This window comes from Vidua chalybeata, chromosome 17 (assembly GCF_026979565.1).
Source record: "Vidua chalybeata isolate OUT-0048 chromosome 17, bVidCha1 merged haplotype, whole genome shotgun sequence".
Classification (NCBI taxonomy): Eukaryota; Metazoa; Chordata; class Aves; order Passeriformes; family Viduidae; genus Vidua; species Vidua chalybeata.
Genome location: NC_071546.1, coordinates 6,953,815 through 7,082,018, shown reverse-complemented (window position 1 = coordinate 7,082,018; position 128,204 = coordinate 6,953,815). Strand labels below are relative to the sequence as shown.

The 128,204-nt window shown below is 59.1% G+C and overlaps 13 protein-coding genes across 31 annotated transcripts in view; 7 read left to right on the top strand and 6 right to left on the bottom strand.

The window, feature by feature from the left end:
• The window catches only part of SNX21 (sorting nexin family member 21), a 2,050-nt gene extending 276 nt beyond the window's left edge, over positions 1 to 1,774 (top strand). Inside the window, exons 1-4 of one of the 3 annotated variants that reach the window (XM_053958656.1) lie at positions 1 to 98; positions 230 to 384; positions 519 to 529; positions 686 to 1,774. The exon at positions 1 to 98 is cut by the window's left edge and continues 276 nt beyond it. In XM_053958656.1, coding sequence (XP_053814631.1) covers positions 1 to 98; positions 230 to 384; positions 519 to 529; positions 686 to 1,357 — 936 coding nt within the window. In that variant the 3' untranslated portion in view covers positions 1,358 to 1,774. The remainder of the gene's footprint in view (positions 99 to 229; positions 385 to 518; positions 530 to 685) is intronic. The other 2 variants (XM_053958657.1, XM_053958658.1) reach the window with 2 other exon arrangements.
• Positions 1,775 to 2,140: 366 nt separating this feature from the next.
• Positions 2,141 to 5,133, bottom strand: ACOT8 (acyl-CoA thioesterase 8). Its single transcript, XM_053958659.1, has 7 exons — positions 5,044 to 5,133; positions 4,196 to 4,482; positions 3,977 to 4,113; positions 3,528 to 3,753; positions 3,129 to 3,286; positions 2,611 to 2,802; positions 2,141 to 2,512 (listed from the first exon to the last, which is right to left on the bottom strand). Exons 2-7 carry the CDS (start codon positions 4,411 to 4,413, stop codon positions 2,394 to 2,396), a joined length of 1,050 nt encoding a protein of 349 aa, XP_053814634.1. The 5' UTR covers positions 4,414 to 4,482; positions 5,044 to 5,133; the 3' UTR covers positions 2,141 to 2,393.
• CTSA (cathepsin A) lies at positions 4,541 to 17,506 on the top strand. 2 transcript variants are annotated; one of them, XM_053958653.1, is made up of 15 exons: positions 4,541 to 4,729; positions 13,551 to 13,711; positions 13,784 to 13,895; positions 14,014 to 14,064; positions 14,338 to 14,424; positions 14,518 to 14,673; positions 14,977 to 15,068; positions 15,367 to 15,451; positions 15,555 to 15,646; positions 15,852 to 15,930; positions 16,071 to 16,219; positions 16,291 to 16,366; positions 16,473 to 16,562; positions 16,684 to 16,785; positions 16,928 to 17,506. In XM_053958653.1, the coding sequence occupies exons 1-15, from the start codon at positions 4,556 to 4,558 to the stop codon at positions 17,009 to 17,011; spliced, it is 1,590 nt and encodes a 529-aa protein (XP_053814628.1). In that variant the 5' UTR covers positions 4,541 to 4,555; the 3' UTR covers positions 17,012 to 17,506. The 2 variants fall into 2 exon arrangements, with proteins under 2 accessions (XP_053814628.1, XP_053814629.1); XM_053958654.1 differs by lacking the exon at positions 4,541 to 4,729 and adding an exon at positions 13,273 to 13,357.
• On the bottom strand, positions 10,402 to 13,035 carry NEURL2 (neuralized E3 ubiquitin protein ligase 2). The gene is made up of 2 exons (XM_053958660.1): positions 12,106 to 13,035; positions 10,402 to 10,743 (listed from the first exon to the last, which is right to left on the bottom strand). Exons 1-2 carry the CDS (start codon positions 12,779 to 12,781, stop codon positions 10,628 to 10,630), a joined length of 792 nt encoding a protein of 263 aa, XP_053814635.1. The 5' UTR covers positions 12,782 to 13,035; the 3' UTR covers positions 10,402 to 10,627.
• A 316-nt stretch (positions 17,507 to 17,822) lies between the features above and the next one.
• On the bottom strand, positions 17,823 to 23,511 carry PLTP (phospholipid transfer protein). The gene is made up of 16 exons (XM_053958655.1): positions 22,080 to 23,511; positions 21,178 to 21,293; positions 20,893 to 20,992; positions 20,691 to 20,819; positions 20,399 to 20,554; positions 20,193 to 20,256; positions 19,963 to 20,026; positions 19,755 to 19,846; positions 19,457 to 19,633; positions 19,248 to 19,307; positions 18,988 to 19,149; positions 18,751 to 18,818; positions 18,633 to 18,675; positions 18,411 to 18,474; positions 18,249 to 18,325; positions 17,823 to 18,155 (listed from the first exon to the last, which is right to left on the bottom strand). Exons 2-16 carry the CDS (start codon positions 21,284 to 21,286, stop codon positions 18,015 to 18,017), a joined length of 1,506 nt encoding a protein of 501 aa, XP_053814630.1. The 5' UTR covers positions 21,287 to 21,293; positions 22,080 to 23,511; the 3' UTR covers positions 17,823 to 18,014.
• Positions 23,512 to 24,023: 512 nt separating this feature from the next.
• Positions 24,024 to 35,470, top strand: PCIF1 (phosphorylated CTD interacting factor 1). 2 transcript variants are annotated; one of them, XM_053958651.1, is made up of 17 exons: positions 24,024 to 24,121; positions 24,353 to 24,461; positions 27,117 to 27,255; positions 27,429 to 27,553; positions 27,966 to 28,103; positions 28,271 to 28,401; positions 28,623 to 28,777; positions 28,999 to 29,146; positions 29,331 to 29,414; positions 30,175 to 30,274; positions 30,459 to 30,621; positions 31,735 to 31,907; positions 32,345 to 32,431; positions 32,911 to 33,095; positions 33,185 to 33,278; positions 33,482 to 33,657; positions 34,397 to 35,470. In XM_053958651.1, exons 3-17 carry the CDS (start codon positions 27,132 to 27,134, stop codon positions 34,650 to 34,652), a joined length of 2,139 nt encoding a protein of 712 aa, XP_053814626.1. In that variant the 5' UTR covers positions 24,024 to 24,121; positions 24,353 to 24,461; positions 27,117 to 27,131; the 3' UTR covers positions 34,653 to 35,470. The 2 variants fall into 2 exon arrangements, with proteins under 2 accessions (XP_053814626.1, XP_053814627.1); XM_053958652.1 differs by lacking the exon at positions 24,353 to 24,461 and having other exon boundaries at positions 24,058 to 24,121.
• Positions 35,471 to 37,121: 1,651 nt separating this feature from the next.
• On the top strand, positions 37,122 to 38,889 carry LOC128796498 (E3 ubiquitin-protein ligase RNF182-like). Its single transcript, XM_053958200.1, has 2 exons — positions 37,122 to 37,204; positions 37,685 to 38,889. The coding sequence occupies exon 2, from the start codon at positions 37,716 to 37,718 to the stop codon at positions 38,439 to 38,441; it is 726 nt and encodes a 241-aa protein (XP_053814175.1). The 5' UTR covers positions 37,122 to 37,204; positions 37,685 to 37,715; the 3' UTR covers positions 38,442 to 38,889.
• A 553-nt stretch (positions 38,890 to 39,442) lies between these two features.
• LOC128796499 (iroquois-class homeodomain protein IRX-2-like) lies at positions 39,443 to 39,865 on the bottom strand. The gene has a single exon (XM_053958201.1). The coding sequence runs from the start codon at positions 39,863 to 39,865 to the stop codon at positions 39,443 to 39,445; it is 423 nt and encodes a 140-aa protein (XP_053814176.1).
• Positions 39,866 to 42,448: 2,583 nt separating this feature from the next.
• On the bottom strand, positions 42,449 to 52,382 carry ZNF335 (zinc finger protein 335). 9 transcript variants are annotated; one of them, XM_053958190.1, is made up of 28 exons: positions 52,214 to 52,382; positions 51,513 to 51,744; positions 50,894 to 51,167; positions 50,443 to 50,520; positions 49,883 to 50,212; positions 49,608 to 49,739; positions 49,367 to 49,525; positions 48,995 to 49,253; positions 48,733 to 48,910; positions 48,540 to 48,652; positions 48,338 to 48,356; positions 48,015 to 48,131; positions 47,856 to 47,932; positions 47,616 to 47,776; positions 47,262 to 47,491; positions 47,078 to 47,186; positions 46,901 to 46,995; positions 46,493 to 46,776; positions 46,245 to 46,386; positions 45,785 to 46,174; positions 45,555 to 45,697; positions 45,077 to 45,210; positions 44,532 to 44,635; positions 44,330 to 44,407; positions 44,043 to 44,126; positions 43,814 to 43,879; positions 43,561 to 43,642; positions 42,449 to 43,203 (listed from the first exon to the last, which is right to left on the bottom strand). In XM_053958190.1, exons 2-28 carry the CDS (start codon positions 51,711 to 51,713, stop codon positions 43,085 to 43,087), a joined length of 4,158 nt encoding a protein of 1,385 aa, XP_053814165.1. In that variant the 5' UTR covers positions 51,714 to 51,744; positions 52,214 to 52,382; the 3' UTR covers positions 42,449 to 43,084. The 9 variants fall into 9 exon arrangements, with proteins under 9 accessions (XP_053814165.1, XP_053814169.1, XP_053814168.1 ...); XM_053958194.1 differs by having other exon boundaries at positions 42,449 to 43,200; XM_053958193.1 differs by having other exon boundaries at positions 44,532 to 44,632.
• Positions 52,383 to 60,858: 8,476 nt separating this feature from the next.
• MMP9 (matrix metallopeptidase 9) lies at positions 60,859 to 66,817 on the top strand. Its single transcript, XM_053958199.1, has 13 exons — positions 60,859 to 62,502; positions 62,707 to 62,945; positions 63,267 to 63,415; positions 63,624 to 63,752; positions 63,835 to 64,008; positions 64,084 to 64,257; positions 64,389 to 64,562; positions 64,708 to 64,863; positions 64,952 to 65,228; positions 65,350 to 65,489; positions 65,586 to 65,736; positions 65,836 to 65,939; positions 66,224 to 66,817. The coding sequence occupies exons 1-13, from the start codon at positions 62,362 to 62,364 to the stop codon at positions 66,331 to 66,333; spliced, it is 2,118 nt and encodes a 705-aa protein (XP_053814174.1). The 5' UTR covers positions 60,859 to 62,361; the 3' UTR covers positions 66,334 to 66,817.
• Positions 66,818 to 67,690: 873 nt separating this feature from the next.
• SLC12A5 (solute carrier family 12 member 5) lies at positions 67,691 to 99,130 on the top strand. Of its 3 annotated transcripts, XM_053958646.1 has the most exons (27): positions 74,039 to 74,327; positions 81,124 to 81,218; positions 81,451 to 81,582; positions 81,796 to 81,942; positions 82,554 to 82,608; positions 83,475 to 83,605; positions 83,739 to 83,980; positions 84,052 to 84,263; positions 86,127 to 86,294; positions 87,253 to 87,351; positions 87,518 to 87,575; positions 88,218 to 88,392; positions 89,219 to 89,337; positions 89,638 to 89,736; positions 89,820 to 89,939; positions 90,110 to 90,214; positions 90,303 to 90,471; positions 91,293 to 91,488; positions 91,569 to 91,738; positions 91,841 to 91,972; positions 92,153 to 92,260; positions 92,434 to 92,556; positions 92,636 to 92,823; positions 93,165 to 93,179; positions 93,739 to 93,872; positions 94,372 to 94,480; positions 94,622 to 99,130. In XM_053958646.1, exons 1-26 carry the CDS (start codon positions 74,276 to 74,278, stop codon positions 94,461 to 94,463), a joined length of 3,336 nt encoding a protein of 1,111 aa, XP_053814621.1. In that variant the 5' UTR covers positions 74,039 to 74,275; the 3' UTR covers positions 94,464 to 94,480; positions 94,622 to 99,130. The 3 variants fall into 3 exon arrangements, with proteins under 3 accessions (XP_053814622.1, XP_053814621.1, XP_053814620.1); XM_053958647.1 differs by lacking the exon at positions 74,039 to 74,327 and adding an exon at positions 67,691 to 67,765 and having other exon boundaries at positions 94,372 to 99,130; XM_053958645.1 differs by having other exon boundaries at positions 94,372 to 99,130.
• Positions 99,131 to 99,756: 626 nt separating this feature from the next.
• NCOA5 (nuclear receptor coactivator 5) lies at positions 99,757 to 118,943 on the bottom strand. Of its 3 annotated transcripts, XM_053958340.1 has the most exons (10): positions 118,753 to 118,943; positions 115,543 to 115,729; positions 114,941 to 115,048; positions 110,934 to 111,000; positions 107,176 to 107,535; positions 106,833 to 106,924; positions 106,591 to 106,717; positions 104,426 to 104,625; positions 102,138 to 102,461; positions 99,757 to 101,729 (listed from the first exon to the last, which is right to left on the bottom strand). In XM_053958340.1, the coding sequence occupies exons 2-10, from the start codon at positions 115,703 to 115,705 to the stop codon at positions 101,077 to 101,079; spliced, it is 2,094 nt and encodes a 697-aa protein (XP_053814315.1). In that variant the 5' UTR covers positions 115,706 to 115,729; positions 118,753 to 118,943; the 3' UTR covers positions 99,757 to 101,076. The 3 variants fall into 3 exon arrangements, with proteins under 3 accessions (XP_053814315.1, XP_053814316.1, XP_053814317.1); XM_053958341.1 differs by lacking the exons at positions 114,941 to 115,048; positions 115,543 to 115,729; XM_053958342.1 differs by lacking the exons at positions 110,934 to 111,000; positions 114,941 to 115,048; positions 115,543 to 115,729 and having other exon boundaries at positions 118,753 to 118,942.
• A 2,001-nt stretch (positions 118,944 to 120,944) lies between these two features.
• CD40 (CD40 molecule) lies at positions 120,945 to 126,550 on the top strand. Of its 3 annotated transcripts, none has more exons than XM_053958345.1 (9): positions 120,945 to 121,023; positions 122,257 to 122,338; positions 122,905 to 123,030; positions 123,120 to 123,263; positions 123,489 to 123,588; positions 124,515 to 124,576; positions 124,823 to 124,921; positions 125,347 to 125,372; positions 125,676 to 126,541. In XM_053958345.1, exons 1-9 carry the CDS (start codon positions 120,976 to 120,978, stop codon positions 125,829 to 125,831), a joined length of 843 nt encoding a protein of 280 aa, XP_053814320.1. In that variant the 5' UTR covers positions 120,945 to 120,975; the 3' UTR covers positions 125,832 to 126,541. The 3 variants fall into 3 exon arrangements, with proteins under 3 accessions (XP_053814320.1, XP_053814319.1, XP_053814318.1); XM_053958344.1 differs by lacking the exon at positions 120,945 to 121,023 and adding an exon at positions 121,912 to 122,179 and having other exon boundaries at positions 125,754 to 126,550; XM_053958343.1 differs by lacking the exon at positions 120,945 to 121,023 and adding an exon at positions 121,916 to 122,179 and having other exon boundaries at positions 125,676 to 126,544.
• The last annotated feature ends 1,654 nt before the right edge of the window (positions 126,551 to 128,204 follow it).

Below are 128,204 nucleotides of genomic sequence, written 5' to 3'. Positions count from 1 at the left end.
GACGAGGAGGGAGAGGAGGAGGGGGACGGAGCTAGCGAGGAGCTGGAGGAGCCGCCGCAGGCGCCGGGGGCGGCAGCAGGCACGGAGGACGGAGGCAGGTGCTGGGGCGGTGAGCTGGGGGGGACTAGGGTGACTCCAGGGACACTTATGCGACGGTGGCGTCCGGCAGCCCGGCAGATGTCAGAGCCCTGTCCCCACGGGAGGCACTGACACCCCTCTCCCGGCACAGAGTGGGTCTCTACGGCGGAGCGTCCCGGCGGCAGCCTGCTGACCCGGCAGCTGCAGGAGCTGTGGCGGAGGTCGCGGGGCAGCCTGGCACCGCAGCGGCTGCTCTTCGAGGTCACCAGCGCCAGCGTGGTCAGCGAGCGCTCTTCCAAGTACGTGGTGAGTGAGCCCGGCGCGGCTGGGCGGGCACAGGGTGGGTACGAGTCCTGCTCTCCCCGGGGCAGGGATCCCACGGGGCTGGTGCTTATTTTTTTCTCTTTCCCCGTGCTGCTCGGATGGTGCTGGCGGCTCAGATGAGCCTCAGGTAACTATTGCTGATGGATGCTGCGGCTGCAGCAGCCCAGTCCACTCCCTTTTGTTTGGGCAACCCCCCCCAGCCCCTTTGTGGCCGCACACCCCGCTGTGCTTGTGCCGAGAGCAACGTGCCCACAGCACTGCCTGACACCCGCCTCCCCCGCAGCTCTACACCATCTACCTGATCCGCTCTGGCCAGTTTGACAAGGCCCCTGCCACCATCGCCCGGCGCTACTCGGACTTTGAGCAGCTGAACCGCCGCCTGCGCTGCCGCTTCAGCTGCGACATGGCCAGCGTTGCCTTCCCCAGGAAGAGACTGCGCCGGAATTTCACCGCTGAGACCATTGCCAAGCGGAGCCGAGCCTTCGAACAGTTCCTGTCCCATCTGCACTCCATCGATGAGATCCGCCGCTCCCCTGAATTCCTCGAGTTCTTCTTCCTGCCGGACCTGCAGGCCGCACAGCGCCTGACCTGCACTGGCATGTACCGCGAGGCTCTGGCCACCTGGGCCAATGCCTACCGGCTGCAGGACCGGCTGGGGGTCTGCAGCTCCGGCCGCTTCCTGCTGACACTGGCCGGGCTGGCTGTCTGCCACCAGGAGCTGGACCAGCTCAGTGAGGCCCATGGCTGCTGCGAGCAGGCGCTGCAGCTGCTGGAGGCCCAGGGCAGCCACCCACTGCTGGGACCCTTCCTGCAGGCCCACGTCCACCTGGCCTGGAAGGTGGGCAAGGACAAGCGGCGCTCGGAGGCCTGGCTGCAGGACCTGAGGGAAGCTGGGCTGCCCCTGCAGCAGCAGCCTTCCCTGAAGGAATGCCTGATCAAGGAACCTCTGGAATGAGCCACCTGTGCTCACGTGGGTGGGAGGGCAAGCGCTGTGAGGGAGCTCACACGCCTGTGGCAGCTGGGAACAGCAAGGGAAATGCCACGGGTGGCAATGGGGCAGGGGAGCAGCACTGCAGTCCCACGGCAGCACAGCCCATGCCTGGAGCTGCCTCCTGAATGCACTTTCTCTGTGGTTAGTCTGTTTTGTGGGGCTGAGGACTCAAGGGGGTCCACCACCCACACTGGTGCTGTCAGAAGCTGCTCCCCCTCTGCAGGGGATCCTGGAGTGGCTGACACTTTAGCTGGGACATACTGGCACCTTGCAAGGGAACGGGAAAGCTTCTGGCAGGGTCCAGGGCTCTTGCCGGGAACTTCCCATCAAACTTACACAATAGAAAAGACTTTATTAAATAAAGTCTTGGCAGGAAGAAGAGCAAGGCGCCTGCTGTGTCTGTTTATCCTTACTACCCCAGGGTGTCATCAGTGGGAGGCCTCAAGCCTCCACACAGAGGTGGGAGCTGCCTCACCCCCTTCTCCCAGCTCCCAGCTGGGCCCAAGCCCAAGCCCAGTCCTGGGGAGGAGCCCAAGGACAAGCAGAAGCAGCAACTGAGGAGCCAGGGCACTACAAGCAGTGCAGAAGTGAGAAGAGGAAACAACGTGTGCCAAAGTAGCACCTTCCCCTCCTGTGACCCAGCCTGGCATGGGGGCAGAGCTGATCCACTGTGCTCCTGGCACTGCCTGCCCTCTTGCAAGCCCAGTCACAGGTCCAAGGGGACAAACTCCAGGGACAGAGTCCAGCTCTTCACCCAACGGCTTTATTTTAAGGTGGGTGAAGGAGAGCTGATGGCAGCGTGCGCTTACATGCTGTGCAGCTAGCAGCTGGTTGCAGCAATGCTCTGTTGGTCACAGTCTGTCCCAGACACCTCTGGCACTGGGACTTCCTGCAGTGCTTGGTCCCACCTGGTCTCCTTCCTGTTCCTGTCCAGGTCCTGTCTTGATCTCAGGGTCCCTCTCTCGGCATGCTTGAGCCCCAGTCTATAGGGTCTCCTTAGCTAGAGCTTGCTCTGGTTTGGTGTCTGTTCCACCCTGATGACACCTTCCTGAGCACAGGTGACAGCCAGGACTCCATCCCTGCGCCACAGCCGTCCCTGCACCAAGCCCCGGCACCCACCTGCAGAGAGAGACTGTCAGACTGCAGCCCACTGTCCCCAGGACAGGCAGGGCTGGCCTTGGCCGTGAAGGTCTCCCAAAAATGCACTAAGGACTTACCAGCCCAGGGGCTCTCACACTCGTACAGCATCCAGTGGTCAGCTCTGAAGGGCGCATGGAACCACATGGAATGGTCAAGGGACACCATGAACTTGATGCGGTACTGCCGGTGCGGGAGCAGGGCCGTGCCCAGGAAGGCGTAGTCAGAGATGTAGGCGGCCACGCAGCAGTGCACCTTCATGTCTGTCTCCCCTGCAGAGCAACCAGTGCTGCCCGTCCCGCAGGGGCCCGTGGGACACGTCTGGAGTGAAGAGCCCCAGGGGCTCCGCTCCCCTGGAGCTGCCAAGCACAGCTGAGATTCTTCCAGACTTATTCTCTTTGCCATGCCATGCCCCAGCATGGCTCATGGCATCATCTCTGCACCCACACCTGTATTACAGCCTTGCAGTGTCCAGGCTAGGGCACAGGCAGCCCCCTAATCACAGCCCTCCCAGCCCACTCTGTTGCAAGAGTGCTCCACAGTGTGAGCTGGTGCTTAAGCCCTTGGATTGGGAGGCACTGGACCTAGCAGGACCCACCTATGTAGCCTCGTGCTCGCACCCAAAAGAGCTGCTTCGGCTCCTGTGGCTCTGAGCTGAATATATCTGGTGGGTTCACAGGTTTAATGTCAATCGGCACATCTTGAGCTTGGATCTTGGTGAGACGCTTCCTGTATCCCTCAGCCACATTAGGATTCCTGCAGCCCAGCACAGAGAAGCGAGGTTAATGCCAGACAGGTGGGTTGGAACACATCCTACTGACAGCTGCTCCAGCCCAGGGACCCAGGGGCAGACAGAAAGACAAGAGTTGCACAGCTTCTGTTGTGTCCTGCTCTTCTCTTCCCCTCCCAGGCATATTTGAGAATTTCTCAGATAGTCCTCTCCTACACCTCCCTATGCCCCAGGCAGCAAGGGGCATATCCCTTCCACCCCACTCACTGCAGAAACTTCTGGATGAGCTCCTCCTGTGTCAGCAGCTCCTCGGGGGGTGGCACGGTCGGCATGGTGAACTGGTGCTGCACTGGGCTTCCCTGGGAGAGCTGGAAGGAGGCCTGGCACGTGAAGATCGGCTTTCCATGCTGGATGGCCTTTACAGAGCGAACAGAGAAACTCTTCCCTGTACGGGTCCGCTCCACCTCGTACAGCACCGGCACCTTGGGGTCCCCTGGGACAGGAAAGGGACGTTCTGCCGCTGGGCCACGGCGCACCACGCACAGCCGAAACCCGCCCTGCAGGGGCCGGGCCCGGCAGAGCCTGTTTTTTTGGGACCGGGATGACGGCGCCTCCTCACTCCTGCCAACTTCCCCAACGTCCCAAGCCCTGCCGGGCCCCTCCCGAACCCCTGCACCCCGTCGCCGCCGCCCGCTTCCCCGGTTCCCCGGGCGCACCTGTCCGCACGAAGTAGCAGTGAAGCGAGTGCACCTGCTCGTCGCGGCTCACGGCACGGGCTGCCGCCACCAGCGCCTGCCCCACGATCTGCCCGCCGAAGAGGTGCTGCGTGGCGGGCACCCAGTGGTGCTGGCCCCTGCGGGGAGAAGGCGGCGACGGTGAGGGTGGCGGCGGAGGAGGAGGCGACCCCGTCCCGCTGCCCCGGCCTCCACCCGCACCTGAAGAGGTCGACCTCCAGCCGCTCCAGGTTCAGCACGCTGGTGATCAGCACGCTGCGCAGGTCCCCGGACGGCGGCGGCCCGGATCCCGGCTCCGCTCCAGCCCCGCCGGCGTCGCCTGGGGCCCCCATCACCTCCGCGAACCGGGACCGGCACCGCGACCCGAGCAGCACGGCGGACCAGGAAGCACCGCCCACCCGCGGGGCAAATACTGCCATGTGATTGGACCGTAGAGCTGTCAGTCACCCTCGTCTTGTCAGGATGCTCTGAGCTGGTTGGTTCGCCTCCTGTCAATCGGGAGAAGACGGCGCTGATTGGTCAAGATCATGGTGCGGGCGGTGCCCGGCTGGTTTAACGGGGATGGCGGGGCGGGCTTGGGCGGCTGAGCGGAGGGGTCCGGGCGTCCCGCCGCGTCCACCGCTCGCCATGCGCCCGCATTCTCGCCTACAAGGGCTGCCTCTACGGGCTGCGGAGCTGCGTCCCGGTGCGCAGCCACAACCGGCAGCATGGCACCGCTGTCCGCCAGGAAATCAGGTAAGGCCCGCCCGCCGCGTCCGTCTGGAGCTCGCAGCAGCCCCTGTGGTAGGGCCGTGCGCCCGGGGTCCCCCGGTGTAGCACCGCCAGGCCCCATGGAGCCGCCGCTTGGGCCCAGCCCAGCGCTGCCCCGGGGCACAGGCCCTGTCCCGTACCTGGCTTTGCTAACCGGGCTGATCCCGGTAGAGCGATGCCCCGGTACACGGGCGTCGCCAGCTGTGCCACACACTTGTTGTGTTCGCTGTATAGCTCCTGTCTTTTCCAGCTCAAGACTTCAAGCTTCAGCATCTGCAGCATTCTTCAGCTGTCCTTACCTCACTGCAGTGGAAAGGTGATACCAGGTTTCCCTCAGGGAGCACTTCATTCCATGGCCTTCACTTCTCCAGGCGGCTGCAGTGACACTGTTTGCTTTCCATCTTAGCTGGTGGATCTGCTTGTGTGCGCAAAGGCTACAAGGTCGCTCACTAGTTATGCAACTGCTCCCTTCGCCCTTTTAAAATATAACTTGCCTTCTTACAATACAGTTTAACCTCCTTCCCTGAAGCTTTTCTTGTCATGTTCTAGCCTGCTGCTCCAGAGCTGCAGGACCGTGTGGTTTAGGGATAAAAATACAAACACATGGGTATCAGCTTCCACACCAAAGTGATGAAGTGCTTCTTCAAGCAGTTGCTGAGAGTCTTCTCCTACACTGGGCGCCAGGCAAGGGAGGACAAGTCCTCTACGCCTTCCTTGTGGAGAGCAAGGAGTGAGGGTGGAGAGCGGTGCACTTGTTGTGAAGAGAGACACGAGGGAGAGCCCAGTCGCTGAGCCTCGAGCTGCTGCAGAGCGATGGGGAGCAGCTGGAGGAGGGGGAGGCAGCCAGGCAGGAGCCGGTGCCCGCACGCCGCTCTGGGTAGCGGCCACAGCGAGGGGCGCTCCCGGCGTCCCCGGCCCGGTGCGACGCGCAGCGGCCGCTGCGGGCGGCGCCCGAGCGCTCCGGTGCCGCCGCGGCGGGCGGTGCCGAGCGCCGCGTGAGGCCGCACCGCGCCGCGATTGGCTCGGGCGGGGGAGGCGGCGGCGGAGCGCGGCAGGGACCGGGACGCGCCGCGGTGTCCCCGCCGGTAGCGGCAGCCCGGAGCGGGCCCGCACGGACAGCCCAAGCAGCTCAGCTGCCGCGGTGCAGCTCTCCGTGTTCCCCCTCTTGCAAGCGGCTGCGGCAGCTGTGCCCGCAGCACCGCACCGAGTGGCTGGCCCTGATCGCCGCCAGGAAAGCCGTGGGTGCAGGCACTGAGAGCCACCGGCAGGAGCTGCTCAGCGTCCTGAGAGACCTCATCACGCCGGATTTGCTGCCTCAGCTCCACCTTACTGGCTGCTCGGCGATGGGCAGAGACTTCTTCATGGAGCTGGAGATTGTCATCCATGGGCTAAGTGAAATTTTCAGTGCTGGGCTTTCTCTGGAGAGCTGCATCACCACCTTGGCCCAGCATTACAAAGAGTGTGTTTCTAAGATCCCTCCTGATGCCATGACACTCTCTGCTCCCCATCCTGATCATTGTGCTGCTCAGGCAGCTCCCCAAAGTCTGCCTATTTCAGATGTGCCTCTTCCTCCTCTGGTGTGCCAGGGTAACACATCCCAGAGCTCTGGCCAGGCTTCCCCCACTGTGGCAGCAGCTCAGCAGAAGCCTCTCTTGTGGCTGTTGAGAGTTGTGTGATTGTTCTCCAGTGTCTACCAGCTCCCTGAGGCCCTTCAGTGTCAGCCTGAAATACCTCATGCTCTTCTCCAAAGTGAGCCAGGAAGCTCAGTTCCTGTTAGATCCTGTATCCTGTGGCAAAACTGGAGGCCACAGAAACCTCAGAGAATGACAGTGAAGATTAGATTACCCAAAGGACTGAAGACAGCATCAGGCAGTCTTTGAGTGGCATTTGCACAGAGGCTGCTGCCAGGCTGTGCCTGAGTGAGAGGCTGCTGCCAGTGTGCCCAAGGCAGTGGTTCGGAAGTCCAGGCAGCTGATTTGCACCAGGTAGGACAGGCTCAGTGTACAGATCCAGGAGGATGCCCACAGGGTGGGCATCTTCCAGGAAGGCCCAAGTAGCTACACTTGCCACTTCAGCCTGGCCTTCCAGCTGCCCTGCTGGCACATCTTGGCTCTGCTGAATTCAAAGAGGAAGCTCTTGCAGAGGGAAATGCTCAGTAGACCATGGGAAGGGGGATGTGATGCCCATCAGGCTGGGTGAGACAGCCTCTTGGAGGTCCTAAAGAGCTCCTGGAACAAGTCTTTGGATAAAGCCCTGGTGGTGTCCTTCCTCACAGCAGAGATGAGCCAGCTGCCTGCCACAGTTGTGAGGACTTGGAGCACAGGACTCTGGAGCTGGCTGACAGCTGGGTCAGGCCCTACACTGAGGTGAAGCTCCAGCACTGAGTGGGAGCTGAGCTGGGTGCTTCCACTGTGTCCTGTCTTGCACCTTCATTCCCCTCAGCCTGTCATTTCCTTGGCGTGGAAGGGGCAGTTTGGATCCTTGATCTTCTGAGTGAGCGTCACTTCTTGCATGGGGCAGCAGAGGAACTGGATTGTGAGCTCCTGATCCTGCAGGAAGGGTAACAGTCACTGACCTGGCTAACAGCTGTGGCCAGGAGCCAGCTCTGAATGGTGCAATGTGGGAGGTGCTGGTATCCTAGAATCTGCTGAGTTGGAAGGGACCCATTGGGATGGTGTCTAACTCCCAGTCCTGTGCAGGACACCACAAAAATCCCACCATGTGCCTGAGAGCATTGTCCAGACACTTCCTGAACTCAGACAGTCTTGATGCCATGACCACTGCCCATTGCCCACTGCCTGTTCCAGTGCTCAACCAGCCTTTAGATGAGAAACCTTTTTCTGATATCCTGCCTCAATCTCTCCTGACTCAGCTTTATACCATTTCCTCGAGTTATGTCACTGGTCATGACAGTGAAGAGATCAGTACCTGCCCCTCTGCTTTCTCTCATGAGGATGCTGAAGACCACAATGAGGTCTTCCCTCAGTTTCCTCTTCTCCAGGCTGAACAGACCAAGTTACCTCTACTGTTTCTCAAAAATCTTGCTTCCAGTCCCATCACCATCCCTATGGTGTCTTTTGAATGGTCTCTAATAGCTCAATGTCTTTTTTATATTGTTGTGCCAAAACTGCCCCCAGGATTTGAGGTGAGGCTGCACCAGTGCAGAGCAGGGCAGGACAATCCCCTCCCTTGTTGGCATTGCTGTATCTGATGCCCCCAGGACAGGATTGGCCCTCCTGGCTGACAGGGCACTGCTGATCATATCCAACTTGCCATCAACCAGGACCCCCAGGTCCCTTTCCACAGTGCTGGTCTTCAGCTTCTTGTTCCCCTGTCTGTATATACCACCAGGGTTGCCCTGTACAAGGTGCAGAATCTGTCACTTGCTCTTGTTAAACTTCATACTTTTGGTGATTACCCATCTCTCCAATTTGTCGAGGTCTCTCAGCAGGGCCTCTCTGCCCTCAATGGAGTTGGCAGCTCCTCCCAATTTAGTGTTGTTAGCACTAAACATTAGTATATTATTTAGTATTTCTTCAAGTCCTAAGTCCAAGTTGTTAATGAAGATGTTGAAGAGAATTGGGCCAAGGAAGGAGCCCTACAGAACCCCTCTAGTGGCTGGACACCAGCCTGATGTCACCCTATTCACTATACCTCTTTCTTTGTGCCCAGCCTGTGAGCCACTTGCTCACCCATTGTGTAACAGGGTTGTCAGCTTGTCAGCTGCAAGCTGGACACTTTGTCCAAAAGAATACTGGGACAGACAGTATCAAAAGCTTCCCTGAAGCCCAAAAATATTACAGCTACTGGCTTTCCGTGGTCAGTTAGGTGGGTTACCCTGTTGTAGAAGGAAATCATGTTCAACAAGCAGGACTTTCCCCTCATGAAGCCATGCTAGCTGTGACCAGTGACTGTGTTCTCCTCTAGGTGTTTTTCAGTACCTGCCTGAAAAAGAATGATCTTTTCCATGATTTTACTGGGCACTGAAGTGAGACTGACAGGCCTGTAGTTTCCAGGATTCTCCTTCCTGCCCTTTGAAATCAGGACATCATTCCCCAGATTCCAGTTATGTGGGACCTCTCCAGATTCCTAAAACTGCTCAAAAATCATCAAGAGTCTTTGTGATGACATCAGCCAATTGTTTGTGGTTTCTCAAATTAATCCCATAAGGGCCCATAGATTTGTAAGGATCTAGGTACAATAACACATGACAAAACTATTTCATCTGTGGCCAGCACCCGCAGGTCCTTGCAGCATCCAGCTGTGAGATGTTGTGCAACAAAGCCAATAAATCACCCTTGTGTTATTTGGGAGCTGAGTCTGTCCCTGTGCCAGCTGCAGCCACCCCTCCCTGCCCAGGGAACAGGGCATGGGGAATCGGGCAGGGCTTTGGGCAGTGCTCCTCAGTCATCCTGTCTCACCGTGGTGCCTCAGGTGGCAGGAGGTGGCAGCTCCTGAATCCTGCAATCCCACTGTCCTGCAGCCCATTATAGAGCAGGGGTGTTGTTTGGTTGCAGCAGCTGCTCTCAATTCCTCAAGAAAGAGGAACCCGCCCTCGTGTGCGCGGGTCACTGCCGGGCAGATAACACTGCAGGGAGGTGGGGAGCAAAGGCTTCGTGCAAGGGTGGGGGAGGGAAAACAGCCTGGAGAGTAAACGCCCTCGTCTGTGGGCGCTGCTCTGGAGTGGGTGAGTTCCCCAGCCCATCACTGCCAGATGAGCTCCAGCCCCAGCAGCTCCCAGCCTGTTGTTGGGACATAGCAGGGAATGTCAGAGACCTCGCTCCATTGCTGTAGTTTGGTCACTGTCCATGTTTTGCCCATTTAGCAGTTCCTTCATTAACACTTTGGTGTTGATCGAGCTGGCTCTGGTTGTGGGCTGGGGATTTCCTTTGAGCACGAGTTTTGTAACATGATCAGATACTATCGAATCTCCGACTAAATATAGCATCGTGTTTCTTTAAAACACCTTTTTGTAAGCTTAGAGCTGCTCGTTTCCCCTTTGGTTGTGCTTTGCCAGCCTCTTCGCTATCTTTCTGGCTCCATGGGAACCCCTCTGATTTTAGGAGACCTCTCCCCTCCAGCCTGTTCCTCTGCACAGCTGCCACCCTGCCTCCCCTCCAGCCTGGCATAGGCACTGCAGGATGCCAGCTGCCATCCCCACCTGCCAGGAGTTGAAGGGTCTGGCTGAAGGCACAGAGCCGAGGGCATGGAGGTCCAAGTCAGGATGGCTGTGCCCCACACCAGGTCACTGTGACTGGCTCTGTGGCCACAGACACGTGCCCAAGCAAGGGCTGCTGCCAGCACTGCTGTCTGAGTGCTCCAGGATCTGACTCGTCCCCCTCCAAGCTGAACACACAGGAAATAACTCATCGTTCTCTGGGTAAACATCTTTCCCAAGAGTGAAACTGCCCGGCCGGGATGAGCGTCCGGCTGTAATTTACCTCCACGTGAGTGCTGTGCCCTCCCACGCTCCACCCACTCTGATCCACCCAGACAGTCCCAGTGTTATTCCAGGGACGGGGACACGTCCTGAACCCCACAGGGCTCTGGCCTGTGCTCCCTTCCTCACTGGTGAAGGAACTGCTCCCACAAGGGGTTGCTGAAGCACAGGGGCGTCCCAGCCCCCCAAGCCTCCTTTGACAGAGTCTTGTCTGGAAGCATTTTATTGCTCTCTCTGACCCACATCAATCCCTCTACTCATGCTCTGGGCATGCCACACCACCAGTGTGGGGAAAATCCCAACCCCACTTTGCTCTTCTTTCATGTCAGCCCTTCAGCAGCACATGCTGGGGTGAGTGGGCAGGGAGGGGCACGGAGCCTGCCGGGCAGCCATCACTGGGGGGCTGCTGATGTGAGGGGCAGCCCAGCAGCACCCTCGGTACCTCACTCATGTTGGCAGAAGCTCTTGAGTAGCGGGGGCAAGTGCAGGCCATCGATGGCCAGGCGGTGCACGATGTGTTTCTGGATAACCAGCCGGCACAGCGTCTGCAGGGAAGGAACTGCAAGAGAACAGAGAGTGTACCTGAGCTGGGCAAGTCGGCAGTGAGGCTGAGCACAGCGGGGTGGAGGAGCTGGCAGAGCTTCTCGGAGGCACTGTGGGTTAAAGGCAGTAGTGGGTGAGTTTGTTCTGTGGCATCGTCCTGCCCTGGGTTTAAACTGGCTGTGCGGGGGGTGGTGCCAGGCTGCTCCAGCAGGGCTGGAAGCTCAAGGGCCCCGGGCAGCAAAGCTCTTCCCGTTATTAGGAGAAAGGTTGAGAAACAGTTATGTGCCCAAGCTGTGTGTGACCGTGCCTGGTTTGCATTTCTTTCTCTGGTGGCTGTCAAAGCAGCTCTCCAGGATCTCACATACCCATGCTGTGCTTTTTTTCCATCCCACTCCCTTGGTCTGCCTGCAGTGGCCCCAGCACCAGGCTGCTGGGTGAGTGTCTGCAGGCTGGGGCTGCGTTGCCTGCAGAGACAGCGCCCACCATACCTTTGGGGCAGACCACCACGAGAACCATCCCCTTGGGCACCTGCACAGAATCCGCCTGGTTCCTGCTTCTGTGATACGACTTCCCAGAGCCATGGGTGGCCCAGCAGCATGGGTACTGCAGCCACTACTCCTCAGCTGTTACACCAGGGAGAATACCAGGTTCTAGCCTTGGCACAGAAGCAGCTGCTCTTAACACCAGCATGAGAAGCAGTAGCTCCCAGTGCTGGTGGCAGGCAGTACTCTGGCTCTGGCTCTTCTTCTGCCTCTGTCTCACCTGATCCATCTCCTCATTTTTCAAGTGTGGTGCTAATTAGCACTTATTAGCCTGGTCCCTCCCAGCAAGCCAAGGGACACGGGATAATGCCCAGGCTCCGATGGCATCACGGGATAATGCCCAGGGAACACCGTGTCTGGGGCACGCGGCAGGTGCGTGGGCGCAGTGTGCTGAGCCGTGGTGGATGTAGGTGGATGTTTTGATGCCAGGGCAGGATCTTAGTTGGCTCTGGCTGCCACGTGCTGTAGGCAAGGCCGGGCACAGTGAGGCCTCACAGCTGTGGGACAGCCCCAAACACTCAACCTATCACTCTGCTCGGGAAGGGTGGCAGGGGGGTCTGCCTGACTGCTGCTGCTGCTGCTGGGGGTCTCTCCCCTGGCCCCAGCACAGCGCCCATGGCAGAGCTTTCATCAGACTCTGCCCAGCAGCGGTACTGTGGGTCTTGCCTGTGCTCCACAAGAACCAGAGGCTTTCTTGTGCCCTCTTACCCCATGTCCCTCTGCCCAGTGGCACACGCCAACCTTCCCTCTGTTGGCGACTATGGCATGACCCCACCAGAGCTCCCCCACTCCTGGCCCACGCAGCACGTGCCGCAGGGAAGGGCACAGGTACCTACAGCCATAATCCACCGGGATCACCCGGACACTCTTGGTGGAGGCAAAGACGTCAATGACGGCGTAGAGCGGGCGGGTGGTGGGCAGGCCCCTGGCGCTCGGCCCCATGTCCTCGCCGTTGATGACGATGTGCATGTCGGCGGTGCCGTCGGGCTGCGGGGCGTACAGCACCCCGATGCGGCTGCGCCGGGCGGTCGCGGGCAGCACATTCATCTTGTAAAGGTCATCCAAGATGTGGCTGTAGCGGCCGGGCCGGCTGCGCCCCACCAGCGTGTCACGGGGGATCCGCACCCGCTCGATCAGCAGGAAGGGCTCCCAGGGGCGCCCCCGCGCCTGCACCTCCTCCCCCTCCACCACCACACGGTTGTGGTTCCGGGTGATGGCAAACACCCAGGTGTCCCCCAGGTTGACCAGGTCCGGCAGCGAGTACTCAGGCACTACCTCCAGGCTCTGGGGATCATGCGCTGTCAGTCCCACACGCAAGTGCCCGCACCAGCCCAGCTCCTTCTCCTCAATCTCCACCAGGAAGATCTGTCCGGGTGCCAGAGGCTCCTGGCTGAAGCAGAGCCCGTTGGCGAAGCTCTCCACCCGTGTGGCTTGCGTGTGTGAGGCATCCAGGCGGATGTTGACGCCGTGGATGTGGTGGAAGCGTGCAGCAAGCCGGCACCGGGCAGCCATTGCTGCCGGAGCTATTTTTAACTATCTCTGTCACAGCTGCTGTGAGGTGGTGACAGCCCGGCTGGGAGGGACAACCAGAGGGCTCAAGGGGGGTCCTAGTGCCATGGGGGAGACTGGGGGGGCCCTGTGGCTGCTGGGCACAACCGGGCCCAAACCAGACCCACAACATTCCACACTGGACTGTCCAGCGCTGCCACCTGGGCCGGGGTGCCTGGCTGTGCCCATGCTGTCCAGCAGCAGCTGGCAGTGCCCGGTGGTGCCCAGTGGTACCAGCTATAGCCTGTGGTGCCCGGTGGTGCCCCACCGCACCCCCCGCCGGCTGCCCCCGTTCGGGTGCGGGGGCTCCGTCGGTGCCCCCCCCCCCCGCGCTGTCCCGGTCCCGGTCCCGGTCCGGGGCCGCTCCCACGTGCGCGGGCAGGGCCGGGGCGGGGGCGGGGCGGGGCCGGCCGCCCCCAGGGCGCTGATTGGCCGCTGCCGGGCCCCGCCCCGCTCACGTGCGCGCCGCAGGTCATATGGGCGCGTGTCATGTGCCCGCCGTGACCGCCGCCTGCGAGCGCCGCGCCGGGAGCGGCCGCGGTCAGCGGGACTGGGGGGGCGCCGGGACGGGACCGGGGGACGGGATGAAGGGACCGGGACCGGCGCCAGGGGAGCCGACCGGGCCGGGCCGGGGATCAGCCCCGAGTGCGGGGCCGGGCCGGGGCGCTCGCGGGGCGCTGCGGCGGCCGTTCCTGGCCGACAGCGCCCTGACCGTCCCTTCCGCCCACCGCAGATGGGGCCAGTGTTGCTGTCGTCGCTGCTACTGCTGGGGTTGGGCCGGGCCGCCCCCCCGGACCATGAGGTGACCTACCTGCCCGGGCTGTCAAAGCAGCCCTCCTTCCGCCACTTCTCGGGCTACCTCTGCGCCGGGCCGGGCAAGTACCTGCACTACTGGTACGTGAGACTGCGCCTAGCGATGGGGGGGGCATCGGCTGGCACTGGGCACTCACAGCTACACGTCCACAGGTTCGTGGAGGCCCAGAGCAATCCCCAGAGCAGCCCCCTGGTGCTGTGGCTGAACGGGGGCCCTGGCTGCAGCTCCATGGAGGGCTTTCTCAAGGAGCATGGCCCCTTCCTGGTTAGTAGTCACTGCTATCCCGTGGCTCAAGGGCTCAGGGGATGACCGGCTGCGTGGCACGAGCCATCCCGCTGTGTCCTGCCCTGCTTTGCCCATCAGTCACCACCTTCTTCCTCAGATCCAGCCCGATGGGGTCACACTGAAGTACAATGAGTACGCATGGAACAAGGTACAGCCACTGCATCCCTTTGTGGCTTTGAGATGGGGTGGCCGTGAGCTAGTTCCTCCTGCTCTCTCCATGGAGCTGACTGCTGCTCCCCTCCCACCCAACACACCCTCCTCTTGAGTCTGCTGTTGAGCAGCACAGGAATGTGGCCACCCCAGTGCAGCCCTGGGGCGGGCCACACTCCTGTGGGTGCTGCCATGGGTGGGGCTAGCAGTCCTGGGCCCCACTGAGCCACAGGGTCTCCCCTGATTGCTGGCTTCTCTGCTGTCCTTGCAGATTGCCAACATTCTCTACCTGGAGTCTCCCGCTGGTGTCGGCTTCTCCTACTCGGATGACAAGAAGTATGGCACAAATGACACGGAGGCGAGTGACTGGGAGAGCCCTGCTCCCCTGCCTGCCCACTCCTGGCCATGGGGTGCAGCCTCACCACCTGACCATGCCACCTTGTCCCTGCAGGTTGCTCACAACAACTACCTGGCACTGAAGGACTTCCTCCGGCTCTTTCCCGAGTACTCCAAGAACGATCTCTTCCTCACAGGGGAGAGCTATGGAGGCATCTACATTCCCACACTGGCAGAGTGGGTGATGCAGGACCCCAGCCTCAACCTGAAGGTGGGCAGCTTGGCTCTGCCCAGCTGAGGAGCAGAGGGCTTGGGACAGCCGGGGTGGGACCAGCCGGGACGTAGGGCACGCCTGGCCCTGCAGCCTTTCATCTCTTCCTGGGATTCTGGCAGCAGCTGCTGGTGGACGTGTCTGTCCCTGCTGCCAGGGGAGTGTCCTCAGGCACCCCCAACCCTCCCTGTTCCCTCCGCAGAGTAAACAGTTCCACATCTGCTTCCTGCCTGCGGCTGCTGTGCTGTGACTGCCCCGCGGGGAGCTGGAACACAACAGGGTTGTTTTCTTCTTGCCTCGCAGGGAATCGCTGTGGGAAATGGCCTCTCATCTTATGAGATCAATGACAACTCCCTGGTTTACTTTGCCTATTACCACGGGCTGCTGGGGACCGAGTAAGAGCAGAGGGAATGCTGGATGTGCCATCCCTGTGCAAGCAGGATGGGTGCACAGCTAAGGCTGGGGCTGTCTGGGTCGGTGGTGTTGAGACAAGGGCACACATAGCCTGCCCTGGATCAGCATCTGGGCTGTGGCTCCTTGTCCCAGGGCAGCTCCTATGGGTACATTTGTTTGTGGGGTAAAGAGGGCACGGGGCCAAGCTGTGTGCCTTGTGGCCACTGGGCAGAGAGCTGCAGGGCAGCTGTCATGTCAGTGTTGCCACCTGGTCCAAGTGGTCCTGGTCTCTGCCTGCAGGCTGTGGAAAGACCTGCAGGCCTTTTGCTGCTCCCAGGGGAAGTGCAACTTCCATGACAACTCCAACCTGAACTGTACACTCAAGGTGAGGGAGCTGGAGCCCCTATACCTGTGCCGAGCAGCACGTGCCTGGGCCCACTGGTCCACAAGGGTCCTGCTGAGTCCCAAACCCTTGTGATTCCTTGCAGATGGGGGAAATGATTCAGATTGTAGAGGAGTCTGGCCTCAATATCTACAACCTCTATGCCCCATGCGATGGAGGTGTCCCAGGGAGCATGAGGTGAGAGTGGCCCCAGGGAAAATAGTTCTATAGGCACCATCTTGCTTTGTTTGCACTGGCACAGAGGGACATGGTGGGCTGGGCAGGGGGCCCCTCTGGGACACATGGATGGTGTGTGGCTGCTGCTGAGGACTCCCCCCAGGAGAGCCCTTAGCCCTTGTTCTCCAGGGTTTTCAGTCTGTCCTCATACTCATTCTGGCTACAGATATGAGGGTGATTATCTCATCACACATGACCTGGGCAACTCTTTCATCCGGATGCCACTGAGATTCTCCTGGCGGCAGGTGAGCTGAGGTGCCCACGCTGCTGGGCTGTGAGCAACCTCTCTTTGGCCAGTTCTGCTAATGTGGGCAGGAGGGGCAGAAAGCACCTGCGCTCCATGGGGCAGGTGCTGCTGTGACAGTGACTCTCCCGACTCTCCCAGAACCTGTTCCGGATGCCAGTAGCACGAAAGAAGGTCCGGATGGACCCACCCTGCACCAACTCCACAGCCCCTAGCATGTATCTGAACTCCCCCGAGGTGCGGAAGGCTCTGCACATCTCCCCCGAGGCCCCAGAGTGGCAGGTGTGCAGGTGAGCAAGCTGTGGGCAGGGAGGGAATGCTCTGAGAAGGAGCAGACATGCTGACAATGCTTCCTCCACAGCTTTGATGTGAACCGCAGCTACAAGCGCCTCTACATGCAGATGAATGAGCAGTACCTTAAGCTGCTTGGAGCCACGGTGTGTGCAGGGGAGCCACTGACCCTGGGAGTGTCTCTGCCAGCTCAGCCTTCTACAGGCTGGGGCTGCTGCCTTGCCAACAGCTCACTCTCTGTCTGCTACACAGAAATACCGGATCCTGGTATACAATGGGGACGTCGACATGGCTTGCAACTTTCTCGGGGATGAGTGGTTTGTGGATTCCCTGTGCCAGAAGGTAAATGGGCAGGGCCCAGGCCAGGCCAGTCACTGGCTCCAGGCTATGTGCTGTAGCTGGCTGTGGCAGGAGCATGGGCAGGGCCAGCTGCAGGTGCTGAAGGCACTGCTGCTACTCCCAGGTGCAGGTGGCTCGCCGGCCCTGGCTCTACACTGAAAACGGTGAGAACCAGATCGGTGGCTTTGTGAAGGAATTCACCAACATCGCTTTCCTCACTGTCAAGGTAGGGCTGAGGGCTCTGGGGGCCAGGGATGGGGCTGTGGGTGGGTGTGCTGGATACCAAGGCTGCAGTTAGGGTTGGGCGGTGTTGGCTGGGCTGTGGCAGCACCCCAGCCGCACTGCCAACCACTGTCCCTTTCCTACAGGGAGCTGGCCACATGGTGCCCACAGACCGGCCGCTTGCTGCCTTCACCATGTTCTGCCGCTTCATTAAGAACCAGCCTTACTAAGAGCTGCAGAGGTAGCATCCGGCGCTCCAGCTGCTCTCACCACCCCACCTGCCCTCACCACCGGCACCTTACACAGCCCATCCTCGCTGCTGCTCGGCTACACCACAGACCTGTCATGCCTGCAGCCTTCCCCATGGCTGGACAGAGTGAGGGGCATGGGCTGGGGGACTCTGTCATTGTGGGAGAGGCATTGTGCACCTGCTGCAGCCACCTCCTCCCTTGTGGCTTCCTGTCTTGCCTTCTCCCTGTCTGAGCCAGCAGCTGCTTCCCTCCCAGGCAGGGAGCAATCCCCAGCACTTCCCTTCGGCCCCACACGCACATGGCCTGAGCAGGCTGTGAGAGGCAGCAGTGCAGGGCGGCTGGGTCCTGCTCACCTCTACCTTGGCTCCCACCACCTCTGCTCCCACTGAGGGAGACTTACCACCACTATCACAACAATCCCACTGCCAGGGCACGCAGTGCTTCAGGAACTCACAATAAACTCTGACCAAGGTGGTTCTGCTCCTCCTCGCACCTTTGTGCCAGCCCCTGCTTTGCTTTCCTCCGTTCTCTGAGGAGCACCAGTGAGTGCCAACGCCCTTTGCCAGGGAGCCTGGGCTCTGTGATTTGTGCCTTTTCTGCAGGGGTCCCTGCATTGAGTGAAACGAGTGACCCACCTAAGCAGCGGCAGCACGGTCACTCTGAGCTCTCCAGCACTGCACTAAGCTGCTTCTGCTCCCAAGGACCTAAGCTGGGCAGCAGCATCAGCTGCCTCCTTTCCCCACCATGTCACCCAGCATGGACATGTCCTCCAAGCAATGAGGCCATGTGGTTAGAAGTCAGGTGGTTTATTAGTGTGATGAGCAGGGCTGCAGCAGGGATTCCCAGAGCACCCTCTCCACCTTGCTGCGCCCCCACCAGGGCCTAGATACCCTGACAATGTGCTGGTGGTACCAGGGAAGCTGCTTCCTACCTACAGTCTATGGGTCCAGCCCGGGATCTGCCCTTGGTCCAGGGAGGAGAGCTAGAGTGAGCTGGGGTCCAGGCTGGGCTCTGAGGGCCGGGAGCTGGAGTAGGCAGCGGCAGTCGGCACCGGGCGGTATTTCTCAATCACCTCCCGCAGCCCCTTGGAGAAGTGGAGATCAGCTCCCACTGTGAGGAATCCCTGCAGAGGGAAGAGGGTCAGTGCAAGGCTGGAGGTGACAATGCCCTTCCCAGCAGGACATGGAGGCACAGGCTGTCCCATTCCACCACATACCGCGTGATTGGTGACCACCTCCCTGGTGAAGTCCATGCCTTCGGGCAGTGGGATCTGCACCCCCTTCTTTGTCCTCTCTGCAGAGAGGGAGAGCTGGGATGAGGTTGAGCCCTGTTATGCCCCTGCCTACACTCCCAGTTGTGTGGGAACAGTGATGCCTACCGTTAATGATGGGCATGATGGTCAGCTGCAGCAGGGTCTTCAGTGGGGCCTGCAGTGAGAACAGCTGCAGGAGAAGAGCTGGGGTCAGTGAAGTGGCAGAACTGCCAGCCAGGGCAGGGAGGGCTGTAAGTGGGGATCCTGAACCAACAGCCTCTCCCCAGCCCACCCCACCCCACACTGTGGCTGGGTGTAAGGGTTCCCAGGCCATCACCATGCCCTCACCGCAAGCGACTCCAGCGCTGACTGCTTGGAATAGATGCGAAACCTGGGCAGAAGGAAACAGTTGTGAGTAGGGTGTGGAGGGAACTCTCCCTGTGCCCCCATGGGACCCCAGCCATACCGTCGTAGGTCCAGCTGCACACGCAGCGCCTTCCCTTGCAGAAACACCTTGGCACTCAGCTTGGTTTCCTGGGGAGGAAGAGGGCTGACTCACAGCAGGCAGAGAACAACCAGGCCAGCTCATGCCACAGAGGCCCAGTGTCCCTCTGCCCGGTCACACCAGGGCGTTATAGGATGGAGGACACTGCTCCTGTATCCACTGGGGTGACCGCACAAGGAGCCATGGCCCCCCTCTTACCATGGCCATGCTGGAGAGCTGGACAGGTGGGCGGTCCGGGGGCACCAGTGAGATGTTCAGGAAAGCAGAGACAGAGACTGAGGTCCCCGAGGGTTTGATGGTGCAGCGGGGGGGAGCAGAGACCTGCAGCACGAGCCGCAGCGGAGCATCCACAGAAGGGCTCTGGGGAAGGCAGGTGAGCTGGAGGCTGGGCGCAGGGCAGGGCTGTGCTTGGCCCTGCAGCTCTGCCATGCCTTCCGTCCTGTCTGGGGCCTCCTTACCAGCATGAAGATGGTCCCAAAGAATGTGGCTCTCAGCAAAACCTCCAGGTCCTTGGGAACCTGTGGAGAGCACAAACCACTGGAGGGTGAGCAAGCTGCTGCTGCAGGTCCCAGCAAAGCTGCTCCCTGGATGGCACCTCCTTTGCTCTGTGACACAGCCCAGCCCTCCCTCCTGCCTGCACACAGTCTGAGTGTCTGGTGCTCCTTACCTTCTCCCCCTGGAGCTCTATGGTCAGTACTCCTGCCTGGAAGTACGAGTGCATGGCTGAGTCAAAAAAGTACTCAGAGAAGGCAACATAAACCATGCGTTCAGTCTCCTTGATCACCGGCTCCACCGCGTGGTTCTCCAGCTCCTGATCCTCTCTCACCCGGGGGAAGAACATGCCCTGGACCAAGAGCAGGAGAGGTGAGCCCAACTCACCTGCTCCATGGAGCCCAACATGGCTGCTGGCACAGCCTTTTCCACAGGGATGGGGAAGGACCAGCAAGGCAGGACCCAGTGCTCACCTTGAAGTCAAGCTCAAGGGTGTCAGTGGAGATGGACGGATCCCGTAGGAGGGAATAGTCAATCCCGATATGCTCATCCACATAGTTTCTCACTGCCAGGGAAGATGTGCTGGTGTGACTTAGCCTGGAGCTGCTTGGCAGCCTGATGCCCAGCCCTGTCTGTCCCACAGTGAATGGGATCCAGCCCCTTTCCCAGGGCAACACACACCAGGCACTGTGTCCAGCAAAGAGTTCAGCAGCACCAGGCTGGCATGCTCCAGGGATGGGCAGATCTGCAAGGCAAGGAGCCAGGCTGAGGGGAATCACTCCCAGGACTGGATGAGGAGCTGCAGAGGCAGGACAAGGCCCAGCAGACGGGTGGGATATGACTCTACCCTCTCCCACACACAAAGGGCTGAGCCCTAACATCCCACAGCCCCTCTCTGCGCTCAGCTGTACCTGCTGGCTGACAAGGAAGCGCATCCCCGTGATGATGAAGGTGCTCAGAAATTCATAGACCTTCCTGGAGAACACAAGAGTGGTTCTGCACTGCCTGTTCTCCCTGTGGCTCTGTGCCCATTCTAGTACATAGCTGGGATGAGGAAGCACTGAAGGTGTGGGAAGGGGGTCAGGGAGCCAGGCACACACAGAGGGGTCAGGTGTACCTGAGTGTGCCAGAGAAGCCAGCATGCATTCTTGCTATGGAGGCGTTGCAGGTCATATTGGAGATTTTGAGGCGCCCAGCCTCGTCCTTGGCCAGCTGCAGCACTGTGTAGATGTGGACACCATCCGCAGAGGCATTGATGGACCCAATGTCGTAGCTAGAAGCCAGGAAAGCAGATGAGAGGAGCACACAGCTCTTGCCAGCTGCAGGACAGCAAGGCACCTGTGGCACCCAGCAAGCAGAGCTATAGGGTGGGCTAGCACCCAGAGCAGGAGGAAGGGGAGGTAGCTCACAAGAACCAGTAGAGCAGCTGCCTGCGGAAGCGTAGGCTAATGGAAGCATTGTTGATGTTGAAGACAAGGTGCTGCTGGGGCTGGAAGTTCAGGTCTGAAAAGGCCAGCTGCAGGTCTGTCACCTTGACCCTGCAGGGAGGGGACAGGGGTGGTTAGACAGACAGATAGACATGGGAAGCCATGGGCAGCAGGCAGCACTCACTGGCTGATGTTGTACTGGAACTGCCCCTCATTCCCATGCAGGTCTGACACGGTGATGTTCTGCAGCTCCTGCTCCACAAAGCGCAGCCCCTCCTGCTTCACTGCAGGGAAAAACAAGGCTGGGCTGGGACGTGCCCTCCTGGCAGCATCGCCCCTGACAACCCCCACTTCTCCCCGGCCGCCCCATGGTGGAGCAGTGCAGGCAGAGCCCTACACAAGCAGAGACCCCAGGAGGGTGCCCAACGTCCTTCTTTCCCAGACTGTGAGATCCTGGCCGGCCCCTTACCCAGGTCCAGCCCCTTGGAAGTAATCCGGATCTTACAGCCAGGAGGGCTGTGCAAGGCTGCGACCAGCGAGGGTAGAAGAAGGAGAAGGAGGCAGCCACCGGCAGCCATCTCGCACCTGGAGGCAGAGAGCAGGGTCAGCATGGACTGGCCTGGGGACGTACAGGGTGTCATCACAGACAGGCCCGGGGGACACACTGGAAAGGAAGCAGCTGTTGTCCAACCTGCCCGGGGCAGGGGATAGCTCCAAGGAGCACCCCACGGCTCCACTGTTCTCCCTGAAATCCCCCAGTGCTGCTGCCCAGGTCACCTTTGCCCAAAACCTCTGGACCAGCAGCCCATGAGGGGCACGGCCCCCACCCCAGGGTGCTGTGCACAAGTCCCCGCACTGGCCCTGTGGAGCCCGAGGGTCCCACATCTGGGAACACTTACTCCAGCATTCCCCCCGCCCTGAACACACCCCGCTCCCCAAACCGCAGGGACAGGCGCCAGCCCCGTGCGTGCTGCTGCAGCGGGGAGCCCCAGCAGTTCGCAGAGGAGTGAGCCCCCCCGCCCGTGCTGCTGTCCCACAACCCTCACAGTCCCCCCGAGATGTGCCACCTGCCCCCAGGCTGGTTTGAGACGGGAGCTGGAGCCTGTCCATCCCGCAGCAACAGGCAGAGCTCCGTGCGAGGCTGTGGGATGGGACGGGGCTCCCCCACAGCTTCCCCCAGTTCTCTGAAAGGAGAGGGTGGGGACCCACTCCCCGGGGCTGTGTGATGGGACGGGGCTCCCCCACAGCGTTTTTCTCCAATTCTATGAAAGGAGAGGATGGGGGATCCCCTTCCCCGGGGCCCGGAGCCACCGTCCTGCCCAGAGACTGGGGAGTTCCCTCACACAATGCCGGCTCAGTTCGGGTACTTACAGCGCGGCTTGTCCTCGGCTCCCGGCGTGGGGAAGCTGATTCACGTGAAGGCAGGAAGGAGGGAGAACACCACCCGCTCCAAGACTTTCTCTTGAGCTGGCTGAGGTTTCCCTGCCTTTATATAGCCCCCAGCTGCCACTCCTTGCGGGCTCACAGCTGGGAGGAGACAGCGGGACGGACGGGGAGGATGCAGGTCTGTGTCCCGCCGAGCCCGGCTGGCTGCCAGCACCGGCACAGACAGCGGCTCGCCTGGCCACCTCAGCTCTAGGCTGGACACGGAGCCTTCCTCGCCCCGAAAACACCGCTCCCCGCGTCCTGCACACGCAGCCGCAGCCGTGGATCTCTCCGGCAGCCCCCGTGTGAGGAGCACATGTGCAAATGGCAGTGTCCGGGAGGCCCTGGGCTGTTGGGGACTCCCAGTCTGTGTTACGAAGTTTCTGCCAGTGCTATCCCAGCTTCAGTGTAGACCCGGGCCGGGGGTGCTGCTGGGGGCTGGTTCTTGGCCATCTGTAACATGAACCTGAGCAGAGAAGCCGCAGACCCTCAGGATTGCCCCGACCCCAAGCCAGGCAGCACTGGCTCCGCAGGAAATGCCTCTGGATGGCCTTGCTCCGTGCGTTAGCGGCAGCTTGGCTGGCTCCAGGGTCGCAGCACCGAGATGGGCACTGCCGGAGTGTCCCCATGAGCGCCCACGCCATCATCCTGCTCCCCTCACGGGAAATACGGGCAGCTCCTCATCCAGGGGATCCCTAGCGAAAATCCTGCTTGGCCGAGCCATGCCGAGAGTCTGCCCCTGCCCTCACCACCCCCTCGGCCACTTGAGCTGCCTCGCTCCAAGGCTGGAGTTTCACTGTCTCTTCATAGAGTCCCCTCTGCCCTCAGGGGTCGGTCTGAGCCGGCCCTTTGTGCCCCGGGCGGTTATCGGTGCTCTGGGCAGCGGAGCCGGGCCGCTGGAAGCCCAAAACGGGAGCCTCAGTGCTTACACAGCACTTATCCCTCCAGAACTGCTGCGCCAGCGTTAACTCATTAAACTGACCCCCGTGCTCCTGGAGCAGAGGGCAGGACTCCGGGAGATGGGAAACCCCTTGGAAAGCTGGGAAGGGGGATATCCCAGAGGAAAAGGGCAGAAGAGGCCCCGCGGTTTCCCCATCTCGTCTTCACCGGGGGCCGTGGGCCAGCACCGGCCATCGGCTGCCCAGGGAGGTGGGGCCGAGGCAGGACAGGTGCTCGGCTACGTGGATGTGGCAGAAGCTCCGCTGGCTGCGAGGGGTCCTGCGGCCCCCAGGGAACCCCCAGTAACAGCCGTGTCCTCCTTCCACGTCCCGTGTCATCCTCCGGCATACGCTGTGCAGCAGCAGCCGCGGGGCAAGGCAGCAACCCCAGCGACCACTGGGCGGTGCCCTGCGCTGCACCGCGTCCCTCACTGCCAGCGCCCGCCGCCTGCCACCGGGACCCGCGGGCCAGAGAATGGCCACGGCAATAGTGTGGGGAGGGACGTGTCAGCGCTGCGCCCGAGGGACGGCCGGGACAGGCAGTGGCCGCCAGGGCCGGCCCGGGCTGAAGCGCAGCAGGAGCAACCGCTGTGCCCGGCGGGCGGCGGAAGCCCCGCGCCTCCACATCAATGCAGCCCTCCCGGCCCGGCCGCCACCCCGCCCCGGCGGCGCCGCTCTTCAAAGGCCCTTTGGTGGCGACCGCAGCGGCCGCGCCCTGTCAATGCCGGGAACCGCCCGCGGCGGGCGAGAGGGCGGGGCCGGCCCGCACGAAGCGGCTCCACGGCAGCGCGGGCGGGCCCCCGACCGCTCCGCACCCACCGCGGGGCGGTGCCCGCCACAAAGATGGCGCCGGGTGGGCGGGATGACCGCGAAGCCTTTGCGCATGCTCCGCGTAATTCCCCCAAGCGCGGGCTCTGCTTCGCGCATGCGCTCCACACCCGCGGCCCCGGCGCAAGATGGCGGCGGCGGGGCGGGCGAGGCGGAGATGGGGCGGCGGCGGTGGCGGACGCAGCGGTGCCCGGTGCCTGCAGCCCCTAGCCTCACGCCCAGGTAAGCGGCGCAACCGCGCGGCCGCGGCTCGCCGCGCAGGAGGAGGCGGCGGGGACCGGCGGCGACGCGCGGGCGGCGGAGGGGAGGCGGCGCAGGCCCGCGGCCGCCATCTTAGAGCGCGGCCGCTACTGCCGCCGCGCTCCCGCCGCCGCGCCCCCGCTGTGCCCCCGCCGCGCCTGCGCGTCGCGCGGCCCCTCCCCGCGGCGCCGTAACGGGCTCCTGTCTCCGCAGCCGCCCCCGCGGGCCAGGCGCGGGACGCCCCGCTATGAGGATGCGGCCCCGGCGCGCCAGCGGCGAGCACGGAGCGACGGCCACGCGTCCCGCCAGGCAGCCCGCCACCGTAAGTACCCGCCCGGCCGGCCGCCGCCCCGCTTAGGCCGCGCCCCCGGACCGCTCCCGGCCAGACTGCAGAGTTGTCGCCGCCGCCGCCTCCTCTCCGCACTCGCTGGGCGCCCGTGGCCGCCCGCCGGCCCCGGCCCGCCGCGCCGTGGAGCTCCGTGCCGTCTTCGCCGCCGGCAGGGCAGCCCCAGGAGGGTCCCGGCCGCTTCCCCGCGCAGACACGGTGCCCCGGTCCCCAGTGCCCGTGGTGCCCCGGGAGCGCTGCGCTGCTCAGCTCCGGGCCCGCCGGCCGGCGCTCGGAAAGGGGATGGGTGCCGATGGGGAGGCGATAGCCTGGCTCCCGGCCTCCTGGAGCAGCCGTGGTTCTGGGATGGGGGAGAACCGCGGGGTTGTCCCGAGGGGCTGTCGCTGATCTCCTTTGTCTGCATTTGCTGTTGTCTTGTACAAAATTCTACCTCGGTGAAATGGAAACAAATACCGGTCCTGTTTGCTGTACTTCTTTACTTTGTGTCTCCTTACCCCTTGCTGTGGTCTCTGGTTGTGCTGCTGCTCTAGGTTGTAAGCTCTCTGGGCAGGGACAGCGTTGTACTATGTTTGTGAAGCACTGTATGCATTGCCATGGTGTATAAAAACATACCATAATCACCATAAAATGCTTCCTCTGGATCCCTGTCACTGTCTAAGTCCCAGTGTAGTTACATAAAAGTAGAGTGACTTCTGCCAGGATTCCTGTTAGTTTGGCTCTTTCCTTTTCCCAGAACTTAAGGGTACTTGGATTTAATACTTATTAACACTGATCAAGTGATAAAGCTTGTTGGCTACTTCCACCATTCCAGTTTATCCATAAATGGGAGGAGGCAGAGCCAGTCACCCTATTTGACAGCTCTTTTGAGCAATGGGTGGTGTAAAACACTGGCAGGTCACTGGAGCTGGCATGTGCCATCCAAGCTGGCCAGGGCTCCGTGCCCAGCACTGTCTGTGAATCCTGACAATCATGACTTTGGGAGCTCTAGTCCCCCCAGTACACACCAGTTCACTCCAGGGTGTGCTCTGTGTAACGTGCAGGACGCAGCAGCAACTGCATGTGCAGGTGTAGCTTTAGTTTGAGGAGGAGGGACTAAACATCCCTCAGAGGTTCCCCGTGCTCCTGCCTCACGGCCCTGCCGTCTCTGGGGTCCCTGTACCCACAGGCTGACACGAGTCTGAGCTGCTGCCGCTGGCCCAGCTCACCTTGGCACCTTTGTGAAGTGACTGTAAGGACATGGTGGGGTTGGAGTTCAGGAGGGAGTGTGAGATTGCACAACGCTTACAAGAGGCCGTTAAAGGTCCCCAGTTGTGTCCTGTGCTCTGCAGCAGGCACGGGGCGTTACTTGCTTGCTCTGGGGTGGAGACCCAAACTCCAGGTGTCCACAGTGTCCCACACCTTCCCTTGTGTACCCTGCATGGAAGGATGGAAACATCTTCTGAGGGGCTGAAGGAGTCGAGCTCCTCAATGCTGAGGGCAGCTGAGCTACTGCCCACTCACTCTTGACTACTGTTTGCTCCTGCCATTCTGTTCTGCTGAAATAGCCACTGGCCTTTATGCACAGGAAGCACAGCAAAGGCTTCAAATCCCAGTGACTTAGCCCAAAAAAAATCCAGAGTTTTTATTGACGAGCTCCTGTACGTGGCTCCTGCTGCCATGTAGTGTGCTGCTGCTCAGGTGAGGAGCACACTGTGCACAGCATTGTGCTGCTGCTGCCCTGACTGTGCTGGTGTGTGCTGTGGGGTGTCTCCAAAGCCTGAATAGAGTTAAGTGTTTGAGGTAGCTGGGAATTATGTAAAATGCCTTGTTTCCCCCCAGTTCATTGCCAATGCGTTTTGGGCTGCCAGAGAAGAGCAATCTGTGGCGCTGTTTCAGAAACTTCCCCAGGGGAAGAGTGGTGACTAAGAGAGGAAAAGCCTGGCTGTTTCTCTCCAGCTGGCAACATTAAATTATGATTAAGAGGAGCTTTATTGTTCCAACAGACCTTCTTTTGCATAACTGTTGTTATGCAGATGAAAAAGGAACAAGGGCCAAAACAGCTGGTTGAAGCCCTGCTTGTGGGACTAGGACTAGGACTAGGACAAGTTGGTCTGAGACATGCAGAGGGTAATAATTCGGGAGCTTCTGACTCCCAGCCTGTGGTTTTCTGAACCACAGAAGTTGTTAGTGAACCTCCAGAGCTATTTTATATAGCAGATTTTTTTTTAATTAAAGCCTTTTGTTGAAATGATGTGCAGTTATGTGTGTGTGAGTTGATTTAAACTGTCTCTGAGGATAGCAGACCTGGCCAGTGGTATTGGTGTGGCAGAAGGTGGCACATAATCACAGAGGAGCGTACGTTATTTTTTACAATCTGATGCTTCACTCTTTGGAGAGATCTAGCTGAAAAGGGAATGTTTTGAATGCTGGCCTCAAGAACATGCTGGCTAACCCCATTTAACACTGAGCATTCCTCATAGCTAGTTGTATCCAGGATAACAGGTGTTTCTCAGGGCTGAGGTGCTGTTTGTGTGTACTGGTTCAGTCCCTGTTTTATTATCAGAATGCACTTGTATTGCTATGCCTGAGTGTGCCAAGCAGATCTGGGACTTTTCCTGCTGTAACACTGGATATTACTCTTGTTTTTTCCAGTGTGGTTGCTGAGAAATGGCCAATGAGAATCACAGAAGCCCTGCGGAGGAAGCGTCTCTCATGAGTCACTCACCTGGCACCTCCAACCAGAACCAGCCCAGCTCCCCCAAACCCATGCGCCTGGTACAGGACCTGCCAGGTACTGACTGCCTTTGGGAATTCTGCAGGGCCCTGGCAGTGGGGAGGGGGGTGAAACAAGGCTGCCAAGGGAGGCTGGGAATGATTTCAGAGTGCACTGTGACAGTGCTGGGCACCTGCAGGGCAGGTCTGTCGTGCAGGATGCTCCTCTCCTGACTCTCACTGTCCTCTCAGATGAGCTGGTGCAGGCTGGCTGGGAGAAGTGCTGGAGCAAGCGGGAGAACCGCCCGTACTACTTCAACCGCTTCACCAACCAATCTCTGTGGGAAATGCCTGTGCTGGGACAGCACGATGTCATAGTAAGTGTTCACTCACCTTGGGAATGCTGTGCCAGGACTGGGGTCTTCATGGTCTGTGGGCCTCAGATTACAGGTGTGGGAGGTTCTCTGCCTTCAGAACTCCTTGCTCGGTCCGTTGTCTGGCACGATTCTGGGGAAGTGTTCCTCTGTCAGGTGCCTGTCAGGTGATGCTGTTCCAGAAGTCATGCACCACTCAAAGAACAGTCAGCGTGGGGGATTTGTGATGAGTTCTTCTCATTAAAGTATTTTTACAAAGCATATAGACATCTAGAAGAGAATCTTTTAGCTTTGTGCAGGTGTGACTAGTGGTGTCCTTATTTCCATCCATGTGGAAGCTGGGAGCAGCACAATGGGACGCTGCAGTGGCAGTGGGTGAGCTTGACGTGTGTCGTTGTTGTTTGGACTCTCATAGTCAGACCCTCTGGGACTGAACGCGGCTCCAATGCCACTGGAAGGTGGAGTGGCAGATGCTTCTGTGGAGAGCAAGCAGAGGAAGAGAAGATTCTCAGAAGAGGTTCCACCGAGTGGCAACAGTGTGAAGAAGCCCAAGGTGGGTGTGGTGCTCTGAAACAAACATGTGCAGCTTGAAACCAAGGGGGGCTGGAGAGCTCCTGGGGGTCTCCTGTGTGGTGTTCTGGTGTGGGACTTTCTGATTCACTGGCCTCCTTCGCCTTTACCTGGCTCTCTGGTGCAGTAATGCATCTTTCACACACACAGGCGGATGTCCCAGGGAACCTAACTGCTCAGCCAGTCCCCAGCTCTCCCAGTATTCCAGGAACCTCTGTTTTGAAGGCATGGTGTGTTTCACCTGAAGACAAACAGCAGGCAGCTCTTCTACGACCAACTGAGTGAGTTGTGTCCATTTGTTTTCTGCTCCTTTCTCAGTCAAGTGTTTGAGCCACACAGGTTTCCAGATATCTTCGAGAAACATGAGGGATAAATCACTGCCAGGAGTCTTGATAGTTTGGTTTCCTGGCTGGTGAAACAGCCCAAGGAAGCATCCTTAAAAGTAATATTTGATAATTAGCCAATGATCTGGTTATCCTGATGACATTTGCTTTTGCCACAGAGTATACTGGGACCTGGATATTCAGACAAATGCTGTGATTAAGCAGAGGGCACCATCAGAAGTGCTTTCTCCACACCCTGAGGTGGAGCTGCTCCGGTCCCAGCTCATTCTCAAGCTGCGGCAGCATTACCGTGAGCTCTGTCAGCAGCGAGAAGGTGAGTTTCTGTTGGGTTCCTTTGATTTCCTTCTCAATTCTAGTGTTGTGATTTTACTTCTGTTTTATGCCTGTCTAGTCCCTATAGTCTCTTTTTGTGATGATTATACTCTGTGGCATTGTTTGTTAATTGATTAGGCAGAACTTTGTGTGATGATCCTTATCAGAGCTACTGGGCATTTCTGTATTGTATTGATTAGACCCTTCTCTGTGCATCTCCAGGGATTGACCCCCCAAGGGAGTCATTTAATCGCTGGATGTTGGAGAGGAAAGTGGTTGATAAAGGGACAGATCCTCTTTTACCGAGTGACTGCGAGCCAGTAGTGTCTCCTTCCATGTTCAGAGAGATCATGAATGACATTCCCATCAGGTACTGTTCACAAACAGAGCACTTTGTTGGGATGGTTCTGGGTCAGTCTGGTCTGGTGATTTACCTGCCGCGGTTCTGCTGTGGTGCTTCCCTTTGTTTGGATGCTGGTGAAGGAAAGCTGGGGAACTGAACCTCTCTTCCATGCCTTTGTGAGACTCATGCATATGAATTTAACTTACCTCAGGTTATCCAGAATTAAGTTCCGAGAGGAAGCCAAGAGGCTGCTCTTCAAGTATGCTGAGGCTGCGAAACGACTGATTGAATCCAGGTGGGAGCTCTTCTCGTAGTGCCGTCACGTTCAGAAAAGACAAAAGGACTATAGGGCCTTCTCATCCTGCCTTATCCAGCACTGGATATTATTAATGTTATTGAGGAAAAGCAAGGTTAGGAACATACAGAAGAAAAACAGTTGTGCTGAAGCCGTCTTTTGATAATGACATTATTGTAAAATGTAATACTGGGGAGCTGAATGTGTGTGGAGACAATGAAATACTGGGTGTGGAATGTCCTTTGTTATCCCTGAGATAAAATCAGGAAAATCAGGAGAGCTTGGGCACTTGCTGCTTTTACAGAGCAACAAACTTAGAGTGGCATTTTGTATACAAGGTAGGGTTTTTCTGACCAGTTCTGCCACAAATAGTCAGAACTGAGGAAGACAGTGAGGGAGAACCTTGTGGGGGAAAGGAAAAGCTTGTAAACAGGGTAGTTTTCTCAGAGTCACAAGCCTCTAGCGGTACTTGAAAATTAGAGGCAGTGTTAAAATGGACCAGTGCCATGACAAATAAAGGCTTTGTGGGCCTCTCCTGTTGCAGAGAGAACAGCAGCCAGCTACACCAAGTTTTGGAGAGAATATAGCAGTCCGCAATCATGCAAATGTCTGGAAGGCCTTTCCAGAGAACTGAGGGGAGTGACAGGGATGGGCCTTTACAAGTGTCAGTGTCCACATTCCTCGCTGATAGAAAACTTTGGAGGGGGGTAGAATATCTTGCTGTGCAGCTGTGAGTTAAATTTTGCCTCTGTTTTTGCAGGAGTGCTTCCCCAGACAGCAGGAAGGTGGTGAAGTGGAATGTGGAGGACACCTTCAGCTGGCTGCGACGGGACCATTCTGCCTCCAAGGAGGACTACATGGTCAGTGTACCACTGATGTGTGGCTGGGCACAGGGAACTGGGGAGGGGGCATGTACAGGTCCTTCTGGAGATGGCTGCCATTGCCTCCCCTCGGTGTGTGCCATGGGAGAGCAGCCTGGAGACACTGAAGACCCCTGGAGAGCCAGTGGTGGCCATGTGAGAGACTGGTTCTCTGTTTCCTCAGGACCGCCTGGAGCACTTACGCAAACAGTGTGGGCCCCATGTGTCTGCTGCAGCCAAGGACTCTGTCGAAGGCATCTGCAGTAAAATTTACTACATATCCCTGGAATACGTCAAGCGCATCCGGGAGAAGCATCTTGCCATACTCAAGGAGAACAATATCTCTGGTATGCAGCCAGCTTTGAAGAGCTGCAGCACTGCAGTTAAAGGCCCATGATCTGGCCTGTCCCTATTCAGAGAGTGTTACCTGTTGGGAAGGCAGCTCTGTCTCCAAAAGTCAGAAAATCTGTGTTTCAAAGTAAGAAACAGCCAGTCCAACATAGGCCTCAGCTTTCAGTCACAGTGTCTGTGCAGTGACAGACTGTCTTCCATCACGTTCTGTGACCAGCTGTAACATCAGATACTACAAATATGTGATTTGCCAAGACGAAGTAGCTTGTTAGGAGCAGGTCACACTGAGCAGGGCATTCATTCATTTCACTGGACCATGCTTTTTTGCTTTGCTGCTTCATCAATTCCTGGAGACAGCTGACACTCCCTTAGTAATGCTGAGTGTTCTCCCTTTATTGTCGTTTGCCACATTTCCTGTGTTCTGAGCACCTTTCTGCACCCCTCTGTCTCCCAGCTTGTGACTGTGCACCCTTTCTTGGCAGAGTTCGTGTTCCTTGCTATTTTCTCTGTTCTTTCTTTCGTTCACATCTGCCTCTAGTCAGCTTTTCCTTCCTCCATGAGGTCTGCTCCTTTCATTGCCACTGTCTGTTGTCCTTTTCCCTTTTGGGTCCTGGCTCTCCTCAGGCTCCCTTCAGGTCCCCAATGTCTGCCTTTTGCTATTCTTTTTGACGTTTATCTTCCAACCCCATAAGTCAGAGATTCCTTCCAGCTGATTTATGAGCTCTCCTTGAAGCTGAGGCAATGGATAACCACAAGGTGCAGGGAGATTCCTTTGCCTCCTGCATTTCGCAGCCTGTGAATTTTTATTGTGCTTTGGATGAGTTTGGGGCAAAATGAAATAAGAAACAGTAACAACAAAAAGAGTGTTTTGTGTGTTTGGAACACTCCTCAGGACGCTGGGGTGGATGTGTGCTGTCTGCATTGGGGAATCAGTTTTGAACCTAGGTAGCTGCCTACAAGGTCTGTGAGGGACCACCATGGTGGTTTTTTGGGAGGACCACCCTGCTCTTGAGCCCTGTTTGGTTTGCTGTGTCTTTTGAGGTGGACTGAAGATTAGTCCTGAATAACCTTGGCTTCTCACAGGTTGCCTTTCTGTTCATTCTCCCTAGCTGAGGTAGAAGCTCCTGAGGTCCAGGACAGGCTGGTGTACTGCTACCCTGTGAGACTGGCCATCCCCTCCCCACCGCTCCCCAGTGTGGAGATGCACATGGAGAACAACGTGGCGTGTGTGCGGTACAAGGGGGAGATGGTCAAAGTGAGCCGCAACTACTTCAGCAAGCTGGTAAGGGCTGGGCACCTCTGCTGCACCTCGGGGCAGGGTCGTCTCCCGGGCAGGGCTGGGCAGAGGCTGGCCAACTGACCCTGCAGGGCTCTCAGACACTGCCATGGCCATGAGGACAGATACCCTCCCCTCAGCTGGGGTCAAGCTCTGCTGGGAGTATTTCCCAAGTGTTGGGTATGTGCTCTGAATAAGTATTGTGCTGCCAGAACATTGTACTCAAACCAAGGCAATCCTTGCTGAGAGACACGTGCTGCTGTGGTGGTTCATTCATTTCATGTTAGTGACAAGCTGGTGGCTCACGCAGTGACAGCAGATGTGCTGACAACTCCCTGCAGAGCCCACCTGCTCCTCAGCCTCCCTCTCCCTGTCACAATGTGCGTGTATCACCATAGCTTAGCTGTTCCTGATGTTTTCAGTGGCTTGGCTTTCTCTTCCAGTGGCTTCTTTATCGGTACAGCTGCATCGACGACTCAGGCTTTGAAAAGTTCCTGCCCAGGGTTTGGTGCCTTCTCCGTCGATATCAGGTACAGATGTACATCAGAAAGCCTTGGCAGCACTGGGAACTTGTCTTTGCTCTGGGAAAGGGTCACAGCTTTGGGAGCCTGGAGCAACACGGGGTTTAAACTAGGTCTGTAGTCTGCTTATGCTGTGCTGAGGTAGGACTGTGGATTGGGGAGCAGTTGTGGTCCTGACAGGAGACCTCGGTGTAGGTAAAGATCTTTGTGAAGGAAACCTTCAGTAGCTCTTGACTCTGAGGGACAGCTGAAGGGTCACTTGGGTATAAGAGAAAACTGATGGTTTTGTGGGGTCAGAGTTGGATAAAATCTCAAAAGAGCATTCTTGGGTACATACAGGGACCTACAGGAATTTGAGAAAGGATGAGGGGGCCCTGCATACCTAGAGGAGTGGGTGCATGGACATGTGGCCCTGGGTCCATGGTCAGTGAAGGGAACAGCAGGAGCAGCGAGTGCTGGCACGGCTCACCAGGGTTTGCTCTCCTCAGATGATGTTCGGTGTGGGGCTGTACGAAGGCACTGGTCTGCAAGGGGCACTTCCTGTGCACATCTTTGAAGCCCTCCACAAGCTCTTTGGAGTGAGTTTTGAATGCTTTGCCTCGCCCCTGAATTGCTATTTTAAACAGTACTGTTCAGCCTTCTTGGACACAGACGGGTATTTTGGATCCAGGGGGTGAGTATTGCGCTCCCTTGCTCGGTGTGGGTGTGTGCCCGTGAGATGACTCAGGACAAGCTGATGGGGATCTTTGCCTCTTTCTCTAGCCCATGCCTGGATTTCTTCCCTATAAGTGGTTCTTTTGAGGCAAATCCTCCGTTCTGTGAGGAGCTGATGGATGCCATGGTCTCTCACTTTGAGGTATGTCTGCTCACCAGTGGGGTTGTTTGGGATGGAGCTGTGCTGTCCATCCTCTGCTCCCCACCACTCCTGCGTCCTGAGGGACAGAGGACAGTGACAGCTGGGCACTGCTCTTGAAGCAGAAGCATTTCCTTTCTGTAGGACTCATTAAACACGTCATTGCTCAGTCAGTGCTGAGATTGTTCCTTTTCTTCTTGCACTAGAAACTGCTGGAGAGCTCCAGCGAGCCGCTCTCCTTCATTGTCTTCATCCCCGAGTGGCGGGACCCCCCCACGCCAGCCCTGACGCGCATGGAGCAGAGCAAGTTCAAGCGACACCAGCTCATCCTGCCGGCCTTCGATCACGAGTACCGCAGCGGGTCCCAGCACGTCTGCAAAAAGTAGGCTTTGTTCTCAGATCCTTTGGGAACACAGCTCTGAAGCTGTGTGACAGAAATATCCTCTTCCAAGCTGAAATCAGTGGGAAGCAGGGAGCAGGCAAGGACAAGCGCAGCGCATCATCACTTTGGGTGTTTAGGATGGGCAGACACCATGGTGAATTCAACGTCTGTTTAATGACTGCTAACTTTAGCTTGTGCGAGGTGTATGCCTTGGGCATGAGTCCAGCTGGAACAGGTCACACCTGTGGCACTGATCTGTGCCTCTGCCAGCCCTCAGGCCCAGTCGCTGCTTGTGCTGCAGCAGCTGGCTGTCACTGGGGGAGCAGAGGCAAGGGGCAGTGGGGGTTTGGTCCCCAGTGGGGCAGGCTGGTCTCTGCTCTGCTGCTGAGGCAACAAGTGTGAGCAGCAGCTTGTTTAAGCAACAGGTACCTGAACACTGAAGTTCTTATCTGTTTAGGACTGATACTCACTGTGCTGAGTCCCCTCTGCAGGGACAGGCAGGTTTCAGCACATGTGTGTAGGGAGCAGTGGGGCTCTGCAGCATCAGTGTTTTCTCGCTCTGGAAGCTCAGGAGCCTCTACTTCTGCACTCAGAACTGCCCGAGGCTGCACTGTGCCTCCCTTCTGCTCAGAATAATGAGAAAGGATGGACAAATACTTGTCCTAGTGAAGGCAGTAAGAGGAGGAGGGCTTTGGGGGGGCCCAGGGGAGGTGCTGATGCCTGTGCTCTTCCCTTGCAGGGAGGAGATGTACTACAAGGCTGTGCACAACACAGCCGTCCTCTTCCTGCAGAACAGCGCCGGCTTTGCCAAGTGGGAGCCCACGCCGGAGCGGCTGCAGGAGCTCGTTGCAGCCTACAAGCATTCGGGCCGAACCCTCAGCTCCTCGTCTTCCTCCTCCTCGTCATCATCCTCCTCCTCCTCCTCCTCCACAGCGGACAAAGAGCGGGAGCTGGGCCGAGAGCAGAGCAGCAGCCGAGAGACTAATCCCAACTAAGGCAGAGGTGCGAGGCAGCAGGGGACATGCCGGTGGCCCCGGGGGAGGCTGGCCGGGGCAGCAGAGACTGCTGGCTGCACAGCACCGGCCCGGGACTTCTGCACAGCAGCTCCACGGCACCTGCTCTCCTCTGCGAACTGCACGCCAGCCCCCAGGAGCCGGGAGCGTCCGGCGGCCAGTGGGAGAGGAGGCTCAGCCACAGCCCTCACCAGGGGCGAGGGAGCCCAGTGTGGCGCGGCAGGAGGAGCCGGCAGCTCCGCGACGCCGGAGCGCCGAGGGAAGGGACAGCCAGAGCTGGGACGCGCGCGTGGGCAGGCAGAAGGACGGTGGAACAGATGGAGGGATGGATGGCAAGCGCGAGTGCTGGGCGCTGAGCGCCGCGGCCGGAGGGGCCCCGGCAGGAGAGGGACGGGCAGAGCCCGGGGGCTCCTGCGGCCGGACTGGCCCCAGCACGGCTCCGTGTCCATAGTGTAAATAGTTCTGTCTGTGGCGCCCACGCTCCTCGTGGGGCTGCTCCCATCGCATCTGTGTTTCTTTCTCATGTGTGAGTCCTGTGTTCGCTGACATTGTGTCCTGGAGAGGGAAGGAGCAGAGGAGAAGAGTTTATTTGGTGTGTAAAGATGTCTTTGCAGCTGTTTTGTAGTCATTGTGGTTTTTATGCGGAGCCTCCGGGCTTTATTTAACCTCCTTGGGTTTTGTTTTGTAAGGATTAATTTAACACCGCTAACCATTTTATTACTTTTATCAAGAAGAGCAAAATCTATTTTTGATTTCTGTTTCCTAGTTCTTAGGAACATTAAAACCAGCATACAGCTCTGCTTGTGTCCATGACTTGCCTTCTTTGGTGTCTGGGGTCTGTGCTCACCCCTGTCTGGTCTCTGCCTGGGTGGAAGGTAGAAAAATGTTGGGGTTTGGTTTTTCAGAACTGTCTGGCATCTGCCCTGTTCCAGGCAGCCCTGCCCTCCTGGTGAGTTTTGTTTCCTAATGACCAGTGTGAGCCCCTGAAGCAGCCTGGTGACCACACTGTTTCAGTGAGGTTTTGGTGCTCTCCTCTTGGAGAAGTGCAGGGAAGTGCACTGCCTTTGGACTCGTTGGGGCAGGCAGCACAGCCAACCTCTCCTGCGGGGTGCCTCAGCATTGCTGGTGCTGTACTAGTGTCAGTGTCACAGCACTGCTGGTGCTATTGCCACCCTGAATTGGGCAGGAATTGCCCAGCACCAGATCCTGGCCACTCCCAGACACTTCAAAGCTCTCCAGAGATGCTTTTGATGGTGGCAAGGAGATCATTGATGTCCTTTAAGTCAGGGCAATTGGGAATGTCAGTTGTGAATGTGGCAGTTAATAAAGCCTTTTTTCCCCCTTTAATCATTGTTTTTGACCCAAGACCACCTGCTCCTGAGGCACAGGTGAGCAGAGATGTGCTGATGCTGGGAGTGTCCCTAACCCCACCCTTGGTCAGTCAGTGCACACTGAGCCCTTTGCCTGCTCCCTCAGGTGAGGGACAGTTACCCAGTTAAGTATCCAGTGGCTGTGGTCTCACAGGGGCCGTGTAAGTGACATCAGTGGCCAGAAGCCTGGTGGTGTGGGCTGCTTTTCAAGTCTCCTTTATCCTGACAGCAAGAGATGGTTGATGGGGCACATCAGGTTGACACTGGGGGCATTTCAAGGGCAGATAACCAGGACTAGATCAATTTGTGGGGGGCTGTGGTGTGAGGGGCAGCTTGTGGGAGAGTTGGGAGCAGTGGGTGCTACAGGCAGGACTGGGGGAATGAGGCACACCAGGAGCTGGAGCCCTCACATAAAAGGTCCATCAGGCTGTACTAAACCTGGACGATTTGAATGAAAAGGCCCTCACTACCATTGTCCCTGCGGTGGGCAGTGCTGCCACTCTCCTGTCTGGAGGGAAGGAGGAGATCCCTGAGTGCTTTTCCCCCCCGGGGCTGCTGGAAACGCCTTATAAGGCGCTTGTAAGCGGCTGGGGGTGGATATGACTGGGCTTGAGAAACACGACCTGCAGTGTAGGATGAGCAGGGGGCTTGAACCCAGCCTGGACCTGTCAAGTGCTGTGTCCCCCGAGTGCCCCCGACTCGACTGCCCGGGGATGGTGAACCCCAAGCGCCGCTACCGCAGGCCCCACGCCGGGAAGGAGCATCCTCAGGGCTGACCGTGAGCGGGGAACCCTGGAGTACCGGGAACCGCACCGATCCCGCACCAAACCCCGCACCGCCCCCTGCATCGACCCCTGCGCCTACCCCTCAGCAGCCGGCGGGGCCCGCTTCTGCAGGAGGGGGCTCCGCAGGGCTCCAGCACGGCCCGTCCGAGCTCCCCCTCCGTTCCCCGCTCCCCGTTACCGGGCCAACGCCGCGGCGCTGCCGGCGGCCCCTGCGCCGTGCTCGCCCCCGCAGCGCGGCGGGCAGCGCCCCGCGCCTCCCCCCATGGGGCTGCCGGGCCCTCGCCCGCCGCCGCGGAGCCCACCCGTGCCACCGAGCCCGCCGGCGGCGGGGACCGACCCGCCGCCGTGTCCCCGCCGGGAGCTGCGGCGCGGAGCGCAGGTACGGGAGAGGATGCGGTGCGGACCGGGAGCGGGGGCGGGGAGTACGGACCGAGAGCTGCTCGCCCGGGGAGCGGGGAGCGGGGTGGGGGGGGGGGGTTCCCACCGCCGGCAGAGCCGGTGTTCGGAGTCGTCCTGGGGCCCCAGGGAACCCGCACGCACCGTGAGGGCCGAAGATGTGTCCGGGAGCTGCCCTTCCGCTGGTGCCGGCCCCTGGAAGCGATTTTTTTTCCCTGCAAAGCAGGGCCCGGGATGACGGCGAGTCCCAGCGCCGGTGGCACCGGGCGGGGGTTGGAGTCGAGGCCGGGGAGGGGACTGTCGCCACCATTCTGCTCTCACTGCCCCGCTCTCCCACCGAGCCGCCGGGTCTGACCGGGACAATGACCACGGGATGCAGCGGTGCTGGGACCCCACGCGTGGGAGGCAGCGGGCCCGGGGCCTGCCCTCAGCCCTGGCTGACAGCGGTGCCCCCTCCCTGCAGCCCGGGCAGCCCCCAGCAGCCCACCAGGAGCATGGCCCAGCCAGAGAGCAAACTGGTGTCCCCGCCGGTGGCACCCTCGTCCCCCGAGCTGGAGTGCCACATCTGCTACAGCCGCTTCGACGCCCGTGCCCGCAGGCCCAAGCTGCTCCGCTGCGGCCATCGCCTCTGTGCCCGCTGCCTGCGCAGGATTGTTCCCCCGGGGGACAATTCAACCCCCCAGCTCCGTTGCCCCTTCTGCCGCCAGCACAGCCCAGTGCCGGGCGGGGACGTGCAGCAGCTGCAGGATGACGGTGAGGCGCTGGCACTGCTGACAGGCCGTGAACGGGCCAAGAAACGGGGTCCACCCCTATCTCCTGAGGTACTCCTTTGCCCCAGCGTGCTGGAGCCCACATCCAGCCCCGACTGCCTGGTTGTCACCATCCTGGAGGTGCCAGAGGACGTAGCCCCACCAGAGAGCCTGGGCAGGCTGGAGGTGGTGCGGCTGTACCGCCCCACGAGCCTGGGTGCTCTGCCCTGCCACGGCCCTGGGCAGAAGTGGCGCTCCTGGGGGTGGCAAGCCATCCCCCGCTTCATTCTGGGTGTTCTCTGCCTCCTCTACTTCAGCTCCCTGCCTTTCGGCATCTACCTCCTGCTCATCGAGCACCACAGCCTGGGCATCATCCTGGTCAGTCTTGTGCCCTCCACCCTTCTTCTCTGCATTGTCTACAGCCTCTGCCAGTGCCTGTGCCTGGAGGTCTTTGGGTTCCCCCACTCCTGACCCTGCAGAACCAACCCATGTGCCTGAGCCAGTCAGGATTTGGGTTCCTTGGGGCATTGTCCCTTGAGGTACACATGTCCTCTGACCCACAGCATGCTCTGCCTGGACCATGGGGAGAAGCTCAGTGCCTGGTGCCTTCCCGTGCAGAGCAGCACTGTCTTTTCCATGTGGGTGCTCACACTGGCTGGAGTGGCTGCAGGAGCTCGTTGCAGCCTATAAGCATTTGGGCCGCACCTCAGCTCGTCCTCCTCCTCCTCCACAGAAGACAAAGAGCAGCAGCCAGGAGGACACTAATCCCGGCTGAGGGAGCGCGAGTGCTGGGCGCTGAGCGCCGCGGCCGGAGGGGCCCCGGCAGGAGAGGGACGGGCAGAGCCCGGGGGCTCCTGCGGCCGGACTGGCCCCAGCACGGCTCCGTGTCCATAGTGTAAATAGTTCTGTCTGTGGCGCCCACGCTCCTCGCGGGGCTGCTCCCATCGCATCTGTGTTTCTTTCTCATGTGTGAGTCTCGTGTTCGCTGACATTGTGTCCCAGAGGGGAGGAGTGGAGGAGTTTATTTGGTGTGTAAAGATGTCTTTGCAGCTATTTTGTAGTCATTGTGGGGTTTTTTTGCAGAGCCTCCGGGCTTTATTTAACCTCCTTGGGTTTTGTTTTGTAAGGATTAATTTAATACTGCTAACCATTTTATTACTTTTATCAAGAAGGGCAAAGTCTAATTTTAATCTGCCTTGGACCTGCCCTGCTCCACAGGGGCTGCTCTCTGCAGCACTGGCAGTGAAGTTACCCTCCCATGTCTGCTGGCACCACTGCATCCCTACCACCATCCCCACCAGAATCCCCACCGCACACAGGCAACACCAGGAGACCCAAGACAGAGTCACATTTATTTCTGTGTTGTGTCCCTCCCCACCCACATTGCCCACTCTCCTTGGCGAGGCAGCTGCTGGGTCCCATGGCTGTCTCTCCTGTCATGCCCCTGGGGACAGGACATGACTGTCCCAGCCCTATACCTGCTCCAGCACCACTGGCACCCCCGGGGGACACCCGTTCTTGCTGGGGGGAGATTCCAGCATCTCTGCCACACTCCAGATCTTGGGTTTCTGGGACTGCTTGTCCTCCCCAGGGCCTGTCCTCACCTCGGGGCTGTCCCTGCACCCATCCTGCACGGGGCTGGAACTGGGAATGGGGACGGCACCCGATGGGACCCCCTCGCCCTCGCTGTCCTCGCCATCTGAGGCGCTGTGTGTGGCCCAGCTCGCCTTTTTCTCCTTCTTGAGGCGCCGGCGGGCATTGGCAAACCAGGTGGAGACCTGGGTGAGGCTCATTCGGCTGACCACAGCCAGCATCACCTTCTCCCCCTTGCTGGGATAGGGGTTCCTGGGGTGTCGTGCCAGCCAAGCCTTCAGTGCCCCGGTGCTCTCTCGCATCGCCGTCACCTTCGCCCGCCCCGGCTCTGTGGGCAGCCCCAGCGGCACCTCATAGGGTGCTGAGACCTGGAGGGGCAGAGGGGTGTCAGGGTGGTACAGGGGAGCAAGATGGCCAGAGGAGAGGGGCTGTGGGATGTCAGGGCTCGGCCCTTTGTGTGTGGGAGAGGGCAGAGCTGTATCCTGCCCGTTGCATCCTCTCTCATGCGCACCCAGAGTGCCAAGTGCAGGAGGGTATGTGTGTGTGGGCAGGAGAATGCCGGGGAGGGGCAGGGGCCTCGGGACAGCAGGTCCCCAGCCCTGATTCCAACCACCCCACACAGTCCCATCCTGCTCCCAGGAAAGCCCCGCACCCCGTTCCTCCCCCGGAGCTGCAGCGCGGCACTTACCAGGGGCGTCACGAGGCTGAGAGGGGGTGGCAGGAGGCTGTACCCGGCCAAAATGGGACAGGGGCAGGAGTAGGGCAGTAGGGCTTGGGGCGGCCCCCGCAGGGTACCCCAAGGCCCCCCGCAGCCCCCCTGGGCTTGTCCTGGGCTCCTCTCTCCCCGAGGTGCTGCCATACTGCAGGAAAGGAGCCGGGGAGCTGCTCCTGGGTCTTTTATAGCTTCTGGGGTCCGCAGTGACTGACAGCTGATTAGGGGGTATTAGCACCCACGAGAGCAGCAGCAGGATCTGGGGCACCTGATACCCCCCCTTCCCCAGCTACTGTTGGGCAGGGACTTGCAGGGACCGTCCTTGCCTGCCTGCCACCAGCCAGAGCCCTGGTCCCTCCCAGTCCCCAAACTCAGCACAACCTACAAAGCTCCCAGGGATTGGGGTACAGTGGCACCACAGAGCTGGCACATGGGGCCCACCCTGAGCCCCACGGACACCCACAGCCATAAGCACACAGCCCAGCTGGGGCTTGACTGCAGTGCTGAGCTGTGTCCCATCCCTGACCCCAGCCCTGACTTGGGGCTGTGGGTGGCAGAGCCCCTGTGCTGTGGAAGGGTGGGTTGGAGGGCCAGGGGCTGGTGGAGAACTATAGCCTGGTGGGAGGACAGCAACCCATGCTGCCCCATCCTGCTCGTCCTCTGGCTTGGCCAGGTCCTCACCCAAGCCCCAGCACTGCCATGCCTGCCGCTGGATTCACAGCCAGCAGAGTGACGAAGGGGAAGGGTCCTGCAGCCCTATGGACAGTGGGGACCCCTGCAAGGCACTGGGGGGTTCCTGTGGTTGGCGCAGCAGGGGTGGTGGGTGGGCAGGGCAGTGGTGGGCAGCTGTGTGAGGGGCCCCGAGAGCCTGCGACCCCCTGAGCCACCTGCTCCTGCCACCACGCCTCCCCGCTAAGACTGGGATTATCCCACAGGTTGTATCCGTCATTAAATACCGACTAATAACGCTCTCAGGATATTAAATATGTAACAAACCCGCTTAGCGCTGGCCAGGACAGGAAGGCGAAGGTCACCGGTGCTAATGAGCCCGGCCACATCCCTGGATCCCTGCAGGCCCTGGTTACAGCAGAAGGTCCCAGGGCTGAGGTGCCAGCACCCAGAGGTCCTATGCCCCTGTACTACCCCACGGCCAGAGCCTGAGCAGCACCTGGAGCTCCCAATTTACAGCAGCCAGAGCTCTGGTCCAATCCATCCCGCAGTAGGCTGATGGTGTGCTCTGGGCAGCCACAGGTGTGGAAGCCTCAAGCCAGCCAGGACACTGGTGCTGCTGGATGGGACCAGCCCTGGCCATGGCCCCACAGTGGCCCCATAACCTTGTCCCCACGGGACTCCTCCAGCCCTAATCAGCACCGTGGATCTGCTTGATTAGATAATGGGGCTGTAATCTAGGAAAGCGCCTGCGGATTGCGCGCAGCACCCTGACCCTGCACAGCACAGCTGGAGAGGGAGGGCCGCGGCCAGCCGCCGGCACAGCAGGCGGACACAGCTGGACCCGACCGAGCCGCAGCCCGGCAGGCACAGCCACACGCCGGCACTACCGCGCGCAGGCAAGGCTGGTGTGAAGGCAGCGGGACAGAGCTACGGCCAGGACAGAGCCACAGCTGGGAGAGCCACATCAGCCGCGGCCGCCTCAGGGGAGGTGTGGGGCCAGCCACAGCTCACTGCCCTGGTGGTCAGGGTGGGCCGTCCCACAGCGGCCCCGGTGCCATCGCAGTACCCTGCACGAGGGCAGGGAGAGCCCAGCAGAGATCACCCCGCCCCCGTGGGGATCAGGCTTCAGAGGCTCTCACCGAGCCAGGGGGTTCCCGGCCTTTTTCCCCTCTGGATAATCAGTTTAATGCAGGAGTAGAGAACTAACTCTGCGATTAGCTGTTATAATCGCATGTAAATAGGCCCAGACAAGCCGCTCAGGAGGGTGGTGTGTGGCTCGGGACAGAGTTACACGGGATTTAGGCTGTTTACCACTCGATTAATTTCATGACTCCAGCCCCAAGCCCACCGCTGTCCCAGCTGCCTGGCTCGCTTCTCAGGAGTCAAGGTCACTCGGGCAGGAGGCAGCTGATAGCCCAGGGCATCTGCCAGCAGCGACCGGCCCAGCACAGTGCTGGGCTGTCACATCCCTGTCCCCTGGACCCCCAGACAGGCACACACACAGGTCTCCATCCCTTTTTATTCATAAGCATAGTCAAAGCTTGAGACTGTCACAGCTGAACCCCTCCAACAACCACCAGCATGAGTCCATTTCTCTTCAGAAGAAAAATAGAGCATCTTCTGCCTCCTTCTCCTTGGGTTCCTCCAGTCCAGAGCCCTGCTGCTGCCTGCCCGCAGGCTGGAGATACCACAGGAGGGCCGGCTGCTGGCACACCAGGACCACTGGCCCCATGGCTGCGGGGAGCAGTGGCTGTAGCTGCACACACCTCATCTCCGACACTGCACCACACAGTTGTGCCCAGCCTTACGGCTTCCCCAGGATCCTCATGTGCTGGGCAGACGCTGATCCACGGCTGCCCACGTAGACCGTTCAGGAAAAGGGATTTCAGACCACCAAGTGCAACAGGCAAAGAGACCGTCCACACAAGGGCTGCCCCTGTGGCTGCTGAGCAGTCTCTGGGGGGAGGTGCAGGACCCCCAGGGCACAGGGCCGAGTGGTAGCGTGTCCCTGGTTGTGTCTGTGCCACCACGGTTCAGGTGTGTCCCTCACAGCCCTGGCACAATAAGGCAACTGCTGGCTGGAGCAGCTGCTGCCAGTGTGGCTGCCTGCCCAGCACGGTGCGGCCCCGGCCCGGTGCTAGTCCGACAGCGTGATGACATCGTAGTGGATGCCCGGCTGCAGCTGCTGGATCTGCTCGGCTGCTGCCTCGGCGGTGAAGACGCCCTGTGCCTGGGCCATCGCCGCATCCGCCACTGCTGCAGGGGAGGGGGGTCAGTGCTGCCTCCAACCGAGCGCAGGAGAGCCACTGCCTACTCAGGGCTCCCCTCCATGTTCCTCACTTGTCCCCAGCGAAGGGACAAAAGGTCACCCTGCCCGTGTGGGGCTCCAGCAGGGAGCCCAGCTCTGCTTAACCCTGTTCCACAAATGATAGGCAGGGACCAGCAAATATCTGCCCTCGGACATCATGGCTGGCAGCAAAACAGTGATCAAGCCTGATCTTCCCAGCCCTCCCACCAAGGACTGGTGCACAACTTGCTGCCAACCCCAACAACAGGACTGGCACCCCCAAACCTAGGAGGACTGGCCCTTCTGGCACAGGGCCGTGCTACTACCTGAGACAGCCGAGTGTGCTGCTGCCTCCAGCTGTGCCTGGGTGACGAGCTGCTGCTCTGGTGACACGGGCATGTACTGGATCTACAGGGGAAAACAGGGAATGCCTGAGGGGAGGGTTCCTCCTGGAGCTGCTCCAGCCATGGTTGCTGCACTCAGGCACCAGCCCATCAGCTCCCTCTATTTCACATATCCCTCTCCAACTGCAGGCTCAGATCCACCCTCCAGCTCCTGCCACCATGCCTGGCTCCTTACCTGCGACTCCGGGAGGAACTGGCCACCCTGCTCATACTGGATGTGGGTGATCTGACCATCCTGTACCTGGGGACAAACAGTGAGACTGTGGTAGCATCTGTGGGCGTTCAGGTCTCCAACAATGCTGTGACCCAGAGTAAGCAGGAGGGAGCAGAAGGGGGCCCAGCCTCACACGATATCCCATGAACCCCACCCACCATGTGATGGGAGCAGATAGTCTGAAGCTCACCTGGATGTGATGTCCCTCTGGGACAACAACATACTCTTGGGGAAGCAAGTGCGGGACACCTTCCTGGGCAATAATGTACTGAACCTGCAAACATGGGAATTCAGACCCAGAAAAAGGTCACCACTACCCTCCTCCATCACAACAGCTGGACCCGGTCTGTCTCCTGTGTCTGTTTCTACCACCCCAGTTCCTTCAGCTCTCCATATGGAGCTCCCCATATGCTCTCCCCCACTGCTGCCAGCTCTTCCCACTGGGCAGTCTCCCATCCGTGGGCCATGTCCCCTCACCTGGTTGTCAGCAGTCACTAAGTGCTGTACTGTCTGTCCGTCAGCAGTCGTGATCTCCTGGATGTAGGCTGCCTCCTCCTGCAACGTCAGCAAGTTCCCGGTGTGGTTAGGGGGGCTGGGCCTGACCACAGCCCCCCAGGAGGCCCCCACTGTGAGGAGTGGCCACACAGGACATGAGCTGAGGCCAAGGGACCCAACTCACCTGGCTGGTGACGCTCTGCTCCTGTGCAACAAGGATGTGCTCCTGCCCCAGAGCCTGCTGCAGCCGCTCGGGAGCCAGCACGGCCTGGCCAGCCTGCAGAGCTGCTGAAACACGGAGAGGGGTGGTGGGGATGCTGCTGGGGACACTGCCAGGGCTACCAATGGCCTTGCTCCCCAGTGGCCACTGCCTGACATCTGCCCCAGTGAAAAGCACGAGGCAATCTCTGAGCTCTGCTCACACAAAGTCAGAGCTAAACAACTAGGGGCAGAACACACCCTCCATATCAGAACCTCAACTCTGCTTCCAGTGTGAGCTGCTCCCACATGTACTGATCTACCAGGACCTGCCTGGAGAGAACACAGGCCCCCTCATTCTGCACAGTTGCCTGTGCCCAGCCCCTTGGTCTCTGTCTCCATCAGCAATCCTAAGTGCAGGAGAGTCCTCCTGGCCCTTCAGCCCCAGCTGACCCACAAGCTGGGTGAAAGCATGGGGATCCAGATGTAGGACACCCACAGTTCAGCCCTGGTCCCGGGGACATGTCTTACTGTGTAGGGTGGCCAGGGTGTCCTCGTTGCTGTTCAGGATGATGGTCTGCTGGGCAGCAGCTGGCCCTGGCCTTTTGCCCTCTGAGCTGTGCAAACGCTGTGTGTGGAACTTGAGGTGCCCATTACGATTGAACCTATGGAGAGGCAGAGTGAGGTGGAGTGTGCCACAGGCAGCACAGGATCCTGTGCTCTCTGCAGGACATGGGCCCCATAAGCACATCCTACAACATGGCCTGTCCCCTCTCCCAGCATGTTCCCATCAGTGTCCAGGGACTGAACCCTCCTATGCAGGGATTCCTTGGAGACAAAGTCGGGTCTACCTGCAGCAGAAACCATTCCCAAGGGCACTGTCCCTCTAATGGGCTGATCCTGGGGAAGGTTTGGGGCAGACAGCTCTGCCAATATTCTATCTCCTCTTGAACCTTGTAGAGCTCTATGGGATCCCTCAAAGCAGGATCAGCTCAGCTCCACCACTCACCTCTGCCCACAGACCTGGCAGGCAAAGGGCTTCTCATTGGTGTGGGTCAGCATGTGCCTGCGCAGGTCCTTCTTGTTCTTGGAGGCAAAGCTGCAGTGGGGGCACTTGTGTGGCCGGAGGTTGGCATGTTGAACCATGTGGCTCTGGGGCAGAAGGACAAGTGCTGGGTCAGAAACCCCCATTTCTCCAAACCCCTTGTTCCCAGAGCTGCTCTGCAGCAGGAAACTTACCCGGACCTCTGGCCAGAGTGTGGCAGTGAAGGGACAGTCGGGACACTTGAAAGTGCTGGGCCCAATGTGGGCTCTCTTGTGACTCTCCATCTCCGCTCTCCCTGTGAACATGGCTGTGCAAATCTTGCATGAAAACTTTTTGGCCGTGGAAATCTTGCATGAGAGCTTCTTGGCTGTGGAAACCTTGCATGTGAGCTTCTTGGCCATGCCTTGGAGTGCAGGCCACTTGATCTTTGGGGATGATACTTCCTGCCCCTCGGACGCTGGGGATAAAGACGAGTCCTTCTGGAACAGACTGGTGACACACTGCACCACGGGCCACTTGATGCCGGCGGGCTCTGCCTCTTGGCCCTCCGCAGGCGAGGAAAAGGCAGCATCCCCGCTGAGGGGCTGCGAGAGAAACACCAGTCACATCTGCTCCCACTGCTGCTCGGGACGGGGAGAAGGCTCAGATCCTTACCTCCATGGACTGGAACTGGCTCCCTGGGACACCGGATGACATGATGTAGTGATTGCTATGGTCCTTCAGTGCCTCCTCTGTCATCACAGCTCCGCTCACCACAACTGTGTGGGAGGTCTCCACAGGACTCTCCTCCTCACTGCTGGAGAGCACCCGGTCAGGAACGATCTGCCTCCTCCTCCTCCTCGCCACTAAAGCTTCCCAACTAGAGGACAGAAGTGCCTCCCCACTCCTCCCACATAGCTGACCTGTACAGCGTGGCAGGAGCCTGGATCTCCTCGCTGATGGGTGCAATGATGCTGTACTCTGCTGTTCCACTGAAGGGGATGGTGATCTGCTGCAGCTCCGAGCCACTCAGGCTTGCTTCCCCATAAGCCTCCTGCACAAGTGTCTGCCCAGGCTCTGCCATGTGCAGCATCACCAACTTTTGCTGCTGCTCTTTAGAGTCCACTTTTGCCTCCTCCTCCTCCTGTGCCTGTAGCTCACAGGGGCCTGGTGTTTCTCCTGGATCATCTGGCTTCACCACTGCCACCTGTACAATACAGCAGCTCAGCCAAGGGGGCAAGGTTCTGCAAGACACCCCTGCAGCAGAACAGGGCTGGGAAGCCTCCTTGTGCCAGCCCCCAGCAGGCCTGGCTCCCCTTGACTTTGCCTACCTGCAGCGAGCTGGTGGTCAGCTCCCGCTGGGTGCTCATGTTCAGCAGAAGATCCAGGGCCGTTTGTGTGGCCAGCTCTGCTGATCCAGACACATCTAGGGGGTCAGACAGGAAGGGTCAGGCAGGAGCTCACCTACCTCCTTCCTCATCCCACCCCATTCCCGAGTGCTCACTTACCTTGTTCATAGATGATGGTGGCCCCTTCCAGGGAACCCTGTGAGAGAACAGAGGGCTCTGCACCTGCAACAGCCTGGACCGTATGGCAAGTGATGGGGCCAAGAGGTGCCTGCGTGAAAGAGAGCGCTGACAACACAGTGGGCAGCGAGCACCAGGAGGAGCTGGGACTAGGCATGGCACTCACCGGTGGGCTGGCCTCTGGCTCAGCCGGTGCCTGCACCTGGCTGTGCTGCTGCTTCAGCTCCTCGATCTGCTGCAGGGTGAAGAAGGGGCGGCGGCGGCAGGGCGGCTCCTCGGGGTGCCTCTGTGCCCACTCCTCGAAGGAGTCGGCGTGGCGGCATTGCACGTGCAGGCGCAGGTTCTTCTTGTGCTTGGTGGTGAAGTGGCAGAACTCGCAAGCAAATGGCTTCCCTCCTGCAGGGCCCGGGAGGGGGAGTCAGGCAGGAGGTCCCCAGGGGATGGGAGGGAGAGCAGGCAGACTCTGACTGTCTCTGGGAGAAGGGGGGGTGCAGGGCATTGGTCAAACAGGTTCTCTCACCTGTGTGCTTGACTGCCATGTGCGAGACCAGGAAATCCTCCCGGAAGGTGGAATACTTGCAGACGCTGCACTTGTAGGGCTTGTCGTTCATGTGTGACAGCTGGTGGTTCAGCAGGACCTTCTTGTCCTCGCAGACATAGTCACAGAACTCACACTTGAACCTGCCAGGACAAAGCTACCTGTCACACCTGCTGAGAGGGAGCAGGACACAGGCTCTGCCCAGGCACACCGGGCTCCTACCTGCGGTTGGCAATGGCCTGGATGTGCGTCAGCAGGTGCATCTTGAAAGTGTAACGCTTCTTAAAGGACTTCCCGCACTGGTGAAACAAAGTGAAGCAGTGCTCACCCCTGCCCTTCCTCACCCACTGCCAGCCCCTCCCCAGGCTGTCCCCCCCTCACCTTGTCACACATGTGTGGTTTCTCTGTACTGTGTGTCTTCATGTGCTGCGTAAGCCTCTTCTGCATGGGGTAGACACGGTTGCAGACAGGGCATGGGAAGGAGTTCAGCTTTGGTGGCTGGATGGAGAGCAATAAAGATGAGATTACCTGGATGAGCTCACCAGTTTCTTTACCCACTCCCCCCTGGAGGACCTGGGTTGCCTTCCCTCAAGAGATCCAGAAACAATGCCCCCAACGAGGCACTGAGATTGTGTGAAGACCCAGATGTGACTCTTCCCATATAACAGTGCTGAGATTCAAGTCAACAGAGTATTCAAACTCACCGGATCAGCTCTCTTCTTCCTGAAAAAGAAGTAAGAAAAGCCCATTGTGTCAGCCACACCCCAAACTCAAGCTTCCTTATACCCAGACACCAAAACTCTCCATTTTGGAAAGGGTCAGGGGATGGGGCAGCCATGGCCACCCTTCCAGGACAGGAAGTACAGTGTCAGTGCAGTTCAGTCCCCAGGACTGTGCTGCCCTCACCTGTCCCGGCTGTGCACTGTAGAGTGCCGAATGACATCCTTCTTGTACACACTGGTGTAATTGCACTCCTCGCACTTGTAGGGCTTGCTGCCCACGTGGTTGAACATGTGCTCCTGTAAGAGGCACACCAGGGCCATGAGACCTGGGGCTGCAAGGTAGCCTGTGTGTTTGAGGCAGGGCAGATGAAGCTCACCTTGAGGGAGGACCAGCGCCGGGAGCGGTAGCTGCACTGAAGACACTTGAAGAGCTGCGGGTCATTGGCCTCGTGTGAGTTGATGTGGAAGCGCAGGTCATCGTGTGTGAGGAACCGTGAGCCACAGATCCGACACAGGTAGGGCCGCATCAGAGGCTTGGGGGACTTGTAGTAGTACCTGCAGAAACAGGAGCAGGGCTCAGAGCTCCAGTGGCAAACGGGCTGGACCAGCCCTGGGCACAGGGCCCAGCACACCCCTCACCTGCGCCCCATGTACTTGCGGTATTTCTTGCCCAGGAAACGGCGGGAGGGCCGCCCGCGCCGCCGGGGGATGACGTCTGCATCCTCAGCACCGGTGTTGGAGGAAGGGTCCTTGTTCTCAGAGTCGGACTGGCTGATACCGGGCTCTGCCAGGTTCTCGCCGGTCCCGTTCTCCAGGCTGGAGGAACTGGCTGCTTCAGAGTTCTGCAGCTCCTGGCTTGGTGTGCTTTGGGACGTCACCAAGGGCTCCACCTCCCCTCCTGCTCCACAGAACACAGCACAGCTCCATGACCTTCTCGCTTCGGCTCCAGGAGCTTGCGCACCACTCCCTGCTTCACCCCTGAACAGGGCGGCTGCCTCCCAGCTCCCTCACCTTCCGGCATGTTCTGAGACACATTCTCCAGACGAAGCAGCTTGCGGGGTCTCCCTGGGCGTCGACGTGGCCTCTCCTCGCTGGACGTGGCGACAGTGCAGCCATACTTGGGCAGTCGCCCCCGGGGCTCGTCCTCAGCTGGGTTGTAGTCACTGTCCTCTGCAGGCAAGTGCCCCAAAACATCAGAAAAGATGATGGGAAAAGACTAAGCTATCTAAGATGTGGGGAGGGCGAGTCCTACCTTCAGGATCATCAATAGCACCAGCATCCATAATATCATCATCTTCTTCTTCTGGGGCCTCCTCATCCTCAGTCTTTGGAGCAGCTCCCACCTTTCGTGGTCGTCCTTTCTTCAGAGCCAGAGCTGAACCCACTGCCACAGAGAACAGGGCAAAAGCTCTTTACCAGACTGCGCCAGAGCAAACCCTTATGCTGCAGCTCCTCTCTTGTTTCTTCCCAGGAGAGAGCAGAGCCTGTCTGCAGTGAGAAGAATTTCCCCGAGCCCTTGGCACACACCTGGCTGGAAGTGACGCTCTTTCATGTGGTTAATCAGTGTTTTCTTAGAGACACTCTTGTACTGACACATCTTACACTTGAACTGTTGCACCACCACCACTTCCATCATCTCTTCCAGGGTCTCCAAGTCTGGCTGGTCCAGCTCCTCCCCACCATCTGCCTCTTGGGCTCGGTCTGGCTGTGCAGGCAGCTCCAGCACTTCCAACTGCCTGGAAGGCTCTGATGGGCCGGGCTGGTCAAGGCACGTGGAGGTAGGTCCGTCACCAACAGCCTCTATTGCCAAGCTATTGGCTAGAGCAGAAGTGGCCATCTGGGACACCATGGGAGCACCTGGAACACCAAAACCCTCTCAGCCAAGGAGTAGACCCTCACCTGCATCCAAGGCTGCACCCACACAAGGGGCACAGGGCTGAACACAAGCTCAGGAACAGGCTCCCAACAGGACTGTGGTACAGCACTGTGGCTGATACAGCTGGGACACCCACTGCAGGCCGTGCTCCAGTGGCACAAGGCTCAGAGGCAGAGATGGCCACCATGGACAGCCCAGGGAGCTCCCTCACCATCATCAGGGCCTTGCAGAATGAGGTACTGCGTGGTCTCTGCCCTTCCATCCTCTGCACTGGTCACAGCGATGCAGCCTGGCAGGAGAGGAGAGCACAGTGGTGACTGCCAGATCCAGGGGCTGGAGACTCATTGGGCCTCCCTGGGGCTCTCCCAGCTCAGAGAGAAGCTGGAAGGTGGGAGGAGGGTCTGGCTCTGGGGTGGAGCCTGCCCTGGGAGCAGCTGGACAGAAGGAAGGCTGTCCAGCAACATGAGCTCTTCACCAAACCCTTGAGTCACTGCAGCGAGGCAAGAAGAGAAAACCCTGCTGACCAGTTGGACTCAAAGATCTTAGAGGTTTTTTCCAGCCTTAATGATTCCATGTCCATACTTCCCCCACCTCCTGAGGTCTGGTGTAGTGGCTCCCTCCCCAGCCCACCAAGCCATCTCCACATGGGAGCACACACTCACTCTGGATGATGTCAGGCCCAATTGTAGACTCGATGATTTTGTCAATGGCAGAACCCAGGTCTGAGGAAGTGGATGCAGTGGAGTCTGACACAACTATGGCTCCATCGGTGACGACACTGGAGTGGACCAGGACCTGTGGGGACTCTGACACCATGATGGACTGGCTCACAGTGGACACACTGGAGACCAAGGTGGATTGGGCAATAGAGGATGAGTCTGGCAGATAAATCCTTGGAATGGCATCTGTGCTGGAACTGCTCTCTGAGACCTCTTCCTGGCAGATAAAAAGAGTCCAGAAGAGCTCAGGTGAGAGACCTTTGCCAGCCCAAGCCCTTGGGGCTGCCAGCTTATGCAAATGACCCGGTGTATCACTGCAAAACTTCCAGGAAAGACGTCAGAGCACATCCTTTAGTATTGACAAAAACCTGGACCTGCAGGGCTTCTCTTGCTCCCAAGGGGAGTTCTGCTTCTCAGACTGACAAGCAGATGCTGGACCAGAGGTATAACAGTGCTTGCCAAGGCTGCAAAGCTCAGTCTGTCAGAAATGTCTACAGAAACCCCTACGAGCCAGAACCGCGGCTGCCCTCCCTGCCACCCCATCCTTCCCACCAGCACCTACCAAGGAGACCCCGCTGCTGTCGGAGCTCTGCCCCACGCAGGAGTCATCGGCCCGGGAGAGGAGCCCGGGCCCCGCGGCCGCGTCGCTGCTGTCCGCCGACGCGGCCACCGAGCTCCCGACGCCCAGCCCGCTCTCGGTGGGCTCCTCCCGCGCCGCCTGCGAGCTCGCGTCGCTGCTGCTCTCCACCGCATTTTCCTCCATGCCCGTCCTGCCGAGGCCCGCTACGCTCGACCTGCGGGAGGACCGCCGCCGTCAGGGCCGCCGTCCGCTTCCCGCTGTCCCCGTCCACCGCGGGGGTCCGGGCTGGGCGGGCCCGGGGCCCCGGAGCCGCCGCGGGCCCATTGCCCGCGGTCCGAGCACCCTCACGGGGGTCCCGGCGCCACCTGGCGCCCCCGGTCCCGTCATGCCCCGCGGCCCCACCCGGCGTGTGGCCGCCATCTTGCCGCGGGGTCCCCCCCGCCGCCTCCGCGCGCGCGCACACGGCGGGGCGGCCCCGGTGCCGCCGGGGCGGGGGAGACGCCACCACGCCGGGGCGAGGGGCTCCCGCCGCGGCCACCCGCCCGCCAACCCGCGCCCTCACCCGGTCCGCCGCGGCCCCGCCGCGCCCCCGGCGGAGCCGGCACCACGGCGGCCGCCATGCCCCCCCGCCCTCTTGCCGCGCAGCGATATGGCGGCGCTGGCCCCGCGCCGGGACTACTTACCGCCGCCCAGACCCTGCCCCGCCTGCAGCGCTCGCCGCGGCGGAGATGCACTCCGTGCCCCGGCCGCCGCCTCAGGCGCCTCCCGGGGCCGCCCGCCCCCCGCGGGAGGAGAGAGGCCTCGGCGCCCCGCCGGGGACTACTTTCTCCGCGGAAGGGTCGGCGGTGGTGGGGCCCTGCGTCATGGCGTCAGGAAGCGGCGCCCGGGCCCTGAGCGTCGGCGTCGCGCCGGGTTGCGCTGGTCACGTGACGGGAAGGCGGAAGTGGCGGCGGGGCTGGGCCGGGAGCGGGCGCTCGGGGCGGCCGCGCCGTTCTCTCCCCTCCCTCCGTTTCCCGCCCGGCCCGACCCGGTAGCGCCTTCCCCCTGCCGAGGTCCTTACCTTGGCCGAGCCGTGCAGCCCCGGCGCTCCAGCTCCCGTTCCATAACCCGCCGTGGGCGCTAAGACCGGCGTGCCTTGTGGGCTGGGGCCGCCCATCCCCGGAGTGATCCCGGCCGAGCCGCGGGACCTCCTTCCCTGCGAGGCCCGGGGCCTTGCCGCGTTCATCCCGGGCGGCGGCCCAGCCTCAGGCTGCTGAGCAGTTTCTCCCTGGGTCTCTGGCGGGGAACGGCACCATCTGTCCGTTTGTTCCTTGAGGCCAGACCTGCCTCTTTCGATGGCGCCTCTGCATGTGAACAGCAGCCACCTTCCGATGGGCTCTTGCTCAGCACATTCTGCCCTCCGGGATGGTTTTCCCCCAGAGCAGATGGCGACGGGCGCCCGACTTGGCTGCACTGGCTGCCAGATCGGGCTGCACCCGCACAGGGAGTGCACAGTCTGGGGGGCTGCTCTGGCCTCACTGGGGCTCTGGGGCTCCCAGAGCACTGCCGGCACTGGGGCATTGCTGGCACCTCCTGATGCCACAGTATTCCCTGCAGGGATGCGCTCGGACCTTGCTGCTGTCCCAGCCCTCTGCAGCGCTGCTGATCGCGGTGCTGTTCCAGATCCTCCAGCTGAGCTCAGCTGTGCGTGGCCTGGGCTGGCCTCTGCTCCATGGTGATGGCTTTAACAAGGCCTCAGGTGGCTCTTTATTCCCACTGATGTTTTCTCATGTTGCAGTGCTCTATTGAGAACGGCTCTATCCCGGTTTTTTCCTGGAAGAAAGGCAGCTGTATTGTGCCTGTGCTCTGTCGGGGCTGGTGGGCTGACTCTGGCTCTGGGTTCCTGCGGAAGAAACACACGGGGCAAGGGGGGTCAGGGCTCTGCATCCCAGCGGCTTCCGGGGCCACTCAGACCAAGGCAGCCCGCAGTGCAGGTCGGGGTGGGCAGTGCCATCGTGTCACCGGCCAGGACGGCCGGTCCCGAGCCGGTGCTGACATGGTGCCAGCGGCAGGAGGACAGACAGTGTCTCATCTGGCGCACTCTGTGAGCACGGACGTAGCCTGCCAGAAATCCGAGCCGATGGGTGCTGGGCTGGATCAGCACTCTGCAGCATTTGGCTGTGGTGCCTCTGTGCCTCTGCTCCGGGGCGAGGCAGGCGGTGCCTGGATCCAGCCCCCACAGCCCGGGGCTCTTTCCTGGGGCTCTGCGGGTCCCTTGTGTCCTGCCCAGGTGACAGTTCCCCGAGGCACTGTGTGTCCGGCAGAGGCAGTAGAGGAGCTGCACCGCCAGCTGCTGCGTGTGCACCTTCCGGCTCTTTTTCAAGCTAATTAAATGCATCCTTGAAAGGTTTATGCCCTCATCCATCATGGGCAGACAGCAGCGGTGAGAGCCATCCCCGGGCTGGCTGTGTGAGCTCTGCTGCCGCAGCGCTGCTGCCAATGCCTCAGGGCTGAGTCCCCACATGCGCCCGGCTGCTGCCGTCACTGTCATGTCAGAAACGCAAAAGACCAAGGGCTTGAGCTTTTTTCTCCCACTACTGCTTTTTAAAGCAGCCCCGTGTAGCTCAGTGGGGGAAGCGGAGTTGAGGAGGATGGGAGAGAGGTGCTCCTGTGCCTGATGTCCCCTCTCCATAGTTCTGTAGCTCACACCGGTAGAGCCCAGCACTGCCTGTGACCGGCTCTGTCTGGGTTTGGAATGCCCTTGTGCTCCCTGCTGGGGGAAGCTCCGTGTTTCTGTTGGGGAGGGGGAGTGGTGTCACAGGAACCCCTGGCAAAAGCTGCCTGCCAGGTAGAGGAAGCTGGGTGGGTTTGTGTCAGACCAGCAGGCTTCCTCTTTCTGCCTTCAGTCAGCTGCTGTGTGAGACAAGTGAAGGATTTTCCCAGCTGCTGATGGCTGCAGGGCAGAACAGCCTGTGCTCCAGGGGCCGCAGGGGCTCATACGAACCCTCCTGGTGCTGGCTCGGCTGACGGAAAGTTGCGTCAAGCTTCCCTGTCACCCTGCAGAGGTGCCCCATGTCCTCTGTCTCGGTGAATTGTCCCAAGCAGAGGTTTGCTGTGATGGGTAACCTGCTATTTTTAAAAATGCTGCGTGCCCCCAGGCGGGATGAGCGGGGGATTTCCAGGGCAGGCAGAGCCCGGCTCCCGTCCTCGGTTCCAGAGGCACAGCTCCTTGCTGACAATTCTCTGCTGTTGTGCCTCCGAGCCTGAAATCACTTCAGAGCCAAAGAAAACACAAAGAAATCTCAGCAAGAGGCTTAAAGAGAATCCAAAAATGGCTGCAACACGTGTTGGATGTGTGTCCAAATACCTTAGCAGGGGGAGCAGCAGGTTAAAGGCCTTTTGGGAACCGGCTGAGGAGACAACACAGTGCTTATGCCTGGAGGACAAAGCTCAGTCTTGGGCAGAGTATGAGGCTGGTTTTATCAGGCTGCTTGATGGGCTGCTCTGACAAGCTGTCCCACGCCCGGGGAAGTTTCCCAGCTCTGTGCTCTTCAGCCTGGATGCAGCGCTGGGAAGGAGCCACCATCAGACAAGCTGCCGTTCAGGCAGGGTGAGCACACAATGATGGGTGACCCCGCTCAGGGGCCTGTCCTTGCTGGTGTTCCCTCCCGGGCTGCCCCCTCCCCAGTACAGTTTGCTGAGCTCCCACAATGGCTCTTCCATGAGCTCATGGCCTCGGTCACTGTCCCAAAATAGGAGATGGTTGTGCTGAGCACGGTGCCCAAAGGCAGAGCCTCAGCTTCCCCCCCCCTGCAACCCGAACCCCGGACTTCCACTGCCAGTGATTTTGTCATCCGCTCTGTTTGTTCCTCCTTGTTTTCTGTTTTCTTTTCAAAGAAAACATTGTTGCGATGTTTGTGTAGCTGCAGGGCACGAATCCACATCAAGGCTTGTATTTATATCCCACCTGGGAAGGGCAGTTGCATCAGCACATTTTGTAAAACGTTGAGCAAAGCAGCCCTTGCTGCAGGAAATGGTTTTTCTCCACACCAGATTGCCTCACGGCTCTGTGCCTTCCCAGCAGTGCTGGCTCCTGGAGAAGGCTCCTGGGGCTCTTCTGGGGGATCACTCCCTGCCAGGGTGGCCGTGAGAGCTGGCAGAGCTTCCTGCTAGGCACCGCCTCGGCCCCTCTGCCCTGTGCCAGGGTGGTGCTTCTTTGGCGAGCAGCCTCCCCCTGTGCTGGTTGCTCTGCTGGGATCCCCATTTCCCAGAGCGCTGGTATGAGTGGGAGTGCCATGGGATAATGCCTGTGTTCTGTGGCCACCAAAGCTGTGGCTGAACCCATGACCTCAGCCATAATGCCACCCTTGGGCTCAGGCAGGGCACTCCCAGGACAGGCAGGAGCCACTCCCAGTGGAGGAGCCCATGGAAGTTGACAGTGAGACCGCTCGAAACCTCACACAGTCCCCTTGGCAGGAGGCAGCTCACTGGCCCTGGAGGTGCTGCTGGTGGCTGTGTCTTGGTCATGGAGGGGCTCTCTGAGTGTGTCCTGGTGCCTCTTGTGCCCTGACCCAGACAGAGTGGCGGTGGCGCCGAGCCATGCATTCCTTCTCTCATGTATCTTGTCCCACACTCAGTGCCATAGGTCTTGTCCCACATAGGTCAGTGCCATGGCTGCCATTCCTGGAAGTTTTTGGGGCTATCAACAGCCTTTCCAGAATGTGCTTGGAGCTGCTGGATGCAAACAGCTGGCTCCCTCATGCCTGCCAGAACTGCTGCTGCTACTGCTGAGTGTTTTTTTTCCCCTTCTGGAGGGATCCTGTGGCTTCCTTCCCAGACCCTGAGACCTTGGAGCCACAGTCCAAGGCCACCAGTTTCCACCCTCTCCCGTGCTGCTGATTCATCACTGCTGGTTAGTTAAAAAATGGTAATCAGCAAATTACTGAAATATAAGTAAAATAAACAAGGTGGGCAGAGAGCTGTGTATGTTGTTGGGGCCCCAAAGGCCTCGGGTGTGCAGTGTGCTGGGCTCTGTCTGTCCCCTGCACTCACCCCCAGCACAGGGCCTGTGCCTGGATGAGCACTCCTGGAGCAGGAGGTCAGTACCTGGCACTGCTGTGGCGTTCCTGACCCTGCCAGTCCAGCATGCCTGCCCACAGCTGGTCCTGTGAGTCTGCTCTGCTCAGTCCCCCTCACTCCAGCCCCTCAAATGAAAGAGGGGTTGCTACACCCCAGGGCAGAGCAGGCAGACTGCGGGGCTGCTCCCCACCCCATGGGGGCATGGCAGCTCCCACAGGTCTGCTGGCTCTTGCTTGGGTGCTCTCCAGCCCTTCTCCTCCCCAGGCAGCACGGCAGCTCTGTCCACCCTGGTGTTCCTTCAGTCCAGGGTGTGCCTTCCTCCACTCACACGATGCCCGGTTTTGAAAGGTCTCAGGTCATGTGGCCGGGGCAGCTCCCGGCGGACAGCCAGGCTGTGTGCCATTCCTGGGCTGCCTGGGCTTTGTCCATATGCCTGTGTTGACAACTGAGCTGCTCTGAGTTAATTTGGCAGCAAGCGCTGGAACAGTTGTCAAATGTTTTACTGAAATCCGAACGTGTTGCATCTACCGCCCTTCCTTCTGCTTTGCGCAGTTTACAATTAAATACCACCAGTTTTGCCCATATTCCACCTTCCACAAACCCCCGCTCCTTATTCCCAATCCTCTCCATTGCTGACAGCCGTGGATTCCTGGCAGCACATTGTCCCCTTGCATACAGTCAGGTTCCCTGTCATTGTCACAATTGCTGCTCTTCCTGTTTTAGCAGGCAGCTGCCATGCCCATGTCACCGCCGCGAACAAAGCGCTGCCCACCCGTCCTGTGCCATGGTGCTGATGGTTCACCGCAGCAGCTGTGCCCCCCGGAGCTGGCAGCCACCCTGCTCTGTCCTGCCCTGCTCCCCTCCTGCTCCTGCCTCACTCCTGTGGTGTGCAGGAGATGCTTCCATGGGGCTGATCCAGCAGGTCACCAAGAGGGGATGCTGAGGGGATGATGTCCATGAGGCTGCCCATTCCCCTTCCCAGATGCTCCCCAGGTGACCTGGACCCTGTGCCCCTCTCACCTGCCTGAGTACCCCATGATCTTGCTCCCAGCAGGTGGGAAAGTTTGGGAGAAGAAAGGTTGGTCAAAGCCGGAGGCAGAAGCTGAGGCAGGAGGAGGGTTAAGGGATGGGATGGAGTTTACAACAAGGAAGTCCTGAAGCACAAGAGCCCTGCAATGTTTGGAGCAGGCTGCTGGTGGCCTCGGTGTGAGGTGTGCCACGGTGCCAGCTGTCAGCCTCAGTGCCTGGTGAATGGAGCTCTGAGTGGGATTCCTGCAGCATTCCAGTGGGACCCCAACAGATATGGGAGGTTCCCAGGGTGAGCATGGAGGGGATGTCCCAGCCCAACACAGGGAGGTGACTGTGCCGCCCACCTGGATACCGGGAGTCGGTGTGGCAGGCAGGGTATCCGTCATGTGTGGTTTGCAGCTGGGATGGGTGGTGACACGGCAGCGCTGGTTTCAGTGCCTGCAGGGTGGAGTGAGCCGCCCGGTGACAGCAGCCACGTCATCCTCACCCAGACGAGGTGTGGGAGCAGCAACATTGGTCTGGGGACAGTGGGGCTGGGTGGCAGTGGGACTAAAGAGTGAGGGGCTGGGACACAGGCAAGCAGGGGTGAAGGATTGGCAAGAAGGGGATGCTGAGAGGTGGGGAGTTCCCCAGGTGAGGCAAGGGGCAAGCAAGGAGCTGAGCAGGTGTCCACAGAGCTTGGGGCAGGCAGGGAAGGGATGCAGGGCCAGGAACTACTGGTGCTGGAGAGCTGTGGGTCTGTGGCATGCAGGGTGGTTGCCGGGAAGGGTCCTGGGCCCAGCTGGAGACTGCAGTCCCAGCCCACGCGGGGCCCAGTGCCAGAACAGCAGATACGGGAAGTGTGTGCAGGAATGTTGTTTCTGTCTGGAGCCCTTGAGCAGGAGTGATGGAGCTCCGAGCCTCTGATGCAGAGCTGCTCCCTCTGCCCTGTCCTGCTCCCACGCCAAGTGTCCCCATGCTCTGGTCACTGCACACCATGGACCGGTGCTGGCTATGGCAGCCAGTGCTGGGGTGTCAGTTCTGCTCCCTGGGCATGGGGCGCTGCAGAGCCCATGGGACAGGAGCAGGGATGGATTTGGGGCACTGTAGCTCAGGGCAGTGGGGCCAGTGTCTGCCTGGCTCAGTTAGAGGCATGCAGTAATGCCCTGCCCACTGTTCAGGGTGTCTGGCTGTGCCGTGGTGGCCATGGCACTGGCTCTCCCTGCAGCTTCTGCCAAGTCCAAGTGCTTCCTTCCCTCTGCACAGGTCGTGTTCCCAGTGAGACCGGCACTTGCTCTCCCCAGTCCAGTGCTGTCTCACTCGCACAAGATGCTGACTCTCTCCCACCCCACTTCCCCTTGCCACCACACTCCTGCTTATGCTGGGAGGAGACCTGATGCCATCCACACGCCTGTGCCTGTCCTTTGCTCCTGTGTACCCCTGTCCCCTGCCTGGGGTTCCTGGGTGTGAAGCAGTGACTCTGGGAGCTGGGTGTTATCTCACCTCTGGCTCCTCCACACCCTACCAGCTTTGTTGGCCTGGAGCATCCCATGTTTGTGGGCCTCTCCCCTGGCTGTCTGGTGCCACACTCCCTCCCTGGCTGGCCCCCACCCTGTTTGCCTCTATGGGAGGAGTTGAACTGGGGGGGTCTAGGGGGCCTGGCTCCATACAATCCCCCCAAACCTCACTGCTGACCCAACCAGCACCTCCCAGCAGGAGACCTGCAGCCTTGCAGAGGTGCTGCTGTGTCCTGTCAGCCTCTGTCCTGGGCAGGGATCCAGGCAGGCCCCCTTTGAGGTCCTGGACCAGTTTCCCACAGAGGGTCTGCATGAGGGTGGTCATGAGTAAGGGTGTGTGAAGGGGCTGCGGTGGCTGTTCCTTCCCCTTTCAGCAGCGACGGTGGTGACCAGCAACCTCGTGGTTCAAGCAGTGTCTGGGATGGAGGATGTCTGCCTGAGTTTTTCCATCTCATTCCTTTCAGGGGCTCTGGGAGTGAAAAAGGCCAGGGGCTGTGCACAGCTCCTGGGGTCTCTGCCATCCACAGCCCTCTCCTGCCTGTGGCACTGCCCCATCACCACTGCCCTCCTCTCTTTCCCACCAGCTGCAGTGGCTGCCCCAAGCCTCCCTCCACACATGCACTTTCTGAGGAACCTGTGCCTTGACCCAGCTCCCATAGACAAGCTGATCGAGGCTGCCTTGCATGGGGCTCATGCCAGCAGTGCCGAGTCCATCCCACAGAATTCCCTGCCTGGCACAGAGGCTGCCGGTGCTGCCAGACATGGGGGTTTCCCTGCTGCCCTGGCCCTGCTCCCTGACGAGCCTCCAGAGAGTCACCAGAAATTCCCCCGGGATGGTTCCAGGAGGAAGCTGGTGAGCGGGGCCATGAGTCAGTGGGAGCGGCCAGGACGGGGGCAGAGCTGCAACGGGCAACCCCCCACTGGAGCTCCCACTGCTCAGCTCGAGGGCCTGCTGGGACTGGTGCACAGTGTGTGGGGCATTGGCCCTCATCTCCTTCTGCCATCACTTGCTCCAAGGTCCCACTTCCCTCCCAGCCCTATTTCTGCCAGCGCTACTCTCTGCTGCTGGGCTGTGGCTCTGCCCTCAGGGTGCCACAGGCAGCATGATGCCATGGTGTGCCCTGGAAGAGTGCCCAGGTTGTTGGAGCTGCAGCTTCTGCATGTGGTGGAAACGAAGGATGGGAATAACATGGGGAAGGCCAAGGGATCTGCCACAGTGCCAGGGAGACCAGAGCTCAATCTGAATTTCTGACTATATCCCAGAGCTGGAGTCAGAAGTCTCCTTGTCAGGAATGCCCTGCAGGTTCATCCTCCCAGCTCCCACAACAGCTCTGTGCTGTGGGCTGAGGTCCTGGCAGGCTGGAGAGTGGAGGATATGGAGCAGTGCCTGCTCCTCAAATACCTCAGGAGCCACCAGCTTCAGTGGACTCTCAGGCCACCTTGGCAGAGGCCCTCCTCTCCTCAGCTGCCAGCCAGGCAGGGAGCACAGAGAGCCACAGCCTGCTGCCTGGTGAAGAGCTGGGCCATCACAGGGACAAGGGGGGCAGCTGGACCCTGTGGGAGGGGACTGTAGGGTGATGTGGCTGCAGGATCCCTGGGCTATATCCCACCATAAGGGAATACTTGGCTGGATGTTTTTGTCATACTGGGTGCAGGACTGCAGCTGCTTGTGAAGCAATTTCCTGTGCCAGGGAATGGGGGCTGCTCTTGCAGGGCTGTGGTGGAGGAGTGAGGCAACCCCCTGATTTCTCACCATTGCTTCCTCCCAGCTTAGCCCACACTGCCGGTGAGTTTCCTGTGTCCAGCCAGCTGTGGCCCTGGGATGCATCCCACCAGCACAGGGCATCTGGCAGGTGATGCTGCCCCAGGGATGAGCCCTCACTTGGGTATGGGGCTTCCTCTTCAAGAGCACAGGGAGCAGAGCCCTGACCTCTCACTGTCCTCAGCTGTGCTGGGTGCTAGCATAACCTGCTTGTCCTTTGGCTGGGCCAGGAGCTGCTGGTTTGGCTCAGCCAGAGCTGGGGGGATACTGGGAGGGGGCGGCTGCTGAGCCCCAGCCTGGCACTGTTGGGAGCTGGGAGGACAGGCATTAACAGCAATGGGGTGAACAGGAGGATCCTCCTGATGAAGCCAGCTGAGCTTCATGGGGCTGAGCTTCCTTGTGCTCATGGGGTTTGTGAGGGCTGGGGCAGGGGATCTGCTCTGGGACCTGTGTCTCAGCAGCCTCGCTGGGCTGCACCAGCCCTCCCTCCCCCCCGCTGACGCTGCGCCTTGTTCTCTGCCATCTGTTTTCTCCTCAGTCCTCATCCCTGTTTGCTTTCCCCTTCACTGCTCTTGTTCCCACAAGCGTCGGCACTTTGGGAGAAGCAGGAAAACACCATCCCATGGCAAGATCTGTGCTGTGCTGGGTGGGAACCTGAGTCAGCAGCACCCTGCAGAGAAAGGCAGCAAGGATAGGGCACCCCTAATGTCCCAGGGCCCCAGGTGGAGCATTCCTGTGCCCAGAGCTGCTCCTGGGCAGGCACTGCCTCTGGTACCAGGAAGCTCTGCCATTCAGCTGCTAGCATTTGGACTTGGAGGTCAAGGGGTGAGGAGCCATGGGCATCGCCAATGCTGGAAACACTCTGACCCACTGAGGTGATGCAGCTGTGGTGGGGAAGGATGTAGAGTCCTGGTGAGGGTGCAAGCTCCCAAATCCCAGGCAGGTGGGTTCCAGGTGCTGCGGCTCAGGTGGGGGTTCCACTGCTATCTGCCCCCATGCCTACCCATGCCCTTGTGGGTCTGGGTCCAGCACCATCAGCCCTTGGCCAGCCAAGCTCAGTGTCAGCCGGGGTGATGACATAGCTACAGGGTCCTGAGCACCTGGCTGGCCTCCAGTGATGCCCTGCTGTCCCCACAGCTACCACGGTCTAGGGGCCAGCAGGGCAGTGCCTGTGCAGGGCAGCCCCAGGGTGGCCATTCAGTGCTGTGCTGTGGCCCGGTGCAGCTGCCCAGCCACTGTCCTTCCTGTCCCCGCGTGGCTGCGGAACGCAGCGTGTTTAGTAAACAAGGTGATGAAACAGTTAAGGCAGAGATGGAGTGTGCGTTTCGTCACCGTGGGAAGGGAGAAGGGAGCGTGAGTCGGCGCTGAGGGGTCTGAGGGTGACTCACTGCCCTCCCACCCCATAAATAGGAGCGGATAGCCCGGCGACATCCAGAGCAGACAGCGGGGACCAGCACAGCCACATCCCTCCTGTCACCGCTGAACCATGGCACTCCTCCTGGCCCTGCTTGTCGTCGGGCTGCTGGCTGTCTCCTGCCGCGCGGCCCCTCTCCAGGGCAAGCCGCAGACAGTTGTCACCTTCCCGGGGGACCTAATCAGCACCTTGCCGGATCTAGAGCTGGCAGAGGTGAGGGGAGCATGGCCCCGTGGTGCCCTCCCGGCACCCACGTCCCCAAGGGGGCACCCAGGCTGACAGTGAGGGGCTGCAGACACGGCTTGAGAGCTGTCAGTCTCCTTGAGCTCAGGGAGGCACCCAGGCTGGGATGGGTGCCCGGGGCTGCTGGAGCCCCCCTCCGCCTCACTCACTCCTCTGGCTGCCTTTCCTCCACAGCGCTACCTGCAGAGGTTCGGCTACACCACGGAGGCAGAGGCTAAGATTGGTGGCAGGCACGTGTCCCTGGGCAAGGCACTGCTCAAGATGCAGAAGCAGCTGGGCTTGGAGGAGACAGGAGAGCTGGATGCTGCCACATTGGAGGCCATGCGAGCCCCCCGCTGCGGCGTCCCTGATGTGGGAGCCTTCCTTACCTTTGAGGGGGACCTCAAGTGGGACCACATGGACCTGACTTACCGGTGAGTCTGCTCTGGAGATGAACCCTTGTGTCCCCAGGATGATGGTCCCAGGAGAATGGAGAGCCTGAGGGACCAGGAGGCTGGCAGCCTCTGCTCAGCCCTCCTCCGGGCTTGGTGCTGCCTGTACAGCTGGGTCCCAGTGCTGCCAGGACAGCAGCAGCATCTGCTCCCCAGTGCCCAGAAGGGCACTTGAGCCCTGGGTGAGGTCAAGGGTGGTGACTGCTATCACCTCTGGAGGTGGGAGTCTGCTTCTTCCCAGAACAGGGTCACTCCTGCATGAGGAGGGGACCTGGCAGCACTGACCCTCTGCCTCCCTGGCAGGGTGATGAACTACTCCCCCGACCTGGACCGTGCCGTGATCGATGATGCCTTCAGACGGGCGTTCCAAGTGTGGAGTGATGTGACCCCTCTCACCTTCACTCAGATATACAGTGGCGAGGCAGACATCATGATCATGTTTGGCAGCCAAGGTGATGTCCTTTGGGCAGGCAGGGAGTGAGGAGGGGCCGGGTGTCACACCCTGCCTGTGAGATCCTTACCCCATGTCTCCTTGGGCTGTGCCCAGAGTCCCCCTGCCCCAACACGTGCAGGAGGTGTGCAGGGCTTGGGTGTCTGTGTGCATGCTGGGGACGTGAGGGCTCCTCTGGCAGGTCCAGCTGAGGGTGCTTTTCCCTGCAGAGCATGGGGATGGGTACCCCTTCGACGGCAAGGATGGGCTCCTGGCCCACGCCTTTCCCCCAGGCCAGGGCATCCAGGGTGATGCTCACTTTGACGACGATGAATTCTGGACACTGGGAACTGGCTTAGGTAAGGGCAGGGTGTGGTGGGCTGGGGGGGCTCTGATGGTGCCAAGCCCAGCCGCAGCATTGAGCCACCTCTCTCTGAGCAGTGGTGAAGACCCGTCATGGGAATGCCAATGGAGCCGAATGCCACTTCCCCTTCATCTTCGAGGGCCGCTCCTACTCCCGGTGCACCACGGAGGGGCGCAAGGATGGGCTGCCCTGGTGTGCCACCACCTCCAACTACGACCGGGATAAGAAATACGGCTTCTGCCCCAGCGAGCGTGAGTAGTGGCGACCATAACCCGTGCCCAGCCCCGCGGTGCCCGGTGCTCTCCTCACTCTCCCTCACCCCACAGTCCTCTACACCAATGGTGGCAACAGCGATGGAGCCCCCTGCGTCTTCCCCTTCGTCTTCGATGGCACCTCCTATGATACCTGTACCACAGACGGGCGCTCCGATGGCTACCGCTGGTGTGCCACCACCTCCAGCTTCGACCAGGACAAGAAATACGGCTTCTGCCCCAACCGAGGTGCCAGCAGGGAGGGGGGCATGCAGGAGAGGGGGCACAGAGGGTGGGCACGTGAGGGATCTCAGCATGGTCCTGGATTCTGGCCGGTGCAGCCAGGGACCAGGGACAGCCTCACTGACGCTTTGCTGCAGACACGGCGGTGATCGGCGGCAACTCCCAGGGGGACCCGTGCGTCTTTCCCTTCACCTTCCTGGGGCAGTCCTACAGTGCCTGCACCAACCAGGGCCGGCAGGATGGCAAGCTCTGGTGTGCCACCACCAGCAACTATGACACCGACAAGAAGTGGGGCTTCTGCCCTGACAGAGGTACTGGCCCCTCTGTCCGTGCTCCCCTTTGTGCCTCCCAGACCCATGCCATCTTGTCACACTTCTTGTGAGGACCACAGTGTGTGGATGGTGTGTCCTGCCCTGTTGTGGCCCACCAGGCACTTAGGTCAGTGCTTTCTCCCAGGTTACAGCATCTTCCTGGTGGCTGCCCATGAGTTTGGACACTCACTGGGTCTGGACCACTCCAGTGTGCGTGAGGCCCTAATGTACCCTATGTACAGTTACATCCAGGACTTCCAGCTGCACCCCGATGACGTCCAGGGCATCCAATACCTCTACGGTGAGCAGCTGCACTGCAGCTGGGTGCACTGGGTGTCCTGCAGCACCAAGCTGATTCCAGCCTCATGCCCTCCCCTGTATTCACTCAGGTCGTGGCTCTGGCCCTAAACCCACTGCACCTGCCCCTGCTCCCACTGAGGAGCCCCAGCCCCTGCCCACAGAGGAGCCCCAGCCCGTGCCCACAGAGGAGCCCCAGCCCATGCCCACAGAGGCTGGCAGCACCTCCACCACTGAGGAGGAGGAGGAGGAGACACCAGAGCCCACAGTTGGACCCATTCCTGTGGACCCCAGCCGGGATGCCTGCATGGAGAAGAACTTTGATGCTATCACAGAGATCAATGGGGAGCTGTACTTCTTCAAGGATGGGTGAGTGGCAGCATCTGGCACTTCCTGCCCTGGTGAGGTGGGATGTGGGGGGACACAAGGATGTGGGGGATATGGGCTGTGGTAGACTGAGATGATCAGGACAGCTCATCTTCCCCACCAGGAAATACTGGACCTACTCTTCCTTCTGGAAATCGGGCATCCAGGGTGCCTTCTCTGTTGCTGATACCTGGCCTGGCCTCCCAGACACCATCGATGCTGTTTTCCAGGATTTGCTCACCAAGAGGGTCTTCTTCTTTGCTGGTGAGCTCTGCCCCAGTCCCACGGGCAGTGGGAGGAGCCTGGTGAAGCCTGGGAGCTCTCAGGGCTGTCTGACACCCCCACTATCTCCCACTGCAGGTCGGCAGTTCTGGGTGTTTTCTGGGAAGAGTGTGCTGGGCCCCCGGGGGATCGAGAAGTTGGGTATAGGGAAGGAAGCCGGCCGCCTCTCGGGGGCCCTGCAGCGGGGCCGCGGCAAAGTGCTGCTCTTCAGCGGGGAGAGCTACTGGAGGTGAGCAGAACTGGAGAGCAGCAGCGCCTGCCTGAGCCCCTGGAGAGGGACTGCGAGGGGGTTCCCAGCAGCCCTGAGCACGGCTCTGCTGTCCCACAGGCTGGATGTGAAGGTTCAGAGGGTGGACAAGGGCTACCCCCGTGCCACCGATGATGTCTTCACCGGCGTCCCCCTTGATGCACGCAATGTGTTCCTCTACCAAGGTGAGTGGAACCTGGCGGGTGGGTGCTGTGTGTTCAGGCCCGGGCTACCTGAGCCTCTCATGGCATTGCTCCGGTTCCTGGCTCGGGATGCTCGGGTGTGTGGGGAATGGCCCCAGGACAGGGCATGCCATCAGCCCCTGTGGGTCCTTATGGTGGAGCTGGCAGGGTGCCAACAAGGTGCAGGGTGCCATGTGCCTGTGCTGCTTGGGCAGCCACCAGGATGGGTCTTTGTATTGCCAAACTCCTGCTGACCCTCCATTCCCTCTGTCCCTCTCCTTGCCCAGGCAAGTATCACTTCTGCCGGGGCAGCTTCTACTGGAGGATGACACCGCGCTACCAGGTGGACAGGGTGGGCTACGTCAAGTATGACATCCTGCAGTGCCCCCAGAACTGAAGGCCTGACCAGCCACCGGCTCTGCCAGTGCTGCTCCCCGCCCACTGCTCCCAGCCTGCGGGCTCCAGTCTCATGGGCTGACCCCTGGGAGCCTTGTGGCTGTGGGTAGCTCCAGACGAGGTCACCATCTTCCTGGAAGAAAGGGGCAGGGGGTCCTGGGGTCACCTCCTGAGAGCTGCCCAGCCTGGAGAGCCCCAGCTGGGGAGAAGGACTCTTGCCACAGCTGGCATTGTGCCACCCCTGCCAGTGCCAGCTCCAGTGCACAGAGGCGTTAGTCTGGTGCAAACCGCACATGGATTTGGGACAAATTTGTCTTTTTCCTGAGCCAGCGATGCCAGGTCAGGCTGAGCCCCCCTGGGAGCTGGCGCCTGGGGTCACACCAGGGTGGGACACGGGATTTTGCCTACTCCTGCCCACTGACCACTCTGCCAACCACCCCCTCTGTCAATTGCCTGCCCATTTGTAATAAAGACAATTCTTTGGACATGGCCTCGAGTGCTCTATCAGCTATTGGGACTGCGGTTTGGAGAACCCCTATGTGCTGGGGGCATCATCCTCCCTCAGCCCCGGGGGTGCAAGCACCGGTGGGTAGGGGGGCACTGGGGGGGGGGGGGGGAACTGTCACCAAATCCCCCTTTACTAAGGACTCTGGATCCCGCAGGGGCACTGGGTCTAACGGGGAGTGATGTCCCTCGGTCTCAACATTGTCCACCACCAGCCCTACGCCAGGGGCGGCACCCCCGCCCCGACTCGCCGGACCTCCCAAAACCTGGCTCCGCATAATCCTCCACCCACTGCCCTCCCCTGCGCTCCACTTTTGCACCGAGATGAGGAGCGGGCGGTTGTCACCGCGTGTGGCCGGCATTCAGCGTGTGACCGGACTCCCCACTGCAGCTGAGACCCCGCCGCGGGCTGGCCCCGTAGATTCCCCCGGGCCCGGTCTGTCCCTGCGTGGCCGCAGAGCGCGGCGGCAGGGCCAGGGCCGGGATCGTGCCCGAGGGTGCCCGGGTCCGCGGCAGGGTGGGGCAGCCGCAACTCCGGAGCTGTAATTAGCTGTAATTAGCGGCCGCGGCTCCGGACAGGGCGCGGGCAGAGCGCGGCCCCCTCCCGTCCCGTAGGGGCACGGTCCCAGCACCCCCAGTTCGGCGGCGGCTGTGGGACCGACCGGGCGTGGCGGAGCGGTCCGGTCCCGTCGAGTCGAGCCGAGCTGGGCCGAACGGGGCCGAACCGAGCCGACCGGAGCGGGGCCGAGCCGATCCACCCCGACTGGAGGCAGCCCTGCGGCCGCGGGGGCGGCGCGGCGGGCGGTGCCGCGGGCACTAGGACCCCGGTCAGCGCCCGGCGGGGCCGCGCTCAGCGACCGCCGGGGCCGGAGCCACTTGTGGCGACGACGGGGCCATGAGCGGGCGGTTCACCGTCACCGGCGGCGGGGGTGAGCGCCGGGGGCAAGGGGGGCCCGGGGAGGCTCCGGAGGCGGGACACGGTCCGCGACGAGGATCCGCGGGGCAGGACAGGGTCCGCGGGGAGGGTCCGCGAGAAGGGTTCGCGAGGAGGGCCGGGCCATCGGGGCACCGTGGGGGGTGCGGAGCTGCGGTCGGTCTGGCCCCTCGGAGGCCGTGCAGACCCCCGGAGTAGGGATGGCACGGAGCTGCGAGATCCGGGAGATGGGAGGTGCAGAGCCGGGAGTGGGGTTCAGCCGCCCGCCCGGGCAGGACTCCTCGCCTCAGACTCTTCCCCGCGGCCACCTCCGCTCCTCAGGGAGCTCCCCTGTTCCGTCCCCATACCGGGGGCTGTTGGAGTGAGGCCCTGCTGCTGCCGGACCGGCAGCGGGATGGAGCGGGGTTACAGCTGTGGGTCGGCTGTGGGTGCGAGGTCACATACTGCTCCCTAGGGAGCCATGGTGGTGGGCGGCTGCTGCCCAGCCGGGAGAGGGTAAGCTCTGAGTAGCCAGCCCTCAGATGCAGCAGTGCCCACTGGGCTGCTATGGGCACAGGCACTGGAGCCGGCAGCTGTCGCCTCGCGGTGCCCGGGGGACGTGGCGGTGGGGCTTTGCTGTCACCGGAGCCGTATCGATCCCAGAAAACCGGCCGACGGCAGCACCGGAGCTGTGCTGCCGGAGCTGTGCTGCTGGAGCTGTGACCTTGCACCCTCGGCGAAGGGCGCGGGTGGGAGGCGCGAGCAGCCGGACGGACACCAGGACACCGGGCTGGGCTGTGCCTCTGTCAGTGGGCTCTGGCCTTTAGGGCCCTGTCTAGGATCACACTGTCGTGGGTGATGTAGGGCTGCATACAGTGGCAAGGGGATGCAGGGCCACTTGTCACTTTATGGCAGCTGGGCCTGGCCTGTGGGCTGTGTTGGGGTGGAGCGGACCATGATGAGCCAGGCTGTGGCTGAATTCTGGGGCCCTCCAGGAACAGCTCCTCGGTTTGGCAGCCAGTCTGCTGGTGCGGGGCTGCGGGGAGCTGGGGTGGGCATGCCGAGTGGCCGTGGTGGGAGCAAGGGGCACGTTCTTCTGGCTGAGCTGTGACCTTGTTCCCTCCCAGAGGACAGCCAGTGGCTGGTCCTGCTGGAGGCGCCCTGTCTTGTGGGGTGGTCACGGCAGTGGCAGGGTGGCTACTTAGGCTTGGCAGTGTTCAGGGATTCCTCACATCCCGCATTTCTCCACAGCACTGGGACCATGGGTGCTGCCTCCCGGGGGGGATGAATGGGAGGGGGTGCATGGGGCTGGTGGTTGCAGGACTGGCAGAGGCTGCGGATGGCAGGCACGAGCTCTGGACAGCAGTGGTCCCGGGAGGAACTCGGCCCTGAGCGAGTCGTTGGGCTCGGCCCTGGGCTCGGTGTTGCCTGGCCCCATGTCAGTGTCACGCGTGGGGGACAGAGTGACTGAGATCCCAGGACCTCAGAGCAGTGCGGGAGCGAAGGCTGCAGCCGGCCGTGCTGCCAGTGCCGGTGCCGTGCGGGGACCTCCGGGTCAGCTGGAGGGCCCCTGCTCGTCCGTGAGCTGGCGCCGTGCTCGGGTCGCCTTGTGGCTCCCGGGGCCGTCCTTTGGGGAAGGCACTGCCCGGGAGCGGCCCCAGGCGGGTGGTGCTGAGGAGGGATCTCAACCCCCGGGCGGCGGCGGCGGCGGCGGCAAGGGACCGCCCGGTGCCGGGCGGGGCAGGGTACGGACAAGGCGCCGCCGCGGGGGCCTCGGGGCCGGGCGCAGGTCACTGCAGGAGTACGGCCTGATCCAGGGCTTGTCCCGGGAAATGGGATCCGTGCGGGCGGCGGCGGGCAGGGCTGCGCGGGGTCTGTGCGGGTCCGTGCGGGCGGCGGCGGGGGCGGGCAGGGCTGCGCGGGACCGCGGCGCCGCCAGGGGGCGATAACGGGGCGGGTCGGCTCCGGTGGGGGTGTGCCCCTCCCGGCCACGCCCCGCGGCCCCGCCCCGCCCCCGGGGCTCGCGGTGCCGCCGTCCCGCGGGGACCCGGTCCCACCGCGAGCGCAGCGCGGGCCGGACCCCCGGGAACGGGGATCGATGTGCTCCGCCTGGGACCCACCCTGGGGCTGGCACTCCCCCGAGGGCTCCACGTGGGGCGACTGCCCCCGTGCCCGGTGCGCTGCCCGTGGGGCAGCCGCCCTGGCCCGGGAGGGCACCGAAACATCCCCACCGCGCAGCCCCTCTGTGTCCCGAGCGGTCGGGCTCGGCGGCAGTAGCCATGGGAACCAACCAGTTAAGGAGCCTCTCGTTGCCATGGAAACCGGTCCCGGTGTCACCCTTGCCGTGGCTCTCGGTGCTGAGGGGGTTCAGCTGCTCTCTCGGCCCCCCTGGGGGGTCCTGGGGTCGCGGGGCTGTGGGCCATAAGCCATGGACAGGGTTCTGTGGGGCAGTCGTGTGAGGCTGGCCCCAGGTGGGAGGTGAGGCCCCGAGGGGGGGCTTGGGTAGAGTAGGGACCCCACCAGCCCTGGCTGCACCCCCCTGCAGGGCCCCTGCCGAGAGGGGCCAGGACACAAGGGAGGGGGCAGGGCCCCCACTTGGGGCACCGTGCACAGAGGGGTACATGTGAGGGACAGGGGGTGCTAAGGCCGCTCCCCCAGCCCTCCCATCTCCTCCAGCCCCCTCGCAGACACTCAGGTCAGGTTTGTGGCAGACTGGGTGCCCTTGGGGTATCATTAAATGAGCCAAGGGTGTGCAGCAGGTAGAGGCCCATGATATAGTGGGGTGGGATGCTGCCAGGGGGCTGGAGCAGCCAAAGCCCCATCTGCTGCCTGCAGTAACTTTCCCAAGGAGTCTCCATGCCACTGAACACACCACAGGTGCTTCAGTGGGGTGCCAAGAGTGGATGTCCTTGCACAGGCTGTGGGGCTGAGTGAGGGGTGCCGTGTGGGACACAGGACACTTCAGCGCCTCATCAGCTCATCCTGCACCCAAACCTTTCTGGCAGCGGCTGGCAAGTGGCCATGCAGCTGTTCCTCGGCCATCACTGGGCCCTCTGGCCCTGGCTCAGCAGTGGCTGCCTGGAATCCCCAGGGTACTGCAACTGGCACAGGGCTGCTTGGGGGCTCCTCAGCTGCGTCGCCAGGAGCGGGGCCTGGTGGGAGGAGGCTGCTTCTGCTGCTGATCCCCGTGCCAGGCTGCCCAGCCGCCCACTGCCGTGGCCCTGCTGCTGGCAAGACATCTGGGCAAGGGCAGCTGGGGACGCTGCGCCAGCTGCGCACTGTGCTGGGCTCGTGTGACGCAGGAGCTCACAGCCCTGCCCCATGGCCTCTGCCAGCCCTGCCCCACTGCTGCCCTTCTGCTCTCAGCCTCAGGCAGCTGCAGTGGCTCCCATGGCTCCCCACCCAGCCCCACGGGACACAACCTCCCTCCATGTCCTGTCCTGCTGCCGCAGCTGGTTTCAAGTCCCAGCTGGTGCCCGTGTCAGCTCTGGGTTCTGCTTTTGCCCCATGCTGGTGGCAGGGCCCTGATCTGTCTGGATGGAGATGAACAAGAGCACTCCACCCTGCCAAGGTGCTGCAGGATGTGTTGCCCCTGGGCTCATGGGGCTGTCAGAACAGTGTGGTGAGGGCACACTCTGATGCAAAACCCCTGCTATGACATTTGGCTGGCATCACTGCCCTTGTGTCCTGCTGCACCTCCATCATCTTGGGGTCTGTCCTGCCCCAGCTCTTCTTTTCCCTGGGAGCTCCTTCTCCTCATGCCTCAAGCCCTCAGTGTGGGGTGTCCCATCTTGTCAGGATGTGGATGGGCTGGCTGTTGACAGTGCCCAGGGATCACAGCAGGCAGTGCAATGTGCTGACCAGCATCTCCACAGCACAGCCGCCCTCACTGCCCGGGTGGCACACTGCCAGGCTGCCCGCTCCCTGCCCTCAGGAGGTTTCCCAGTGACTCCAGCACGTGTCTCGCTCCTGGGAGGTTTGACCGCTGCTGGTAATAGGACAGGCAAGGGCTGTGTGGCTGGCGGCCAGGATTCCGCCCTGGGAATGTCTGTGAGAACTATTCCCCCCACCCAGGCTCTGTGCAGAGGGGTCCGGGACATTCTCAGGAGTCTCTGCAGGGGTACAGGACATTTTGCAGGGATGTTTCTTGGCTTGGCCACTCTCCGTCGTCATTCCTGGGCAGCCTCTTGCAGTTAAGTGGGGCACTGATGCTCTGCCTGGCCTTGTGCCAGCATCCTGCCTGCTACTCGGACTCAGGGGCCACTTGCAGTTGATCCCCCACTCCATGGCCAGGGAAAAGTGTCACTCTTCCTCTTTCCCCATGCCCTTATGCTGCCTGCAGCACGACTGCAGGCAATGCAAGGGCATGGATGATGCCCAAACCATGACAGACCTCTCTCCTTTCGACACACTGCACCATATACCCCAGTCATGGGCATTTTGGCCAGGTTTAAGGCCAGTGCTCTGCTGGGGGATCAAGCCCCCTCAGTCTCCTCTGCCTCAGAGACACTCTCAGTTTGTCCCCACATGCTGGTGGGACCCTGCGCACAGGATAAGCCAATGCAGTCTTGATAGCGTAGCCCCCTGTGCTGCCGTCAAATCCCAACCCCTGAAATGGAGCCATAATCCAGGGATTAGGGGATTAATGGTCTTTCACGTGCTCCCTCCCCCGCATCTGTTTTAGTAGGAAAATCCCTCTTGTGCCGAGCCCACGCGCTGTGGCCTCCTGCAAAAAACCACCCTCTGGTGCTTGGCGGTCACCATGGCTGGCTGGACCCTGGCCTGCTGCCCTTCTGGCCAGCCACAGGCTCCTTGGGGGGGGTTGGGAGTGCCCTCTGACCCTCCAGGCCAGCATGGCACAGTGGTTTTGTCCACTACATCCTGTCTAAAGCCCCTTCCTTCCAATCCCAACCCTTGGGAGTGGGCCAGCCCCTTGCTCCAGCTCTGGCTACTGCTCAGGGCTGAGGGATGCAGGAGTGCGGGGTTGGTGCTGCTGCAGCTGGACAGGGGCAGCCCCATGTGGTGAATGCCACACAGAGTCTTGGGTGGGGGGTGCCCACTCTGAGTTGCCCACCCTGAACTGCCCATCTTCCCTGCAGCCCTCCTGTGCCACCTGCCATGGAGCTGGGGCTGTGCTGCTGCAGCTCCCCAGGGATGCCAGGTCCCGAGGTCCTGGCTGCAGCCATAGGGCAGGGATCAGTGCTGCCTGCCGGGCTGGGGTGAGGGGTGTGAGCCTCTCTCCTGGCCGCGAGGTCAGGCTGGGGAGCATCCGCGCTGCGGAGCAGCTGGCTCCGCACCAGGAGAAAGTAAACAATTAATTACAGCCGTCAAGAAGTAACGGAGGCCAGCGGGCTGTCATGATCTCAGACTGTGCTGGAGGAGATGCCGGGAGCTGCAGCCAGCTCCGGTTGGGGGATCCTCCCGGATTAAGTGCATGAGAGAACAGGGGGCTTCAAGCAACCCTGCAGGGTCACTCTACAACCCCAGCTCGAGAGTGGCCTGTGCCCTGGCCTTGTGGGTGACAGCTGCAACAGCTGCAAGCCTCCATAAATGGCACAGGGCTTGGGGATTTTGGCCCCATTGCAACCCTTCTCCAGGTCTGAGAAGGTTGTTATGGGTGTGATCTCGGCCCCCTGGTCACCAGGGGAGGTGACATCAAGCTTGATCCCCTCTGCAGGCAGTGTTCAGGTCAGCTGGGCAGAGCAGGGTCAATCACCTCTGTTGTTCCCCCAGCTCCACTGTGGGGTGGTCTGGACGTCCCGTCCCCCCCCCCCCCCCCACCTCGCCGGGTGCCCTGGGTCGTCCTGCTGTTGCGGCAGGAGTCTCCATCCACGGCCGAGGCCCTGATGCCCGCAGAGGGGTCCCTTGCATGACGTGGTGCTGCCCACCCGGGAGCCGCCCCCACCCGGGAGCCGCCCGTCGCGGGGCAGGGGCCTCGCGGACAGGGGCTGCCTTGATCCCGTGCCTCAGCCGCCTCTGGTGCGTCGGTCCCGCAGGCAGAGGTTCTGCCCCTCTGTGCACCCCGAGTGTGTTCCAGGTCCCGAGGCTGCGTCGGGGTCCGGTGCGGGAGCTGGTGTGGGGTGCGGGGGCTGGCGGCGGATGCGGGGCCGGTGAGAGGGCCGGTGCGGGGTGCGGGGGCTGGAGGCGGGGTTCGGGGCCGGGGCGGGTGCAGGGTCGGTGCGGTTGCGGGGCCGTCCCGTCCCGCCCGCGCCAGGCGGGCCCGCAGCGCTGCCCTAGTTCCCCCCCACGCCTGGCGCAGCCGGGAGGCGGCCCCGCTCTGCTCGCTCGTCTTTGTGCCCCCCCGCGCCCCCCCCCCCTCCCCGCCGCGGCGGGGGCAATGCCTCCCGCATACGTGATGAAGCGGGCGGCCGGGCTGGGCTCCGCCGGCAGCAGCCGTGAGCCGTGAGCCCGGGCGCCTCCGCACTGCAGCCCCCTCCCACCGGCGCGGGGGGCGGCGCGGGGACGCGGCTGCTGCGGAGCGAGAGCTCCAGCTCCGGCGGCAGCGAGCGGCCGCGGCACCGGCGCCATGCTGAACAACCTGACCGACTGCGAGGACGGCGACGGCGGCGCCAGCCAAGGTGAGGCACCGGCATCGGCACCGACGAGCGGGACAGCCCGGGGCGGCCGCCCCCGCCGGGCCGGGGACCGGCGCCGGCGCGGGGCAGAAGCGGCGCGGAGCCGGGGGCAGCAGGGGCTGAGGGTGCCGTGCCGCGGGGCAAGCGGGAGACACCGACACCGGCCGCGACGGCGGCTCTCGGCCGGCGGCCCCGCGGGGCTGCGGCGGGCGGTGCGGGGATGCTCCCGCTCCCGGCGCCTCCGCGCAGCCCCGGCCGCACTCCCGCCGCTGCGGCAGCCCTGGGAAGCGGCGGTGCGGCCGAACCGTGCGGGGCTCACCGAGGAGTCTCCTCCGGGGCGGGGGCTGCTTGCTGTGCTCCGAGCGACCCTGTGGGGCTGGCCCCGCCGCTTCCCGGACAGCCCCCGCCAGTCGCCGCACCAGACCCGCTCCCGCCCGCCCGGGATCCCCGCAAGGTTCCCCGCACCCAACTGCCGGCCCCCCACCCCTGCCTCCCGCATCTCCGCTGCAGCCCCCACAACCCTCCCTGCTGCCGCCCCCCATCTCCGGCTGCCGCCCCCCCATCTCTCCATATCGCCTCTCTCACCCCCGCTGCCCTCCCCCCCATTCCTCTCCTCTGCCGCCCCCCATCTCCGGCAGCCGCCTCCCCATCCCGGGCAGCCGCCCCCCGCTCCCCTCCCCGCTCCCGCCCCCCACTCCCTGCCCTCCCCCGTCCCCCACCCCCCGGGGCCGCCGCTGTCCGCGGTGCTGAAGTGGCCGCCCGGGCCCTGCTCCGGGGCCACAGGAGTCGTTCGTCCCGGGGCCGAGCTCAGCGGAGGCGAAGCGAGCCGAGCTGAGCCAAAGTGAGCCCTGTCGTGCCCAGTCGAGCCGGTCCGGTCCGGTCCAGTCCGCGCCGCGCTGTGCCCCGTCCCGCTGCAGCCCTGGCTCAGGGCCGCTGTCCTCCGCCGGCGAGGGGCTCCTCGGCCCCGCAGCAGCCCCGTCACTGCTGGCGCTTTGGCCTCAGCCCCTCCCGGCACCCGGCACTACCGAGCTGTGTGAGGGTCCCCGTTCCTCACGGGGCCACGTCCAGCAGCAGGCAGCACAGGCCCCGTTCTTGCGGGTGTTTCTGCTGGGCACAGGGGTGGGCTGCAGCCAGGGGGATGCAGTGTGTGCACAGGAGGACTTGCACTGCCCCTCTGACCCGCCCGGACGCCGCCAGGTCTCCTCTCCAGGTCCCCTCGTGGGGTCTTCCAAAGCCCCAGCCGGGAGCACATGGCTGGCTATGGCAGTGGTTGTGGGGGTCCCGGCTGCCCACAGTGGGGCCCTGGGCACAGCCACAGACAGGCTCTGTGCATTCCTCTGCTCTGCCGACCCTGGTCTGTTTATTTGCTTGTTTATTTGCGGCTCCGCTCAAGGTCAGGACTGGCAGGAGACTTTTGGGGGCACCTTGCCGAGCTGAGGTTGTCGCACTGGCCCCCAGCCGTGCCCTTCCCTGGGCACTTGCCCTCCCCTTGCCCTCTGCAGCACCAGGATCTCTCCCACTCGCTGATTTCCATCGCGGCAGTGCCAGCGGCGTGGCAGCAGGCAATGCAGCCATGCTGGGGTCTGGCAGGAGGGCTGGACACAGTGCCACTACAGATGGACCAGGCAGACTGTCCCTGGAGCTGAGCCTGGTGAGATGGTGCCCTGTGGGACAGCAGGTGAAGGGCTGGAGGAAGCAGGGGCCTGGGGGACTTGGGGAAGCAGGGATTGTCTGTAGGAAGGGGCTCAGCAGAGCTCCCCACACCTGTGACAAGGGTAGTTGCAGCGGGGGGGCTGGGTTGTCCCCCCTTGCCAAGGGTCAGCTGAATTCCCATGGTGAGGTCTGTCTGCAGGGACCATGGAAAACCCATTGGATAGCCAAGCTATTGAATGCCAGTGGGCCCCCTCCACATGTCCTGGCTGCTCCAGTGCTGACTGTCCAGCCACTTGCCAAGCCCAGCACGACAACTGAAGCCCTGGGTGCCACTTAGGCCTTATTTGTCAGAAAGGTCAGCAGCGTCCCTGTTCGGGTTGTGCTCTGTACAGCATGCACGAGCCACATGACAGTGGCTGGAAGGGCGACAGCCCCAGCAACCCAGCAAGGGCTGGACCAGTGCAGACCCTCTGGGGAGATGGTGGGAGCGGGGAGCAGGCAGGGCTGCTGTCTGCAGTGGCCAGGCTGGCACCTTGCACTGCTCTGGTTGGGGTATTGGGATGTCAGCTGCAGCCCCACTGCAGGGTGCCATGCTGACACCCAGCCCGGGGACACTGGGATGCCTGGGGAGCCCAGATCCAGGGCCAGGAGCTCTGATGGAACTTGTGTCCATGGCCATTTCTGAGGCAGGGCTTGGACTGTCGGAGAATCAGGGAAGCTGTTTAAATGCAGCCAGCCAAAACGCCTGTGCTGGAAATCCTGCGCTGCAGGGCCGGCTGATCAAAGGGAGGATAATCCTGGGTTTAGGAAGGAAGAGGATAGGTCTGAAGTAGCAGTTGGTCTAATTTGGGTCAGGCTGTGAAGGAATCCAGCCCAAAAGGCCACTGGGTGTGCTTGCTGGCTGGAGGGGGAAAATGCAGCCCTGGGATGGGGGGAGCATCCTACTCCACCATCCCACCCCTGACCCCCACCCCTGCTCCCCTGACACGCTGCAGCTGGAGCTGGCTCTGCTGTGACACTGCCAGCACGAGCCAGCACTGCTCTGATCATCAGTGGTCTCTGCCTCAGTGGGGCTGCAAGGGCTGTGTGGCCTCTCCAAGGGTCGCCCTCCCCAGAGCAGCTGTCAGACGCTCCTGTGCAGGGTAGAAGGAAGCTGGGTGGGCGCAGAGATGCCACTGTCATAAAGATACCTTGGCCATCCCCATCTGCATTAGGCGCCCCAGGCTAACAGCCCAGGGCCAGGCAGTGTGTGTACAGCCAAGTCCCCTTGATAGCCGGAGGTGACAGAACAGCAGCGTGGCCTCCCTGGCCAGCAGCTCCTGCAAAACGGCAGCAGCTGGGGACATCAGCCAGGGCCACGTGCTCGCCCATGTGCTTGCTGGCCTGCTGGGGTCACCCTGGGGTGCCCCTTGCTGCAGGCAGAGCCCGGGGAGTCCAGGTGTCCTGTGGCAAAAGACAAGGTGTCCTGTGTACCTCCAGGGGAGCGCCAGGGCATCCCTAGTGCCATGAGCAGCCATCGCACTGCTGCTACCCCTGGGGCTGAGGGGATCGGAGTGGGGGTGGCACAGGGGATTCCGGAGCTGTCAACAGCCCTGTGCAGGAGCACAGACAGAGGCGCAGAGGGCTCTGAGGTTGGCGCTTTGTGCCACGGGCCCCCTCACCCACTGCACCTCCCGGCAGTGCTGCAGCCCTGGTGCCCAATGTCCCTGGCTGGGGCTTGCTGTGCTCTGGATGCTGCGGAGGGGACGCGCCGGCCGTGGTCGGGTAGCAACCTTGGCAGCAGCTCTGGTTAATTAGCCCGTGGGGGGTGGCTGCTGGGGCTACCCCAGCCAGTGCTCAGTGCCCTGCGCCGTGTAAAGCGATTAGGGAGGATTTGGGATAAGGGACATGACGCTTCCCAACCCAATTTAGGGCTAAGTAAAAAGCCATTAGAAGATCAAATTGTGGTTAGTGCTGCTGCCTGAGCGTTGCCCTGGGGGGCTCCGAGGGTGCTGTGACGGTCCTTTGGCGCTGCCGCGTTTGCTCTGGGCTGCCCTGAGCAGACAGGTTGGTGGAAGCCCTGCTGAGAGTGGGGCTGCGCGGTGCCCACGGCGGGGCTGCGGGTTCCTGCCAGCGATCCCGCTGCCAGCCCTTCCAGCCGCCGCAGCAAATTAAAAGGCCGATTCGTGTTGAGTGATCCCTTGGGAGGGGGGCGGCTGAACGCCGGGATCGAAGCCTGGCACGGCTCGGCTCAGCTCGGCTCTGCTCTGCTCAGCTCACACTGTCTCTCCTGGCTCTGTTGCTGGCCTTGGGGCTGCTAGCCCTGCCCAGCGCTCCGGCCCCGCTCTGCTCTGTCCTGGCTGCACTGGCGGAGCAGGGCAGGGGCAGCCCTGTGGGCGTTGCTGGGACTGGCAGTGTCCCACGTGTCCCCAGGGCCGGTGGGCAGCACCCCATTTGTGCCGCCGGGCAGGGCTGGCCGTGGCAGTGGCAGGTGAGGGACGGGGGCATTGCTCCTGCCTGCCCTGGCTGCCCCTGACTTCAGACCACGGGTCTGAGGCAGCTACCGGGGAGAGGCTGCACCAGCCCCGCTGCGGCAAAATGGTCTCCGTCAGGAGCAGGAGCAGAAGCGGGAGCGCTTTGTCACCTGGGACCCTGCGCCCTGGTGCTTAACTCCTTCCAGTCTGTGGGGCTGCAGCGACGTGGGAGACTGAGAGTCTCCCCGAGCCGTGCTGCATCCTCATGCTCAGCAGCCCGGGGCCTCTCCCGGTGCTGCTCCTCGCAGCAGCATCCCCAGGCGAGGGGCTCCAGCGCCACGGGCCAGCCCCAGCAGCCTGGGTGATGTCAGCACGGGCCGTGGCCCCGGCGTGAGGAGCGCTGGCCGGAGGTGGGGATGGAGGGACTGCGAGCTGTGGGTGCTGCTGTGGTGCCATGGGTTGGAGCTCGGGCACCCCAGGGTGCTGCTGGCGCCTGTCGTGTGGAGCCGAGCAGGGCAGTCCCGCGGGGTCGGGGTGGGCTGGGGCCGGGGGTCCGGCCGCACCATCCATCAGGCGCCGGTGGGCCGGGGCGCGGGTGCCATGTGGGGCCAGCGTCCGGCTGCCTGCGCCGTTACATAAGAGCGGGAGCCGAGGCGGCCGTGGCTCGCCGTTGCCATGGAAACCTGCACGGTGATGTCGTCGGCTGGGTACCAGGCGGTGAAGCGAGGCCCCCGCGGGCTCCGTTCTCCCGGAGGGGTCCCAGGGCCTCGCCACGTTTCGAGCACGTCTCCCTGCCAAGCTGCGCGTGTCCCCCGGTGCCACCCAGCCCCAAGGGGAAGGTGAGCTCCAGCCACCCCTGCTCGTGCACCCTTGTGTCACCACACTGGGGATGGCCACAGCATCACCCTGGGGGGTGTCCTGTCAGCGTGGTGGACGTTTCACATCAGTGTGGTCCCCAGAGCTGGTGCAGGTGGGCAAGAGCCGTGGTGAGTGGGTGGTTGCCAGCTCACACCATTGCTGTTACCTAATGCCAGCAGGGTTCAGTGGGGCTTTAGACCAAACACAGAGCAAGAGCGCATGAGGTTTGTGATGGGACCTGTTGTGGGAGATACAGGGCAGGCACATGCTGGGTGTGTGTCCAAGGGGACTCTGGAGAGAAGCCTGTGTGCCAGGGTGTCTCAGTGCCACTGCCGTGGCCAGTCCTGCACAGGAGGAGCCTGCGGGCTGTGCCTCGGTGTTTGGCTGTGCCCTTAGGGACACTGCTGCCCTGCTGCCCCATGCTGGAGGAGCCTAGGGATGGTGGGAGTTGGGGGCCAGCCCGCAGGTCTGTGTCACCTGTAGCATTTGAAGCTTCACCTCCTGGTCAGCCAGGAGCACCCTGTCTGCCAGGGAATTGCAGATGGTGAATCACTGCTGCACGCGGGCTTCCAGGATCCCGAATATGAGTCAACTGGCAGGAGGATGGCGGTCTTCAAAGGACCAGGATGCTCCAAGCGGTCACAGAGTTTATCTTGTGGCTGCTTCTATGAGTGGGTGACTACACTGCTAGGGCACTATCCCTCTGCCCTGGGGCATTCATGGGCTCCGTGCTGAAGGATGGTGGAGGGGGCAGTTCTCTCCCTGGTCCCAAAGTGTGGAGCTGGTCTGTGACCCTGCCCATGTGGGCAGCCTGCCCAGCAGTGCGGTGGCCAATGGCAGTGTGACTGCTCTGGCTGCAGGGCTGTGGTGGTGGGATGGGTGTAAGGCAGGGAGCCTCTCTTTCCCCACTGGGGCTGGGGACTAGCCTAGCTGCACAGGTTTCTCCATGCCATGGGTGCCTCCTCAGCTGCTCTGCCCAGGACTGTATCCTTTGTCTCCTGGCCCCCATGCCCTGGTCCCTCTCTGCTCTGGACCTTGTCTTGGAGCTGTGCTGCTCCGGCAGCACCATCCTCACTGCTGCTCCATTTCCAGCTTGATTTATTTCTGCTGCTCTGCAGCTCAGCTGTTTTCATCGCTATTAAGCCAACTCCAGGTTTCTTCTGCACTAGGTCATTAATGCAGTGAGTGGTTGTGGCCCTTGTCCTGGTAGATCCATGGGCCTGGCACTGCTGTGGGTGGCTCCACTGCCCCGGGCACCATCTACCCTCAGTGATATCATCTCCTGCCCTGTGGCCCCCACTCCTGTGGTGCATGTCTGGGAGGAGGACCAGACACCTGGCCAGTCGCCCCACTCCCAGGCACTGTGCCGGGACCATCCCCTGTGCGCTGATGCTGAGCAGCCAGCCAGATCTTGCCCTGCGGACGCAGTGCTGAGGGCAGTCCCAGTGCGCTCACCCGCAGGCACCCCGTGCCGTGAGTTATTGCTGCCGTGCATCGCGCCGGAGGGCTCCCCCTGGATCCACTCTGCTTGCCTCACTGCGTGGATGCGCTCCGGCGGGTCCACGTGTCAGCACGGCCGGGCAGGGCAGCGTGTGGCTCCTGGGGATGGCAGCCCCTGCCCGTGTGTGCTGTGGGAGGTGATGCTGGAGGCTGAGATGCCGGCCTGGCATTGCCTGTGCTGGGTCTGGGCGCGAGCGTGGTGCCCACAGCCCTGGCAGCTCTCCTGGCAGCCACAGGCAGCCGTGACCCCTCACAGCGGTGACCGTGTGGGGTGGATGTTCTGCAGGTGTGGGTGGGGCAGGAGCTGCCTGACTGACTCAGTGGTGTCTCTGCAGGCGATGGCAATCCCAAGGAGAGCAGCCCCTTCATTAACAGCACAGACCTGGAGAAGGGCAAGGAGTACGATGGCAAGAACATGGCCCTCTTCGAGGTAGGGCATGCAGGCAGCAGGGCAGGGGGAGGGAGCTGAGCTAAGCAGCTGTTCCACAGCACCCAGCCTGCACCCTGGGCACTGGGACATGCCAGAGCCCCAGGCCAGGGTTGCCGCACTGCCAAAGCCATTCCTGGAGGGGCAGGCAGTGGGGTGGCATCTGGTGAGGTCTCCTGGGGTTGGCTGGGGTCCCAAGGGACTGTCCTCACAACTTGGGATCTGCTGTCCACAGGAGGAGATGGACACAAGCCCTATGGTCTCATCCCTGCTGAGTGGACTGGCCAATTACACCAACCTGCCACAGGGCAGCCGGGAGCACGAGGAGGCTGAGAACAATGATGGAGGCAAGAAGAAGCCAGTGCAGGTGAGGACTTAGGGAGGAGGTAACCTTCCCTCCCTCTCCAGCCCTTGCCTGTGTAGTGCCAGGCCATAGACTGCCCTGGGAACAGGGGACCCCTTGGCCTCAACCAGGGGCAAGTTTACTCTGGGTTCCTGGCTGCTTTGTGGGAGGAGTGGGACCTCTTGCTCCTCTGCCAGCCAGGTCCCTGTGCTCTGATAACTCCTGTTCCCTCAACAGGCCCCACGGATGGGCACCTTCATGGGTGTCTACCTTCCCTGCCTTCAGAACATCTTTGGAGTCATCCTCTTCCTGCGTCTCACCTGGGTGGTGGGGATTGCTGGCATCATGGAGTCATTCTGCATGGTCTTCCTCTGCTGCTCCTGCGTGAGTTTAGGAACCGTATAAGCCTTCACTGGCCTTGCCCATGGCCTGGGGGTCACCAGTCTGGCTGCCTGGACTATGGAGAGGTGCACTAGCTGCCAGCCCACCATGCCCTGCCCCAGCTCTGCTCCTGCCCCAGCTTCTGCCCCTGCCCTAGCTCCTGCCCCACTTAGAGCAAGGAGAAGCCTTCATCTTCCCAAAGGAATCAGCAGCGGAATGGTGCTTAAATGGTGACCTAGATCATAGCTGCCATGTAGGGGGATGTGCTGGGGGTCCCCTGCTCTGGTACCATGCAGAGAGCTGCCTTGCCAGGACAGTCACCCCAGGGCAGAGGCTGGGAAGGCTGGCCTTGTCCAGTGTCCTGGGCAGCCTGAGCCACCCCAGCGCTGCCAGCCCCTCCAAGGGCTCAGCTCTCTCAGCTGTGCTGCCAGCCGACAGCCCTGCCTGTCCATCCACACATACATCTATCCATTCGTCCTCCCTGGGCATCCCTGCCCTGTGGCACATCTCAGCGTGACCCCAGGGAGTCCCATGTCCTAGCATGGCCCCAGCTCTCCCTTCCACTCCCCTGTCCCTCTGCCCAGCTCCTGAACACGCTGTGTTTCTTCCCGCAGACGATGCTGACGGCCATTTCCATGAGTGCCATCGCCACCAACGGTGTGGTGCCAGGTAGAGCCAAGCCGGCGTCCATGCGTGTGCCACGTGTGCGGGCAGCTGGTCCCTGCCGGGTGGGGTGCCTGCAGGGGCTTTTCCCAGAGAGCATCCCCCGGGGCTGCCAGCCGCTCCCCAGCCTTCTGCCACCAGCCCGCGCGGGATCCCCACGGCCCGGGGGAGCGCAGAGCTGGAGCCGCCACCCGTCCCCAAAGCCGCGAGGTGCAGATGGCAGCGAGAGCCGCCAGCCGCGGCTCCTCCCTCCGCCAGACTGGCGAGGCCGCGGGGAGCCGGGAGACACACGGCAGGAGGATGGGAGCAGGGCGTGCTGAGCGCCACGGGCTGGGCGATGGGATGGGCTCTCCCACCGCCGGACACAGGGATGCTGCTGTGTGTGGGCTCTGCCCCCCAGGAAGCACCATGGGGTCTGGCTGGTGGGTGCCCTGGCTGCCTCCCCCAGAACATGCCAGCCCTGCAGAGCCCTGGGGAGCCGTGAGCTGCGCCAGGCTGGGCGCAGCACTGACAGCCCAGCACGGGGTGTAATTAAAGCTATTTATCATCCTGCTGCTGCAGCGGGACCATCGATCCTGGCAGCCCAGCTCTAAGGGCTCCTCTGGGAGGATGGAGCAGGGTATGGCCCAGGTCCCTGGGGCCCCAGCTCCTGTCTAGTGTCCAGGGAACACCTGTGCCATTGGTCATTGCACCTGGCTGCTGGGCTGCTGGGGAATGACTGCCAGAGTGGTCACTCCTGCTGCTCTGCATCTTGCTCAGTGCTGGAGCAGGGCCCATGGCTATCCTGGCTCCAGTCTGCCCTCTGGGATACCTAGCAGGGCTAAGGGTGTCACTGGGGTCTGGCTGGGACCCACTTTTGCTCTCTCTGACAGCGGGTGGCTCCTACTACATGATCTCACGCTCCCTGGGACCTGAGTTTGGTGGGGCCGTGGGGCTCTGCTTCTACCTGGGCACCACCTTTGCCGGTGCCATGTACATCCTGGGCACCATCGAAATCCTGCTGGTAGGTACCTGGTCCTTGCCTTGTGCAGTGCCATGGGCTCCGCTCTTGGCAGGGCAGGGGGCCTGAAGGACCCTTCCCCTGGGGCCCCTGTGCAGGCTGTTAGCCAGGTGGTGATGCCATGACTCTTTCCCAGGCCTACATCTTCCCGGCTATGGCCATCTTCAAGGCAGAGGATGCCAGCGGGGAGGCAGCCGCGATGCTCAACAACATGCGTGTGTACGGCACCTGTGTGCTGACCTGCATGGCCACCGTCGTGTTCGTGGGTGTCAAGTATGTCAACAAATTTGCCCTGGTCTTTCTGGGCTGTGTCATCCTCTCGATCCTTGCCATCTATGCCGGTGTCATCAAATCTGCCTTTGACCCACCAAGCTTCCCGTGAGTACGGGGTCCTGCAGGGATGCAGCAGAGCTGGGGCATGCAAACCCTGAGTGCCCGTGTCCCCCCAGGATCTGCCTCCTGGGCAACAGGACCCTCTCACGCCATGGCTTCGACCTCTGCACCAAGATGGTGGTGGAGGGGAATGAGACTGTTGGCTCCAAGCTCTGGGAGCTTTTCTGCACCTCCCGTTTCCTCAATGCAACCTGTGATGAGTACTTCACCATGAACAACGTCACTGAGATCGAGGGCATCCCCGGCGCTGCCAGCGGCCTCATCCAAGGTGAGCACATGCCAACCGAGGCATGGGAATGTGGGCATGGGCATGAAGGTGTGGGAATGGAAGCATGGAGAACGAAGTGCACGGGAGCTGTGGTGGGGCAGTGGCTGTGCCTGCTGGGCAGCTCTGCCAACAGGGCTGGTGGAGGTGTGCTGTGGGAGGCCATCCTAAGCATGGCTCCTTAGCCATGTCAGGTGTTGTGGGGGTAAACAGGGCTGGGTCCAGGTGAGAGGGCATGTGGGAGATCCCTACTGGGGGCTGCTCTGCTCCTGAGGCACAGTGAGCTGTGCTCATGCTGTGCCAGGCAGTGGGACAGACTCCTGCACTGGGTGACAGAGCAGGGTGCTGCAGCCACCTGCACGCAGTCTGTGTCAGCCAGTGGGGTGGCTCAGAATGATGCCCAAAGGCTGGGGAGGAATAAATCCTCCCTATGCTTCCTCTTGGCCTTTGGAAAGGCTGGTATTGATTTGAGGTTTTGAAAGAAGTGATCACCCCTTGGGGCCACTTAGCTACTGTGGCTACAGCCCTGCTGGGAGAGTGGCCAGGACCACAGGAAGATGCATGAATTCACTGGGAGGAGCCACTTAGGACCTGTTTTTCTGGAGAAGCTGGTATATCTGCTAGGTGCTCACGCTCAGCAGTGGGTGGCAGAGGCTGATCCTCTGTGCCACATTCAGAGGGTGTCTGCAGACCCCCATGCTGGAGTGGTTGTTGGGACTCAGGAAAGCAGCAGAGCCAAGAGCAGGATCAGTCCTTCCTGATGGCTGCAGGGCTGCCCCAGCCATCCTGCCCTGGTGTCTGCGTGGACACAGGCATGGGAGGTCAGACTTAGCCAAGCACGTGGTGCTCAGGGCTGCAGCTGTGACAGTGATTAGTGGAGTGTAGTCACAGGGTGTTTGGGAGCCTCCCGATGATGTTGCACTCTGAGGTGCTTTGGGTGAGATAAGGAGTTCCTGGCTGCTGGGTGGAACCTGCTCCTGTTGGCAATGCTGCTGCTGGGGAGGGGGTGCAGACCCCCACCCACCCAGCTGGTCTCTCAGGGCAACAGGTGGCAAACACTCCTGCACTGGGGGCATTGGGACAGAGCCAGGACCCCACTCTGGGGTGTCTGGTACAAGAGTGACCGGCCCAGCAGCATGTTAAGATGGGTGGCACAGTTTGACCCTGGCAGAGATGGCTGGGGCTTGCTGTGCCCTAGGTGAGGGGTGGGGGGAAACACACGTTTCAGGGAGGATGAGACAGGAGAGAGCAATAGGGGTTGCGAGCCCCATCTGTCACCTGTGAGCAGCCATGAAGGGGACTCAGTGCCGGGGGCTGAGGGCTGGCTGCTGCTCTCTGCAGCCCCCCAGCAGTGACGTGCCAAGGGCAGTTGCCTCTGCCCTCCCTGCCCGGTGCTGGCTGCTCTCCACTGCTCCAGTTTCTCCCTGCGATCTGCGGCCAAAGCAGCACACGGAGGGACGCTAAGCCTGTTACATCAGCCCCGCACTCATAATCCCATCAAAAACATTATCAAGTTACTTTGACACGATCCACTTCCCTTAAACCTGTGTTGATCAGCATTAATTATATTACCCTCTTAATTATTTGCTACTGCAATCCCATGTCAGCTGCTCCAGTATCTTGTGGGGACGCTGCCAGCAGCAGTGTGAACCTGCTCTGGTTGCCCACCTCTGCTGCCATCCTCACCCTCTGCATGCCCGTGGCCCCGTCTGCTGGCTGAGCCGGCTGCTCAGTGAGGCCGGGGAAGGGGTGGGAGAACCAGAGACCCCCGGCTCCATCCCTGTGGGGTGGGGATGCTGTGCTGGGCATGGGGGCTTGCGGGCATCTCATGCCGGCGTCACCGCCCGGCCTCCTCCCTCCTCACAGAGAACCTCTGGAGCTCATACCTGACCAAGGGCGTGATCGTGGAGAAGCGGGGGCTGCCCTCAGTGAGCTCCCCCGACACCCCAGTGGACATGGACCAGCCCTACGTCTTCAGCGACATGACGTCCTACTTCACCCTGCTCGTCGGCATCTACTTCCCCTCAGTCACAGGTGGGAGTCGCCGCCGGCCCCGCTCCGTGCCGCGGGCACACCGGGCACGTGCCGCCGGGCGTGCTCCGCGGAGCCCCGCGTGTGCCACCCCCGCGGTGGGTGCGGCGGTGACAGCGGCGTCGCGGGGGCGGCTGGTCGCCATCGCCTCCCACGCAGCCGCCCGCGCTCCAGATCTGACGGTGCCGCCCGGTGCGCGCTGACGTCCCGCCGCCTCGGTATTTTTAGCTCTCCGGGGGCAGAGGAGCCCCCCCCCCGCCCCAGTCCCGCTGCGGAGCCGAGCGGGGCGCAGCCTTCGGGGCTCCCCTGCAGCTCCGCCGGGGACAAGGCCGGCGGGAGCCCCCGGGTTGCCCCGGGCATGGCGAGCGCTGGAGGGTCCGGCGCTGCGGGGTCCCCGGCAGCCGCTCAGCCTCCGCCGCCCTCCCTGCCGCTGCCCATTCACCAGCAGGTGCCGGTTTCTGCAGGACTCCTGTCCCCCGGTGCCGCGGGCTGTGGGGTCCTGCCCCGGCTGCTGCTGCGGCCGGAGCACGGGTCATGCCTCGGGCTGTGTTGAACCCGCCTGTGCAGCCGTGTCCCTGCGTGACCTCCTGCCCTCCCAGAGCAACGTCGGGGCTGGACCCTGTCCCTGCCCCTGCGGCAGCCACCGTCCCTGCTTGAGCTAATTAAGGGCTAATGAGACGAGGCACTTGAGGGCTTTTGAGCCTAATCCTTGAGTGGCCTCAGACTGCGGTTTGGGTTGGGTGGGGGGGGGGAATTGCTCGGGGGGATGAGAAGAGCAGGCTGGGTACCCCAAGCCGCAGCAGCACCTTCTCCGCTGCCTATCATGGCTGCTTCCCCTCCTGGTGCACACCGAGCCGTGCCCTGCTGTGCCCAGGGCTCACACGGTGCCTGGCATGAGGGTGTCTGGGACGGGTATGGGGTGTAGCTCTGCTCCCCCTGACACCATCCCCTCTTTCCCCAGGCATCATGGCTGGGTCCAACCGCTCTGGGGACCTGCGGGATGCCCAGAAGTCCATCCCCACGGGCACCATCCTGGCCATTGCCACCACCTCTGCGGTCTGTATCCTTCAGGGCTTGCCTGAGCCTGGGCTGTGGGGCTGAGAGTGGGTGGGCTCTGCAGGGCAGATCAGTTCGGGTGCTTCACTGGGCTGGGACAGGGTCCCAGCACCCACTGGCGGGGCAGGCAGGACTCTGCATCCTCCTGGCTCTCCTTGACTACCTGGCAGATATCAGCTCTGTTGTTCTCTTTGGAGCATGCATCGAGGGCGTCGTCCTGCGTGACAAGTGAGTGTCCCAAGGCCATGGGGGGCATGAGGAGAGTCGGTCAGCCCCCCGGAACAGGCTGGGGCAGGGGCAGCCCCAGGGGCAGGCAGAGGTGTGGGGAAGGCTGCAACCAGGACACACTGGGCAGGCATGGGGGCATTGGGGGGCTCGTGGGTGTCACTGGGCAGAGGGGCTGGAGCTTGTAACAGGCACTGGGGGCTTGTGTGCACCCCAGCCATCCATGTTTGCTGCATTCCTCCCACTCCTGTGCTGCAGGCAGCCACTTGTTTGTCAACAGGCAGGGCTGCCTGTGCTCCTGCCTATCTGGGGCAGCCGTGCTCACCGCACGTGGCAGGTGACACTTCTGGGTCGCCAGCACCAACACAAACAGGATCCAACTGCATCATCATTGCCCCCCCTGGCACAGGGACAAGGACTCCTGTCCCACGCCTGCCTTTATCTTTTGCCATGATAACGGGTACAGGGATGAGGACAGACCCCTGGCAACCTCTGAGCCTGCTCCATTGCTCACCCCTTGAGACAACATCCCAGTTTGTGTCACATCCCCCCAGAGTGGTGCTGTTGTGAGGGGCTGGGTTGTGCCGCTGTGGTGCTGGTGCTCGGTCATGGGACAGAACCGCAGGTGATGCTGATGCCCCACAGGTTTGGTGAGGCTGTCAACGGGAACCTGGTGGTTGGCACCCTGGCGTGGCCGTCCCCGTGGGTCATTGTCATTGGCTCGTTCTTCTCCACCTGTGGGGCTGGGTTGCAGAGTCTCACCGGAGCCCCCCGCCTCCTGCAGGCCATCTCCAGGGATGGGATCGTACCCTTCCTCAGGGTAGGTGACCCCTGAGTCCGGTGCTTCCTCACCCTGAGCGCGCACTCTGGCTGCAGAGAGAGACCGGTGGGACCCCACCCTGCCTCCTCCCCGGCACCGTCGGTGCCAGAGCAGCCCCATTTCCCCGCCCTCATCCCGCCGGCACCGGCACGGCGGTGGGCGGCCGTGGTGGCTCTGGCTGCGGTATCGGTAGGAGGAGAGTGTCGGAAAAGGTCAGAATTCCCTCCCCCCCGCTGCCGTGCCGCTTCATATTTTATCTGCTCTCTGAAGACGCGTTCCCACAACCTCATCTCTCCAAATCCAACCCGACAGCTCCCCCCAGGGAAGAGCGGGCTAATTTTATCCTCCCTCCTCCTTGCCAGCCCCAGCCCGAGCTCTCGCTCGCGCCGCCCGCACCCTCTAATGCGTCCGGACACGCGCCCCCGGCCCCCTCCCTGGTCCCCGCAGCCGCAGGAGGGGCCACTGGCCCCCGGCTGCGTGTCCGTCCCAAGCACAGGGTGCCCGACCCTGTGCTGGCTGTGGCCAGGCTGTGAGCTCGGGCTCGTCCCGACTGGGGATACAGGGGCTGCTGTGCTGGCTGTGGGGAGAGCCACGGGATCTGCCGGGAAGGGGACTGTACTGTCAGCAGGAGCCAGCCCTGGGACTGCTGCCCTGGCAGATTCCAATGGGACATGTGCCAGCTCACGGCACCCAGTGTTCCCAGTCCCTGCTCCTGCCGGGGCTGGGTATATGGGAGGGTCCAGTCTCATCAGGCTGCACTGAGTACCCTTGCCCAGGGCTACAGAGCACCGCAGAGCCTGACGCGCCCCTCTCCCCCCTCTTCCAGGTCTTTGGCCATGGCAAAGCTAACGGGGAGCCGACATGGGCCCTGCTGCTCACAGCCTGCATCTGCGAGATCGGGATCCTGATCGCCTCCCTGGACGAGGTGGCTCCCATCCTCTCCATGTAGGCAGCGTGCTGTCGACCCGCACCTTCACAAGCAGCGGGTGGCGTGTGTGGGTCTCTGCTCCTTGGGGGGAGGGAGGAACGCACCTGCTGCCCTGGCCCCTGCCTGGGAAGAGGGGGCCCTGCAGGAACTCTGGGGTCACATCTTGGCCAGCACTGAGGCTTGGTTTGTCCATGGCACTGCTTCTCTGTCCATCAGCGGGGCCTGCTCCAGCATTGGCCACCCTGGGGACAGGAGGTGTGGAGACTTCAGTCCCACACAGTGCACCCACTCAGCCCCCTGCTCTCTCTCTCCTGCAGGTTCTTCCTCATGTGCTACATGTTTGTCAACCTGGCGTGTGCGGTGCAAACGCTGCTGCGGACGCCCAACTGGCGGCCCCGCTTCCGCTACTACCACTGGTGAGCCGGGCGGGATGGGGGAGCACAGGGACACCCCGGTGTGGGGGCCCCAGGGCATGCTGACACCTCTGTGACCTCTGCAGGACCCTGTCCTTCCTGGGCATGAGCCTGTGCCTGGCGCTGATGTTCATCTGTTCCTGGTACTACGCACTGGTGGCCATGCTGATCGCTGGCCTCATCTACAAATACATCGAGTACCGCGGGTAAGGGAGGCCACGGCGCCGCAGGTCCTGGCCAGCCCCCGTGGCCGCATGGCCTCTCAGTGTGGCTGCTCGGCTCCCCAGGCTGCTTGTCCCAGGATGCTGCAGGGTGCCAGCATGGTGCTCTGTGGCCAGAGCCATGGGCATCCCTTATGTGCTGCTGGTTCCTGCAGGGCAGAGAAGGAGTGGGGTGATGGGATCCGGGGTCTGTCCCTGAGCGCAGCCCGCTATGCCCTGCTGCGGTTGGAGGAAGGGCCCCCACACACCAAAAACTGGAGGTAAGGCAGGGCAGGGAGATGGGGATCTGGAGGTTCTGGGGCAGGGACAAGCTGGGTGCGGGCACTGACTGCAGGACCCTCCTTCCAGGCCGCAGCTGCTGGTCCTGGTCCGTGGGGATCAGGAGCAGAATGTGGTACACCCGCAGCTCCTGTCCTTCACGTCGCAGCTCAAGGCTGGGAAGGGCCTCACTATCGTGGCCTCTGTGTTAGAAGGGACCTTCCTGGACAACCATCCTCAGGCGCAGAGAGCGGAGGAGGTGAGAGCTGCATGCACTGGGACAGGCTGTGCCAGCAGTAGGTGTTCCTGGTCCCCAGGACCCCAGGGTTGTTTCTGCCTCATGGCCAGGGCTGGTGGCCCCAGGATGGCCTGGAGAGCTTTTGAGTGGCATTAGGCAGAGCCTGAGGACTCCATGCTTCACTGATGCTCACCATACCACAGGGACCTCTGGACTCCCCCTCCAAGACACAGAGATGCTGGCACCAGCCAAGCACTGGTCCCAGTCTTGGCCAGCTGCTGCAGGACTTAGCACAGCATGGCACGTCACAGCACAGCACAGTGCCCAGCCAGGGGCTGGGCTGAGCAGACTCCTCAGCCTCAACCCTTGCCACAGTCTGTGTGGCCCTGGTGCCAGGCAAGGTGGGAGATGAGCCTTTCCCCGCCAGAGTGAGAGCACTCCCCACCCCCCGCACCCGCGGGGCGGCACATTAATGAGATTAAGCCCTCGGAAGCAAACAGTTTCTCTCCCATGCAGACATGTTATAATTTCTCTGAGTAAATAACTCTAATTGCTGCTCTGCCACCTGTCAGAGCCCTGGCACAAGGACACCCTCCACTCTGCATGGTGCAGAGCTGTGTGCCAGCTCTGTGCACTGCTGGGTATCACCCCCTGGCCCGGAGCCACTGGCCTGCCATGGGGCACGGAGACCCAGGCACCCTGCGAGGACCTGTACCCCACATCCTGCACCCTGTACCTCATTTGGCCTGGGTTGGGTCACTGCTGGGCCTGGCAGCTGCTGTGCCTGTGATCCATGCCCGTCCCCGAGGCCCTGGGATCTCTGACTTCCTTCTCCCTTGCAGTCCATCCGGCGCCTGATGGAAGCGGAGAAGGTGAAGGGCTTTTGTCAGGTGGTGATCTCCTCTAACCTGCGGGATGGCATGTCCCACCTCATCCAGTCCAGCGGGCTGGGGGGACTGCAGCACAACACAGTGCTGGTGGGCTGGCCCCGCAGCTGGCGCCAGAAGGAGGACCACCAGACCTGGAGGAACTTCATTGGTAGGCACCGTGGAGGGTGGGCACTGCCGGGCTTGGGGGGCTGCAAGCTGCCCTGGCTGACGTGGCCCTTCCCCTCCCAGAGTTGGTGCGAGAGACCACAGCTGGGCATCTGGCCTTGCTGGTGGCCAAGAATGTTGCCATGTTTCCGGGCAACCAGGAGCGGTTCTCGGAGGGCCACATCGACGTCTGGTGGATTGTTCACGATGGGGGGATGCTGATGCTGCTGCCCTTCCTCCTGCGGCAGCACAAGGTAGGCTGGGCCCCGCAGCGCTGGGCCCTGCAGTGCGGGGCTGGGGCTTGGGCTGCGGCCGTCCCTGTCGAGCCGTGCCCAAGCCTCCCCCATCCCTTGCAGGTGTGGCGTAAGTGCAAGATGCGCATCTTCACGGTGGCACAGATGGATGACAACAGCATCCAGATGAAGAAGGACCTGACCACGTTCCTGTACCACCTGCGCATCACCGCAGAGGTGGAGGTGGTGGAGATGGTGAGTACTGGGACGGAGCACGTGCACAGCAGGGATGTTGTGCATGGGAGAGCCAGACAGAGCCTGACGTGGGGCACACAGCACCATGGGGGGACACACCATCATGGGGACATGCTGGGCCAAGCTGGGAGCAGTTGGTACAGCTTACCCTGCTCCAAATCTCTTCTGTTCCCCCCACAGCACGAGAGTGACATCTCTGCTTACACCTATGAGAAGACGCTGGTGATGGAGCAGCGTTCCCAGATCCTCAAACAAATGCACCTCACCAAGAATGAGCGGGAGCGGGAGGTGAGGCTGCAGGACAGGCTGGGTGGGCTCTGACCCCTGTGGTGGCTCTGATTTGAACCTAGCTGCCCTGCAGCTCTGTGTGCTCATCCTGATGGAGAACTGGGCTTCAGGCTAGGCTCTGCCCAGCCAAGCCCTCTTGTGCCCAACTCCCTTGGCTGACCCCTCCCACACAGATCCAGAGCATCACAGATGAGTCCCGTGGCTCCATCCGGCGCAAGAACCCGGCCAACACACGCCTGCGCCTGAACGTCCCTGAGGAGCAGGCTGCTGACGGCGAGGAGAAACCAGAGGAGGAGGTGAGGGGTTGTACCAAGACACGGTCAGGCAGGTAGCTAGGCCCAGGCCCTGCCCACCATTCCCCTCTTTCCTCTGCAGGTCCAACTAATCCATGACAAGAACGCCACCACCTTCTCCAGCAGCTCTCAGTCTCCTGGTGATGAGGTGGAGGCAGCGCCTGAGAAGGTGCATCTCACCTGGACCAAGGAGAAATCCGTTGCTGAGAAGAACAAGAGCAAGAGCCCTGTCAGCCCTGAGGGCATCAAAGACTTCTTCAGCATGAAGCCGTACGGCCCCCCATGCTGCCACCTTGTCCCACCCATGCCCTATGATCCTGGCTGTCCCTGCTTGCCCCAGCCAGGCGGGCGCAGGCAGGGCCTTGGCAGCACAAGCTCGATCCTTGCCCTGAGGAGTGGTCAGGCAGCCTGGGTGCTCTGAGCGCGCCCTTGCAGAGGGGCTGGGGGCAAGTGGGGAGGGGTCTTTGTGTAGAACTGTGCTGGCAAGGGATGGGGTGCCCAGGCTGGGTGTGCTGCGGGGAGTGGGGGTGCCCACCTAGTGTTCACCACATTTCTCTTCCTCTCTCTCTTTCTCTCTCCCTCTCTCTCCGACCCCATCATGCTCCTGGCAGGGAGTGGGAGAACCTGTAAGTCTGGGTTTGGCTGGGTGCCGGGGCTGGGATGGAGGGAGCTGGGTTGTGCTCATGGGGCAGCATGATGGGAGCCATTGGGGTTGCCCCTGTGCAGGAGGGCGGCTCAGTGAGCCATGACAGCTGCAGTGCCAGACACTTCACCCGGGCAGCGCGCGGCGGCTCTGGCTGCCAGCCCCGTGCACCGTGCACTGCCCGCACCACGCTCGTCTGCCCTGCTATGCTGCCAGCAGCTCCCTGCAAGCCTGGGCTCAGGCACCCACGGTGACACTCGTGCTGTCTGCTCCTGCTCAGTCCCCTGCGGCCTGGCCTCGAGCAGCCGTGGTTGCCACTGCCCATGGGCACCGTGCGTGGCCCTGCGGCTCGTGGCCACCGGTGCAGGCTCAGAGTCACCAGCGCAGTGCCTGGCAAAGCTTGCTGCACCCCGAGTTTGTGCTGCAGCCCAGCCTGTACTGCCCGAGGGCAGGAGGCCAGTGTGCCCTGTGACCCCTTGGGCCCGGTGTGGGCTGGAGGCTGACTGTGCCTGTCCCGTGCCCACACGTGCTGTCGCCCACAGGAACCAGTCCAACGTGCGGAGGATGCACACGGCTGTGAGGCTCAATGAGGTGATTGTGAAGAAGTCCCAGGATGCCAAGCTGGTCCTGCTGAACATGCCAGGGCCTCCCCGTAACCGGAAAGGGGATGAGAACTGTATCCTTCCTGTGGGGCCAGTCAGCAAAACCCCTCTATGCCAGGGGGACCAGGGGCCATGTCTTCCCCAAAACTAGTGGGTCTTTTAGGCGAGTGACAAGTGGTACAGGTCAGTTCTTGAGCTTGGACCCCCCCCATACCTCCTGCTCCTGGCTGGGTCCAGCAGCTGTCATTGGCACCAGCCTGCCCCTCCGGCATGTGATGGGTGGTGGGACCACATGACATTGCACCGACGCTCATGAGTGCAGTGGCACATGACAGGGGGCTGGGTTGAGGTCTGTGGGGCTCTGCCATCTGCTGGCTCAGTCACCATCCCCATCACACAGCACCAGCACGGGTGGGCTTCCCTGGCCCCTTGGCTTGGGACTGACCCCACCAGCTCCTGGCTCTGATGTGGAGGTGTCAGTGCTGCAGGCTCAGCTGGGGCTGGGCAGGGATGGCACAGGGCTGTCCCCATGTTCCCCAAGTGTGAAGTGTGTCCTCCTTGACAGCTGTACAGACATGGAGTTCCTGGAGGTGCTGACGGAGCATCTGGACAGAGTGCTCCTGGTGCGTGGTGGGGGCCGGGAGGTCATCACCATCTACTCCTGAAAGACGGCGCGAGAGAGGTTTGTCTGCACACTGAGAGAGCCCCGCCACCCCTTTGCACCGCGCTCCCGGAGGGGAGGAGGGAAGGCCGGATGGCAGCCGGTGCGCAGAACCTTCTCCTGGCTTTGGCCGTGCCCCTGATCTCTCCATTCGAACTGCAGCACCAGATCTTCCGGGAGCATCCAGCACCAGAGCAGCTGTTCCTCATTGCAACACCACAGCACTGCTGTCCTTGTTTATATATAAATATATACAGTGAACCGAGGACTGAGCACCAGAGCTCGGCGCTGCCGCCACCGCCCGCCCTGGCAGGGCCAGCCCCGCCGCCAGACGCGGCACTGCCGCTGCAGCCCCTGGCCGGGCAGGAGGGCGGCTGTGCCGAGACGGACCTTGGCCCCACCGTGCTGCTACTCCTGCACAGACTCGGCTGGACGCGCCCGTGCCTCCCTGCGAGGCGCTGCGAGAAGAGAGAGGCCCCAGCACGCTGCTCTCCCCACCTGCAGCAGCGCCCGGGGCTGCCTCCCCCGGCGCTGCACCCCCGCTGCCCCTCACCGCCATGGGCCCGGACAGCCCCACCTGGCCGCTGCCTCCGCACCGTCGTCTCTGGAGACCGCGGGCTGAGCTTGTGGAGATGCAGCACGATGGTTTGGAGGAGGCAGAGGGTGGGGGGCGGCTGTGCGGGGTCAGGTGCTGGAGCGCAGCAAGGCCGGGAGAGCAGGAGCCCTGACCTAGGGTAGCTGGGGGTGCTCCCTGTCCCTCCTGCCTGACTCCAGGCTCTCTCTCCCCTGACGCTGTCCGGGTGCTTGCGCGGGACTCGCGGTGTGGAGCTGCGGTGTCGGGAGCCGCCAGGCGCCCTGCCATGTGCAGCGTGAGCCGGGGCCTCTCTCCGGCCGCTGGAGCCGCCTGGGTGCTGGGGACCCCCGAGGCACCAGTGCCTGCTCTGGCCTGGCGCAGGGGTGTCCCGGACCCCCACCCTGCTCCCCCGCCGCACTAAACTGGGGGCTCTCAGGGCCCAGCACCAGCCAGTCCGGCTGGGCCCAGCACCTGCACATGTGTCTGGGTCCCCCCTGTGCCCCGCTGCACTCCCTGCTGCTCCCCAGGGCTTTGCTGCTAACCCAGCCCTGGCCGCGGCCCCAGGCAGTCGCAGATGCTGCCGGGGGCTGTAGGACAGTCTGGATCTGTGTGTATTTTTAACATATGCAAAGGCTGTTTGCTGATCTGACCAGCAAGACGTCACGGGGGGGGGGGGGGGGGGAGCTGTAGGGGTCCCACTGCCCTCCCAGCATCTTGACACTCCCTCACCCGGCTGGCCAGGGCAGCCCCGGCTCTAGCCACGCCACAGCCGTCAGCCCCCCGGGGCAGATCAAACACCTCTTACCTTTGGCAGCAGCTGCAGGGTCGCCCCCGCCGCCGTCCCCCACCCGCCCCCCCCCCCCCCCCCAGCATCTCTCACAGAAGAGAAACTGAGGCGCTTTTAACAAATGTGAACGGTTCCAGGAACCACGCAGGAAGCGGTGCGAGGGCAGCAGGGTGCCGCTGGCGCCCGCCCCAGCCCCATGTACATAGTGTACATAATACAGTACGTGTATTTTTAAAGTGATCATATTTATGTTAATAGAACCAGATGAAGTCTATATATAGAGATCTATATCTATTCTGAGAGATGCAGGGCTCTGCTAGCACCAGGCCGCAGGGACGGGGAGCTGAGCCGGGCTGCTCCTGCACAAACCAGGAGCCCATCCGTCACACTGAGCGCTCCAGAGTGGTGGTGGAGGCTGCAGCCTTCCCCGGCCACCAGCAGCCCCTGGGAAAGGGCCAGGTCGCAGGTTTATTCTCTTCTCAATTTAGCTTCTTAAGAGTTTTCAGGGAAAAGAAGTCACTTTTCTGAACTTGTTTCACAGCAGATTTGAGCTTCCACTCAAAGTGCAGCCTGCTAAGAGTTGCCCTCTCCTGGCAGCGCTGGCGGCTTTGTGCCAGCCTGGGCCCTGGGGCAGTACTTCGTCCCTGGCCAAAGCTGGGCCCCTGTGCTGAAGCACTCGCCCCCTCAGCCCCTTCAGACGCTCCCCAGTGCTGCTCTGCACTGCAGCAGGGGCAGGGGGAGCGGGTGCTGCTACAGCATCCCCTGGGTGTCCATCCAGGCAGCAGCTGTCTCCTGCCTGGCACGGGCAGCCCTGACTGCTCCCAGCTCCCTGCCCACTCCACCCCCTGCCAACCTTGGCTCCTGCCTCCCTGAGAACAGGAAATCCCCCTGCACCGGCCACTCCAGCCCCTGCTCCCTTTCAGAGCTCCTTTACTCCAGGTCCAGGCCAAAGCTATTTGGGGATGCTTGGATAAAGAGCAGTGGGTTTTTTGATGTTGGATTTTTTTCGTTGTTGTTGTAAGATACTACTCAGACACACTCCTAGACCAAAACCAAGCCCCAGCTGCACATCTGTGCCTGCTCATACCTTGCTCCTACATTTCCATCACTCCCGAAGTGCCTCCCTTCTCTCCAGGAGCAGTCCCAGTCACAGCCAGACTTTCTGCCAGGGTAGCTCGGTGGCCTGTGTGGCTGCAGGTCTGTGTCACAGACGCTGCTGTGGAAGCAGGTCCCACAGGCATGGGGAGCTCAGCATTTACAGGGGGACTGTCAGGCTGAGCTGAGACCTGGCTTCAGCACAGGAGCTCAGGGCTGATGAGTGCTGCAGATGCACAGGGTAGCACTTTCCGGTCCTGCTGCTGCCTCAGCAGCCCAGGAGCTGTGAGAAGAGCAGGTAGGGGTCTGCAAGTGTAAAGTTCCTTTAGTTTTGGGAAGGGCAGCCCATGGGAACCAGCATTTGCCAGTGTTTAGCTGCTCTGCCCCTTGGAGCTGGCCTTATATCACCACACACAAGCTGACGGGCTGTTTCCAGCCTCCCAAAATTATTTGAGGCACTTCAGCAGCAGCGGGGGAGGCACAGCAGCCTGCCCACACAGCTCATGTGTTAGCACCATGTTGTTGGGCCTCGAGCACTTGCCAGCTGCTCTGCCTCTTCACAAGATGCCACTCACTCCCTGCAGTTGCCCTCTAATTGCAGCTTGGCTGGGCCTGAGGCACTGAGCATGGTCCCCTCCTGCTCTGGCACGTGGTGCAGGGCAGAGGGCAGGGACAGGTTATGCACAGCCTCTGCTGAGCCTGCAGACAGCACCCACCCTCACAGCATCAGGTGAGAGGCTCCTCCGTTGGCTGCGGGTACAGGGCATGCAGGAATGACATTTGCAGAGCAGTGGTGAGAGCAGCCAGGGCACACTTCTGACAGGTTCGCTTCATCCCCCCAGCATCACCAGTGGGTCCCATTCCCCTCAGCATCACTTCCACCCTGACGGCAAAGCCACGGTCCCGGCTCCCCCAGGGAGTAGGAAGGCCATTCCTTTCCATCACTACTGCTGAAAAAAGGCATTCTCCTTCCCCATCCTTCAGCAAGAGCAGGGGCACAGCTCTGGACAGAGTCAGGGCTGCTCCCACACCCCTGCCAGGCAGTTTGGCTGTGGCAAGACAGGAGCTGGTTTCCACAGCGTGTCCCCTCGCCGTCGGCTGGAGAGGGCCAGTTTTAGCAGACAGCACTGCATGTTAGTTTACAAACCCAGCCCTGCACGTTTGGCCTCTGTGAGTGTTCAGTTTCCCCATGGAGCACCCTTCTGCCGCTCCACCGTGGTGAAGACAGTGTCCTCCTCTGGTACACATGCAAGTTCCTCCTTGGCACATGCGCAGACACGGTCCGGTTTTTGTTCCAGACAGGAAGGTCTTGACCCCCCAGTTTGTTTTACAGGCAGGCTGCTGCTGGAGCAGCACTGAGCAGCACAACCCACGGGAGGGTGGGCTGGAGCGTGGCCACAGCTGGCAGGGAGTGCTGGGCCAGCACACAGTGCTGGTGGCACGTGCTCCAGTCCCTGCTGCAAGAGGGCCAAGCAGTCCTGGCCTCTGAGCGGCAGTGGGCAGCTCAGGTCACTGTGGAGGGCAGCTCAGGTTGCTGTGGCCACCACGCAACACGGGCAGCAAGCCACAGGGCAGCAGGGATGGGAGGCACAGGCAACATCCAGCCTGGGCAGGTGCTGGTCCGTGGCTGGACGAGGACAAGAGACTGCACAAGGGCAAGAGTTGCACTAGAAGAGTCAAGACCCTCCTCTGTGTAGCAGGACTAAAAACTAGCAGAAAGACTGAAAGGTCTGAGATCTGCTGGTTACAACACTTTCTGTGCTACATGTGCAATATATTTGTTATGAATGTTATCACAAAGTCGGTTCATTCAATACTCTTTTAATCACTGTAGCTAGATGTTCTCTGTCCATTCAAGTGACTTTTATTCGAGTGCAATATTTCAATAGACATGTAGTGACCTAGAATGCTTTGTGTTTTAGAGAATCTATGTGCAGAGCAATGCAATTAAGTTTAAAACCTTGTAAATAAAACAGGTTGCAAACCAAAAAAAAAAACAACCCTAATAGGCTTGCATTTAATTTCTGTGTGTGTTTCAGTGTTGTGCATTAGGCCGCCTCGGTGCAGACCCTGTGTTCTCTGTGCAGGTGTTCATGGAGGAGTGGCTCCTCAGCTGTTGAATGCTCCCTGTTACTGCTTTACTGCTTTACCTGTATTCATTTTTCTAGACTCCTGTCTGCACAAAATGCAATAAATGATTTTATTACACCCTTCACTACTTGCACGGGGACTTTTCACTTGCTTCCAGGTCTCCACAGCTATTTTGTACCATTTCCACAACATGGAACAAGCCCTGACAGTGTGCAGATTGCAGAGGAAGCAAAGCACAAGGAGAGAACAGCCTCTCCAAAGGGATGCAGTTCCTACATTTCACCTCACAAAAATCTCAGGTCCCCCCAGCAAAAGTGTTCTACCGGGCTGCAGGATTGTAGAGGTGGAAAAAGGGAACTATCAGGAGGAGAGAGAGCAGACAGACACACTGCTGTCCAGACTCAGCCTGTGGGGTGATGGTAGCACAAAGCCGTGGGACACCAGTGCTGAAGGCACAGGGACTTGCAGCCCTGACCTCATGCTGGCTTGTGGCACTGACCCAGACCCGTCCCTCCCACCACCTGTCACCAGAGAGGTTTTGGACTCCTCACACTGGCTGTGCCACACCACATCTTCCTGAGGCCACCCCAGTGCTGTGCAAGAGTCAGGACCTGTGAGGTCCACACACATTCTGCTCAGCATCCAGTGTGGAGCTTCCAGCACAGCTTATCCAGGAGAGGAGAGTAACAGCAAACACAGTGAAAGGACGTATTCTGAGAGTACTCAAGTGTCAAAAAAAATGCAACAAGAAATTTTTCTGACCTTTTATTAGAAATTCATGTCCTTTTGTTAACAGCACAGAGATAAAAGAAATGCTACAACACAAACCACCTGGGACAAAGAAAATCCTCTGCTTCAATCCACTGCTTTCTTAGTATCTCACAGTTCTCTGCAGGAAGCCCACAGACTCCAAGAAGGCCATGACGGGGAAGACCACACAGTTAAGTGATGTTTTGTGTTCTGGTATCAAAGTATGTTCCCAGTAAAAACACGGTGAGGAATCACTGCCTGATGTACAACTCCACTGTCCGCTGCAGCTACCAAAGTGTTGAAAAAATGTTTAAAATTATGGTATTAACATCTTGGCACTGCCTCTCCTCCTCAGATGGACTGAACATCCATCAACAACAAGAGGTCTGATAGAGCAGCACTGCCCCCAGTATGTGGTGACAGGCATTCCCAGGGAGAGCCAGCAGCACATCAGTGTGGCTGCAGCTAAGCTACACTAACAACAGTGCCAAAGATTGTAAGAAAAAGAAATTTAGACACCAAATTTACCAGGTTGATCTTAACACTGATTACTCACGGTAGGAAAATTGACAGACCACTTGAAATCTCTGCCTTGGCTGGAAGTTCTTGTGTTGCAGATGTGTGCTCAGCCCACAGCTGCCAGCACTCTGTGAGTGCTCAGGAACACCGGCCTCTCTGCCTGGACAGGGCAGGCCAGCTGTGGACAGACTGCACAGTCCTGGTTATGGAGCAGTGGTCAGGCATGTGCCTCATGATTTTGGCTGCCAGCACAATCACAGGACTTTCCAAATTACGTATATGCTATTAAAAGGGGAAAAAAAAAAAAAAAAAAAGAAATCCAAAGAAAAATAGTGCCCATTCCAGAGTGGTGGGTGTCCAAGGCCCGTCAGTTTGCTGCTCTGTTCAGTCCCCCAGTTCATCAAAACTGATGATCCAAAACTACACCGAGACCAATCAGTGAGCCCAGACTGCACCTCAGTGGGAAGGTGCACCTGGTGCTGGGAGTAAGGAAAATGCAGCAGGACTAAAGCTGCGGCAGCTTCTGGGATGGGACAAGACAACCAATGATCCAACACAGTCCAGCACATCGTGCCGTGGAGAAAACTGAGCATTCTGCTCCAAACATTGCTAACCAGACCAAGGAGAGGGAGGGCAGCGCCAGCAACCGTTGGCAGCAATGCTGCAGGGGGTATGCTCTCACCAGAGAGGAGAGGACATGCATGTCCAGGGCATCTGTCCCCGGTCAAGGATGGGAGACTTCTTTAACAGCTATAAGTATGGAATGGCAAAGGGAAAGGGAATGGGTCCAACAGCTCAGCTCTAATAGTGTCGCTGGTAGGCACCCATCGGTTGCTGGGCTGAGGACCCCGCTCGCCCCTGGGCCACAGTTTGGCTCACAAGGTGGGAGAGTGCAGGACCACTCTGGATAAGGGTGTCCAAGGCTTTCTGTACACTGGGGTTGTCAAAGTTGATACCAGAAGACACCGGCCTTTGGGCGGGCACATTGCCAGGCGCAGGGAGGCGGGTTTGGTGCTGACCATAGAGCGGCTGAGGTTGTGGAGGAGCTCCAGGTCTTGGACCTGCGTTTCTCGAAGGGCCTGGGAGAGCAGGAAGCTGCGTGTTTGGAGTCTGCAATCTCTGCTGAGCCTGGTTTAAATTTCCAGCATTCATCTGTGCTGGCCGGGGCTGCCCGCCGGCCAGGTTAGCAAAGTTCTGGTTGGGAGTGCTGCCCAAAGAGCCCGCGGAGGCCGCAGGACCGCTGTTTGCCACAGCGGCTGCTGCCGCCGCCCCGCTGTTGAAGAGACTGAGGATTTTTGCTTGAAGCTCCTGCTGAGGAGTAGAAGAGGACACTGGAACAGAAGGACTAGAGACCAGAGGCTGTGAACTCTGATGAGCCTGAGAACTTGGAAGGTTGGACTGACTACCCAGTGATGATCCTGAAGGTGCCCCCAAAGGTTGTCTTGACATGGGTGCTGGGAAAGAAAAGAAAGGTAGTTAAAGCTCTGCAAATGCCCTTGAAGGGACACCTAAAGAAAACTAATGAAACAGCTACCAAAGACATGGCATCAGTGAACATCCACCCTCAGATCACAGCTGCACAGCTCTGGGAACCCACACCACTCTAGAGAACTGAGCGTAGCAGCCCAACCAGTTATGGCAGTCCTGCTATTGCCCTAAGAGAATCCAGCATAAAATGTCTTCCACATGAATACTCTGAATTGTCTCCCGGCACGCAACGACACATCCATCTCAGTAAAATGAGGTACTACATGAGGATGTTATGCTCCCAAACTCCTGTGCAGTCCCAGGACTCTTTTCCTGTCCCAGCCCTGAGGACCACAAACCACACAGTAAAGTCTGTCTGGGGCTGTGGGACTTACTCTGCAGAGATTCAGTGCTGCCCCGCAGCAACCGTTCCTTCCGGTCTCTCAGGTAATTAATGACTTTATCCATCTCCTCAGCAGTCACATAGCGATTGTCTGCCAGCAGGTTCAAGAGAGTTTGGATCCCGGGAGGGTGACCTCCTCTGACACCCTCCTCCATGGGGGGTGGGCGCTCCCGCTCCTGCAGAATAGCTTCGTCTGCCATCTTGGCAGCCTGCCGGGCGATCTCCTCCCGCTCCTTCTCCCGGGACTCTGTCTTGTAGCGCTCGTAATTCCTTGCCACCAGCACCATGGCATCAGCCTGGGGCATGTTGCGGTGCTCTGCACAAAGGAAGAAATGCTCTGAGTGACCCAAAGTGACCCTGATGGAGGTGCTGTTCTTCCCACCTGCCAGCACTGCCCAGTCAGCAGCACTCAGGGAGTGTGAGTGCAGACTTGGGAACTTCCCAGGCACACAGGAACAATTACATTTTCAAAGCCAACAGAAGGCCCACGGCTATCAGCCAGCAAGGCCAGCCTTTACTTTCACAGCTGAGAGTTCAGCCCAGAAATGTCTTTCTTGTCTCTCATCAGTTAAAAGGAAAGCAGCTCCCTCTATCTCTCATATAAATTCTCAGCTCTCTGAGATGAGATGGTCCCAGTCATTTTACTGCTAAACCCTTGGACAGATCCAAAACTTGCCCTCTGAAGGGTGCATGCTTCCCAGAGGAGAACAGCCATGGGAATACGTTTGTTTCTGTGCTGCCAGTGCCTTAACATCTCATGTGCACATGCAGCTGGGGAGGGAGCAGCACTGGCTCAGTCTCACATGGCTGCTCACATTTACCACTCTTGAGGCAACAAGCAGCAATCAAATTCTTCTGTAATTAAATGAGTAATGGGCAATTTTAACGGTGGGTTTTGAGATCATTATTTCCAACTCCTGAAGCACACACATGAACAGTCACCTGAACACAGATTTAAACTGAGAGATCAAAAGAGCCTTTACCTTCCCAAAAGTGCCCAAAGCTCTGGGCAGGGTCCTTTTAACAACTGCAGAACATTAAATCCTGCAAGCCTTTTCCTCCTAAAAGGAAACTTGGGTTCATTTTAACATTAGGCTTTGCACAAGCTGTGAAAGAGTTCCCTGAAACAAACATGCATGCAAAGGTGGCCAGGAGCGGTTGAAGTGACCATATCTAATCTCTGGAATGAACTAATGGATGAGCTAATGACTGGGGTTCCCATCACATCTGATACACCAGCAGATCCAGTGAAGAAAAGAAGCTTTGGCCTCCTGCCAAAGGTTTAACAGGTGTTAAACCAAAGAAGTTGAGAATTAAAACCAAGGGTAATGGGAAGCTCAGTGACAGTGCATGTGAGCTGTGTGTCTGCAGGAAATGAGGGAGCTCTCCTATCACATCTGCATCTGATGTTAAAAGAAACTGGGCTTCTCCAGTCATTGAGCACACACCAAGCACTGAGTGTGCACTCAGAGGTTTCCTCTCCCAGATGAATTCACAGAACATTACTTGGGAACACAGTAAGGGAGAAATAACCTTTGAAAGCTCATCTGTGGTCAAACCCATCACCTGTGTGACTGTGCGGTCAAACCAGTCACAGATTACATGAACAGGCCTACGATCAGGGCAACAGCTGCTTTCCCCAATCACATTCTGACAAGGCATTTTTAGTACCTACACCCACCCTCATGCAACAACCAAATCACACCCTGTGATGGAAAGTGATGTGACAAGTGTAAAGGTGCTAAGAAGGTGGAGCCTGTATACCCAAACACTTTGTAGATCTATCTTTTCATAACACTTTGTAGTTTTATTTTTTCATAACTCTTCCCAGTTTCATTATCAAATATCTACCATTAGCAAATCCTTATTAAATCACATTTGATTTTAAAATCTGTCCTTTAATTTACCACATTCCCAACACACTACTTCCGAGAGCAAGAAATGGTAGAGTAAGGTTGGGCTGGTATTACTCAGAGGTCTCCCAGAGCAGTGCAGCTCTGGGGTTCACGACTTGCCCTAACACTGCACAGGCTGGCAGTGTTAGGAGCCAAGAACACAGATGAGATTCCCTCTTGGCAGGAATCAGACATTCCTTTTGACAAGGGGCAAATAGAGTATTAAGGAAGCTTTTAAATAATGATATTCACATTTATGACATGGTATCAAGTAATTTATAACTACTTATATGACAGCAAGGATGGACTTTTGTCCTGTATGAGTCTCCCTGAAAGAAAGGTTCAGAGTGACCACACGATTCCCAGCCTACTGAGACCTTAGTACCTTGTGGAGTGCCAAACATGATGTTAACAGTGCAAGAACGGTGAACTTGATGCTGCTGGGTGATGACAATGGCGAAAGGAGACCCTCCTCTGCTCACATCGTCCAGGGCTTGCGTCAGTGACATCTCTGTGTTGAGGAAGATCAGGTCCACTACCATGCCCAGGTCCCGCACCTTCCGCCCCACGGACTCTGCGTACTCCCTACCACAAAGCAAAGCCAGCAGTTTAACAAATCAGTCACATACAGGAACAGAAACCTTGGCACTGCATCCTCTCCACCATCTCAGATTTGCTTTTCTGATTACTTGCCCAGCTTCATGAGATTTACCAGGACAGTACTAAAGCAATCCCATTATGGCAATATAAAAGCCCTTATTCTGATCTGAATCAGTCATTTCAGTCCAACCAAAATAAATTACAAATCAAGCCTTAGCTGAGCTGAGAAATAGAGCATTTGCAAAGGGATTTACACTATCACAAATTTGTTTACAAATAAATGCATTTCAACTGAATTCATTAGGGGAAGAAATTTACGCCAGCAGAGGTCCAAGGGGTACAGAGCAGAGAAGCCAACCTACAGAACTCATCTACTCCTGCTTTTTCTGTATTTCAACTGTTCTTATGTGCCTCATTCCTTATTGGCCTGCTCTTTTCTACTAGCTGCTTTCTGCTCTACCCACTGCCAACACAGCATCTCTGGATCCACAGCTCCTGTATACCCTGTCCTACAGACTTCCCTATCCAAGCACAAAACACAGCTCACAAGGCTGAGCTTGAATTGCCAAGGGTTTTATTTAAGCTTACTATACTTAGAACCAAACCTGCAATACTGTCTGCACAAAAAGTCTGACAAATTCAGTCTGTGTGCACCCACATCTCAAGAAAGAGGGTTATTTTATTGTCTTTGGAGGCAAAGTCTGTAATGGTGATTAAAACTGTCCCCCCTTCAACCATCTTTTTAAGAGCTTTGAAGTCAAATGACTGTATCTAAGGTATTCAGGAGTCATCTTTCAACAGGTGAGACCAGTGCTTCAATACAAGATTTATGAACAAGCTCCAGCTCTTAAGGTTTGTAGCTGTTACAGACCAAAATGATTCTTGGGATACTAAGCTAATTCTCTGGCACAAAAAAAAAATATTCTTGGGTCAAGCACAATAACTTGTACTCTATTAGAATATTTTTCAAAGAATTTTAGCCACCAGGGGATAAAGGATCTAAAATTTCCTCTCAAGATTTGTTCCAATAGGTAATCAACTCCATCAGAAGTTTATTTCTAGTTTCACTGCTTCTCCTGTTTCCATTTCCTGCTCCATTTTCTACCAGCAGATGAGGCAAGTACCAGATGTCTCTTTCTGCCCCATATGTACAGCAAATTTAAAGAAAAGCAACTCTTGATCTTTTCTCTGAAGGGTGAAGGAGACAGAGCTTTAACTTTCCCCCAACATTTTCCTCAGATTACAAGCCAGATCTGTGATTTATTTACATATTTATTATTCTTTAGTATATTTAATTGTAAAGATACAGACATCAGACTGGTAACATTGTTAAAGCCCTCTACTACATCTACTACTACTGTGCCAGGTGTACCTCTTGTTCCAAATAGAGTGCCTGCCCCATGAACTCAGTAAGTGCTCAGCCAACCACAGGAGATGACCCTGATTAATACTTACACCTGCTTTTGATACCGTCCCCGACCGTCTTCAGCAATGATTTTGTATTTCTTGCACACTGGACTAATGGCAATGACTGGTGTCTGGCCTAGGAACCAATCCAGCAGGAGCTCTGAACTAACACCCCCAATCCACCCTGACCCCTGCTCTGTACTGTCACCTGGTTGGCACATATTCCTAAGTTCCATATCATGCTACACACGAAAAACAAGTACAGGACCCTACAACCTGTTGAAATGGTAGGCTGATATGGAGAGTAGGTATAAAAGTATCAGAAGAAGGTATATCGATAGATTACAAGGGGGAAATACAAGCACAAGATATATTTCCTCATCTCATCAACATATATTCCCAGAAGAAAAATGGGAGCTGTAGCTTCCTGGGGACTCTAAACCCACACTCCTCAAGAGCAACCTGTAAGACAAACAGCCTCAAGGCAGGACTAAGTTTAAATCTTCTACCATGCCATAAAACTGATTATAACTATTTTCTTACTTTGTCTGTTTATTCACCACTATCACAGAACAATCCACGGGTCTCTCTGCATCAAAACGTCTCTTGATTTCCTCATAGTACTGACGGTACAGCTCCTCTCGGCGCCGCTCCTCGCGCTTCAGGCGGTCTGAAATGAGCCGCAGGGACAGGACAAGTGACACCCTGCAGACCTGCTCAGAGTGCAACAACTGTGGCACTGTGGCACCATGGCACCCTTCCTCTGAAGTGGTACAGGTACTCACCCTCTGGCTCCTTGTAGCGGTCATAGTAGGAGTCATCCTTGCGCCGGTAGTAGTCGTCGAGGCGCAGGTAACGGTCGTAAGATTCGTCTCGTCTGCAACATTCAGAAGCAGCAATGGTTTCCTGCAGCACCATTTCAGGCAGCGACTTTGGGCAAAGCATCACACCCAGACCTCCCCCAAGTTTAATTTCTGAGGTACCCATCTGCTCCTCATAAGACACAGAGCAGCACCCAACTGTCCCCAGGCAAGGGTGATTTCCTTAAGCACCTGACACCACTCAAACAATTGTGTCAGAAATGCCATAAAAACATTACTTTGGCAAATAGGATCTTGGAGAGTTTACCTGTACAAAGAGTCCCGAGGGTCTCTCATATCCCGTGGATCCCTCACATCTCGTGCACTTCTCATATCCCGTGGATCCCTGTATCGGTCATACAGTGGCTCCCGCGAGTCACGAAGATCTCTAACATCACGTGGGTCCCTGAAGTCCCTTGGATCCCTGATATCCCGTGGGTCTCGCAGGTCCCGTGGGTCCCTGTGGTCTCTGGCATCACGCATGTCTCTAGCTCGAATGTCTCGAGCGTCTCTAGCATCTCGGCCGTTCCTGCCATCTCTGCCATCTCTGGGGTCTCTCCGTGGGCTCCCCCGAAGAGGGGAGCGGTCGCGCCTGGCATCTCGGCCATCCCCGTAGGCATAGTGCTCTCTGAGGAAAACACCAGGGAAATTCCATTAGCCTGCTAACAACACAAGTATAGTTACCCTTACATCTCTTACCTGAGGTGCCAAAGTCACCTTTTACAGCAGCTGAATCCTCCCTCTTACCCCACAACAACAAACATTGACCAAAAGTCATACTTTTGAAGCTGTCTGGAGAAGGTTCTTAATTCTAATATTCAGCACAGCCAAACAAGACCCAGAAAGCTCCTTAATGGAGCACTAAGTGTAGAGCACCTGTGGATGAAGTGAACAGGCACTTCAGAAACCACCATTTTAAGGCCTCTGACCTCCAACATCAGCCATAGATGATCTATCAATCATGTTTGACAAATACTTTGAGAGAATTTAAGGTGATGTAGGCTAATACCTACATATACACAATAGCCAGGAGTGTTCAAGGGATCCATTAAATTTGCTCATCAATGACAGCAGAACACCTGAAGTAACGTTACTGGCACATGATTAAAAAAGGAGCAGCTTGCGAGGAAAGACATTGCAGGTTCCATGTTGTGTTTGGATTTGTGCTGACAGAAAGCAAAGACAGCTATGGCCTTGTCCTGGATTTGAGGGATAGTTTCTGTAGAATGCCAGCCATAAGTTTATAATGCCCTGGTTAAGAGGGTACTAAACCCAACCAGCACTGCATCCTCAGTGGCCGCAAAAGGCTTCTCTGTTGGATCTGAATGATCCATCTCATTCAGACTTGTACTGCAGTCTTCAGAGGCAAGGAAGAATAATGTTCCAGTCTTCATCTTTTCCCAAAGCAGTAGGTTTTTTGTTCAGGTTGTATTCTGTTTTCCAGAGAAGACTATAACTTCACAGTAGTCAAAACAAAGCATTAAAAAAAATATTGTGGAGAAACTATGGAGCTTCATGTGTTTGGACTGGTTTTTCCCCAAAATAGTGACAACCATCAGGAAAAAAAAACCATTTTTTTTGAATCTTTTTATTTCCCATACTTGACATGACTTTTACAGTCCTCAAACAGCCTAATCTAGTTTATGAAAGATAAGCAGAACCTACGTCTGCATCCACTGCAGTGCAGTCACATAGAGATCAGCTGGAGAGAACGAGTCATATGAGCCCAAGTTTGGTGTTAGGCAGAGTAACAGGAATGAGATGGAAGAGCAGTCTGTGCATGGATTTTGGTGTCAGACACCCAGCTGTGCTGGGAACACATAAGAGTGCTGGTATTCTCTGTTTGTATGTCAGATACAAACCAGATTTTGGGACAAATTAGAGATGCCACCAAGAGTACACATAGCTGCCTCCTCCTCTAAGTGACATAATGAATTTGCAGAGCCAGGTGTAAACTCCTTCACCTTCTTGGACATATAAATCCACTTTTTGTTTGTGATCTGCACTGAAGCCACATCCTGTGAGAGACACATCATATGCCCCTTCCCGCAAAACCTACAAGGAATGATGGCTGAAGCTCAGGGGAAACTTCTGACTTTCTCTAATGGATACTGAGTAACTGATCTTTCCATAGGTGTGAGACCATTTAGCAAAACAACCAGATGCAGGGGAATTGTTTGGCATATGACATTTATTCCAGCTGGAGTGGGGGTGACCAGAACAGGCCACGTTCATTATCCGCAGAGACAAACAGATCCAGAATGAACAATGCACAACTGTGACAGAAGCAGAGATGTGGCACAGGTATCCTCAGCTCTTGTGCCCGCATGGCTGTCCTGCTCGAGGGAGACAGCAGCACAAAGGCACAGCTTCTACCTTCTGCTTCCACACCTCAGTCACCATGGTCTGGCTCCTGCAGCATCAGCACCACTGCCTGCATCTGCTTGGGACTTGGCCCTGCTGGCCCAGCACTGCTGTGTGCGGTGCAGCGTGGGGCTCTGCAGCAGTGGCAGCTGTTGCTCCCAGGCCACAGTGTGGTCCAGAGCCCATTGATCACAGCCATGCCCAGGACTTGATGACTGTGACCCCACCACGTGTGCCCAGAGTGCTGCTTGGGACCTGGTGCTAACCACATGTGATGGCCACGGTGTTGCAGTGCCAGCTGAAATCCAGTGCATGTCACAGCAGCACCAAAGCCTTTGGCTGCTGTCCAGTCACGTCCAGTGCTCCATAGGACTGCAGCACAGGCAGCTGCTCTTGCACACATGCAGGATGACATAGGTTGCAATGCCCATGCCATCAGTGCCTGTGCTTGTCCCTCTGCAGTGCAGTCCAAGGATCAATGCTCATGGTACAGACGCCTGCCCCTCACCCCTGCAATGCTGCAGCATTGGTGGCACTGAGGCCAAAGATGTGCCATCAGTGCCTGCTGCTCACATATTCCCACCAGCACCAAGCACACCCCAGGCCCAAGACTTGCTGCATCTGCCACAGGAATCCCAGCACTTCTTGGGCCTGATGCCCACATGCTGGTCTCTGCAAGCACATTGGGCCCTGTGTTGGGTTATGTGCAGTGCATAAAAATCCTAGATGATACCAAGAATTGCAGCTACTCATTCTCTGCCTTTTTTTTTTTTTTTTTGGTGAAGATGTCTTGCTAGTTGCACTTTCCCCTCATTTTTCGTAATTTAACAGTTCAAGCTAGTAAAGCACACTAGACGTGGCACCTCAATTACCTTCAAGTCCAACAAGCACCATGTGTTTTCATGGAAAGCTTTACAGCAGAGGCACACAGGGTGGATATCTTGTATCAAACAACACTGGAGCATGTCTTTGTGTGCTTCCTAGTGATGATGTGGAAAGGAAACTGAAGTCATCTTCCTGTGACAGGCCACTCCATATCTTTTCCCCTTGCCTGTGGCTGCCTACACAGAGGAGGTGAAAGAGGTGAACGTGCTGTGCCCACTGCAGGGGGGGAAGCCAGGAGAAGCTGGAGAGTACAACAGTAACTGCACGGGGGGGGTTGGCTCCAGGCTCTGATAACACAGCCACATGGGCAGACAAGAGATATTTGCTCTGTCTTGTGTTTTGCTCAAGCACTCTTTTCCAGTCTCGTGGTAACATTGGAAGCTTTCAACATCAGAAGAGGCAAGATCCCAAGATCCTCTGCACTAGAAATGCTGCAGCCCCTTGGCATTCTCTAGATATGTCTCATCTTCTCTGATCCTTGGAGGCAGGAGCAAACATCAACTGTATTCTTCCTCCCAAGTCTTTTACAGCCTGTGCTGCAAAAGTGAGTGCTGGGCTGCAGTAATGGCAGCAGACACAAGGTTTCCCTCGTGCCTCCCAAGGTGCCCAAGCCAAAAGGGCTCTCAGAGGTGGAGCAGACACTTTCCTGCTGGACCATCACTGTTTGACTGGGGAGGTGGCAGTAGGGAAGAGACACAGACATTTAGCACAGGCCGCTGGGCTCATGCCCCAAAGGCCTGAATTCCTACTACAACGCACTGCTTCCAGGTACTTTACCTTCGTGTGGGACTGGACCTTGATGAAGCCTTATTCATATTTCTTCTTTCCACTGCTTTATTAATATCTGTAAAGAATAATCAACCCATCTGTTCAATGCTATGAAACAAAAAAAAGATCATCAGCACAATTCAAATGAAAGCAACTTAAGCTCAACAACATCCAGATGGTGCAAGGAAATCCATTCAGCAGAGAGACATTGTCACTTTGACAATTTTTTATTAAGTTTAGATAGTACATCATAATGAAAATTTCATGGATTTCTTTGACTTCAAAATAGTGTGGACAGCTTGGGTGAAGTTTTAACCCTGCATGTTCAGGCCTACATCCAGACTCTTCCTTCCATAAGAGAACCTCTTTCTTCTGCAGTCTATGAGCAAGCAGAAAGCGACTCATGGACTCTAGGAGAAAAAGCAGAGTCTGAAAACCTCCGAGAAAGGAATGATGGCCAGCACAGTCTTAAGTTCACAGCCAGTCCTGTTCAACGGAGCATGCCGATACCCTTGTTGGAAATAATCCAAGGGTTCTCAAAAGGGCACGTGCAACTGCCTTCCAAGAGACTGCTGCAATGTTAAGGTACACGGCCCCCACCACTGAGAAATGGATCCAGGAGCTTGGAACACAGGCTCCTTATGAAGTCAACACAGTGCATTCAAAACACCATTGTAAAAGTGATGCAGACTAAGGCAACTGGTTGGCTTTTGAGCATCTCTGTGAAATACACCATGAAGGGAAACACAAAGAAGGAAGAGAGCTGAAGAAACAGAATCTTGTCCTCAACCCACAAAAGTGAAGTTGCCCAGAACTGGCAGGGACCCACACTGTTCTCAAAGCCTCCCGTGACAGCTGACTGAAGATGAAACAATGCACTGGATGGGGGCAAGAGCAAACAGCAACGTGACTTTGGACATTTTACTGAGAACCTTTTAAGGAAAAGAACCCAAATCAAGGCCCTATCTGTTCCCCCAGAATCTATCAACAATTAACATTTCTGATGAGTTATTTGCATTAACCACTTTCAAAGCTCTTACATAAGAACATAAACTGAATATGCTGTGATGTCTTTAGGCAGACTCAGTCTTAATATCTTCTGTAACATCCCAAATTATTCTTCGTATTTTCAAGATTAAAATTGTAATTAAGGGATCAGGTCTAATTTTTGTTCTTGATGTCAATCAAGCAGCATGTTGCCTCTCAGACGGGGCAGAGAAACAAGTGCAATCTGAACATTAACTACAACTGCAGTGTAACACTACTCACAAGACCCCAAAGCACCTCCCCAGGATCAAACATAGCTGCAGGGTCTACTGTTACAAACTACATCTGAAGGACATTTATTCTCTAAATAGTTTTACTACTAAAGATATGAAAACACTACTGTGCATTTGTGGAAATACTTGTATAATGCTACACTGGAGTTAAACTCTCCCAAAACTTTTTACCTTACTGTGTTATTAATGATTGTATTTAATACTCAGACAGTATAATATAACTGAAGTAACTGTTCTCCTTGCATTCATTTTTTAGTTGGTAATTTTGCCCCTTAAAGTCAAGTGTTATCTTTAAGCAAGACACTAGCTGCTTTCTTTGGTTTAAGATTATTTTTATTTTCTGTTTTAAGATGCCATTGAAGAAACCTATTATGATTTTTACACTTGATATCATACATTTCTTTCAAATAAAAAAGGCATTTAGAGCTCCACAAAAATATTTTACTAGAAGGGAAAAAAAAAAACAAAAACTTTGACAGGGATCCTTCTCTAGTGCAAAACAAACACATTTAGTAACATTTTATTTAATGCCAACAGCATTTACAAGTTAAGGATTTGAACACTGACAAAACTTCAGGAAAAAAAAATCCCAAATAAAAAGTCTTCTGTCCTGTAGGATTTTGAGATGACAGGCCACTGTAATCACACAGTGTAACCTTCTGAACAAATACAGGTGACGGGAGTTTCTGGAATCCATCTATCTCAAGTGCAGCAGTGGCACTGAACTAGTGCTTATCTTTTAGCAAAACATCCAATTCCAATTAAAAAGTCTTCAGAGCACAGAAACCACCACAGATCCAATAAATTACTCCAGAAGCCAATTACTCTGCTGTTAGAGAAAAGTCTTTATTCACATTTAAGGCACTGTCACACTTATGCCTACTACACTAAAACTCCCTGATCGCCAGATCTGTCTGTAACACAGAGATCACATCACTCCCTTCTCTTGAGATTTTTGCTTGGGCTCGTTCTTTAATTCTAAACCTCTGTCAGGCTTTTTCAAGGCTTTTCCAATTCAGCATTATCCTTTTTGAACCAGGCATACAAAACTGAGCACTCTTCCAGCAGCAAAATCCCACAGATACCAAAACCTCCCTACTTGCACGCCTGTGTTTTGCACAGCCAAGGACGACCACAGCACTCTGGCTGGGTGCAGATCTTCCCTGTCAGCTTCACTTAAAGCTCAGGGCTGTCTGCATCCAGGGCAGGAAGTCCAGATCCTTTCACCATTAGTGACTCAATCTTCTTTATTTCACCCTTTTTTAAAAACATGTTTTTCTCTCCGAGTCACTTATAAAAGCCCTGTATGGCCAGGACTCAGTTTTTCTAGACCACCACTCAAAGCACTGAGACATTCCACCATGTTACATCTATTCCATTCTAGATTCACTTGAAATCAATTTAACTCTGTTGTTTTTAACTGTTCTTGTTTCTTATCAAGTCAAACACCTTACAGCAATCTGTACACTAACACTACTACTTCCAGCCCCAGAGCTTGCAGTACCATAAGAGTAACTAAGACAGGATTTATTTTGATGGACATTAATCAGTTGCCTTCTCATCAGTGTCAGGTGAAAGAATCCCTTTGTTCCCAGGCTCTGATGCCAGGCTCATTCCACTTACCCTGCCTATTGGCTCACCTGCAGCACTCTACCAGCTCCCTGGAAACTCCCTAGTTTTCCAAGGCTTGTGGAAAAACACCAGTAACAGACCAGGCAGGTCAGTAGTTCACTGAGCCTCACTGATGTTAATTCTTTTGAGAGCTCTAGATTTGGTAGCTGCAGTTTTACCTTTTTGGTTTTGCTACTAAAATGGAAATTACATTAAACACATCTCCTGCCTCTTCAAAAACAGACAGCAGAAACATGAACTGGTCTTCTCAGAAGAAGACCATTGCCATTCAGTTACCCTTAGCTTCTAAAACAGCCAAAGTTGTTCCTGTTTAAGTCTCTACATTTGGATAATGCTGGACATCATTTCTTCTTGTATCCTTCTACCCTTCTTGTCTATTTGCCTTCATTTCCATCTTCAGGCTCCTATTTGTTACTGCACATACACCTTCCCACAGGTTACTATTTATTCCTCCTGTCATTCTTTTTAAGTCACACTGTTTTTCTTCAAATTATCATAGGCTTACTTTGAAAGTAATTTTTTTCCTTGCATTTAAAAGATTACTCGTGGATTTCTAACCATTCATGTCCATTTAAGTCTGCTCCCAGCACATTTAGAAGAATTATCTTCATCTTTATGAAAATATCCTCTTTAAAGCATCCAGTATTTATAGCACTACTTAAAGGCTGGTTCCACTTGTGCAAAAATCTCAGCTAAGTTTACTTAGCCAACCAGCCGCTAAGCACTGCAACCAATTCCTTTGAGCACGTCAAGATGAAGCCCAGTTTTGGTTTACAAATGTTATTAAACTCTGTGCTGGACATTTCAATGATCCCTTTCCAGGTCTCACTTGCTGCACAGTTTCTTCTCTGTTCTTAAGGCTAACAGAGCTTTCCAAACACTAACACATAAAAATTCAGGGTAAGACCCAGGCAGCAAGGTGAACCACACTGCAGGTGAAGCACACAGCAGGAACTCAGGAGGCAAATACATTCTGATTAAATTGATTGAGACTAAGGCCAGACAAGTGTCACATTGTGACCTTTCCAGAGGGCTTTAAAACAACAGCACTCTTTCTCCCGAACGCATGCTGGGGTCAGGAGAGCGAGGAGCAGTTTTCCTTACCTAATCTATACCCTTTATAAAGGCGACCCTTCTCACCGTCCAGAGCGGCCTGGACATCTTCTAGACGGTCATACTGCACGAACCCATAGCCATGGTACATGCTGAGGGCTGCAAGAGTTAACAGCAGGGCAAGACCAGTTACAACCACGGACAGTGCTGACCCACACCCGGCCATCGCTAACCCCACCAGCTGAACTCTACCCAGAAACCACTATGCAAGCTTCCTGGGAAAATCAAATCTACCAGGATCAAAGTGCAGAGTTCAAAGACTCTGATCAGGTTCTTTCTGACAAGGCAGTGACCAAAATACAGACCGTGAAGTGACCAAGATTTGATTAAGAGGCTATCAAAGAGTATTGTGACATCACACCGTGACCCTAAAAGCTAAAACATAGCTGATATAGTTGCATTACGTTTGAGCTGTACTGAAGGAATCACTTTTCCAGACAAAATGCAGGCAGAGAAAATGATCATTAAAAGGTCACTATTTAGGAACAACATTGGTCACTCCTCTCATCATCGTCAAATAGCACTTGACAAGCATGAAGCAATATTTCTCCCTGAAATCCCTGCCACAAAAAGGCATAAGATAATATACTAACCCCTGATTTTGCCATATTTTGAAAATATCTCTTCCATTTCTTCACGAGTCATGTGGTCTGTGGGCAAATTGCCGACAAAAAGTCTTCTCTCTAAATCCTGAGGATTGGTGCTGTTAGTGAAGTCGCTCTGTTTGATGCTATTGCTCTTGCGTCCTCGAGGCATTTTGCTTTCGTTCCAAATCCAACTCTTCGCAAAAAAAAAAAAATGGCCATGCATATAATTTCAATCCATGACATTAAAATTAAACTGGAACAAGATTAAACTTAACAGCTTTGCAGACTAGAAGCCAACTGGGTCTGCTTGATGCAAACTTCACTCCAGAGAAATATTAATATGAGGGACATAGAGGTCAGGCAAAAACACTCACTGCAGCATTCTGGTTGAGCTTTTCTGTAATACTGAAAGGTAGCAAACCTAATTATTTTGCAGATAGGTTTTAATGGTTTGACTCCAAACTAAGATACAAATAAAGCTAATTTTCCACTAAAACTCCTTAACTTTAAGCTTTTCAACATACCCATTGTTGTCACATCTAGTTCTTCAATCCACTGATAAGAAATATTGAAATTTATGCAATATTTTAATAAGCAGAAAGGAAACACTCATTGCAACATTGCATAACAGCGCCCAGATATTCCAGCAGGGCTTGGAATGAGGTATCAGGAAATACTGCTGAAATTCTCATAAGTGACCACATCTGGATCACTTCACTACATGTGAAATCTCAGCTTTCCAATCCCAGAAAGCACAGGTCCTTATCTGCATCTCTGTTAAACAGCATACCCTTGTCCCCATGGAGATGTCAGTTCCCACAGCAGGCGGGTCCATAGCTGGGAATTTAACCACCCCCAGGTAAATGCTGCACCCTTCCTCACCTCCCCCATGCAGAAAAAGCACATTCCTTTAGTGCACACCCCTGCACACAGCTGGAGCAGTCAGCAACATTCACTGCACAAACTCACCCAAACAAATAATAATAATAAAAAAAAACACCCCAGCAAAAAAAAAAAAAAAAAAACACCAAAACACCCAAAACAAACAAGCAAACACTGCCAAGGCTAACAAAAAACACCATCCCCAGGATTCAGACCTTCTGGTTTAAAATTCACCTTTAGATAAAGCTTAAAGAAATTAATAACACTGAAACTTTCAAGGTGAACTTAAAAGTTTGAAAATTATTTAATAAAGTTGTTCTACTTCCTAAACATTCACCTACAGGAATGCAGGATGGGATCTTCTGTTTGTAACATGCAAGAAGCTTGGAAAAAGAAAGATGATGAAATTGAGTGTATCAACAGACACTTCTCTTTTTAATCATGCAATGCCTATAACCAAGACACTCCCTAACAGTACCCTGGAGTAAATACAATTTAAAAGTCATCTCTAAATAAATAAATCAAATGTCAAAATAGATAAGACGACTTTATATGAATATTTAACTGGCATGAAAAATACATCTACTCCAGATCTTAGACATAAAATGTATTTATTTATCCTTTAAAGATCAATCAACTTCAGATTTGTATCAGTCTTGCCCCTTTTTAGGAAACCCTCCAGAGATGGGGGACAGAGAACGCTTCCTTGTCTAATAAACTTTTTAAAATTAACTGCCAGAACCGGGATGAAGAAAACAAACCCAACACCCAAAACAAAATCCAACAAAATTAATCTCCTCTATCATATTTGCCCCAGTCCCCCTGCAAGTTTGTCCACACACATACACAGAGTTTTATCTTCCCCATGAGTAGTACCAAATTCCTTTTTTTTTAAACACGAAAGCATCGGACTTCTATTCCACTACTGCAGCTCAAGTTCTCATCAGCTGAGGGTAGAGAAGCTTTCAAAATTTCCTCAAAATGAATAAGAAGCAATAAAACACAGAAGGCACCATCTAGCCCAAGATCCCATTCAGAGTAGGATGCAGTGCACAGGCACACACAGCAAACAGGTGTCGAACAGGCCTGTAGCTGCTGGCAGGACAGCTCACTTTCAGTATAAAAAGCTGTAAGAAATTCCCTTTCGTGTTCCTTAGGGGTGGAGAAAGCAGAGGGTGTCTGAGGAAGAGGCTGCAAGAACTTTTCACGTTAAGAAAACCAGAGAGCTATTCTCCCACTTCAAAACAATCAGTAAATCAGATGAGTTGCCCCAGAACTCTCATCTAAGACAATTCACTGCCTCTTACCATTTTCCACACGGCAGATTACATAGTTAAGGGCCATTTAGTGATCATAAGACCAGAGTAAATGAATGTTGTCCCACCTCTGGGCACTCTACGTCAGGTCAGCGCCTAATTCCCACATTAAGTCTTGTTGTACGAATGCGGCCAGAGAGGCACCGGGACAGTTTAAAGGTGCCAATTCCCCGCACAGTAACTGTGGGTCCTAACACAGGACAGCCCACGGCACCTCATGAGCCGAGCCACCAAGTCCTCTGGGAATTAATTAAAGCCACATCTCTCTAAAAATCTTATATTTAAAACCAAAGTTGTTTATTAACAGCGTTACAGCCTCAAGGAAGCAAGACTGCGGGAGTGGGACACTGCCACTCATTTGCCACAAGCGCAACTCGACACAAGTCTCCATGAAGTTCGGGGGCAAAGCAGAAACAGCGGGCACGGAGGGCAGAGGTGCCGAGGAGCAGGGAACTTCCCTCGGAGCAGAGAGCTTCCCTCGGAGCAGAGCCGCGCTCTCCCCAAAGCCGGGAGGGCCCGCCGGGAGCAGCGCTGGCACCGCCCGTCGCGGCCCCCGCACCTGGGCACACGCGGTGCCGCCCACGCGGTAACCCGGAGAGCGCCCCCGCCCTCCTCCCGCCGTCAGAACGCGCCCCGGCCCGCCCTTGCCCCGGGCCCCCGCTCAGCGCGGGCCCGCCGCGGCTCCCGGGGCAGCGGGGAGGGACCCCCGGCCGGGAGCTTCTCCGGCGGCCGCCGCTCCCACCGCTGCTTCCCCTACTTCCGTCCGGGCCTGGGCGCTGCCAGCGCCCCTCAACCCGCACACCGGCTACTCCGGGGGTGCGGAGCAGCCCCACGGAATCCCGGTGATCCCGCGCTGCCCGGACGCGAGGCGGAGGCGCGGCCCGCCCGCAGGCCGCGAGGCACGCCCGGCCCGGCCTCGGCCGAGAGCCGGGAGGGACCGGGCCCTCTGCGGGGCTCGCTGCCGTAAGCCTCTCGCTCGGGCGCTCCGCGCACCGGGGCCGCGGACCCGCAGACTCACCGCCGCTCCTGGCCCGGACCCGGTGCCCCGTCAGGCCGCCGCCGCCAGGACAAAGGCGCCACCCGCCACTACCGCACGGCGCCGTCGCAAAGAGGAGGAGGGGGAAGTACGGTCGCTATGGCGACGTATCGCACTTTACGGCGCGGCAGCGTACCGCCATGCCTGCCGAGGCAAAGGCCACTTGCCCCGGCTCCCGGCATATCCCGCGGTACGGCGCTGCAAGGCACGCCGGGAGTTGTAGTGCCGAGGAGGCCAGGCGGCCGCTGGGTGGCGCTTTCGGACCTCGCGCGGGGGAGGCGGTGGAATTGGGATCGGGATCAGACGGGGACCGGGATTGGAATCTGACTGGGACAGGGACCGGGACCGGGATCAGACTGGGACAGGGACCGGGACCGGGACCAGGATCGGGATCAGACAGGGATCGGGACCGGGACTGGGGTCAGACTGGGACAGGGACCGGGATCGGGACCGGGATCAGACGGGGACCGGGACCGGGATCAGACTGGGACAGGGACCGGGACCGGGACCAGGATCGGGATCAGACAGGGATCGGGACCGGGACTGGGGTCAGACTGGGACAGGGACCGGGATCGGGATCAGACTGGGACAGAGACCGGGATCAGGATCAGACAGGGATCGGGATCGGGACTGGGATCGGGATCAGACTGGGACTGGGACAGGGACCGGGATCGGGATCGGGGTCAGACAGTGACAGGGACCGGGATCAGGGTCAGATTGGGACAGGGACAGGGGTCGGGATCAGACTGCTGCTGAGACAGGAGTAGGAGTCGGGATCAGACAGGGACCGGATGGGGCTTTGGAACGGGACCGAGACTGGTGTCAGGATCGGGACCGGGGTGGGGATCAGAACCAGGACAAGTTCTGAGACTTGGACCGCGATCGGGATCAGACCGAGACCAGGACCGGAGTGTCCCTGCTCCGTTCAAGGGGCGGCGTCCCCGTGCTGCGCCCCTAGCCCCGGCGCCGCCCCGAGCAGCAGCTGCCCCGGTACTCTGCCCCGCTGTGCGGTAGCGGGACCGGGGGCTCTCGAAGGGGCTCCTGCCGAGCGGGAGCACCGGCCCCCGCTGCCGCCCGGGACCGGGAGCAAGGGGCGCTCACAGCCCGTGGCCACAGGAGACCCTGCTCAGGCAGTGCCCGGCGCCGCGGGGATTTCCCAGGCCAGGCCCACGGGAGTCGGGCCCAGAAATCCCCTTCTCTCCGCAGCCGCTCCCTTTGCCCTCTAGATTCCCCAGGGACCCTTCGTGCTCCCGAGTGAGTCAGTTCTGGGAATTGACATTGGGCCGGGGAATCCAGAGCGCTCGGTTCCCAATTCTCGCTGCCCGCGGGGAGCACGCTGCCCTTCTCCCGGGAGCAGCTGTGACCTGGCGATGGCCGATTGTGGCCACCAGCCTCCGGCTGGGGCCGAGGCCGTGACCGGGCAGGCGGCTGCTGCGGTGTGTCCTCTCGGGCATCGCGGCAGTGTGGGCAGTGTGGCGGCAGTGCTGTAAGTGACCGGGACACCGAGAGGCGCTGAGGAGCCACCGTTCGCTGCCCAGCCACCGCAATGCCAAGGGAAGTGCAGGGAACGTCTCCGGAGCGGGCAGGGATCCTGGAAATTCCTTGGCGGTTGCTGGGAACCCCTTTGGGGAACTGAGACGAAGGTACATTAACGTCACAGCACTGTTGCCCCTTCCCCTTTCAGGACTGACGTGTTTGCGGGACAGTCCGCACAGGCCAGGGCTCTTGGCGGCTGTGGGGGCTCTCCAGGGCTGCAGCCAGAGGGGCTCTCCCTGACCACAGCCGTGGGGGCTCTCCAGGGCGACAGCTCAGGGGCTCTTAAAGGCTAAATTAAAAAAAAAACAAAAAAACAAACAAAAAAAAACAACCAAAAACTCTCTGAGCTGCTGTTGGAAAGAAGAAGTGAAACCTGGAGCTCCTGGGGGGGGGGGGGGGGGCGGGGGGCTGCACAGGCGCTCCCCTCTTCTCTCCTTCCCGCGGACCGCGGCCGACCCCTGCCCCTGCCCCTGCTCCTGTCTGCAGCCGTGACTCCGGGCCGGGGGCTCCCGGCGGTGGCAGCGCGGGGCTCGGAGGGGCCGGCCGGGAGCTGTCCCCAGCCGGGGCTGGCGGGGAAGCCCCGGGCAGAGCGGCCCAACGCCCCTTCCTGGGCGGGAACGGACCGAGGCGTTCTTAGGAGGGCGGCGGCGGCGGACGGGGCGCAGCGCCATGAACCGGCTGGGGCTTTTGGGACTGCTCTGCGCGGCACTGCTGGGCGTGAGTGGGGCCGGGATCGGGCCATGGAGCGGGACAGGGGCAGAGGCGGAGGGGATCCCTCCATCTTTGTGTCTGGCTGGGCTTTCCGGGAAGGGGCACGCTCCGGCCGCTCCGGCCCGTCCCCTCGGCGCAGCCGCCCCCTCCGGGGAGCTCCGGGGCTGTGCGCGGGCGGCGTCAGCGGGACCCGGCGGCGCTGCCGCGTCGGGTCTGTCGGTCCGCTCTCCCGGGACCCAGCCAGGGCGGAGGAGTTGTCTGGGCTGCCTGGTATCATCTCCAGGTCTTCTACCCACGCGCTTTCGCTTTCCTTCGATGGCGCGGGCCCGGCAGCCCAACCCGCCCTGCGCTAGCCCGGGGGTCCCGCACGGGCAGGGACGGGCAGCGGCGAGCCCCGGGAGCCTCGGCCGGGACCCCCAGTCGGGCGGGACGCTGGAACCGGCTGCTGGCGCTTCTTGCGCTTCTCGATTGCATGTGGGCGGCTGGGACGGCCCCGCGGCCTCGTCGCTGTCCCCGCACCGGGACTGCTCGAGGTGCCCACGGGGGTGGGCTGCGCCCGGCTGTGCTGGGTGCTCGTATGGCACCCTCGGCCCGGCCCTCGCTCCCTCGCTCTCTGCCGGAGCCCCGTCCCGCTCCCCAGGATGGCCAGGCCAATCTGCCGGGATCTGCCGGACTACTGGGGATGGGCAGCGAGGGGCTGGCTCTGTGAGAGGAACGGGTGCTCTCTTGTACCCTGTCTTGCCCGAGAGCTCATTCCCTGCCTCCTTTTTCCCTTCCCTGTGCAGGTAGTCCCCTGCCAGGAGGAGCAAGGGCAGGCTCTGGCAAAGTTTGCATGGGTGATGTGTTTGACTGGGGTTTTCCTGTCCCTCAGGGACGGTGTGTCAGCCTTGGGAAGGGGCTGGCAGTGCTCTGGGCGTGAAAGCTTGGTGATCGCTGCTCCCTCTGTGAGGGACTGCAGTACTGTCGGCAGGGGCACAGGGTGATGTGCAATCACCTTATCGTAGGAAATCTGGGGAAATATGGAGCAACTCTGCCGGAATCACTGCCACCCCACTTCAAAGACAGCACTGATGGCATCAGGCAGCGTGGGTGGCTGATGTGGTCTGTGGTTAGTGGAGGTGTGGGAAGAGCGGTGCGAGGAAGCCCTCGTCTCAGGGTGCAGGTTAGCACACGAGTCTGTGGAAGCGCGGTGATGTGGGAGAGTTGGATATGAATTCACATATCCATTGTTTCTTCCAGTGCTGGGAACCTGGTGGTGCCTTTACATGCTTTGATAAGCAGTATATATACAAGGGCAGATGCTGCAACCGGTGTCGGCCAGGTATGGAAACCCTTTCCTAGGGACCTCACAACTGGGCTGTGCCAGGACCTGCTGCCTGGGCACAGCAGGGAAAGCTTCACTTGGTGTGATGGAGCCCCTTCACCTCACTGCCAGCAATGCTGACAGCCCTGTGTCATCTCAGTATAGAGCAACTGGGGCCTTGTGGGTGCTCTAAGAGACCCCTTACACCTCACCAAATGTGCCACAGCTCTCTTGGGACTGTTTGTGCTCTTGCAGCTACAGGACCCCATGGCAAAGGCAGCTTTGTGGGGAGAGTGTTGGCACTGGCACTAGCAAATTGTGATGGTGTTTGCCAGCTCCTGCTGTCACTGTCAGGTCATCTCCCAGTCCCTGGATGCTGGCGTGGCCCCACAGCCCTCCCTCCCCACCTGGCCCCTGCAGTGTTTGTGGTCATCAGGCTGACTCCTTCAGCCCTGCCTTCCATGCAGAATAGTGCAGCAGTCCCGGCATCCACAGCTGCCAGCCTTCCCCTGTCCTGCTGGTAGAGGTGCTGTCTGGAGAGAGGGAAAGCCCCCTTGCCCCTTCCTCACCAGCCTCTATTGCAGGGGAAAAGCTGGTCTCTGAGTGCAATAAAACAGAAGACTCTGTCTGTGCCCCCTGTGAGAGTGGGCACTATCAGCCAAGCTGGACCAAGGAGAAGCACTGTGCTCCTCATGATATCTGTGAAGGCAGTAAGTGCTCCCTGTGACCACTGACCCCATCCTGGGGGGACTGGCTCCCCTGCTTGGTGTCTCACCTCGTCCATGCTCCCTCTGCCCAGATGCTGGCCTCATTGTGAAGATGCACGGAAATGCGACACACAACACGGTGTGCCAGTGCCGGGCTGGCACGCACTGCTCTGACATCAGCTGCCAGACCTGTGTGGAGAACCAGCCTTGCCAGCTTGGCTCTGGCTTCGTGGCAGGTAAATCTGACAAGCTATTCCCACTCAACAGGACTGATGCCCTGTCAGCGCTTGACCTCAGGGAATGGGGGTTCCCCCAGCATGGTGCCCCCTGGCAGGGATTTGGGAGAGCTGTGCCATTGCCACAGGGCATGCTGCACAGCTGGACTCTGCAGCCCCTTGTCCCCTCAGGCCCTCACCCCCCATAGCCCTACTGACCTTCCTGCCATATCTGCTCCTCTTCAGCCAAGGCCATAGACCGGATGTCATCCCCCTGTGAACCCTGTGCAGAAGGCACCTTCTCCAATGTCTCTTCTAAAACCGAGCCGTGCTACCCCTGGACAAGGTATTGTCTGAGTACAGACCATGTCCTTCCACCAGACCCAGTGAACACATCCTCTGCTGCCAGTTTTCTTGGTGGCTTTGGGGACTGGGCAGCTGGGCTGGTCTGTGAGTGACGTGGCATCTGGCTGGTGTAGGGCCAGAGTGAGAGGAACAGGGCTAGGAGCACGGTGCAGACCAGGGCAGCATTGGCTGAGGTCGAGGCAGACATTCAGGCACTTGTGTTTGTCCTTCACTATGTGCACAGACTGCTTGTCCCTTCAGGGGTGTCCAAGCTGTCATCCATGCTGGAAGTAAGGGATCAGAATCTATGGGGATGCCCTATGCCCTGTTCAGGTTCTCCCTCCCAGTGCTCTCTGTGGCTGTAGTCATCAGCCAAAGCACAAGCCCTCTCCATGGGGAGTTTGGCTTTGAGGATGCCATGAACTGGTAGGTCATCCCTGTCTTTAGAAAGCTGTTTGAGGGTTAATTGCAGTTCCTGGTAGAAACATGAGCCTTATTTCCAAGCTGAATTAGTCTTGCTTCAGCTGCCAGCCACTGGATTTCACTTTGCTTTTATCTGTGCCCAGAAATTACTTCCCCACAGAACCACTTGTAGCCTATCTTAGCTTTTCTGCCATAGCTACAATGCTCAAGCCCTGGGGGCTTCTCTGACCAGATAGGTCTGCTCCTTCCTGTGCCTTGTCCCTAAACTTGTTCCCATCCTCAGCAGTTTCAGCAACTCCAGGCCAAGTCCCAGGGTTGGTACCCTGCTGTGTACCTGCTAATCCCCTCATGCTGTGTCGGTGGGGGTCCCCCTGCTCGCCCTACTGGAGCTTGGCAGGCTTGGAGCAGGATGTGTTTTGGGGCAGCTCGGGTGCCTGTCCAGCCCCAACTATTCCCTGAGCTCGGGTTGCTGCTGTGGTTACATGGTCTTGTTCTTCCCGGCAGTTGTGAGGAAAAGGGGCTGGTGGTGAAGGTGAAAGGGACGAACTCCTCGGATGTGATCTGTGGTAAGTGCCTGGTGCCCAGGGCTGACCCAGTGCAAAGCAGAGAGCACCCCAGGGCTCCAGCTCCTGCAGCACTCAGAAGAGCTGGCCTCATGCATGGTGTTTTTGGGAGGGGAAGGTCTGAGTGCGTGGCCAGTGTGATGCCTTCCTGCCTCTCTGTCTCCATGAGGGATCCCTGTGGGGCTGGGGCATGACTCCGTGCCATGCGTGGTCCCGCGGGTGCCTCGCTGACCCTGTGTCCTCCTGCAGAGTCGAGCAGGCGCTCCTCGCTGTCGGTGCTGATCCCCATCGCAGCTGCAGTTGTCACATGCCTCGTGGGTGTCTGCATCTACTGCCTGGTGCACACAGGTGAGGGGCTAAAGCATGTGAACTGCTGCCTTGGCCGAGGGAGGGAGAACCTTAGCCAGAGGGGCCATAAAGGGCTGAGGGGTTGAGCCAGGGAGGACAGTGGCAGCTCTGCTGAGAGTGAGGAAGCTCCTCTGGGGACATCACCAGGACAGGGTTTGCTGAGTCCCACTCTGTGTTTGGGAGCAGGTGTGTTGGCACTGCTGCAGCCTGAGCTGGGCCAGCCCTTGCGTGACAGCACTGGTGCCCCATGAGTCCATTCTGACTCCTGCTGTGACCCCCAGCCTGGCAGTGGCAGCAGACATAATGTGAGCTGCAGGACCTGTGATGCAGCAGCACCAGCCCTGGCTCTGACCCTGGGAAGCTCCCTGCAGGGCAGGAGCACTTCCCCCTGAACATTGCCTTCTCTGTCCCTTCTTTCCATCCAGATTTCAGGCGGCGAGTGCCAAAGGAGGTGAGTCTACCTAGAGTCCCCTCCAGCAGTGGGTTGGGATCCCTCCTGGGCACAGCTGGGGTTGTGCCAGCAGCAGAGCAGGGGCTGTGGCTTTGCAATGCACGAGGGATGGGGGCTGAACTAGGCTGCCTGGCTGGGGCAGGACAAGGGCTGGGGCAACCTGAGGGTGCTGCTGGCAAGTGCTGAGCATTTGGGAGGGACCCGTACTCTGGCCTGCATGGGAGTATAGTAGGAGCCTGTAAAAGACATGGGTGCAGAGTGGGGGAATGTAGCTGCCTGCCCCTGACCCCTGCCCCTGTGCAGATAGAGGCTGGGGAGCCCGGAGAGAACCCAGATACCCAGCAGCCCATGGAGCAGGATGAGAATGTCTTGCCTGTGCAGGAGACCCTACTCAGGGGCCAGCCTGTGGCCCAGGAGGATGGCAAGGAGAGCCGCATGTCGGAGCAGGAGATGCTGTGAAGGCGCAGGGCACTGCCTCCGACAGGAGCACAGACTGGACAGCACCATAGACTGGACAGCACCATCTCCTCTGTCCCCTCTCCAGCTGGGGAGGAAATCTGGCATCTGGCCTGGCTGCAAATGATGTGATGCTGCTATGGACCATGGCACGACCACCCCACGGGAATACCACTACAACTCCTGGTCTGTTACTTGCACAGGGCTGCCCTTGTGGAGCAAGGCTTGGCTGCCCGCATAGGGACATGGAACAGAGCCCCATCCTGCTTCCTGCCCAGGTGATGCAATGACCTGTCTGGCTGCTCTCCTGCTGAGCTTTTGCAGAGCCCAGTGCCTCCCCTGGCCACAGCAGAGTGTCACTGCTGACAGGAAGACCCCAGCACAAAGCCCCGTCTCCCTGAGTGCTGGGGAAGCCAGGGCCGGGAAAGGGAGCTGCTACTGTGAGATCACTACGGCAGAGCTCAGTCTCCTGTCTGGGGTGCTGTGGAAGCGCTGCCCGTGCTGGAGCAGGGCGCGGTGGGTGCTGGCATCCGGACAGGGCACCCCGGCCCTTCCGTGCCGTGCAGCGCTGCCGGGCTCCGTGGGACGAAGAAAGGCAGGACCGGCGGGCCCGCAGCTCTGCCTGGGCCGGGGCTGGGGATCGCGGCGGCGGGGCCGGAGCGCAGCCACCGGCGTGCGGCGGCCGGGAGATGGTGCTGCGGGACCGGCGCGGGCTGCGCGGGGCGGGACCGGCACCGCCCGCCCCCGCCCCGTCCCGCGTACGCTCCGGGTGGGCGCGGGGGGCTCCGGCCCAGCGCGGGGCCCCCTTCCGCGGCTCCCCCGCACAGCCGCCCGTCCGTGCGGGAGCGGCCGCGCTCCGTCACCCTCCACCCACTGCTGGCGAGACCGTGTGATTAAACGTGCTTATCTGCCCCTGTGCGTGAGCAACCCCGAGCCCCTGCCGCCCACCGGCGCTCCCAGCTCTGATGTTCCGGGAAGGATGCTTTGGGAATGGGCGGGTTCTCCCAAGACAGAGGCTCCCAGAGCTGCCACCAGCTGTGCCGACCCCCACCGTGTCCCCAGGCCCTCCCCAGCACACCCTGGCTGGCCCCACTCCCGTGCATGCGCTTCCCCTGTGGCTGCCCTCACTGACCCCCACAGCAGGAGCTGCCCCAGCACAGCCATGCCCAGCCCGTGTCCCATGCCGGAGGAGACGGGGAATGTGGCCAGGGCTGCCTGCAGCAGGCAGCTCCGTGCCCCTCGCCTCACTGCTCTGGCAGTAAAGTGGGGTCTGTCGCGCTGCAGGGCAGCACTGTGGGGTGCTGTGGTGTAGCAGTGGGGTCACCACGGGCTCCAAAGCACTGGTGTGGGGCTGCAGTGGCACTGAGCCCACTGCAGGCTTTAGGTACTGGGAGCAGCCTCAGCCTGTGACCCACCACTATCTGAACACAGGCAGCACGACATGAGAAAGGCCATAAATCCCAGAGCAGGAGCAGCTGGAGCATGGAGCAACTTTGCCAGTACAGGCAGTGGCACATTATTTAAGGCTCCTCTTAAAACCTAATGTTAGGTTTAATAAGGGAGATAAAAACATGGCAGCAGCTTTCCCTCCTCTCAGGGCTTGGCAATCCCAGCAGTGCCAGTGGGATGGTCTCAGGCTGGGCAGCATTCCCTTGGCACTAGCCCAGAGAACACCCAGTTCCGGGGACAGATGTGATCCCGCTCCTGCTGGAGGAGAAGGTGTTATGTGGGCCCCAGATGCAACGTCTTTGGCCCCAAACATGAAGCCCCAGATGGTTTCCAAAGGACTGTCATCCCAGGTGGCAGGCTGAACTCTCTCGGGCCACCTCCCCACTTCCCCCAAGGCTGACCCTTCCCTGCTGGCATGCAGCATGCTCAGTGCCCACTCCCCCGTGTCAGACATGTACCATCTCATTAGCGCGTCTGTCCCCCAAAGTGAGAAGGGAGAGCGCGTGAGGCCTAATTGAATGTAACTAATTATTCACTCTGCAAATGCTCTGTTTAAATGGGATTGTGAGGGACAGAATTACTCATTCCGAAAAGGGGAGAGAAAAAGAGAAAGACAGAGATAAAACAAATAGAGGCGGATGCTGGAGCTGCAGCTTGCTCTCTCTCCCTAGAATACCAATTACCGGATGAAGTGATTGTATAAATCTTTACTGAGTGAACGGACTGTACTAGTCACTTACTCCTGTCCTCTTATTATGAGGAAGCAATGAAAAATCATCCCACTCTCCAGTCCAGTTAAGGGACTGTCCAGTCCCTGTCTTGGGCAATATCTCACCAGCTAGAGAGCTCGTCCTGGGGCTTTCTCAGGGTAAGGGTCCCACTGAGACAGGGCTGAGCACTTGGCAGGAGCCCATACCCCTTCTGCAC

What these genes read in the sequence shown, in the direction of transcription:
- ACOT8 (XM_053958659.1), bottom strand. Translation starts at nt 4,413, where the DNA reads ATGGCAGTATTTGCCCCGCGGGTGGGCGGTGCTTCCTGGTCCGCCGTG. An exon ending in CTCATCCAGAAGTTTCTGCA is followed by an intron (nt 3,287 to 3,527) that starts GTGAGTGGGGTG and finishes GCTGGGCTGCAG; the next exon opens with GAATCCTAATGTGGCTGAGG. An exon ending in GTGTGAGAGCCCCTGGGCTG is followed by an intron (nt 2,513 to 2,610) that starts GTAAGTCCTTAG and finishes CTCTCTCTGCAG; the next exon opens with GTGGGTGCCGGGGCTTGGTG.
- CTSA (XM_053958653.1), top strand. Translation starts at nt 4,556, where the DNA reads ATGGCGGGGCGGGCTTGGGCGGCTGAGCGGAGGGGTCCGGGCGTCCCG. An exon ending in TTAAGCTGCTTGGAGCCACG is followed by an intron (nt 16,367 to 16,472) that starts GTGTGTGCAGGG and finishes TCTGCTACACAG; the next exon opens with AAATACCGGATCCTGGTATA. An exon ending in TGGATTCCCTGTGCCAGAAG is followed by an intron (nt 16,563 to 16,683) that starts GTAAATGGGCAG and finishes TGCTACTCCCAG; the next exon opens with GTGCAGGTGGCTCGCCGGCC.
- NEURL2 (XM_053958660.1), bottom strand. Translation starts at nt 12,781, where the DNA reads ATGGCTGCCCGGTGCCGGCTTGCTGCACGCTTCCACCACATCCACGGC. An exon ending in GATCCCGGTGGATTATGGCT is followed by an intron (nt 10,744 to 12,105) that starts GTAGGTACCTGT and finishes GTTCTCTTGCAG; the next exon opens with TTCCTTCCCTGCAGACGCTG.
- PLTP (XM_053958655.1), bottom strand. Translation starts at nt 21,286, where the DNA reads ATGGCTGCCGGTGGCTGCCTCCTTCTCCTTCTTCTACCCTCGCTGGTC. An exon ending in CCCTTGAGCTTGACTTCAAG is followed by an intron (nt 19,634 to 19,754) that starts GTGAGCACTGGG and finishes CTCTTGGTCCAG; the next exon opens with GGCATGTTCTTCCCCCGGGT. An exon ending in TTGGGACCATCTTCATGCTG is followed by an intron (nt 19,150 to 19,247) that starts GTAAGGAGGCCC and finishes TGCCTTCCCCAG; the next exon opens with AGCCCTTCTGTGGATGCTCC.
- PCIF1 (XM_053958651.1), top strand. Translation starts at nt 27,132, where the DNA reads ATGGCCAATGAGAATCACAGAAGCCCTGCGGAGGAAGCGTCTCTCATG. An exon ending in CCTGGTACAGGACCTGCCAG is followed by an intron (nt 27,256 to 27,428) that starts GTACTGACTGCC and finishes CTGTCCTCTCAG; the next exon opens with ATGAGCTGGTGCAGGCTGGC. An exon ending in CCATGGTCTCTCACTTTGAG is followed by an intron (nt 33,279 to 33,481) that starts GTATGTCTGCTC and finishes TTCTTGCACTAG; the next exon opens with AAACTGCTGGAGAGCTCCAG.
- LOC128796498 (XM_053958200.1), top strand. Translation starts at nt 37,716, where the DNA reads ATGGCCCAGCCAGAGAGCAAACTGGTGTCCCCGCCGGTGGCACCCTCG.
- LOC128796499 (XM_053958201.1), bottom strand. Translation starts at nt 39,865, where the DNA reads ATGCGAGAGAGCACCGGGGCACTGAAGGCTTGGCTGGCACGACACCCC.
- ZNF335 (XM_053958190.1), bottom strand. Translation starts at nt 51,713, where the DNA reads ATGGAGGAAAATGCGGTGGAGAGCAGCAGCGACGCGAGCTCGCAGGCG. An exon ending in AGCAGAGCGTCACCAGCCAG is followed by an intron (nt 44,408 to 44,531) that starts GTGAGTTGGGTC and finishes CTGACGTTGCAG; the next exon opens with GAGGAGGCAGCCTACATCCA. An exon ending in AGCACACTCGGCTGTCTCAG is followed by an intron (nt 43,204 to 43,560) that starts GTAGTAGCACGG and finishes CCTCCCCTGCAG; the next exon opens with CAGTGGCGGATGCGGCGATG.
- MMP9 (XM_053958199.1), top strand. Translation starts at nt 62,362, where the DNA reads ATGGCACTCCTCCTGGCCCTGCTTGTCGTCGGGCTGCTGGCTGTCTCC. An exon ending in CACATGGACCTGACTTACCG is followed by an intron (nt 62,946 to 63,266) that starts GTGAGTCTGCTC and finishes CCTCCCTGGCAG; the next exon opens with GGTGATGAACTACTCCCCCG. An exon ending in CGGCTTCTGCCCCAACCGAG is followed by an intron (nt 64,258 to 64,388) that starts GTGCCAGCAGGG and finishes GCTTTGCTGCAG; the next exon opens with ACACGGCGGTGATCGGCGGC.
- SLC12A5 (XM_053958646.1), top strand. Translation starts at nt 74,276, where the DNA reads ATGCTGAACAACCTGACCGACTGCGAGGACGGCGACGGCGGCGCCAGC. An exon ending in AAATACATCGAGTACCGCGG is followed by an intron (nt 89,940 to 90,109) that starts GTAAGGGAGGCC and finishes TGGTTCCTGCAG; the next exon opens with GGCAGAGAAGGAGTGGGGTG. An exon ending in GACCTGGAGGAACTTCATTG is followed by an intron (nt 91,489 to 91,568) that starts GTAGGCACCGTG and finishes TTCCCCTCCCAG; the next exon opens with AGTTGGTGCGAGAGACCACA.
- NCOA5 (XM_053958340.1), bottom strand. Translation starts at nt 115,705, where the DNA reads ATGCCTCGAGGACGCAAGAGCAATAGCATCAAACAGAGCGACTTCACT. An exon ending in TTATAAAGGGTATAGATTAG is followed by an intron (nt 111,001 to 114,940) that starts GTAAGGAAAACT and finishes TATTCTTTACAG; the next exon opens with ATATTAATAAAGCAGTGGAA. An exon ending in CATGTTTGGCACTCCACAAG is followed by an intron (nt 102,462 to 104,425) that starts GTACTAAGGTCT and finishes TCCTTTGTGCAG; the next exon opens with AGCACCGCAACATGCCCCAG.
- CD40 (XM_053958343.1), top strand. Translation starts at nt 122,000, where the DNA reads ATGTGCAATCACCTTATCGTAGGAAATCTGGGGAAATATGGAGCAACT. An exon ending in CCGTGCTACCCCTGGACAAG is followed by an intron (nt 123,589 to 124,514) that starts GTATTGTCTGAG and finishes TCTTCCCGGCAG; the next exon opens with TTGTGAGGAAAAGGGGCTGG. An exon ending in CTCCTCGGATGTGATCTGTG is followed by an intron (nt 124,577 to 124,822) that starts GTAAGTGCCTGG and finishes GTCCTCCTGCAG; the next exon opens with AGTCGAGCAGGCGCTCCTCG.